Source organism: Lycorma delicatula, chromosome 12, assembly GCF_047948215.1.
Source record: "Lycorma delicatula isolate Av1 chromosome 12, ASM4794821v1, whole genome shotgun sequence".
Lineage (NCBI taxonomy): Eukaryota > Metazoa > Arthropoda > Insecta > Hemiptera > Fulgoridae > Lycorma > Lycorma delicatula.
Genome location: NC_134466.1, coordinates 22,893,255 through 23,037,433, shown reverse-complemented (window position 1 = coordinate 23,037,433; position 144,179 = coordinate 22,893,255). Strand labels below are relative to the sequence as shown.

Here is a 144,179-nt window from a genome sequence, read left to right as displayed (position 1 = left end):
GGCAGTCCTGCTCATGATAGGGCGGTTCGCTGAGGTGGGTCGTTCTCGATGATTACCCGGGGACCCCAAGGGGTCCCCGGGTAATAATCGGTTTTTGGGGTACCGAACCTTATTGTATGATGCATTGTGCGTACTTTCTTCGGTGCCCCCGATAGAATTGCAGATTAAAGGACGAAAACTAAGGGCGTCCGGTGTAGCCAAAGATGAGGCCAATTCTATAATACGGAAACAATGGAAGGTGGCATGGCGGGTTCAACAGTGGCCGCGTGGACCAGAAAAATTATCCCGGACATAGATGCTCGGCTAGATCGCTCTCATGGCGAATTAGATTACCGTACAACGCAACTCATGCGGGGACATGGTGCGTTTGAACAATACCTGCATAGGTTTGGCAGGAGAGAGTCACTCGTCTGCTGTTATTGCGATGCGGTTGACGATGCCGAGCACACTATTTTCGTGTGCAGGCGATGGGAGGAACATCGTATAAATGCAGGACCGATGCGTACCCGACCGGAACAGCTCTCGAAGTGGATGTCCGGAAACCGGCTTAATTTTTGCTATATTTCCAAGAGCGGTCCTCAGAATAAAAGAAGATGATGCAAAACGACTGGGATACTTAGAGTTTTAGTTTATAGCAGGGCTGGGCGCCCCGTTTCTGAGGGCTCACATGCCCTGGTGGTGGGTTCCCGTGATGGAGCGGGGATTCCTAGGGTCCGTTAGGTGTGAATTAATGAAAAGACCGAGACCCGGCCGGCGGTGTGGTTCCCGGTTACGCTTTGGCGGCTTCGGCTCCTGCGCCGTCGGTTTGAGGCTGGCAAAAGGAAAGACCGAGATCCGGTCTTCGGCGGGGGGGACTGGGAACGACATAGCCGGGCCTGGTTTCTTCCGTCGGAGATTAGAGGCAGACAATTAAAAGGACACGTCCCCGAGTCGAGTATATTTAATTGGATGTCCGGCTCGGGGATGTAGGGGAAAATCTAAGGGTACATTCATAATACCCATTTAATATTATAGTAGTAAATAAATAACTGTGAAAAATTTCAGATAACAGCGAATTAATGACCAGTGGTAGATCTGATTCTATATTCGTATTACTCTCTATAAATGTAACCACAAGAGATAAAAACGGTTTAAGTAAGCGAGCGTGAACAATCTAATATTCAGTGCAAGAATCTTAAAATTGTATACAACGTAAAAATTAATCGTAAATGAATTTTGAAAACGACACTGTCATTCATCCTGCTAACCTATGAAGCGCTAGCACCGACAGGAATACAGCGGGCGGTCTGAAGGGGAATTACGTCGGGAGCACAGGTTTCAAAAGCCTAGTCTCCCGCGGTCGGACCCAGCAATGGGTTTGAGATGGTCCAAACGGATATAGAACGCTATTCACAAATCCCTCCATAAAATATAACAAAACTTGAAACATAGAACCGACATTAAAATAAACCCTTGAAACACGCCCGATTAACAGAGAATCATACAGCAGCAAGGGACATTGTCCAGGCTCTGCGATTCGAAGGGAGAAATTTTGCGAAACTCCCGCCACTTTTGGTTTCCTGTCATTCTTAAAAAAGCAAAAGCACAAAAAGTATTCCACGGTAAGAGGTTTTACTAAAGAAATAAAAGAATGAATTCTATTTCAATTTTTATTTTATTCAGATGAATTTAAATGTTAATTAAAATTAAAAATTTTAATAGACATCATTATTTTTAGAGAAAGTAATTTCTAATAATATCTGTTGCAGCTTGGATATTATACATCGAAATAATTTAATCTTGCTAGTGATCACAATATCTACGCATTAATAGGGTATAGTATCATTAAAAAATAATAAATAATAATAATAGTGTTAACGAAATGAAAAAATTACGTGAACTGTTGTGTGAAAAGAGGAACAAAATAATTATAATAATTACAAATGAGTTAAAAGAATGCTTGAGAATATCCGAATCATTTTATATTTACTTGAACAGGTAACGGTCGGTAACTAATAAGACAAGTTACAGTTAAAGCTTTAAGGCGTGCGAAAAATTTTGTAATTATTTTTAGAGGAAATAAACTATTACGCTTATTTGTATATATATATATTAATTTTTAAGATATCTCAACTTCTGTCTGTGGTTTTATCATTAAAATTTATATTGTATTCTCTAACCTAACCTCGACTTATAAAAAAACTTTCCCTTTTATTCTATTTGTTTTTGTTTTTTTTTTTTTAGTAGATAATTAATATTTTGGTGTGCTAATTAAAGAACAAACGTTGAAATACCTAATGAACATTAAAATTAATGAAAAAGTTAATTTCTTAACCAAGTAATACCATACTCGATAAATGTTACATCATACATTCATCTTCCTTATACTGTTCTATAAGTTTTATATACACGTACAAATATCTCATCCGCGGTTTTAATTATTTACCCGTTTACCACAACCCAAAAATACATTTTGTTTTTTTTTTTTTTAATTTAAATTAAACCTACAAATCTTAATTTTCAAATAACTTATTTTCCGATATTCACCTCAAATCGTGACTGCGTGTGAGGGAATTATTTATCCTTCATCTAATTCTAGTAAATTTTCTTAAAAACCAATTTAATATTAAAAAAAAGAATAAAAACATATTTACGAAAATGTTAACCGTGCATAATTATTAAAAAAATCTGAAGTGAACACCACATAACTTCCTTGTACGCCTATTGGGAACGGAACGCAAGAATGGCGGAAGTTTCAATATTTCTCCCTACAGATCGCAGAGTCTAGACAATGTCCCTTGCTGCTGTATCTTTCTATTATCGGACGGATTTCATCGGTTATTTAGTGGCGGTTATAAATTTTAAGTTTTATTTATGGGCGGATTTGGTAATTTGCGTTCCTATCCGTATGGACCATCGTGTAATTTATTTACCGGTTCTGGCCGTGAGAGACTAAGCTTTTGAGCCTAGTAATCCCGGCGTGATTCCCCTTCAGGCCATCCGCTGAAGTACGTCCGGTACCGGCACCTATGGGCTAGCAGGAGTGCGCCTATCGAAACTCTAGTTATTTGAAGGGAGAAATGGGCCCCGTTCTCCGGAGGGAGTCGCATATGCTGACTAAATGAAATTGCGGTCTCTTCGTGGGACGGTGTGGGGTGTTGTCTAGCTTTTTATAGTTTTAACAAAATTTAATTGTGAAAACGGTCACTCTCGCGGCCGGAATTTACGTGCGGTTTCCATTTGTAGGTTGCGCGATATAGAGCCTGGTTTGTCATTTTTTGACTCTCGTACCGCCTTCTTCACGGTGGTTCGTTTAATACGGCATGAGGTCGTTTTCTTATACCCTGTGGAGTACGGTCCTCTCGGTAGATGTCCCGGAGATGGCCGTGTTCGGATACGGCCGCTCTCCCGAACAGTCTGCGTGCCTGCGCCACTACCGCTTCGGATACGGTGTGTAGTCCCGCATCATAGCGATAAGTGACGTTTCTGACGAACCACAGTGCTCCAAATATCGTCCGCAACGCTATGTTCTGGACGGCTTCTAATTTCTTTTGAAGCGTGGAGTTCAACAAAGCTCCCCGTGCCGGGTAAGCATATGTTAGAATCGGCAGGAAGTATAGCCGAAAAATGAGCAATTTCGTCGCCAGTGGATACGGGCTGGCACTGTTCAGTACTGGGTATAGTGAGGCCCTAACGGACTTCGCCCTTTGGGTCACATATTTAACATGTTATCCTAGGGTAAGCCGTTTGTCCAGGACTACTCCCAGGTACTTGACTGTTTTCCCAAAGGGCATTTTCTCTTCTGAGATTTCCAGCCGCCTGGCTGTAGCACGTGTCTTGTATGTGAACATCATTGCCACCGATTTTTCACCGTTGACCTTGATTCTCCACATATCGAGCCACGGTTCTAATAGATCCAGTTGCCGTTGGAGTCTCTCGATCGCGTAATTTACACTTCCGGATTCATAATAATATGCCGTGTCGTCTGCGTATAGAGCTGTTTTGACTTCTTCCGACAGCGGCATATCGTTGACGTAGGTTGTGTACAAGAACGGCGAAAGCTCTGCTTCTTGGGAGACTCCAGCGGCTACGTCTCTGGCGGAGGAGATTGTTCCCCCTACGCGTTGTACACCTATTAAATTGCATATACACATTTTTACTTCCTTGTACAATGAAGTACTGCAATCGCGAAAAATTTCGGTTTTTAAATTTCAACGGGAATATCCATTTTCATCATCCCTGAATCCATTTTGACTAGTTTCGGCGTGACGTCTGTAAGTACGTATGTATCTCGCATAACTCAAAAACGATTAGCCGTAGAATGATGAAATTTTGGATTTAGGATTATTGTAACATCTAGTTGTGCACCTCCCCATTTGATTTCAATCGACTGAACCAAAAGTGTCCAAAAAAAGCCCGAAATCTCCCAAAAAATTGGATTTTGGACTTTTTCTTTAGTGCAGTAATAAGCCCTCATTGAGGGATTTCCAACGATGTATCTTAAGTAATACTTCTTTTCATCGGTTCCAGAGTTATAGCCAAATAAAATTTTAATTAATAAAATATTTGGTTCTTAGAAGACACATCGGTTCGAATCACACTTCATCTACCTTTTTTAACATTAAATTTTTGATTTAATTTATATATATTAATAAAAATTAAATTTAAATATATTGAATTCTTTAAATCAATAATTCAAATATATTGATTTATTAATAATTATTAACCTCACTTTAAAAAAAATTGCGATGAATAATAATTCAAAAATAAAACATAAATTATAAAATATTTAACATTATTAAATTAAAATTACTTTGCCTCTAAAAAGCCGGCAAATTATTTTTCAAGAAATGAACGTTATCTCTTAAGGTTTTCATTGAAAACAATTAATCGTATATCTTATAAATTATCAGAATTACAGTTCCGGGACCCGTTTTGTTTTACTTCCCAGTTCAAATTACATAAGAAACCACCAATTTTATTCTTTAATTTGGGTACCAAAAATTACAGTAGAGATTCTTTTTATTACAAGAACTGAAATCCGGGCGAAATATTTCCCCAGCAGTAACTGAAAAACAAAGCGTTTTCAGATCTGTGTTTATACGACCGTTTTTCATTATAGTCATCAGTAGAACACGTCCTAAAAGTTTCTTCGTGGGACATTTTATATAATTATTCTAGCTATTTTCGACGGGAAAGTAAAATCTTTAAATGCAATTAGGAAAAAATTAACAATGTACGTTGTGTGTGAGAAAAGTAATGAGACTCATTTTTTCTTACCAAAGTTTTTACTTTTTTCAAACAATATTACTCCCTTCAAAGTAGTTCCCTTGGGCAGCTATACAAAGTTGTTTCCACTCCTGGTTGCAGCGCTGGAAAGCTTCAACCGGTAGGGCTTTTAACTGGTCGGTCACAATCTTTTGAATGTTCTCCAGAGTTCCAAATTGACGTCTTTTTATGAGATCTTTCAATTTCGGGAAAACGCAAAAAAATGTGTTTTTTGACCCTATTTTTAACGTTTCACATGGGATATCATAGAAACAAAGAGAGATACAGTTCTGGGACCTATTTTTTTCGATTTCCCAGCTCAAAAACCATAAGAAACTATTGAATTTGCTCCTTAATTGACCTTCCCAGAATTTCAGAAAGCCTTAATTTACCCGGTGGAACTGAAACTCGGGCGAAATCTTACACCCTGTATAACTCGCTAATGAAGCGTTTTCGGACCTATGTTTATATGAACTTTTTTCTTGTTTTTAGCCTCTAGAATGAGTTGTCAAAGTATTGCACTATCTTCCTGAATCATCCTGTAGGTTCCGTTTAATTTTTTGTACTACTGTAGTAGATATTTAATTTTAGTTCGAAATATTAGAAAAACTTTTGCATTTTTTTTTTAATCAGCCAAGACGTGCCTAAACCCCCCCAATTTTCTACGGGTCTTCTACCGTCTCCTCTGAAAGCCTCCAGCGCCCATAAGGGGACGTTACCGCCCACTTTGAGAACGAATCCTCTAGAGTTATGATGCGCGCCATGAAAGTAATAATTATAAGTGAATAAATATTCTAAAACTATATCTATATTACACGAACGAATATTTTTCTTAGCATTTCGACATTCTTTAATAAATTTTAACAGAGAGTATTTATATTTTATATAAATATCACATCGGATATTTGATAATATGTAAGTAAATTATCATTAAATCTCCTACAAATATTTGTAGTCTATCAGCGCAAATCAAAATGTTACAAATAACATAATTACAAAATTATATACTACTATGTTTTTTATAGTATAGAAAAAAAAAACAAGACTATAACTTATAATTCGACCGTGCGGCATTTCGTTGGCATTACACGAAGAATATCCTTTGAAAACAAAAGTTAATTTATGGTCCCATAGCATCATTATTAATATTAGTATTATTATCGTTATAAATTCATTAAAAATAAGAGTCACTAATGTTTATATCGTAAATACCATTCATCTATCTTAAAACTTTTTTTTATATTTATGGGGAAAAAATAAATTGGAATTTTTTTATATAATCTAAATTAGTAACGGTAAAAGTTTATAGTAATAAAAATAAAACTTTCTAATTGAAATTTAATTATTATTTTTTATTAATTTTCTTAGATTTTATTATTTTTTTAATTTTATTATGTATCTATAAAAATTATAATTTATTTAATATTACCTTTTTTCATATATATATTTCGCTTTCCTGGATCGTTGAACAGATAAAAATATAAATATTGAATAAAAAATATAATTAAAAAAAATAAAAATACAACTTCAACATTACAGTTAATATTTTAAAAAAACTGCGTTTCTTATCCAGTAGCTATACAAAGTTATTCATAAAGAAAAAAAACAGGATTTAGATTAAAACTCCAGTTTCTGTAGATATATTAGTCTGGTCGTGTCCTTCGTTTGGATAACATCTGTTTTTTTTTTTTTGTTTTTCTGAAAAAATAATAAGTATTTTATTAAAGCAAAGAATTGTCATGAAATTTCATATGAAACTTGGAAAAACTGTTACTAAAACGTATCTTTTATTAAAAAAAAGTATATGTTAATGAATGTCACGTGCGCGGGTTTTTGAATAGTTTAAGCGTTTCCAAGATGGCCGAGAACACGTTAAAGATGATGTTTACCCAGGTTACCCTTCCGCGTCAAAAACGGATAAAAATATTGAAAAAATTGGTAATCTATTACCATCTGACCGTCGGTTAACTATTCATGAGATTTCTGAAACCATATGAATTGACAAAGAATGCGTAAGGCAAATTTTATATAACATTCAAAAAGCGTGCGCAAAAATGGTACCTAAAATTCTCAAAATCGAACAAAAAAAAAAGCCCGTGAAAATATTTGTTCTCGCACTTTGAATGCCATTAAAAATGACCAAAACTTCTTGGAAAGAATGATAACATGTGATGAATCTTAATTTTTCACTTATGATCTAGAAACTAAGCGTCAATCCGTGCATTGGAAGGTCCCTGAACTTCATTGAGAGCTAAAAAAAGAACGAATGAGCAAATCAAAATTTAAAGCGATGATGATTATTTTTTTCAATATTGATGGGATCGTCTACTTTCACTGGGTTCCGGAAGGTCAAACTATTAATCAACATTACTATCTTGAGATCTTTCCTCAACTCCGTGAAAAAATAAGAAAAAAGATCCGAATTGTGGAAGAACAAGTCACGGGTTCTTCATTAGCACAACGCACCGGCTCACACTGCATTGTTTGTCAAGATGTTTGTATCCCAGTGTTAGACCATCCGCCTTATTCACCTTATCTGGCACCATGTGACTTTTATCTGTTCCCCAAGGTCAAATCTGCATTAAAAAGAACAAGATTTCAGACCGTTGAAGCCGTGAAAGAAAATGCGGCACGCGTCATGAAAAATCTCACAGAAGAAGACTTCCAGCAATGTTTTGAACAATGTAAAATTCGCATGGAGCGTTGTAGGACTAGAGGAGGGGTTTATACTGAAGTGGATAATAATTAAATATGTAAAAATTTTAAATAAAATATTTTACAGCATTAGTCTCGTTATTTAATAGTATATAGAAATATTTAAGCCAAATTTTAAGAAAATCGGTTCGGTCAATCCTGAGATATAAGTTCAAAAGTAGTATGACAAACATCATTTGTTTTCTTTAGTCTAGATGAACTAGTTGGATGCTAAAATGTAAAAAAAAAAAACAAACAATACCCCTTTTTTAATATGACCACCATACTTTCCCCTATAATAAAGCTAATCTAGCTAAATTTGCCGGGAATGTAAAAAATTAATTTTAGCTTAGATTTTATCAGCTGATTTCTAAGTCGAGAGTTCTAAGGTTCAAATCCTAGTAAAGGCAGTTATTTTTATACGGATTTGAAAACTAGATCGTGGATACCGGTTTTTTTTGGTTTTTTTTAATTTTCGCGACCACCGTTAGGTATTGCTTCAGAGGATGAGATAAATGATTTTTATCGTGTAAAAATGCCATGACTGACCGGGATTCGAATCCGGGACCTCCAGATGAAAGGCCGAGACACTACCACTCGCTCTATGGAGGCCGGCGTTCTTTGGTGGTTTTTCCCCCTAACTCCCGGAACCAGACCCTCAATTAACCATGAAAACGGTTCCGGAAGGTGCCTTTGCCTCTAGTCGCCAGACGAGGGAAACGCCAGGCCCGGCTATGCCGTTCCCGGCCTCCATCACCCAGCAACCGGGACTCGGTCCTTTGTGCTTCGCCTCTAACGGGGACACCTCCGGAGGGACAGCCCCGCCGGGACTCAAGTCTTTTAGCTCAGGGGCTCGTGAGTCCCCGTACTTCATCACCACCGTCCACCCGTGTAAACACGGGTGAACGCCAGTTCCGTACGGACCTGTCCCTCACCCCCTCGTTTCCCGATATTTCAGTTGCAACATTCCCGACACAGTGTCGAAGTCCACCGAATTTCGTAACATCGTTCCAACGATGGTCCCAACTTCGAGATGCTAAGTTACGGTAGTACAGTCGCGGCTGTTCCTCGTCTCACCGCGGGAACTAGAATATCACGTGTTCCGGCGTGTCTAGGGGCAGAAGGGGTCTTCAACTCTTCTTCGTCCACACAGGTATGAACGAAAGACCCCCATGGCCGGTCAGAAATTGTGTCAGCCACAATTCCAGTTCGCCAAACTTCCTCTCGGCCCACGGCTCAACGTGCGCGATCAAACGATGCGTCCACCTCTCTTTCGTGGATGCATCCCACCTGGCTTGCCAATCCCTGTAGACAGTTATATTCTTAGACGCACCCTGACAAAATCTGCGCACGAGCCGCCACCAGCTGCTGCAGTGGCGGTTCTTTGGTGGTTAGATTTAATTAACCAAACATGTCAGATTGAACAAGACTACGCTTCATTTACAATCATACATATCATTCTCTGAAGTAATACCTTACGGCGGTTCCGGAGGCTAAACAGTAAAAGAAAGAGCTTAGATTTTGGTTTAATTTTAATATTTCTATGTTTAATTTTTAATAACTCAATTTTTTTGGTAAATTTTCATGGTTTCGCATGATGAATCCTTCGATTTTTTTTTTATTCCAATATAGTAACGTTAAAACAAAATTATATACTAAATATACGTATAATAAAATAAAAATAAAAAAAAAATTTGCATAACGAATAGTTTAAGTCAAGGATGTACTAAATGTCACGCTGGAAGAAGAGTTTCACGCCCTTTAGTCACGCAATGATAGAATCTTACGATCATGAATGAAATAAGGTTTACACGATTCACGAGGCTTTCAAAATAAATATAAGTAACGTTATTTATTATCATTTATTTACTTTTAAGAACGGAAAAGTCAATAAAATAATTAGCCCTTTTTTGTTTTTGATTCAGATTTTACAAGTTTTTCCTCACTAACAATAAATATTTTAAAATTATATACATTTATTTATATATAACAATTTTATAAATTTTTATCAAAATATAAATGAAAAAAAAATAAAAAATAAAATACCGTAAAAAAAGATTACACAGTAATATTTACTAATTAGGAATCAATTGTTTCATTTCTACTTTATTTATCGGTACTAGAATAGCCGGGTTGGTCTAGCGATAGGATCTTTGTCGCTTAACAGCTGATCTTTGTTGTTAAAGGTACCGAGGTTCAAATCCTGGTAAAGAAAAGTTACTTTTAAACGTTTTTTTAATAATAGATAAGTAGAAAGATAAGAAAAAATAACAAAGATGGACCTCTGAATGTGAAAATAGGAGGAGAAAAGATTATGGAGGTAAAAGAATTTTGTTATTTGGGAAGTAGAATTACTAAAGATGGACAAAGCAGGAGCGATATAAAATGCCGAATAGCACAGGCGAAACGAGCCTTCAGTCAGAAATCTAATTTGTTTACATTAAAAATTAATTTAAATGTCAGGAAAAGATTTTTGAAAGTTTATGTTTGGAGCGTCGCTTTACATGGAAGTGAAACTTGGACGATCGGAGTATCTGAGAAGAAAAGATTAGAAGTTTTTGAAATGCGGTGCTATAGGAGAATGTTAAAAATCAGACGGGTGGATAAAGTGACAAATGAAGAGGTATTGCGGCAAATAGATGAAGAAAGAAGCGTTTGGAAAAATATAGCTAAAAGAAGAGACAGACTTACAGGCCACATATTAAGGCATCCTGGAATATTCGCTTTAATATTGGAAGGACAGGTAGAAGGAAAAAAATTGTGTAGTCAGGCGACGTTTGGAATATGTAAAACAAATTTTTAGGGATGTAGGATGTAGAAGGTATACTGAAATGAAACCGACTAGCACTAGATACGGAATCTTGGAGAGCTGGATCAAACCAGTAAAATGACTGAAGACAAAAAAAAGTAGATACCGTGTACTATGGTGATTGGGGTTCAATTAATCACAAATCTCAACAACGGTCGGCCTGAGTCTGTACATCTCATTTACATGTCATCCTCATCTCATTGGGCCACTGATTGCTTATTGTTCACACGATGAACAGATTATAATGTATACATTAGGAATAGAAAATGAAATATATACTAATTCCTCAGTAAAAATAATTATCGATGATTTTTTAACAGTCAAAATTTATGTTTAATTTTATTCTTTAAATAATTAATATTTTCTTTCGTTTAGTCAGAAGTTACTGAAGAGACTTTCGTTCATTAATTTACGATACAGCATAACCTGATTATTTATCGATTATTCAAATGAAGAATATATACACCAAATATCAAGTTTATGTTCATTTATTACTGAGAAATTAAAAAAAAAATTGTAAATTTCATTGTTACTTCATTTTACCCTTTAAACTCGGAATTTCACATGTACGTTACATTTTAGCGTGCAGTTACATTGTAAGAACACGTATACAATTTTCCATCGATTTATCTTCAGTAGTTTTTGCTAAGTGTTGATGAATTCGTCAATTAGTCAGGACAAATTACTTTCCAGGTACAGTTATGTATATAAATATACAGCGTTTCACTAAGAAACGAAAAGAATTTCAGGACAAGATCTACCAGTGAAAATAATGAAAACTGTTTATATAAACACGGGTTCGTCAGCGAGTTACGGCTGGCGAAACGTTTCGCCATGATTCCTGGGCAAAGAGTAAAATAAAGCCATATTGAAATTCTAGGAACTCAAATTTAAGAGTAAGCTTGATGGTTTCTTATGGTTTTCGAACTGACAAATTGAATAAAACAGGTTGCAGAACTATATCTGCAATAGTTTGTGAGTAAACCGAGCTAAAACACAAAACGTTGTGATGAAAACCCCGTTTTGTTATGTTTTACGTGGAATAACTATTATAATAATAGTAAAACAATTAAACAAAACTTGAAGAGAATTTAATTCTGAACAAAATGATGTAAATAAACTCAACTAAAAAAAAAACTAAATTTCAAAAAAATTATTTTATTAACATCAAAATATCCGAAACGTGGCTGAAAAAAATACATTAATTTTTAAAGAGAAAGAAGAATACTTTTAACATATATATAAAATATAATGCCACTCTGATATTCAGCATATCTTTATGCAAGATAAAATTGATAAGAAAATTTGACACAAAAAAACTTCCTCGCATCTAGAGAAAATCTTAACTGACACGCTTTGTAATAATTGTTTGTTTAAATCATTTTACTGTATTCTTCTAATTTTATAATCAGTATACATCGAGTTTTGTATTTTGTCTTTCTTGTCAACTGCTTATTTTCACATTGGGCGATGATATATTTTTTCTAAGAAAATCCATATCGTAGATAAACCTGTAAAAATTAAATAAATTAAAACAGTAATACTGTCTTTCAAAAAACAAAAAAAAATTATAAATTAAAGAAAATACTTTATCGATTAAAACGACTTTCTACTTTTTGAAAAAGTGAAATATCTTACTGTAAATAAATAAATTTTAAAGTTAGATTGTAATCCAAAAACAATTTTCTTAGAGATACTAGATGGACATTTCGATTGTTAATTGATCATCATCAGTAGACCGTTCGGAAAAATTATATACATAAATATATAAAAAGCGAATGAAAAATATTATGCACAATATTCATTGGACGATAACAATTTACTAAAAAACACTATTTTTAGTTCAGATTTTAGAATAAGAATAAAAAATAAAAATAATCAAATACAAACAACTAGGGTGTCCCATATAAAACGCAACCCATCAATCACTCATCCATGAAATTTCAAAAGTCAAGCTTACTTCCCTACTCGTTATTGAAATGGACTCGTCCAACATCTGAACATCGCGGCGATGCAGTAGAACACTACCGATAGTAACAACAATGCAATCATAACGTTCAATGTATTGCTTGCTAGAGACAAGATGGTGTTTCGCTAGATGAACGTGTTTTAATTGTCGAGTCGAACTTCAGTACGAAATCAGTGGTTGCAGTGCAAGATTTGTTTCGCCATAAGTACCCGGATAAACCAGCTCCTAACAAAACATCAGTATTAAGGTTAGTCGCAAAATTTAGAGAGACCGGTTCTGTTAATAACAAGGCACACAAAGATCTGCGTCAGTGTTGAATACAGATACAGTCGCTGAAATCAATGACCGATTACACGCCTCGCCAAATAAATCGATCAGACGTTTGTCTGCTGAAATTAATTTGTCTAAATCGACTGTTCATAAGGCGACCAAACGATTACAATTACGACCTTATCGCATTCAAACGGTTCATCGACTTCTTGAGTCCGACAAAGAAAAACGGCTACAATATTGTCAACGGTTCCGTCGATTTCTGCGTGAGGGAATTAATGTTATAGATTCGTTAGTTTTCACAGATGAAGCACGGTTTCATTTGGATGGCTACGTAAACAGCCAAAACAATAGAATTTGGAGCGCTGAAAATCCCCACGTTTATCACGAAAAACAATTACACCCGCAGAAATCGGGCGTGTGGTGCGCGATTTCGCGGAAGAAAATAATCGGTCTTATTTTTTTCGAGTACACTGTTAATGCAGAACGATATCAGGTCATTTATTTCAGTTCATTGCAGTCTTGGAAGAGGAAGACAGACACTGCCGGCTACAACATGACGGTGCGACATCGCACTACGCGGGTTCAACTTCTGATTTTGTCGAGGAATTCTTCGGTAATCGTGTTATTGGTCGAGGCTTGTGGCCACCAAGATCTCCAGATTTGACTGCGGCGGATTTTTTTCTATGGGTTTACCTCAAAGAAAAAGCCTACAGCGACAAACCACGAACACTTGAACGATTGAAAGTCAATATTGAACAAGCTGTATTAAATATCCGGCTACAAACTTTGAAAAAAGTTGCCAGAAACGCTGTAAAAAGAATTGAAGCTTGTATTCAAGAAGATGGGGGCCACTTCCAACATTTACTCTAAATGTAAGGTAATGGATGGTAATAATAAAAATTACATTTACATTTTCACATGCCCTTTTATTATTTCAGTACCTACCAATATAAGGTTGGGTTGCGTTTTGTATGGGACACCGTGTATTATTGTTATAGGCAATTGTGATAAAAAGTGCAAATTTCGTTTAAGAACATTTAAATCATTAAAAACCTCAATTAAGACTGTTCAGCATGACTTACAGTGCACGCCACTTTTATTAGTTGTATTGATAAAATTTATCTCAAGAAAGATAGAGATACAATAAACTTTAAGCAGATCAAAGATATAACCCCTCCCTTGAACAATACACCGCGTTATTCTAAATGAATATCGAGGTTTTAAAGTTACGTAACATTTATTAACTTTTACTTACGTTGATAAATTATACATGAAATGAAAGATAACACAAACAGTTTTTCCTGTAAGTGTTCAATATGAGCATCCCAACCCCGTAGGAGGAAGACCTCCATCTTATGAAGTTACCAGGCGCCACACCGCCCCCTTCGTTGCAAGCCCTGAGGAGCTTCACCGGAGGTCGTCTTTAGATCCACTGACTGATTACATCTTACAGTCATCAGATAGGCCACGGTCGGGATGCCACCGATGTAAATCCCTCGGCAGACATTTGCATCGGTAAAATACAAATCAAATTTCGCCTTCACGTAGGCCTCAAACGGACATCTTCACATCCAAGCTAACACGATTCCCTCAAACTAACTAACCGAAATCGCGCCTAGTCCAAATTTGACAGCACCGTTCGTGACTGTGAATGCCTCATAAAACGAACGAGTTGAAAGTTAAATCAGTGCTACACTCGTACCGATCAAAATTATGTCTTACGCAACATAGAGATTCAGACCTACACCCAAATAAGTCCGTCCAATTTGGGTCACCTAACAAGAGGAACGTAACCTCATACCGGTTCGTGAAGGAGCCGGGGACAAACCCCGCACCACCAACCGGGTCCCGTTCAATGTGAGCACCAATCGTCAAATGACACGCATCTAGCCGATAGGAAAGTTCAACCCGTGCTTTAAACAGCAAGTCCTAGAGTAATCGATGCGACAACCGCTTTAATCCTGTGTCTCAAATCGGGTAGGTCAGCCAGGAACGGTGGCAAATGCACTTGATCCGCAAAGAAAAAAATCATACAGGATCAGATCGGGCAAACGTGGAGGCCACGGCTAACAACCCCTGTCATCTGGTCCTCAGCGATCGATCCAGCGGTCCGTCGGGGAGAATTTCATTCGATCGATCACGTAAAGCGTTATGCCAGCGAGGAGGCGCACCATCTTGTTGCAAATAAAATTCTGCGGTTGAGTAAAGAGCCATAGTTATAGCATAACAGGAGCGTACGCAAGGGGGGTTACCGGGTTTGAACCCCCTCTTGAAGGTTTAAGTACTTTTTAATATTAGACCTATATATACCACCAGGTTGGTCTAGTGGTGAACGCGTCTTCCCAAATCAACTGATTTGGAAGTCGACAGTTCCAGCGTTCAAGTCCTAGTAAAGCCAGTTATTTTTAAACGGATTTGAATACTAGATCGTGGATACCGGTGTTCTTTGGTGGTTGGGTTTTCAATTAACCACACATCTCAGGAATGGTCGAACTAAGAATGTACAAGACTACACTCATACATATCATCATCCTCTGAAGAATTATCTAAACGGTAGTTACCGGAGGCTAAACAGGAAAAATGAAGAATATTAGACCTATATAAAATATACATACTATAAATTTATACGTATATATTTAAATATCTTTTTAAAAATCCATTGTATTCTCTCCTCTAATTTCTCACTGTAAAAGTAACAAAATCTATCGATATAAGATCCAGTCCGTCAACCTTCCTTCTTCAATAATTTAATGCCCTTACTAGAAGCTGCGGCACATAGTACATCAATCAACGTGCGACAACGTAGCCGTCATTCGAAGGGACAAACCTTCTGCCCCTGCCGTCACAAGTTTCTGCTTTCAATTCGTTCACAGAATTCTACGCCAGTAGCATAAAAATCGGTTGCCAGGAAGACCTGAATAATGAATTAAAATTATGGTACAGAAAAATTGCACGTCTTGAGAAGGGAAACCGACCGAAAACAGTCGTAGATAGGTTAACTATGTGCAACACCAACATAATGCCAAATATATTCACTTTGTTAGAAATATTAGCTGCAATCCCAGTGTTCACATGTAAAAATGAACGATATTTCTCAACATTACGCGGTCTAAAAACATACGCTTCTACTGGAAATACATATTTGAATGGATTACTACTTCTCAACATAACATAGAAACTACACTTCAACTGCAGAAGATGTGTTAAATGAACTAATGAAAAAGAAACGTCCTTTGGACATTGTATTGTGAGTGCTGAAATTTCCGTATGTAGCAACATAATATACCGTAGTCTACGTACATTATAAATACTATATTAATTTAACTACCAAGACCCTTTTTAAACAATGATTTTTCAAAACAATAATACACTAGAGTAGAACGTTTGAGACAATTGCATTCAATTCATTATTCAAATTCCTTCATAGAATGTGGATTCATCAGTGCCGGTTTGATTTTTCAACCTCGGTGAATTCCATATTAACATGTGTTTAATTAGATTTATTTCATTATATTTGATTGCTTCCATGGATTTTATGTTACGAAGTGTGTGAGAAAAGTAATAAGATTGGTAACACTGCGAGCGATCTGGCAACGCTGTGTCTAGCGGTCTATGCTAGACCGGTTTGTTCATCCCTTCCACATGCCCAGTACGAGTTTCAACTCCGTTCAGCCAACACATTATTTTTGACAGCGCCATCAAAGAAGTTGTGTTTTTCTTGTGCGTTACCAAAATGGAGCATCAGAATTTAGAGCGACGTTCTGCAATCGAGTTTTGTGTTAAACTCGGGGAATCCGCGAGTGTGACCTTTGAAAAGTTGAAACAGGCCTATAGGAAAAATTACTTATCAAGAGCACAAGTTTTTCGCCGGCACATATCATTTTTGGAAGGCCGAGAACACGTTGAAGATCAACCTCGCTCAGGGAGACCTTCAAATTCAAAATCTGACGAAAACGTTGAGGGTTCTTGTGAGATCAGACCGATATTCGAGCACGATCCTGAAACAAATCGAAGAGTGGCACACTCCGTCATCTCCATGACCGAAAAAATGTCCAATGAGCAAATCAAAGACGAAAACCGTGCCGATTTTCTTTTTTGACAGTAGGGGTATCGTGCATAAAGAATTTGTTCATCCAGGACAAACTGTTAACCAAGTGTTTTACAAAAGTGTTCTTGAAAGGCTGAAGAAAATAGTAGTGATTCGCTTGAGACCAGACGTTGCAGACAAGTGGATGCTTCATCATGACAATGTCCCGTGTCTTACACGGTCATTTCCATCACGGAATTTTTGACCTCAAAACGCATTCCATCGGTTCCTCAACCCCCCTATTCATCTGATTTTAGTCCTTGTGACTTTTCCTTTTCCCGAAATTGAAAGATGTATTAAAAGGACCTCATTTTGGTACTCTGGAGAACATTCAAAAGACTGTGACCGACCAGTTAAAAGCCCTACCGGTTGAAGCCTTCCAGCGGTGCTACCAGGAGTGGGAAAAATGACTCCGCCGGTGTATAGCTGCCCAATGGAACTACTTTGAAGAGGATAATATTGTTGTTTGAAAAAAATAAAAACTTTGGTAAGTAAAAAGTCAGTCTTATTACTTTTCTCACACACCTCGTACGTAAAGTGTCCTACCTATCGTATACAAATACCGCTGACTAAAATATATGATTATCGTGTAGCCCAAGATTAATAATGGCATGTGGCACCGGCACAAGCATTTTTATTATACAAAATGAAATAGATGTTAAAAGTTGTCAGAAAAAATTGTAGCCTAATACTGTGAAAAAAATACGTTACGGAAGATTTATTTGGGTATTTATGAATGTGTTGTATTCGAACATTGTAAAATAAAATTTATCGGAACATTATATAATAATAATAATGATAAAATAACACACAAAATTTAAAATACCGATGGCCAGTCTTTTGGAATCGGTTTGGCATACTGCTGATCGATGTTATGCCGCGTAGAACGGCTATAAATGCAGTAGCCTACTGCGAAACTCTACGTAAGTTACTTCGCGCCATTCAAAATCGGCGACGTGAGCGGCTGACCGACGGCGTCCTCCTGCTGTACGATAATGCACGAACTATTTCATTCTGTTTATTACGTATGTGTTTTGTAATTTCTAATAAATTAATTTTGTGACCAGTTTTAATGAAATGTTGGGCTATAGCTGATTTCTGAAAACTTCTGTTACTTATAATAACTTAAACATTATTCTAATTTTAGTTTGCTCTAAAATGCCTAAATTGCAATTACTATATTTCCATAACAATTCATAAATGCCTGTCTTTTCAGCGGGGTTAACAGTTATTTGTATTAGGTAGATTTCATAAGAAAGCTACCAATTGTAATGGGTACCGTGATTCGACTTCCGGAAAATGTCGACACATCTTCGCGTTTCACATTTCCCAGACCCCAAAACAACCATCAATTAAAAATTTTATATATATATATATATTTCACTTTTTTTGTGGACACTATAACTGCCGTAATTTTGCGCCAGTCACTTTCAAATTGTTACTTAAAAATAACTCATCCAAAAATCTCGGTCGAGTCTGTTAAATGGCCAAAATCAGATCGTGGAAATGGGGGGCTTTTTCTAAAAAACAAAATATTACTACAACTTTCTTATGAAATAAAATATCGAATTCGTTTAAAGTTCCTGCTATTCTTTAGATAAGGGTCTAAAACTTATCTAAGTAAAGTATTTATATATCACCGACCATTGGCCCAGGGGTTGCAATGAAATGGGTTTTTCGATGACAAAAAAGAATCATATCTCCCTTAATAGCCAAGTATCGAATCGGTTTAAAGTGGTCGTTAGTCCTGTAAATATTACCTAAAACTTTTGTCGGAAACAATTTTTGATATTACTAACCCTTACGGCAAGGGATGACCAAAATGTCGCTGGAATTGTAACAAGATGGGACTTAACGTATGCTAAACATGTGAAACTTCTTTCACATGCAACTCTTGTCATATTGAGTAAATATGAAGTTTTTTTACCTTTAAGGTGGAAATGTTTTTGTTAAATCTACCTCCTCCTTCCGGCCTGCCCAAAGGGATTTTTTCGGTAATTTTTAATATTATGATTTTTTGAAATGGTCATCTACGTTTAGAATTTAAGTAAAATATTTTTGTAAACTGAGTTTTCAAAGATAATTTTGTTTTTGACTGGTAATGTTGTTTAAAAATTGTTTAGTATAACTCTTTATTTGTATAAATTGTAAACTTGAAAAACAATTTAAAAAATCGTAATAAACTAATCAATTTTTTTTTCTCATAAATCTATGAATTTATTTTTGATGAACCATAAAAATGAAGAATGAGTAGACACCATATAAATTAATTTGTATGGTTTACCGCACTCTAGCGATGAATGATGAAATAAGATTTGTATCTCTTAAGGTTGTGTGGGTGTGTGTGTTTATTTTTGTTTTGTGTGTTACTATATTGTCTGTGTGCGCGCGGCGTGTTCGTGGGTTTTTCTAATTAAATATTAAACAAATGTACTGTTAATAACTAAATTCTTTCCTTTTGTGTTAATGATTATTATTTATTTAATTGAAATAAAAATTCAATTTTACAATTTTATTATTACTATTATTATTATATAATTAACAAACAAATGTAATTATCTTAAATAAAATTATTCATGCACATAAATAAAACGTGCAGTAAATGTTATTGATATAAAATCATAAAGTTACTAATTAACATTGTTATTATTTATATATTAATTTAACGAGCATCTTTCATGTCGTTAAGAAACAAGGACGAATTCTGTATTTATACTGTTAAATTAAAAATAATAAATAAATATAATTACGGAAAAATCACCTTATTATCCGATAAATAATATGTACAGTCGATTTTAAAAATAATAAATCGTAATATATTTTTGTAAAATATACATAAAAATTTAAAACGTGTAAAATTTATGTTGTTAGATTTCATTTAAAAATTTTAGTCGGGTTTGAGATAAGTTTTACTTCGTTGTACGAAGTAAAGAAAATATTGTGATCGCGAAAAATTTCGGTTTTTAGATTTCAACGGAAATATTCATTTTCACCATCCCTGAATCCATTTTGATTAGTTTCGGCGTGACGACTGTACGTACGTACATATATATGTATATCGGATAACTCAAAAACGATTAGCCGTAGGATGTTGGAATTTTGGAATTACAACTGTTGTAACATCTACTTGTGCACCTCCTCTTTTGATTGCAATCGAATGAACAAAAAGTGTCCAAAAAAGCCTAAAATCCCTGGCCTTTGGATATCTATATCTAATCTTAATCGATTCGTGATTCCACGATGAGATTGCCGGAACGTATACATCCTTGTTCAGATCTAATGGTGGATACCTGGGGGTTAATTTGGAAATTCTATTTTATAACCGTTGAGCCTAATGTAAACATTTTTAATTCCCTTCCTAAAATAGTTTTTGGCATCGTGGGTAAAATTACCACTTCCAAATTTTTTTTACCTAAAGGAAGATTGTATAAGCGCTTAAAAATTTTTCAGTCCTTTATAAAATATTATTATTTCGGATGCCTAAAATTATTTACTCGTATTTAACTTAACGTAAACGTTTGACGGGTTAATGGGGTATTCATTGTCTCTCAGAACATTATATATGTAAGTTATGTCCAGACTCAAAATGCCTTCTCAGAAAAGTACGGTATGGATGCACCAAACAAGTCCTTCATCAAGCGGCTGTACGACAAGTTCCAAGAAACAGTGAATGTGGAAGATGCAGCTAAAAGCGGTCGACCGAAAGCGCTAACACCAGAAAAGCTGATATACGGCATGCTGCATATTCTGTTGCTGCAAGAAGTCTGAAAGACGCCTATCTAGCCAATTTGGTCTCTCTGTTAGTAGTATTCACACGGAATCGCGCAAGCGTTAAAAGATGCAACTGTACGGAATTCGTGTAGTTCACAAGTTGTTACCTGTGGACAATGGAAAACATATTGCTTTCTGTCGGCGGTTGATGTGATCTGTAACACCAGATGGGGAAGAACTCGATGATTGATTTCGGTTCTACTTCGAAGTATATCTGAATGCACAGAATTCTTGCCGAACGGAAAAACCACATCAGCTGCACAAGTCTCATCTACACGCACAAAAAGTGGATGTTTGATGCGCAATATCTCGTAGGCGAATCTTCACGACATTCATTCATAGCACAGTGAACAGTGAGCACTGTATACAAACGGTACAACAATATGTAAACACTATACCCGCAGACCGGCAAGACTACACTTGATATAAACAGGATAATGCTCCGGCTTATGCAGTCAACAACACTATAACTTTCTTGGATCGGTGTTTACAAGAACAAGAATATTTCGAAGGTGATATGGCCGCCTCGGTCTCCTGATTTTCCCCTTCTGAACTTTCTTGTGGGGATACCTTAAGGATGTCCTTACAAAACTTATCCTCACACCGTCCCCGAATCGTAGACACAATTTGAACGACGTTCCGTTGCAATCGCTCAAAAAACGTTACATATGTTTAAGAGCATGCAACGTCGTATTGAATTATATGAATCCCGTAATGGCGGCCACTTTCGATTACTATCGTAACTTAGTCATTTTCTTATAAGATTGAATCGCTTTTGCAATAATCTGTATTTCCAATTAATTAGGATATTTCTCTATATTAATATACAGTTCACTATTACGTCTTCTTCTGTATTTTTCTTTGTTTTTGATGAGACTTAGCACATTTCTTAGTAGTCTTCATTATTTTGTTTGTAGTTTATCGATCGAGAGGATCTTGTTAAATGAGAGGCTCGACTGAAAATCGAGTTTCTGGACGAGCAACTGTAGCGTAAATTCTGTTTAACATTTATTGATATTGATTTCTTACTGTAGATGTCCTTAATTAATTGATACGCTAATTCCATTTTAATGATTCTTGACTTGGCTTCTTTTTCAGAGACGTTCACTTAATAATCTCCCCATATATTTTTGAATTTTTCCATTTTTGTAATTTTCCTATATATCGTTATTAATTGTTTTTTTTGTTTTTTTTTAGTGTAATATGATGTTAGAATAATAATATTAATATGTTTAAAATAATTAAAAAGAATTATTTTTTTTTGGAGGAGGGGTTTTTTTTTTTTTTTTGTCTTCAGTCATTTGACTGGTTTGATGCAGCTCTCCAAGATTCCCTATCTAGTGCTAGTCGTTTCATTTCAGTATACCCTCTACATCCTACATCCCCAACAATTTGTTTTACATACTCCAAACGTGGCCTGCCTACACAATTTTTCCCTTCTACCTGTCCTTCCAATATTAAAGCGACTATTCCAGGATGCCTTAGTATGTGGCCTATAAGTCTGTCTCTTCTTTTAACTATATTTTTCCAAATGCTTCTTTCTTCATCTATTTGCCGCAATACCTCTTCATTTGTCACTTTATCCACCCATCTGATTTTTAACATTTTCCTATAGCACCACATTTCAAAAGCTTCTAATTTTTTCTTCTCAGATACTCCGATTGTCCAAGTTTCACTTCCATATAAAGCGACACTCCAAACATACACTTTCAAAAATCTTTTCCTGAGATTAAAATTAATTTTTGATGTAAACAAATTATATTTCTTACTGAAGGCTCGTTTAGCTTGTGCTATTCGGCATTTTATATCGCTCCTGCTTCGTCCATCTTTAGTAATTTTATTTCCCAAATAACAAAATTCTTCTACCTCCATAATCTTTTCTCCTCCTATTTTCACATTCAGTGGTCCATCTTTGTTATTTCTACTACATTTCATTACTTTTGTTTTGTTCTTGTTTATTTTCATGCGATAGTTCTTGCGTAGGACTTCATCTATGCCGTTCATTGTTTCTTCTAAATCCTTTTTACTCTCGGCTAGAATTACTATATCATCAGCAAATCGTAGCATCTTTATCTTTTCACCTTGTACTGTTACTCCGAATCTAAATTGTTCTTTAACATCATTAACTGCTAGTTCCATGTAAAGATTAAAAAGTAACGGAGATAGGGAACATCCTTGTCGGACTCCCTTTCTTATTAGGGCTTCTTTCTTATGTTCTTCAATTGTTATTGTTGCTGTTTGGTTCCTGTACATGTTAGCAATTGTTCTTCTATCTCTGTATTTGAACCCTAATTTTTTTAAAATGCTGAACATTTTATTCCAATCTACGTTATCGAAAGCCTTTTCTAGGTCTATAAACGCCAAGTATGTTGGTTTGTTTTTCTTTAATCTTCCTTCTACTATTAATCTGAGGCCTAAAATTGCTTCCCTTGTCCCTATACTTTTCCTGAAACCAAATCGGTCTTCTCCTAACACTTCTTCCACTTTCCTCTCAATTCTTCTGTATAAAATTCTAGTTAAGATTTTTGATGCATGACTAGTTAAACTAATTGTTCTATATTCTTCACATTTATCTGCCCCTGCTTTCTTTGGTATCATAACTATAACACTTTTTTTGAAGTCTGACGGAAATTCCCTTTTTTCATAAATATTACACACCAGTTTGTATAATCTATCAATCGCTTCCTCACCTGCACTGCGCAGTAATTCTACAGGTATTCCGTCTACTCCAGGAGCCTTTCTGCCATTTAGATCTTTTAATGCTCTCTTAAATTCAGATCTCAGTATTGTTTCTCCCATTTCATCCTCCTCAACTTCCTCTATAACACCATTTTCTAATTCATTAGAAAATGGTGTTATAGAGGAGGAGGGGTATTCGACAAAATTACATTCAAGAAAAAATTAGATAAAAAGTCTATTTCAGAAAAACGTTATTAGAAAAAAAAATGTACTCGGTAAAATGGACATCAAAAATATGTTATACAATATACTTAAAGCCTTTGCAGTTTTTTAATTCTTTATCATTTTTTACTACATTTTCTTTTTCTGCCGATTTCTTTTCCTCCTCAAAATATATGTTAGTTCTTTCTTCGTATGTATTAATTAATTAAAAAACTATGAATGCAATTAAGGTACAGAGTCGGCGTTATTTTTTTGCAGAATTGTTTAATATTTACAGCGTACTTTGATTTTAAATTTAATTACTACGCGATAAAAAAGAAATAATTAAAAACCATTAAGAGACATAGTGTGGTGACATACCTGGAGCACGAGCATTTGTATACAAATAAAAAAAAAAATTCAATAAGTATCGCTGTCCTTGCCGTACAAGTAGGAAAGTAAAAAAAAAAAAAAGAAAAGAAAAAGAGCCAGTGAATTTAACTGTAAGAGAAAGAGAGGATTTCACTGGGTCGTGTGAACGCGCCCGTGGGACCAGAAGATGGTTGCGTCATAGTCCACTGCGCATTACAGTAGAAAGAGAGAAAATCTTAAAACTCGAGATAGAAGAAAAGAGAATCGCATCGCACACTAATTACACATGCATCACGATTATACTACAATAAAATTCACTTCTTAACTCATTCGCTCATCGTGTCCTTCTGTTATCAACGATAAAACTTTTCCTTTCATCGCATTTTTAATCGAATCCCCTCTGCTGTACAAATAACTGTCTTAAAATCCCCCCTGTATTAAATTCTTTTTTATAAAATTGTTACAAAATTTACCGTAACATCGATCAATCGATTATTTACTCACCATCAATTACTAGAATAAACCGCAAAACATCTGTCGTTTATTAGAATAATTTATATATAGTAAAACGTATTTATAACGAAATCAAGGAGTCGTATTATTGTACCATTAAACGACCGAAAATGGTATTTTTTTTTTATAACCGTTACTAAAAATATATATTATGGAATATAGTAAATTTCAAAATAGAATATGTCATAACTTTTATTGATTTTCAAAAAGCATACGATTCGATAGATAGAACATCACTTTTTTCAGCATTAACAGAATTAGATTTACAAAACAAAACCGCAAACTTAATCAAACAAGATTAACTAACACGTACTCTAAAATAAAATTTCTGGGAGAATTATCTGATCCATTCCCATCAATACCGGTGTAATACAAGGAGATGGACTTTCTCCATTACTTTTTAACTGTACTCTTGAAAAGGTAATTAGAGAATAGAAAAAAATTTTAACAAAAGTAGTGGAAAAAGTCTAGGAACTTAGGACTAAATACAGGGTCATTTACGGGAACCGGATGTTTTTAAAATAATCATAAAAAATTGAATATTTACTTTAAAAAAGTTTTATTGGTACTGAAACACTTGTTAAATCAAAGCATTTGTTAGTTACTCATGTCCGGCAAGTGATGTCCATTTTGGGCAATACATTGTTGTAGCCTTTCACGGTAACCGGCCTCAATTCTTTGCAGCATGTCTGGGTGACGTGATGACGAATTGCGATCTTTAGGTCCTCCAATGTACGCGGTTTATCGCCGTACACACGCGATTTCAGAAACCCCTACAGAAAAAAAAATCACAACTACTCAAGTCGGGGGACCGAGGAGGCCAAGGAATGTCGCCGAATCTGGAAACGATCCGTCCCGGAAACAAGTTACGGAGAACGGCCATCGCTGTGTGCGCTGTAGCTCCGTCCTGTTGGAATAACACATTTTGAAAATCGATTCCCCGGTTTCGTAACTCGGGGATGAAAAACGTATTCAACATCGCAACGTAACGATCGGCTGTTACAGTTACGGCAGCGTCATTTTGTTTAAAAAAATACGGTCCGATAACACCGACCTTTCCTATTGCACACCAGACAGTCACCTTTGGGCTATGAAGTTGGTTCTCGTGAAGCCGATGCGGGTTTCTTTCTGCCCGATGCCGGCAATTCTGTTTGTTGACGAAGCCGCTCAGATGAAAACAGGCTTGTCACTCATTAACGATAACAACTTTTCATTTTATTAAAAAACGGTAAGCATTTGCCGACAAAATTGTAATCTGTGCGTGAAATCTTGCTCGTTTAACTGCCGCACGACGGCTATCTTGTAAGGATGGAAATGCAGGTCTGTATGCAGAATTCGTCTTACCGTACTTGTGTTCATTTGAAGCGCTGCTGAATGCCTCTGAATAGAGCGGCGTGGGCTTCTGACAACGGCTTCCCTTACTCGTTCGATGTTCTCCGCAGCGCTAGCAGTTCGTCGGGGACCCGGTGGTTTTTTTTTCAATATTGAACCGCTTCTTCGAAGGTCGTTTACCCGTCGCAATATTTTGTTACGAGAAGGGACACTTGCATTACGATGGATATTAAACTGACGGCGGAAATCTCGCTGAACAGCAGTTACGGATTCGTCATTTCGCACAAAACTGTCATACGCGTATAGGCGTTGGTCTAGCGACCACGGCTCCATCTCAACTACTAAAATGTAAATGCTATGAACAAAAGAAACGTCAGACACCACCCACGTGCCCCTCCCACCACGTACGCCCGAGTACAACCCACTTCAAAAACATCCGGTTCCTGTGAATGACCCTGTATTTACTGTTTAGCTTTCGCTGGTACGGCATTATTAGCTAAAAACTGTAAAGAACCTGAACAGATTAAAAAGAAAAATAAATTGCTAATGCTACATTACAAATCGCGTTTGAGAAAACAAAAAGTTTGACCGATGATAAAAATTTCCCGAATTTCCTTAGTATAAATAATAAAAACCCGCCTGGTGAGTCTAGTGTGGACATCCCGGACGTTTCTGGGTTCAAATCTCGATCAGAGTTAAAATTTTCATACGCTACATAATTTATTTAACATCAAGAAAATTTCAAATTGGACGATAACCTGTTTTTTTTTTTTTTGAATCAGAAATAAAAATAATACGACTAATTATTCATTACAATGACGTCACTAAGACGCAAATACTTAGTTGCATGAGTGATATCTTACATTGTTTATGTACGTGCGTGCTACTGGCTATATTTATTATAATCACGTCTTGATCTTCGTTGACGACAATGGAATATAAATTCCATTTAGTATGCGTTTTATTTTTTTAACGCGTGTCTTTTTACCGGTTAGCGCGCGAATCTAAAGGATAAAGCGTGGAATTCCTAAAGTTATAAAGAATTCTATGTATGTAAGGTTCTTTGTATGAATAATGTTAAACATGAAATATTACATCTATCGGATAAAAATTATTATAGGCGGCGATCTTACCTAAGAGTTTGTGACTCGTAAGCCGGTTCAAGAATAGATAGACACATGTCATCAAAATAACCGCATTCCATTACAAATAGTTATTCTATTCGTTTAATGCCGGTCGTATGATTACAAAAGTAATAAAAGAATCCTGTTGTTTATCCTGCATGTAAAATTCTACAAAATAAATATAGTGTGTTCAAAAAGTGACGCATCTTATGGAAGAATGTATCCTTTTTTTGTCGCATGTTTAATCGAGGAAAAATGGATTACACAATGCAGCAGAGAATATTATATCGGTCTCCAAATATATTAGATGTGCCAGTTATGTCCAGACCCAAAATTACGGTGTGGATACACCAAACAAGACCTCCACCAAGCGGCTATACAAGTTCCAACAGACTGCGAATGTGGCAGATGCAGCCAAAAGTGGTCGACCGAAAGTACTAACACGAGAAAAATTTATAGACGTGCAAGAAAAAAGAATTACTTATTCTGTTACTCCCAAGAAGTTGTGCGACGCCTGTCTATCCAATCTGGTCTCTCCGTCGGTTAGTGCCCACACGGCCTCGCGCAAGTGTTTAAAGATGTATCCGTGTCGTTCACGAGTTGTTACCTTTTTTTTTATCCTTTTTTAAACACCCCCAACATCCCCGGCCACCGCCGTTAGGCTATGCGCAGGAATGTTGGAGTGTCAGGGCAATCTATGCATTTTAGAGAAAAGGTTTTCAAACAAAAAATGTAGAGGACATTCTCCTCTACAATTAATATCTTAGAAGTTATACCGTATAATTTGAAATTGAAATACTAGGTGGCGCTGAAGTTGTAAAAAACGTGTTTTTTCGGTTTTTTTCACCAGAAAAAATTGTTTTACGTCTGTATTGCATTTGGAAAAGTTGTTAATCTCAACAAAAAAAACAGACAATAAACAATTTTCTTGTACGACTTACCGTCTTGGAGCTGTAGATTGTGAAAGCGTGAATATGTTATGAATTGGGCACGTGTTTGACACCGATCTAGTCGTTTACGACGTTTTTTACAACTACAGCGCCACCTAGTATTTCAATTTCAAATTACACGGCATAACTTCAAGGACATTAATTGTAGAGGAGAATTTCCTCTACGTTTTTTGTTTGGAAAACTTTTCTCTAAAATGTATAGATTCAGAGAAAAACGCATTTCAAAAACTTTTTGATTTTTTCAAAAATCTATGGGAGGAAGATGTTAAAAATCTGGAGTTAAGCTTTCCTCATCACCCCTAACGCATGGACAAAAGATCAATTGGTAGGTAAGGATTTTCAAACACAACCTATTTTGATGACAAATTACCTGTACTAAACGAAATTTAACGATGCGTCGCTGCAATTCTTCAACAAACGTTACAACATTTGTTTAAGAGCATGCAACATCGTATTGAATTATGTTAATCACATAACGGAGGTCGCGTTCAATAACTATTGTAATTTACTAATTTTCCCATAAGGTTACTTAACTTTTTGAACACTCTGTATTTCAACCATTTTGGGTAGTAATTGTTTTAATTAATAAAAAAATATTAATTCGTTTATAAAGAATAATTAATACGAATTCGCGAACGGGATATTAATCTATAATGGAAACATTTTTTCATACTTTTTTCGTTCAAATAAAAATAATTTTGAATTTTGATTCCAGAAGGTTCTTTTCCTGGTAATAGTAAAAACCTTATTGACGGAAGGACAACAGATAATTCAGTTAAATTAAATAACCATAAAAGAATTTAATAAAACAATTTCTTTGTATAGAATATAAAGGATTAAAATTGTAAAGCCGAATGAAAACAAAAAAACAAATAAAACATCTGCCTAACATAAATGATGTCGGGCGTGAGCCGAAGCACACCTTAAAATTACTCATATGTTCAATGTAATGTAATTTCTCTTTATGTAACATTAATAAGCATAAAGAAAGTTCAATTGTTTTTTTTTTAATACGTCACAGCCTTCATGTTAAATTAAAGACAAATAATTGAATGTTAAATAAATATTACTTATTACAATAAGCACGCGTATTATTTGCATGATGCAGCTTCACTTTAGTGTAAAAAAAAAACCACAAAATACTCGTAACATCGTTATTAATAAATTATATACAATGTGAAATGAAATTCAGAATTTCGTATGTTGATTCATTCATTTATTTAATTATACACAACAATCATACTACGCCGAATTACAGAAATTATTATTATTTTATCATGATAAAGATAACATTATACCTTTACTGGCATTTAAAATTTAAACCGATTGAATATTTGAAAAATAGTAATAATAGATAGAATTTAAAATAAATATAGCAATATTATAATGAAAAAGAAAATCACTAATTTATAAATAAAACAAAAAACTTGCCAGCTCTTAATTTGACGATAATTTAAAAAATCCAAATTAATAAATTGGATAAAAGTTTTTAAAATTTCTCAATTACTGGTAGGCTTACAAAAAAAAAAAAAAAAAAAAAAAAAAAAATCGAGAAAATTAAACATGGAAAAAATCAGAGAACCAAAGTAAAATGATTACTACTAAGGACGAATAAATTTTCTGGAATTCGTAAGTAGCATATCGGTAAAGAATAAAAAAAGGAACTGTTCCAATATTTGCCTGGACGGATCAAGGGAAATCATGGTAAAACGTCAATTATAACAGTATCACAAAATGACACAATTAATTACAAAAAAAAATGACAAAACAATTAGCCGCATGACGGGCAAGTCCTACAACTGTGGGTTGTTACTGATGCACGGCTTACACATACAACTTAATTTAAAATATTTCTAATTTTATTTAAAAATAATATTTTTTCTTTAATTTAATCCAATAATTTTAACTAAAGCGCGCGAAAAAACCGTATTTAATTCGCGCGGGTGTAGCGGTACTAGCAGCGACGGTCGGCACTAACGAAATTAATATAATTTCACAACTTAAATAGAACAAATTTTGCTTGTATGATCGAAAGACAGGTGTAGCCGCGAGGCTTAGCGGCGCACCAGGTACCGAGTCGATCGGGCGATCGAGTACGAGACCCAGCCAGACCGAATTACTTTTTTACACTTTAAATATTACTCATTTATTTAACTCTACCGTTCACTTGTGACGTCACAACATAACAGACGACTAAAGCAGCATTTTTTGGGGTGGGGATGCGATTTAATTTTTTTTTTTGCTAAATCGCATCCCCACCCCAAAAAATGCTGCTGGATGAAGATAAATACAAATAAGACAAAAAGCATGACAATTAACAAATCAACCAAAAAGGCAACAATTAGGATTGAGGGAAATAAAGTTGAACAAGTGACATCCTTCAAGAACCTGGGGTTCATCATTAAGGAAGATATGAAATGTGATCAGGAAGTTAAAGTACGAAATTCTAAGGCAAATGAAGCGAAACCACCAGGTTGGTCTAGTGGTTAACGCGTCTTCCCAAATCAGCTGATTTGGAAGTCAAGAGTTACAAAGCCAGTTATTTTCACACGGATTTGAATACTAGATCGTGGATACCGGTGTTCTTTGGTGATCGGGTTTCAATTAACCACACATCTCAGGAATGGTCGAACTGAGAATGTACAAGACTACACTTCATTTACGCTCATACATATCATCCTCTGAGGTATTATCTAAACGGTAGTTACCGGAGGCTAAACAGGAAAAAGAAAGAAAGGACAAATGAAGCATTCAGCAAAATGAAGAGAGTGCTACGTAGCAAACTAGATCTGCGACTAAGGAAAAAACTTGTGAAATGTTTTGTGTAGAATGTGGCTCTTTATGGGGAGAAACATGGACTATTAGGAAGGGAGAGGAGAGAAGACTGGAGGCTTTGAAATTTGCGGGTTTGGAGGAGGATGGAAAAGATCAGCTTGGACGGAGAGCGTTCGGAATGAGGAGGTGCTTCATAGAGGGCGATTATCGAAATAATAAAAGGAAGAAAATGCAATTGGTTGGAACATTGGCTGAGACGTGACTCCCTGTTGGTGACGGCATTGGAGGGATTTGTAACGGGGAGGAAAGCAAGAGGTCGGAGACGAATAAAAATGATAGACAATACAAAAAGGGAAGGAGTTGCTATAAAATGAAGCGGATAGCACCGAATCGAGTAGAATGGAGGGCGGCCATATGAAAACTTGCCTTTGGGCTGAACACTTATTATTATTATTTAATTGTTAACAAATTTGCCTAACAAAAATATGACCTTAATTACGCGAAACCTCAAGATACCGATGGTGACCTTGCTCTACAGCCTCACCCCGTTGACCTTTTAAGTTGAATATTTAATGGCATCAATGCCCATATGTAGAAGTGATCTAAGTTTGGTGAAAATCGGTCCAGTTGTACTGGAGATATATGGTAATTTAAAGGCCAGCACCGAACACACACACACACACACGCGCGCGCGCGTTCATTAGAACATTAACATCCGGTTTTTCGGGTTCCTTAGATATCAAAACGTCAAATCCGGTGAAAATCACATATGCCCAAATTGGATCGATTACACAATACTTTCCCTTCTAGAGCAATAACTATGCTATAGCGCTATCTAGACGGGAAAGTAAAAGGAGCTGTTTCAATATTTGTCTGGACGGATCAAGGGAAACTATGATAAAACCTCAATTATAGCAGTATCACAAAATGACACAATTAATTACAAAAAATATAAAATACATTAAAGTTCATATTATTTTAAAAATAAACACGTCAAAAAATCTGAAGGTATTACATGAAAATACAAAGTATAAAAAAAAATTACAAAATAAATTAATAATTTGAAGTAGCCTTTCAACCGGAGGTCCCGGGTTCGAATCTCGGTAATGGTATGGCATTTTTCATACGCTGCAAAAGTTATATTTCATATTTCTACGCACAAGCTTCCAGTTTTTGTAGTGAATGTCATAAAGTAAAAAAAAAGAAAAAAATTGTTAATCCAAATTATTTTAGCACATATTTATACAGAATGATTCAAAGAAACGGGACATTTTGAAAGTTGTGTTGGTAGCCACTTGATTTGGTACCACTTGATAAGTGGCGCGAGCCTCTCTAACCTAACCTGCCATTTAGTTGTCATGGATCCTTGGAGTGGTGCGCAACGTGCGTTTGCTATCAAAGCGTTTTACAAAAACAATGACAGTGTGGATGGAGCGCGTAGAGAATTTCGCCGTCATTTTAATCTGGGACGGCACGACCGTGTTCCATCAGCACGTGCAATTAAAACACGGATATCTAATTTTGAAAAAACCGGTTCGGCAATGAAAAAGAAACATCCAGGCCGTGAGCGAACCGTCCGTACACCACAGAATGTTCAAGCTTTACAAGATGCTGTCACACGAAGTCCACATCGGTCGATCCGTCGTCTCTCAGCATCTTTACGATCGCATAGTTCAAGCGTTCGAAGAATGTTAGCGAAGGACTTGCAATTCCATCCGTAGAAGTTGCAGATCGTCTAGGAACTGAAACCGAACGATGCAGTTGTGCGAGTACAATTCTGTAACGTAATGCTTCAGAAGATAAACTATAACGAAGAGTTTGTTCACGAACTGTGGATGTCAGACGAAGCGCATTTCCACCTCAGCGGATTTGTTAACGAGCAAAATTTCAGATACCGGACGCAAGAAAATTCTACGCAGCTACACCAGCGTCCGTCGCACAGCCAGAAAGCGACCGTGTGGTATGTTATGTCATCTTACGGTGTTATAGGCCCTTATTTTTTTGAGGATGACAACGGTCTTGCGATTACAGTGACGTCGGCTCGTTACGTAGCCGTGCTTGAAACCTTTGTTGTGGAACAACAAAGGAGATTTCCACCGATTCTTAACACAGCTTGGTTTCATCAAGACGGAGCAACGTCACATACTGTACGAATATCGATGGCAGCTGTACGCCGATTGTTTGGACAACGTGTCATTTCACGAAACGGTGACATTAGATGGCCTCCCAGATCGCCTGATCTCTCAGCGTGCTTACTTTTTGTGGGGGCCACAAAAAAGCAAATTAGTTTTTGTGGGTGCCTTAAAAGCAAAGTAGACCTGCTAAAACGGAAGAACTGAAGGCAAAGATCCGAGAAGCAATCGCGGAAATTCCGGTTGAGATGTTACGTCAAACCGTGAACAATTTAACGAAGAGACTTCGTGAGTGTTTACGTAGAAGAGGAGGTCACCTGCAAGATGTCATCTTTAAAAAATAAACTAAAATGTATGTATCCTAAAATGGCAACATTTGTACAATTACATGAAATAAAATTAATTTTGTAAAAAAAATTTTTCGTTAACGTTATTTAATTTTTTAAATTTCCTGTTTCTTTGAATCACCCTGTATTAGCAAATATTGCACATTCATGAACGTAAACACGTAGACAAGTTAATATATTTATATATATATATATATATAAATATGTACCACAAAATGATCTGACACCCATTACTGCATGCTGAAAATCTAGCTTATTCTTTACAGCAAAGAACTGAAAACATTTTTTGTAATTTTTTTTTGTCTTCAGTCATTTGACTGGTTTGATGCAGCTCTCCAAAATTTTCTATCTAGTGCTAGTCGTTTCATTTCGGTATACCCCCTACATCCACATCCCTAACAATTTGTTTTACATATTCCAAACGTGGCCTGCCTACACAATTTTTTCCTTCTACCTGTCCTTCCAATATTAAAGCGACTATTCCAGGACGCCTTAGTATGTGGCCTATAAATCTGTCTTTTCTTTTAACTATATTTTTCCAAACGCTTCTTTCTTCATCTATTTGCCGCAATACCTCTTCATTTGTCACTTTATCCAACCATCTGATTTTTAACATTCTCCTATAGCACCACATTTCAAAAGCTTCTAATCTTTTCTTCTCAGATACAACGATCGTCCAAGTTTCACTTCCATTTAAAGCGACACTCCAAACATACACTTTCAAAAATCTTTTCCTGACATTTAAATTAATTTTTGATGTAATTTAGATTAATTAGATTTTGCATTTAGATTAATTTTTGTAATAACACAGTTTAAATATAATAATAATAAAAAAGTATATGAGTGTTTCCTACAGCAGTGTTTATACCGAAGAAATAGTAATAACAGTTAATCGGTTGAAGGATGATGAACTTATACGCATGAAATATACGGTAACTCAGATAAATGCAATTATTAGAATACAATCGATGGGTAGGCGGGGCGACAAAAATGACGTCACACTAAACAAGCCAATCACATTCTATCTAATGATAAACATCAGTCATACAGGGAAAAAGGTTCTCTAATACAAGGGAAAATTCAAGAAAATGGGAACCGATAATATTATTATATTACGAAAATAAACAATAATTGAATTTTTAAATTTAAAAAAAAAGTTAATTAAATTAGTAAGCAAGCAACTAAATTATATTAAATATATTTCATGCTATATTATAAATAATCTATATAACCGTAAATAATAAATTAAAAACCATCACAGAATACAATATTTCAAAACTGATCTGACCTCGATCTATCTTTCAATAAATTAATATGTCTGCGTGTGCTAGTATGTGTAAAAGCAAATTACAAAAAGATTGTTTAATGTGGAAATATTTCTTTCATTATTTTCCTTTTACTAAACACAACACACACGCGCGCACACACATACAAAAAAAAAGAAGCATATACAAACAAAACCTTTTCTTTTTTTTACAAGCTGTTCACCCTGTTTATATATATATGAAAAATTAGTACACTCTCATTTAATTATTTTTGACCTAGTAAAAAAAATATATATATGTATCTGAATAAAAAATGATTATCGACCATTTTAATTTATAAAATAAAAAAAAAGAGGCGAGTGAAAGGAAATGTGAAGCAAGTAGATTATTATTATTAAGTAAAAGAATAGAAGAAATAACAGTGTAATTTTTTATGATATCTTCTTCAGAACAGTTGAGTAACAATATAAATAACACATGTAAAGTGCAAGCGCTCGGGTGGTAACGGGTCAAATGATGAAATGTATAAACGTTTTGTTTAAAAATACTTATATATTATTGAAATACGATTGCACCAATATAATTATGAATTTTACATATTATTTTTAATTATTCAATAATATAATAAATTATACAACATATTATTTCGAACGCAATTTTTTAATTCTTTTAAGATGTTATAATAAATATTAAAAATATGTAGAATTAATTAATTTTATTTAATTAAATTGATGAGCTATACGCGTATATATATTTTGCACTTAAAAAAGATTTTTCAACGTTTAAAGATTAGCTATATATTTTAAAACTTACAAATTTTAAGGGAAAATTGAAGTAAAGTGACTTATGGGTTGGTAAAAAACCCAAAATTCTTTTGTGGATACCACATGACTTCCTTTTACGTCTATTAAATTACATATTTACATTTTTGTCAAATGAAAAATCTACAAAATTTTATTATATTAATAACTTCTGATATTCTTTCACTTTTTTAATTTTTATTTTTTCTTCAGTTACTATTTATCATAAAAATTTGTATACAATCAGAGATTAGTAATTATTAATAAAACAATAAATTTAAATTTTAAAAAAAGGTAAAAAAAAAGAAAAAGAAATGAAGTCTGATTCGAATCGATGTGCCTTCCCCTTATACAGAGTGTCCCATATAAAACACAACCCAACCTATATGGGTAGGTATTGAAATAATAAAAAGGCATGTGTAAATGTAAATGTAATTTTTATTATTACCATCCATTACCTTACATTTAGAGTAAATGTTGGAAGTGGCCGCCATCTTCTTCAATACAAGCTTCAATTCTTTTTACAGCGTTTCTTGCAACTTTTTTCAACGTTTGTGGCTGGATATTTAATACAGCTTGTTCAATATTTACTTTCAATTGTTCAAGGTTTGTTGCTGTAGGCTTTTTCTTTGAGGTAACCCCGTAGAAAAAAATCCGCCGCAGTCAAATCTGGAGATCTTGGTGGCCACAAGCCTCGACCGAACGAAAGAATTCCCAACAAAATCAGAAGTTGAATCCACGTAGTGCGATGTCGCACCCTCATGTTGTAGCCAGCAGTGTCTGTCTTCCTCTTCTAACTGAAATGAAATATCCTGATATCGTTCTGCATTAATGGTGAACTCGAAAAAAATAGGACCGATTATTTTCTCCCGCGATATCGCGCACCACACGCCCGAATTCTGCGGGTGTAATTGTTTTTCGTGATAAACGTGGGGATTTTCAGCGCTCCAAATTCTACTGTTTTGGCTGTTTTCGTAGCCGTCCGAATGAAACCGTGCTTCATCTGTGAAAAATAACGAATCCTAACATTAATTCCCTCACGAAGAAATCGCCGGAACCGTTGACAACATTGTAGTCGTTTTTCTTTGTCGGACTCAAGAAGTCGATGAACCGTTTGAACGCGATAAGGTCGTAATTGTAATCGTTTGGTCGCCCGATGAACAGTCGATTTAGACAAATTAATTTCAGCAGACAAACGTCTGATCGATTTATTTGGCGAGGCGAATAATCGGTCTTTGATTTCAGCGACTGTATCTGTATTCAACAATGACGCTGTTTTTTTGTGTTCCTTGTTATTAACAGAACCGGTCTCTAAACGCCATAGACAAACGCTATAGACAAAAGTCTATAAACGCCAAGTATGTCGGTTTGTTTTTCTTTAATCTTCCTTCTACTATTAATCTGAGGCCTAAAATTGCTTCTCTGTCCCTATACTTTTCCTGAAACCAAATTGGTCTTCTCCTAACACTTCCTCCACTCTCCTCTCAATTCTAAGGGATTTACGGCCATGATTTTTTAGGGCTATTTTTCCTGCTAGTTCTTCCAATGAAGTTACTTGGATCTAGTTTTTACGATGTTATTGGCTAGAAACGCTAGGACATCTGCAAATCCTAGACGGTTTACTTTGATACGGTTTACATGTTTCCTCGCTTCAATTGTTACGTGTGGTGGGTCTTTTTTGTACCACTCTCTCATTACAAATTCTAGGGCGCAGTTGAAGAGCAGTGGGGATAGTCCATTTCCTTGTCTTAAACCTGTTTTGATTAGGAATGGTTCTGATGTTTCTCCTCTGAATTTTATTTTGGAGTATTTGTCGATTTACGAGAGTTGTATTATTTTTGCTAGTTTCGGGTGTAATCCTAGGTTTCTTAGTATTTTTAGCATTGATAGTCTATGGATACTGTGAATATTATTAGTAGTCTTTTTTTCATTTTGTGTACATCCGTTATTAATTTGAGAGTGATTATTTGTTCAGGACAGCATTTCCACGGTCTAAATCTCCCCCAAGCATTTTCTAGTATTTTATTATTTACAGTTACACCTTAATAATAATAATACGTATAAATTCTGTACTGCAGTACAGTATTAATTCGCTTAACCCGTATTACGTTATTAAATACTATTTTTGGATCGACCGAGCTTTTGCTATGATTTTGAATTAACCGTAATCCTCTTCCCGGTTATTATTTCGGATAATCGAGGGTTGGCTCTGTTTGAAAATATATTATACATTACCAAATTTATTGATTTACATTTAAATGCAAAAATCGTGAGGAGAAATTTAAATATTATTAAATTTTGAATGAAATTTTAGTTCGATTACGTTCACGCATTTTTTAATTACAATATCTTATTCAAAAAAAGAAAGAATAAATATTTAAATTGATATAAATTGAAGATATATAAGTAATATTCATTTATTATTATTATTAACGAATAGTTTTCAAGAATCGTGTTTTATGATGTGCTACATCGTGACATAAATTACATTAAAAAAAAGAATTATATTTAAAATTTAAAATGATGTACAAAAAAAATCGTAGAAACAAATAATTTTTAACAAATCATTTATAATGTCATCTAAGTGATATTTATTTGTTTCTTTTTTTCCTATTTGTGCACTGTTATATAAAAATAGTAATATTGCAGAACGATAATATATATATATATAAAGGAAGAGTTATACGTTTAGTAATCTATGCGTGTTTTTTGTTCCCACTTTGAACTTAAATGGAACTTTCGATTTTTATTGAAAAGGTTACGGAATTAAAATATATTCGTTTCAAGTATGACATAAAACTACAGAGTATTATTAAAATTAAACATTTCCCATCACTCAGTAGTTTATATCCAAAAAAATTACAACGAGATTGTAAAACGTATTGAAAGAATCTCGCAGATATCATTTCTTCCGCTCAAAACACAAACATTTCTGTACTATAAATAAAAATGTTTTTAACAAAATGATTGCGATATCAAAAAAGGTAAATCACTACATTTCTATTATCAAATTCTGCTATTAATTTAGAATTTTCTTTAAAAAAATACATGTTAAATATATGTAACAATCAATAATACAGATAATAAAGAATGTTTAAGCGTTCCATATAATAAGCAAAAAATAGAAAAAATTGTTACAAAACTCTTACCGGCCCGATTTCATTTATATGTAAAATTTACAGAAATAATACAATTCCTATGATTATTCGTTGTTTAATAAATGAAATCAGGCCGGTAAGTTTTGTAAGTTTTCTATTTTTTTGCTTATTATATGGAACGCTTAAACATTATTTATTATCTATTATTGTCTGTTACATATACTGAGTGATTTTTTAGTCCTGTTACCCAATATTAAATGTAATTTAAGAAAAGGAAATTTAGGTGTAATAAAAAATGTGTTTGTTACTTACAAAAGAGATTTAATAAAAAGCTATTACTTACATAACTGTTAAAGAATATGCTTAAATTGCCCACCCCTTGCGGTTATACACGCACGGACTCTTTTCAGCATATTAGCAGAAACCTTTTTAAGAGTCGCATTGGAAATATTCGCGATTAAGTCTGTAAAAGTTCATCAATAGTGTGAGGATTGTTTTTGAAGGACTCGGACTTAATATAGCCCCACAAAAAGTAGTCAGATGTGAGGTCTGGGGACCTTGGAGGCCATAAGCCCTTGCTTATTATTCGATCATCAAAAACCTCTTGCAGAAAATTCACGGTTTTTCAAGACGTGCGGCATGTAGCGCCGTCTTGCTAAAACCAGCAATACCGTTCTTGAGGTTTCAAGAGGGACACAAATGTGCGCACAATATTCCTGTATACTTCACCGATTACTGTCTGTTCGAAGAATTCGGGTCCGACTATACGATGACGAGATATCGCATACCACACATCGATTTTTTAAGGATGCAAAGATTTGTCTTGTAAAGCGTTAGGATTTTCAACCGCCCAAATTCGAGTTTTGACTGTTCGCATAACCATCGAGATGGATCCAAGCTTCATCGCTAAAGAACATTGTGTTTAAAAGTTCGATTCCGTTATCGTTTACGAGAGACCTAAACCGACGACAACATTGCAATCGCTTGATTAAATCTGGAGGCTGAAGCTCTTGGACTAATCGTACGCGATTTCAATTTTGTAGCGACTTTCTGAACACTCGAATATGACAAACCGACTTGCGTGGAAAGCTTTCATAACGTTTTCCGTGGAGAATTGAGCGATCTTGTTTTCACATTCTCTAAAACGTGATCTGTCAAGCGAGTCGGTCGACCGCTACGTTTTCTGTCGCAAACACTACTGTCTCTCGAAAACGATTTGCTAGCCTAGAAATTGACATTTTTTCTGGCGGAGAAACACCAACAAATTTAATTTCAAATGATTCTTTTACATTCGCGTACGATTTCGTAGCAAAATATTGTTCAAGAACGAAAACTCGTTGTTCTATGGTAAAAAACATTCTGTTCGTAACACGACCGAAAACGGCACAAAAGTTTACACAGCTCAAGGAGAATCAACTCAAATTGCCGTATCTATACCGGTTGAGTAGCGCTACCAACTTCGTGTCACAAAAGAAAATTTCCCTTCTTTAGAAAATAATTACCAGACATTAATAATTGGGTAACAGGACTAAAAAAATCATTCTGTATTTAACATGTATTTTTTTAAAAATAAAATTATAAATTAATAACAGAAATTAATAAAAAACAGTAATATAAAAAAACAGTTTTTTTTATATTACAAAAAATTTTTGTATTTTCAGCGGAAGAAATGATATGCGAGATTGTTTCCATATACTTTACAATTTCATTGTAATTTTTTTGGATATCACTGCGTTTTCTCAGATTATTGTTTTATTTTTTTATGAATTACCGATGCTTATCTTATGAATTTATTATTAAAATTTATTGCCTTTCTAGAACAAACAAATACACATTTTTTGAAGTTCACGGCCAATTTTTTTTTGTTGGTAGTCATATCATTCACTTCATAGCTTATTTTTCCTTTTTTAATAAAACTAGTATAATGACCTTCACGAATCGAAGATCCGTGATGTATTATTGTACTGTAAGTGTTACCCTCGATTTTTATCGTTAAATTTGATTTTATCAATCGAATTCATTTTTTTTTATTTATTCCTTTTTTTAATAAAACTACGTAGTATAATCTCTTGTAAACTAATACTTTTTTTTTCAAGAAGTGATGGGAATTAAAAAATTGTTCCATCTTCAGTACTTTAATTTACATAAGAGCATTTACTATTAAAACAAGTTGTAGTATATTTTCTTTTAAATTCTATTATTTCAAGTATATCAAGCTTTTGTACGCTACCTAGTACAATCAAATACTGCTATCTAGCGGTGGGATTTGTAAAGTCACATTAAAAAAAATGAATAAAATGATATATTCATTTTAAATCGTATCATATGGAAAAAAAAGTTCTCAACAAAAATTCGAGGTATTTTTTGAAATTTGAAATTTAATTTAACTGAAATATAATATTTTCACGCTTATTTTTTCTCCCAGTTTAATTTAATGTTATGTTAGGTCATGTTTAGAACTGTAAACGTGGTTCGTTGACTACATCGTCTGCAAACTCTCACCGACGAAGTTCTAATGTACTTCGTGATACTAAATTCATATATTGGTGTGGGATGGGTAAAACGGGTTGGAAGACGTTGGTACGACTGGAACTGGAGCGAGGAGAAGTGTTTATTGCCTACATTTGAGTATTGCCAGTCTGTGTCGAGCAACCCACTGGGTTTGTCTAGTGGTAAACGCGTCTTCCCGAATCAACTGATTTGGGAGTCGAGTGTTCCAGCACAGTCCTAGTAAAGTCAGTAATCTTTACACGGATTTGAATACTAGATCGTGGATACCGGTGTTCTTTGGCGGTTGGGTTTCAATTAACCGCACATCTCAGGAATGGTCGAACTGAGACTGTACAAGACTACACTTCATTTACACTCATACATATCATCCTCTGAAGTATTATTTGAAAGGTAATTACCGGAGGTTATACAGGAAAAAGAATGAAAGTCTGTGTCGAGCATTGGCTTTACAACAAGGTTGCGTAATCATGAGGTGTTTCTTAAAATGCGGTTAACTGTCGAAAAACTGTATATTTGTAATTGAAACTTATTTAGAGAAGAAATATCATATTATGTTTGGGCAAAAGTTCAAGGAGAATTTTGAAAAGGAAGCACCAATGAAATAGAAGTTAGTTGAAAACTTCGTGAAACAGGTTCGGTGTTAGTCCAGAAATGTGCCCGATACAGGTCAGTTTTTAACGACACAGGTCGTACAAGACATTAAAACGGCAATTACAAGATCTCCTCACGACCATTGCGGTGGCTAAGTCGTGAAAAGAACATTTTACTAGGTTCAACGCACACTGTACTGAGGAGAATGCTGAAATGTTACCCGTATCGAATGCAGGTTGTTCGCGAGCTAACTAATGCTGATCGTGATAAAAAAGTAGGAACATTGGCATTTTACATCAAATGTTTTTCACAGATGAAGCGTAGTCACTTTGGTGGATTTGTTAATAGAACTATCGGACTTAAGGTACTGAAAATCAGCACATTTTTCTTTCAGTCTCCCTATACTTATAAAAAATAGCCGTACGATGTACGGTTTCAAGGTGACGAATAATAGATTCCTTGTTTTTTTTTTTAAACTGTCGTTCCTGCTGTCTACCAAGAAATTATTCAACAATTCATAGACTTACTGTAAGAGGATAAACGTGACGGCTGGTTACAACAGGACAGCGCCACCTGCTATTATGGAAATGTTCCAGGATTTTTTCGGTGGAAGAATCATTTCTAAAGGATTGTGGCCATCAAGTACCCTTGATTTGACTAGTCCGTACTTCTTTGTGAAGGTATATTTAAAAGAAATCGTTTATAGGAGCAATCTACACAATTTGCAGGACTGGAGACAAATATTACCGATGCCATCCAGGAAACAGACACGGTATAGCTAACAACACTAGCCAGGATCATTGTCAAACATGTTGATAAATGCATAGAGGTGGATAGTTACCATTTTCTGTCAATTATTATACAAGTGTTTGCCAGTAAACTATTATTTAAAGATTAAATTACGTGATGGAACCTCTTTTAACTAATAAAGAGTTATTATTAAATCGGTCTTGTTTAAAGAAAGAACCATTTGTATAAATGACGACTGAAAAAACTGTTTTTCAACTTATTTTATTTTTTTATTACGCCTTATTTTCTTGGTGAGATACAGTTCTGGGACTCGTTTTAAAAACAATTTTTAGGTCAAAAACAATCAGAAATCACTAAATTCACCCCTAAATTAACGTTTTCAGAATTACAGTTGGGCTTCATTTCAGTGGAGGAGAAGAAATCTGGGAAAAATCTTTCACTAGTTTTTTATCTGACTAACAAAGCGTTTTCGTACCCATGTTTATTTGAACTTTTTTCATTATTTTAATGATAGAACCTATGAAGCTTAGCAGAATCCTTCCGAGACATTCTGTAGAATAAAATAGTTCTAAACTACACAACCAACTTAATAACTTGAAAAAAAAATTATCTCAATTGAAATTCAATGTGTTTTTATGTACGAGTATTTGGGTTTCAATACAAATTTCTTATTTATTTATCGCATTTATTACTCCTTTTAAATGTAGATTTGGGTTTAAAAACCTAAAGGACAGGTGTCAGATGAATCGGTGGAATTTAGAGATGCTTGAGGAAGAGGAGGTAAAGCAAATTTTTGAGGAGCACATCGCAAGAGGTCTGAGTAAAAAATACAAGGTAGAAAATGTAGAAGAAGAATGGGAGAATGTTAAAAAGGAAATTCTTAAATCAGCAGAAGCGAACTTAGACGGAACAAAGAGAACCGGTAGAAAACCTTGGGTTTCAGACGATATATTCCAGCTGATGGATGAACGTAGAAAATATAAGAATGTAATGTGATGAAGAAAGTAAAAGGAACTATCGACAATTAAGAAATACTATAAACAGGAAGTACAAACTAGCGAAAGAAGAGTGGATTAAAGAATATTGTTCAGAAGCGGAAAGAGAAATGAACATTGATAAAATAGACGGAGCATACAGGAAAGTTAAGGAAAATTTTGGGGTACATAAATTAAAATCCAATAATGTGTTAACAAAGATGGTACACCGATTTATAATACGAAAGGTAAAGTCGATAGGTGGATGGAATATTTTGAAGAGTTATATGGAGAAAAGACGCGTTCGGGACAGATAAAAGGGGAAAATTGTGTAGGTAGGCCACGTTTGGAATATGTAAAACAAATTGTTAGGGATGTAGGATGTAGGGGGTATACCGAAATGAAACGACTAGTACTAGATAGGGAATCTTGAAGAGCTGCATCAAATCAGTCAAATGACTGAAGACAAAACAAAAAATTACTCCTTTGTACGAAGTACAAGAAAGTATTGTAATCACGAAAAATTTCGGTTCTCAGATTACAACGGAAATATCCATTTTGACTAGTTTCAGCATGACGTCTGTACTTACGCATTTATCCCACGTAACTCAAAAACGATTAGCCGTAGAATATTGAAATTTTGGATTCAGGACTGTTGTAACATCTAGTTGTGCACCTCCGTTTTTAATTCCAATCGACTGGACCAAAAGTGTTCAAAAAAGCACAAATCCCCAAAAATTTGAATTTTGGTCTCTTTCGAAACTGCAGCCTTCATTAAGAGCTTTTCAACGATATATCATAAGCGGTACTTATTTTCATCGGTTCCAGAGTTATAGTCAAATAAAATTTTAATTAATGAAATATTTGGAGCTTAAGATACTTGGCACATCGGTTCAAATCAGACTTCATCTCCTTTTTTTTAACTTTTTTTTTTTTAATTTTAATATATTGATTTATTAATAATTATTAACATCTCATTGTAAAAAAATTATACGATAAATAATAATTCAATAATAACAATAAAAAAAGATATGAAAAAAATATCAGTAATTATTACTGAAATAAAATTTTATGTACTTTTCATTTTTTTTTTTAAATGTGTATATGTTAAAAAACGTCGCTTTAATATTGGAAGGACAGGTAGAAGGGAAAAATTGTGTAGGCAGGCCACGTTTGGAATATGTAAAACAAATTGTTAGGGATGTAGGATGTAGAGGGTATACTGAAATGAAACGACTAGAACTAAATAGGGAATCTTGGAGAGCTGCATCAAACCAGTCAAGTGGCTGAAGACAACAAAAAAAAGTGTATATGTTATTTAATAGGCGTACGAGGAAGTCATACGGTGCCCACATTAGATTTTTTTTATAAGTGATTAAATTATTATAACTTAAGCACAAAATTCATGTCTTGAAATATTTGTACGCACGAAAAATATATTAAACCCCCGACCGTAATTCGAAATAAAATGGTTTTAAAGGAAAGTTTAAAAAGATACTACTTCGTCATGAAGGCTTTATCAATATAAAAACTTAGATAAAATGTTAAAAAAGTAGTATCTAATTGCATCGGTAAAAGACTTTACCTGTTTAGCACATACCAGGTTACTTCCATCATATGTATGATTCAGATATTTTTATATTGAAATATACATCGATCAGTATATTTTTACACAGTGAAATTTTTTCTAAAGGTAAGTATGTTAGTATGTTAATTTTACTGAAAGGGAATGTGTCTATAATAATTTTTATTTTTTTTTTTTTTTTACCAGTAGGAAGAATCGTCAAGTGAAAGTGGTCGATTATTGAAGTGATGGGAAGTTAACTGCTAAAGTATGTATGTAGTAGTAGTAGTAGTAGTAGTGTTTCTACACAGAGATGTACAATCATGTAATCATTATAATGGGCGAGGAAGGTTTACTTACATTCGTAGGCTTACACACTTACACACGTACACACACACACCCTCACTCACACGAGAATATCAATTGTCTATATGTCATTTCTGTTACGCGCTCAAACTTATAATATTCATTTAACTATATATATATATATATTCCCAGTAATGTTAATTGTTAATTTTTCAAATAACACATGTATACACCGTAAAATTTATACTGAGCTGATGTTTGAGGAAATAACCAAATCAAATTTTTTTAGTCTATTACATCATACATCATTCTGTATATTACAAAATCCATAGTTTTATATTTAAAAAAATTTCTTTCTTTAATGTGAAATTGTAGAATTCTTATTTTTTATTAATTAATTATACGCTTACTAATTAATTATTTTTTTTTTTTGGTATTAATTTATACTTTTTTTGTGTTCAGTCATTTGACTGGTTTGATGCAGCTCTTCAAGATTCCCTATCTAGTGCTAATCGTCTCATTTCGGTATATCCTCTACATCCTACATCCCTAACAATTTGTTTTACATATTCCAAACGTGGCCTGCCTACACAATTTTTTCCTTCTAGCTGTCCTTCCAATATTAAAGCGACTATTCCAGGATGCCTTAGTATGTGGGCCTATAAGTCTGTCTCTTCTTTTAACTATATTTTTTCCAAACGCTTTTTTCTTCATCGATTTGCCGCAATACCTCTTCATTTGTCATTTTATCCACCCGTCTGATTTTTAACATTCTCCTATAGCACCGCATTTCAAAAGCTTCTAATTTTTTCTTCTCAGATACTCCGATCGTCCACGTTTCACTTCCATATAAATCTACACTCCAAACATATACTTTCAAAAATCTTTTCCTGACAATTTAAACGTATTGAAAATAAAAATATAACAATTTCTACTAAAAAACATATTTATTTTTACAAATTTCGAAGTAAAACGTATAACTTTTATTGATTTTCAAAAATCATACGATTCGGTAGATAAAACATCACTTTTTTCAACACTAACAGAATTTTTTTTCCTGTTTAGCCTCTGGGAATCACCATCAGATATTACTTCAGAGGATAATATGTATGAGTGAAAATGAAGTGTAGTCTTGTACAGTTTCAGTTCGACCACTCCGAGATGTGTGGTTAATTGAAACCCAACCACCAAAGAACAGTGGTATCCACTATCTAGTATTCAAATCCGTATAAAAGTAACTAGAATTTGAACCTTAGAAATCTCGACTTCGAAATCAGCTGATGATGATGCGTTCACCATTAGGCAAATCCGGCGGGTTAACATTAACAGAATTTTTTCCCCCTACATCCCCGAGCCGGACATCCGATTAAGTATACTCTGTTCGGGAACGTGTCCCTTTCCGGATCTTTTAATTTCCTGCCTGTAATCTCCAACGGAAGAACCAGGCCCGGCTATGCCGTTCCCAGCTATCCCGCCGGAGACCGATTCTCTTTCTTTCCTTTTGCCAGCCTCAAACCGACGGCGCAGGAGCCGAAGCCGCCAAAACGTATCCGGGAACCCACATCGCCGGCCGGGTCTCGGTCTTTTCATTCATTCACACCTAACGGACCCCAGGAGTATCCGCTCCCTCAAGGGAACCCAAACACCAGGGCATGTGAGCCCTCAGGAACGGGGCTATCCGCCCAGCCCTGCTATAAACTACAACCCTAAGTATCCCAGTCGTCTTGCAAATATTGCAATTTAAGATTAACAGAATTACGCTTACATAACAAAACGGCAAACTTAATCCAAGCAACATGAAGTAACATAACTTAAAATAAAAATTCGGGAAGAATTATCTGATCCTTTTCCTATCGAAACCCGCGTAAGACAAGGAGATTGACTTTATCCATTACTTTTCAACTGTGCACTTGAAAAGAGTGTTGGACAATAGAATAAAAATTTAGACAAAATTTGTGCAATAAGACTGGGAACTAAAGAGGACTAAAGAGTGTATTTAGCTTTCGCTGATACGGCATTATTAGTTAAAAACTGGAAAGATGCTGAGCAATAAATTAAAGAATAAGAAAAATAAACTGCTATTGCTGGATTAAAAATCACGTTTGAGAAAATGAAAATTTTGATTAATGATATTTTTTGTACAAATGGAGTTCTCCATAGTCAAAAAAAATCTGCATTATGATGTGTTTTTAATTTTTATTCGCCATATTGAATCAAACTTAATTTTTTTTAAATAGGAAGGTGGACATATGACAAATAATTTCGATTTAAAATTTTACAAAAAAAAAAAAAAAAAAAAACAATGATGAAACCGGGTTTTCTGTTAACGGTTTCGTTATCCAGTTATTAGCATTCAAAATTGAAACCAGGGAAAAATCGTGTTAACAATTAAACGAGGTAAAACGCGCTGCATGAACAATTTTATTTCATTTTACATTCATAATGCATACAATAACAAACTTTAAACAGTGCTATAATGTTTATAATAATAAACAATAATTAATAATTAACAACATAACAAATTAAACACAACAAATTCAACTGATATTATTTACTATAAATATTACAATATTTATTTTAAACTATTAAATAAATATTTTCGATCGTAAATTACTAATAAAATATATTTTGAAAGCATACCGTTCTACAACAAATGTTTAAAATTCTTCCCCTCCACAGCATGGCAGTGTACTAACCTCCGACAATATCCGTTTATAACTTGTATTATATCTGGTACTACAATAGCAGATTCGTCGATTATATTTATTTCGATTCGTCAGTATCTGCAGATTTTCTTTTGTAAGCGTTATGTTTCAGGTATCCCTAAAAAAGTAATCCAGAGGAGAGAGGATCTGACAGGGTCGATTCTGCAGCTCTTCTTCAACCTATCCGGCGATTTCGAAATTGTTCGTTTAAAATTTGCCGTACCCTTAGATAATAATGAGAAGGGGCCCCATTTTGCTGAAATCATAACTTATTATTCAATTCTTATCCAACATTTTCCCGGATAATCGGTAAAATCCTACGGGCTAAAAAGTTGCAGTAAGTACCTGCTGTAAGACTGTCATCTAAAATAAAAGGCCCTACAATACAATGACCGACGATTCCCGCTAAAACTTTCTGAGGGTGCTGCGTATGAGCTTCCGACATCCATCTGGGACGGATAAAGTCGCTTTATCAGTTAATATTATTGAATTACAAAAATTTGCATTTACATCTAATAGTATTTTCATTATAATTATCAGAATAATCAACTTGGGGGTGAAACTCATCTTCCAAAAGTTCTTTCAACAGATGTAGCTTATACGGGTGAATTTTATTTCTTTTTAGAATATTTTGAACTGAAAAATAACCGATATCGTGTCGGACAACAGCTTTATGAATCAATGAATATAGATCTTCAACAAAGGTCTGCGATACATCTAATAATTTTGCATCGGTTGTGACAGTTCTTGGCGAAACCGGTTCAAGGAAGATTCTTTACAGTACCGGTTTCTTGTAATCGCTGTACTGTCTTCATCACAGTTTAATTACGTATCGGTTCTCTGTTTGGAAACTTATTTTTAAATAAATCACATATCTCTTATAAAGGCCGAAATTTTGTCACTGTACCCGTACATCAACAGAGTTATTCTTTCGGTTTCACTTAAAGAAGGCATTGCTATTTGAAGATTTAATATTTAATAAAACTAAATAAATCAAAGAGGAAATTAATAATAAAAGTTTTGCCAAAAAAACAAATTTGATCCGCTAGGCCTACACTTAATTTTTACTAGCATTATCAAATTTTACCAGTACAAGTATGTTGAAATGAAAAGATAAATAAGGAGTTAATTGTTTCAATGTAATAAAAACTACGAGGTGTGTGAGAAAAGTAATGAGACTAACGTTTTACTTACCAAAGTTTTTATTTTTTTCAAACAACAATATTATCCCCTTCAAAGTAGTTCCCTTGGGCAGCTATACACCGGCGGTTCTCACTCTGTTCCTGTTCACCACTGTTACCACTCCTGGTAGCAGTGCTGGAAGGCTTAAACTGGTAGGGCTTTTAACCGGTCCGTCACAGTCTTTTGAATGTTCTTTACAGTTCCAAAATGACGTCCTTTTAAGACATGTTTCAATTTCAGAAAAGGAAAAAGTCACAAGGACTCAAATCAGGTGAATACGGGTTGAGGAACCGTTGGAATGCGGTTTGAGATCAAAAGTTTCCTGATGGAAATGGCCGTGTGACACGGGGCATTGTCATAATGAAGCATCCACTTGTCTGCAATGTCTGGTCTCAAGCTAATCACTCTTTTCCTGAGCCTTTCAAGGACACCTTTGTAAAACACTTGGTTGACAATTTGTCCTGGAGGAACAAATTCTTTATGGACGATACCCCCACTGTCAAAAAAGCAAATCGGCATGGTTTTGATCTTTGATTTGCTCATTCGACATTTTTTCCGTGGGGAAATGACGGAGTGTGCCACTCTTCGTTTGCCGCTTTGTTTCAGGATCGTACTCAAATATCCAGGATTCGTCACCTGTTATCACACGATTGAAGAATTCTTGGTCGTTGTCAATCTTCTCAAGAAGATCAACGCACACGTTTCTTCGATTTTCCTTCTGTTCCATTGTGAGGTTTTTCGGCACCGATTTCGCACAAACCTTTCGTATATCCAAATCGTCTGTCAAAATTTGACGTAGGTGAAAGCGTTTAAATTTAACTGTTCACTCATCATACTTATTGTTAAACGACGGTCTGATCTTACAAGAACCTTCACACGCTCAACGTTTTCGTCAGATTTTGAAATTGAAGGTCTCCCTGAGCAAGGTTGATCTTCAACGTGTTCTCGGCCTTCCAATAATGATTTTTGCCGGCAGAAAACTTGCGCTCTTGATAAGCAATGTTCCCCCATAGGCCTGTTTCAACATTTCAAAGGTCCCACTCGCGGATTCCCCAAGTTTAACACAAAACTCGATTGCAGAACGTCGCTCTACTTTCCCATGCTCCATTTTCGTAACGCACAACAAAAATACAACTTCACTGATTGTCAAATACAACTTGACAACTTCGCTGTCAAAAATAATCTGTAGGCTGAACGACGTTGAAATCCACCGGTTTCATCTAGTGGTTAACGCGTCTTCCCAAATCAGCTGATTTGGAAGTCGAGAGTTACAGCGTTCAAGTCCTAGTAAAGCCAGTTATTTTTACACGGATTTGAATACTAGATCGTGGATACCGGTGTTCTTTGGTGATTGGGTTTCAATTAACCGCACATCTCAGGAATGGTCGAACTGAGAATGTACAAGACTACACTTCATTTACACTCATACATATCATCCTCATTCATCCTCTGAAGAATTATCTAAACGGTAGTTACTGGAGGCTAAACAGGAAAAAGAAAGGCTGAACGGAGTTGAAACTCGTACTGAGCATGTGGAAGAGATGAACAAACCGGTCTAGTACAGACCGGTAGACACACCGTTGCCAGATCGCTCGCAGTGTTACCAATCTCATTACTTTTCTCACACACCTAGTACATTGTTTTAAATTAACAATTGATAAGTAACAAATATCAGCTGATATTAACACTACAAGTTAATTTTTGTTTAGAGAAAATAATATCAGTTGATATAGTCGTTTAATTTATTATTATTATTAGCTGTTGTTTGTTTCTATCAATATTATAGCATTGTTTAAAGTTCGTTATTGTACGCGTTAAGATGGAAAATGCAATAAAATTGTTGACGCAGCGCATTTTACTCAGTTATTATGATTTTCTCTACATTGCAAATTTGAATGCTTTTAACTCGATAACGAAGGTATTAACAGAAATGCGGGTTTCATCATTGTTTTTCTTGTAAATTTTAAATCGAAATCATGTGTCATATGTTCACCTTCCTATTTAAAAACTTAAGTTTGATTCAATATACTCACCGGGTTGGTCTAGTGGTGAACGCGTCTTTCCAAATCAGCTAATTTGGAAGTCGATAGTTCAAATCCTATTAAAGTCAGATATTTTTACACGGATTTGAATACTAGATCCTGGATACCGGTGTTCTTTGGTAGTTGGGTTTCAATTAACCACACACCTCAGGAATGGTCGAACTGAGACTGTACAAGACTACACTTCATTTACATTCATACATATCATCCTCTGAAGTATTATCTGAACGGTAATTACCGGAGGCTAAACAGGAAAGAGAAGTTTGATTCAATATGGCGGATAAAGATTAAAAACCCACCAAAATGCAAATTTTTTAAAAAGTATGTAGAATCCCATTTCTTTTTGCCTTCAAATACCCTCAGATGTGCAGTATAAAGCTGTTTCCATACTTTAATATCAGTTTGTGTGTATATATTAGATATATTTTTCATTTTTTTATTTTTGCAATTTGAAACCTCATCTTTTTTGAAGTCGGTTAAAAATGGCATTTGGAAAAAAATTCAGTTTGAAAATAAATGAGAGTAAAACAAAAAAAAAATATGAGAGAAGTAAGACGCTGCTACCGGACCGCTTTCATTGTCTACGGTCAAATTACTGGAAATATTCAGTTAAATAAAATATATTTTAAATCTTTTATACGAAATCCATTGACTTGGTATTATGTTGGTCTCAACTTAACTTAATAGACAACTATTACTAACGTTAATATATCTTACCAGACCACTTAATTATTCAAAATGATAAACGAAATAAATTGTTAATTTTCAAATTTTATTGGAAACATCTGAATCTAAGCCCATACTAACCTAATTAATAATTTTCAATATTATTAGGGCTTTTTTTGTGCGTGCGCGAGCGGGAACGCTAAGAGCGATTTTGGCGCGCTTAACAAAAAAAAGTTAAATTATATAAAAATTTAACAAGTAGTAGATTGAATCTTGAGAGGTATGTCATATTGTCCTGAACTAAGTCTGTTATATCTTTCTTTCAATATAGAACATGCCTCTTTTTAATGTCTGTTTCAGGTCGAACCAACACAATGACGGTGTCCAGGCGATCCCCCAAAATCCTTCCGGACACACCTGTATCTCAAAGCTTTCTTCAAACACTAGGGAAGGCAAATTCCTGTTTGACCAAAAAGCTCTAGTACCGAAAGGACTTCAGAGGACGGACTGAAAGGGAATATTGCCGGAAGTACAAATGACTTACACGTTTAGTACCCCCGTATCAGCGGCAGTCAATTGTTTCTCATCGTAGACCGGAACGGAAATACGAAATCCGTCCATAAATAAAATAAAACAAATAAATTCTATAACCGAAACAAAACAGATGATAATCCGTCAAATAAAATAGAAAGACACAGCAAACAAGGGATAATTGTCCAGGTTGTGCAATTAGTAGGTTCTGCCCCGCTTTCCTTGCGTTCCGTTCCGAGAGAAAGAAGAAGAATGAAAAACTAAACAATACTCTAATGATATAAGATAATTAAATATTTTATAAATGTAATTTAATCATTTTTTTTTTAAATTAAAGAATTATTATTTAATATTTAAATAATATGCTATAAACAGGAAGTGCAAACTGGCGAAAGAAGAGTGGATTAAAGAAAAGTTTTCAGAAGTGGAAAGAGAAATGAACATCGGTAAAATAGACGGAGCATACAGGAACGTTAAGGAAAATTTTGGGGTACATAAATTAAAATCTAATAATGTGTTAAACAAAGATGGTACACCAATATATAATACGAAAGGTAAAGTCGATAGATGGGTGGAATATATTGAAGAGTTATACGGAGGAAATGAATTAGAAAATGGTGTTATAGAGGAAGAAGAGGAAGTTGAGGAGGATGAAATGGGAGAAACAATACTGAGATCCGAATTTAAGAGAGCATTAAAAGATTTAAATGGCAGAAAGGCTCCTGGAATAGACGGAATACCTGTAGAATTACTGCGTAGTGCAGGTGAGGAAGGGATTGATAAATTATACAAACCGGTGTGTAATATTTATGAAAAAGAGGAATTTCCGTCAGACTTCAAAAAAGTGTTATAGTCATGATACCAAAGAAATCAGGGGCAGATAAATATGAAGAATACAGAACAATTAGTTTAACTAGTCACGCATCAAAAATCTTAACTAGAATTCTGTACAGAAGAATTGAGAGGAGAGTGGAAGAAGTGGTAGGAGAAGACAGTTTTGGTTTCAGGAAAAGTATAGGGACAAGGGAAGCAATTTTAGGCCTCAGATTAATAGTAGAAGGAAGATTAAAAAAAAACAAACCGACATACTTGGCGTTTATAGACCTAGAAAAGGCATTCGATAACGTAGACTGGAATAAAATGTTCAGCATTTTAAAAAAATTAGGGTTGAAATACAGAGATAGAAGAACAATTGCTAACATGTACAGGAACCAAACAGCAACAGTAATAAATGAAGAACATAAGAAAGAAGCCGTAATAAGAAAGGGAGTCCGACAAGGATGTTCCCTATCTCCGTTACTTTTTAATCTTTAAGTGGAACCTGCAGTTAATGATGTTAAAGAACAATATAGATTCGGAGTAACAGTACAAGGTGAAAAGATAAAGATGCTCCGATTTGCTGATGATATAGTAATTCTAGCTGAGAGTAAAAAGGATTTAGAAGAAACAATGAACGGCATAGATGAAGTCCTACGCAAGAACTATCGCATGAAAATAAACAAGAAGAAAACAAAAGTAATGAAATGTAGTAGAAATAACAAAGATGGACAACTGAATGTGAAAATAGGAGGAGAAAAGATTATGGAGGTAGAAGAATTTTGTTATTTGGGAAGTAGAATTACTAAAGATGGACGAAGCAGGAACGATATAAAATGCCGAATAGCAAAAGCTAAACGAGCCTTCAGTAAGAAATACAATTTGTTTACATCAAAAATTAATTTAAATGTCAGGAAAAGATTTTTGAAAGTATATGTTTGGAGCGTCGCTTTATATGGAAGTGAAACTTGGACGATCGGAGTATCTGAGAAGAAAAGATTAGAAGCTTTTGAAATGCGGTGCTATAGGAGAATGTTAAAAAGCAGACGGGAGGATAAAGTGACAAATGAAAAGGCATTGCGACAAATAGATGAAGAAAGAAGCGTTTGGAAAAATATAGTTAAAAGAAGAGACAGACTTATAGGCCACATACTAAGACATCCTGGAATAGTCGCTTTAATATTGGAAGGACAGGTAGAAGGAAAAAAATGTGTAGGCAGGCCACGTTTGGAATATGTAAAACAAATTTTTAGGGATGTAGGATGTAGAAAGTATACTGAAATGAAACGACTAGCACTAGATAGGGAATCTTGGAGAGCTGCATCAAACCAGTCAAATGACTGAAGACAAAAAAAAAATTTAAATAATGAGTTCTTACATTTGAAGGTAAACATGAATATCGGTCAATAAAGATAAAAAAAATTAGCCTTTTTTATCGATTTCCTAAAGAGTTTTTTTTTAAAGTACTTTTTTTATAAATCCATAAAATATTTGATCTGCTTTTCGAATTTTAAGTGATAATAAATCATAATCTTAAAATCAAAATTTTTGAATCATTATTTAACATAATACATTAAATGTGTCTTTTAAATCTTAAATTACAAAGTTTTATATTTTTTATTTATTTAATGCAGTTTAAATAGATTTAATATTTTAAAAAATAGGAATTTGTTTAGATATATTAAAACCGTTTTAATACGATTTTAAATGAAAAAATAGTTAATCAGGCCTCCCCAGAATAATCAAAGAGTCTATTATATTGTTTCACTATATATATAAAAAAACAATTTGTCCAAATTATGAGTTAAAAAAAAACCACAAAAAAATCTACAATATGAAACGAAATGAAAAGTACTCTTGTTAACCAGCAAACAAATAAAAGGAACTGCGCTTTCAGGTTAAGTAAAAAAGCAAAACGAAAATCTTATATAGTTAATGTATATAACTTTCTCCCGTTTAAAGTATTTTTATTTTTTTTATAAATTTCTTCTATTACGAATTACACGTCATAGTTTCCAAAATTTATTTATTTTTAAAAATATTCTTCGATTATAAAATAATCGATTAAAAATTACTTTTTATTATAATGAATAATGAATTGGATGGATTTTGCGATGATTTAAATTCCTTAATTTATAATTTATGCGTAATTAAATATTCAAAAAATAATTATAAAAAGTGTAAACATAAAAAGATTATTCGATATGCAAATTTTGCCTTTCGGTTTATTGAGAGGATGATTTTTCGCACCGTAGAGGTGACGGATTATCAAATAAATTTACAAATATTTACATAATTAGATAATATTTTATTTTGATCATCGTTTTACACGTTACACAAATTTAGGTTGAAAATTTAAAATTCTTATATGAACATTCAAACTAAATTATTTGTGTAATATGTTTAAAATTAAATACTTAAATATTTTTACATTTATTTGATGATATTCCACCTCAACAGATCGATAAATTAGCCTACCAATATACCGAGAAGCAAGGTTCGCATATTGAACAAAAATATTGAACGTTTTTATTTAAAATTCAACAAAAAATATTTTTTTTTTTAAGCAATCAAAGTAATTTTAGTCTTATTTACGAGTATCTAATAAGTGAAATTTAGGAAGCATAACGTTTTTCATGGTTCAACAAATATCGTAAAGTATTATACTCGTTCATCATTAGAACAATGACCAGGAGTCTATTAATTTATTAATGTCGCATACGTCTCGGCCTTTCATCCGGAGGTCCCGGGTTCGAATCCCAGTCAGGTATGGGATTTTTCGCACGCTACAAAAGCCATTAACGCACGCTACATCATCATCCATCAGTAATAAATGTGCGTAATCCTGTTGTTACTGTAAAAATAAATAAATAAAGCTAACATTATTTTTACAGCTTAAAGAAATTATTTTCTAATGTTCGGTCAGTACATTTTAATTAAATAAAATAATGCTTTATTTGTTATTAAGTAGATTTCATACGAAAGCTACCAATTGTAACGGGTACCATGATTCGAATCCCGGAAAATTTCGACATATCTTTGCGTTTCACATCTCCCAGACCCCAAAACCACAGTCAGTTCAAAAGTTTATATATGCATTTCTATTTATATATATATATATATATATATATATATATATATTTCACTTTCTTGCGGACATGATAACTGCCGTAATTTTGCGCCAATCGTTTTCAAATTAATCCTTAAAAATAACTCGTCCCAAAATCTCGGTAGAGTTCGTTAACGGCCAAAATCGGACAATGAAGGTGTAAATGGGGAGGAGGGCTTTTTCGAAAAAACAAAATAACTTTCTTATTAAGTAAAATATCGAATTCGTTTAAAGTTCCTACTATTCTTTGGATAAAGGCCTAAAATATATGTAAGTAAAGTATTTAGATATCACCAACCTTTGGCCCAGGAGGTGGAAAAAAATGGGATTTCGAAGACAAAATAAAATCGTACCTCCTTTAATGGACACAACATCGAATCGGTTTAAACTGTTCGTTAGTCCTCTAAACATTACCTGAAACTTTTTTTTTTAAAACAATTTTTGATATGAACAACCCCTTACGGCAAGGGATGACCAAAATGTTGCTTAAATTGTAAGAAGGGCTGTCGTATGTTAAACATGTGAAACTTTTTTTTCACATGCAACCACTGTCGTATCGAGTAAATTTGAAATTTTTCTTAACTTTAAGGTGGAAATCTTTTTTATCTCCTACTTAGCACCAGTGAAATCTACCTACGCCTTCCAGCGTGCTGAAAGGAATTTTTTTTTAATTTTATATTTTTTAATTTTACGAATAAAATGCTAATTTCATTTTTAAAAGATCTCGAAACTTTTACTTGTGAAATATTTACGATAACGCCCGGCCTCATACGGCTCAGATAATTCAAGGAATCATCGATAAATTTCATCGAGAAGTACTATCTCACCTCCCATACAATGCTGAGTCGGCCCGATTGGATTTCCGCTTGTTTAATCCACTCAACGTGGATTAAATTTCACGTTGTTATTTTCTTGTGCGATGCTGGTTACTTAACCTAATAATTTTAATCGTTAAGATTATGTCATTTCAAATTTTACATGAAAAATATTTTCTGTTTAAAGAAAAAAAAAAGAAGAAATTAAGGAGAAATTTAAAATATACAAATAAATTGATAAAGTTAATCATAAAAACAAGTTTAATTAATTAAAATAGAATCTTGATCAATGAAGTAATTTTTTTTTATGCTCTGACATAACAGAAAAATAGTTTTATTCAAAGTCGTAAGATAAAAAGATTAAAAAAGAAAGAAAAAACATTATAACACATTGAATACTCAACCGGACAACACTCATTGTTATTTAATGTTACTGATGACACGAAAGTAAAAGTTAAAAAAAAAAAACCAGTTTTGTGAAATGAACATCGTTTTATTATGCAGCTACTAACAACAGTTGTTATATGTATTATGTTATAAGTGTTTACAGACAAAAAAGTAGGATACACACCCGCGCGCACGCCACACGCACACACAAAAGTGATAACATTAATGAAGCATAGTAACAAACTTTAAAATTACTAAACATTAAAAGACCAGTTTTCAAATTACAAAAAATTCTTCTTCCAAAAGCCTTTCCGACCTTAATTATGAACAGCTGATTGGAGATAGTGGAATTAATAATCATTATTAATTACATTAATCTTAAATATAGGTTATGAAACCCCCTACAATATATTCAATGTAACAATATATTTGATCTAATGTTTTCGATGTCCTAATATGTTGTTTTTACAAAATACAAGGTTATCATAAAAGAATGGTGCGATTTTTACAGTTTATGTTTTTTATTTTTCAAATTTGTCTTCACAAACATTTATTTATATAATTAATAAATTTCAATATGTGCGCCCTTAGTCGCTCGACAAATGTCCAAACGATATTCAACTTCTCTCCACACGTTAGTTAACATTTCTTCGTTAACGGTTGTCATAGCTTCATTAATCCTGTTTTTTAAACGGTTTAGGTCGCGAATTTTTTCCGTATAAACAACCCTTTTGATGTACCCACGCAAGAAAAAATCACAAGGTGTCAGGTCTGGACTCCTTGGAGGGCAAAGTACGGGTCCTTGCCGGCCTATCTATCGATCTCCAAATGTTTCGTTCAAAGCGTCCGTGACCGACGCATTGAAGTGCGGGGGAGCACCATCTTGTTGGAAATGAAGTCGATGAATGTTTTCGAGTTCATCCGGCTGAGGAAAGCAATAATCGGTTAACATGTCAAGATACGCGACTCCATTAATTGTTTTTTCGGCAAAGAAGAGAGGCCCTATTACACGATTTTTCATCGCACCACAGTAAACATTAACTTTAGGCGAATCGCGTTGTTCTCGATAATTGCGTGTGGGTTTTCAGAGCCCCATTTTCGTGAATTGTGTCTGTTAACGCATCCATTCACGTGGAATGTAGCTTCGGCTGTAAAAAGTATATCGTCTAAAAAGATTCATTTTCACTTATTCTGTCCTACATTTCAAGAGCGAAATCGTAACGTTTTACACCATCATCGGGTTTCAATTCCTGCGGTATCTGGATTTTATAAGCGTGTAATATCAGTTTTTTACGTAAAAATTTGAGAACCGTTGATTTTGGAATAACTAATTCGTCGCTTCGACGGGGGATGGACTTCCCAGGACTTCTAATTGCCGATCGTCTAATTTGTTCAACCGTTTCGTCCGGTACACTCGGTCTGCCGGTTGATTTCTGTTTCTTAACCGATCCGGTTTCTTCGAATCGTTTGAACCGACGTGTTATGTTATTTTTGCGTGGCGGATCTCTTCCGAATTCACGTCGAAACGCACGTTGAAATAGTATTTTAATTCGGCCATCAATAAAACACACTTTGCTTTGTCTTTATCCGAGAACATAGTAACTCGCTAAACTCACCGCAACAACAATACAAGAACTGACGTTGTGGTTACAACTGCTGATAAACAAACTTTTGGGTTAAAGGCTTTCAGGGATACCGATATAACATTTAGAAATTTCCCTACAATCTTCCAATGAATTACTGAAACCCCACCATTCTTTTATGATAAATCTGTATAATATATAAACCATTTTTATCAATTTTCATGAAAATTTGGACTCATTCCGGAGATATAAAGCAAAAACAGTACGGTCATAATTCTTCTCTGCACTTTTACTTTTAACTCTCGAGTCATTTAACTCTGAAAGTCATACCGCAAAAAGGAAATAATGGCAATCAACCAAAAATCTGACAACACAGTTGTAGTACTTTCCCGTGATGCGGCTATAGCCGCGTTCCGGGAAACTTCTAAAACTGTGGGTTGTTTCTGATGCACAGCTTTCACGCATATACATACACAATAAAACTTCATCGTACATTACCTCCACCCCACCCAAACAAGAAAGAAATCTTGGTAACTTTTTTCCATGTAATTATTTTTCTTCTATATATCAATAAATAAGAAACTCTAAGAAAGTTTTACAAGTTTATATTTTTGTAAGTAACGTTTCACGGTACGCTAATTCCAAAAATATTTAGAGAAGATGAACAAATTATTAAAAATATTTTAACCAATTACGTTAGTTTCCTAATATAATGCACTATAATAGCTGGAAAGTTAAAAATATCTTAACTAAAAAAAAAATTGAAACACTCGTTTACATTTGATTATTGTACTGGTATAAAAGAATAATAATAAAAATAAAATTAAAATATTATATTGGCAACGGATAAAAATATGAATATTAAAAAAAAATATTTCAAAAAACAATCCGTACCGCAGGAAGGTATAATTTTTTCATTAATACAAAAAAAAAATTAATTTGGAAATGAAGAAGAACTGATAGAAGGACGAGTTGTATAAAGAAAAGGAGGGAAATAAGAGAGATAAAGAAGAACTAAAGGTAACACCGACAACCTAACATCATTTATGAGAAAGTGACGTATGACCTTCAAGTAGAAGACGAACCGCTTCCTCGCTCCGATACCCCCACCATTGAAATAACCATCGCGTACACTGACTTTGTTTATTCTTTTTAAAACGGTCACCTCCCCTCCCGCCAAACTCAACACCCCTTCTACTTCTTCGATATTCTAAACATATACACATCTTTCTTTTACTTTTCACGACTCCCTTCTTATTATTACTATTATTATAGTTAACATCATTTCCATTCTTATTTCTAGTATCTTATCCCTTCCACCATTTCTTCTGGGAACATCCTGCCAATCCTGAATCTGGTATTGTTTTATTGTTGTCGAGGAAGAAATTCAACTAAATCAGCAACAGTTTTGTCTCTGATATCAACCAAGTAACGTTGAAATAAAAAAAAAAAAAAACACATTTTACTTAATATTGACAATACGGTTTATTTTGTTTTTTCTTCATCGACTACACTACTTCTTCCGCTTGGATTATTTTCTTAAAGATAGAAAAATAAAACAAAAGGTAAGCATAAAAATTATTTCTAATGTTTAAATTTATTTTTAATAACTAAAAAAAAAGATGTCATTATTTTTTTTTTTTTAATGGGATTAATAAAAAAAATTACATTACAAAAAATAACACTTTTTAAATTTTGTATTTAAATAACAATAAAAAATTGTTAACAATTTTAAAACAATGAGAACAGTTTTTTCGAATAAAAATAATATTGGGTAAAATAAATTAAAAAAAAAAAAAAAAAAATGAAATAAAATTAAACGCTAAACATCCGTTTTAGTGCTTCTCAGCATATCGATCGGAGGATCCCGGGTTCGTATCCCGATTGAAGGCACGGTATTTTTTCAAACGCTACTAATTTAAACCAGGCTAACGACCATAGCTGTTTGTATTCATTTCTTTCATAACAAAAAAAAATCACAAACAAAAAAATTATTTAATTCTTTAATTTTTTTTTTTTAATTTTATAAAAAATTAAAATGCTGTAATCAAGGAACGCAAAGATACCGTTAAACTGGCGACACAAAATCTAGTACAACGCGTTGAAAAGTGCATTGAACACAACGGTGGCATTTTTGAAAGTTATTAAACCGCATGAAATACTACTTTTAAGCAGCATTTTATCATTATCATAAAAAACAGTAAGTATTCTTTCTTCCTCCAGTTATTTTTTACTGTATATAACGAAAAAGTTTTTTAATCTGTTAAAAATTAATCAGTTTTGTTGTTAATAAGAGTCGACGTGTTTAAAATTTTATTTGTTTTCTGTTGACATTATTGACATAAATCTTCTTATAATTAAATTCTCTACAATTTACGTTTAAAAAATGTATGATTTATTGCCAATTTAACAACGCTATTGTACGTCAAACGTAAAAAAAAATGTTTTTTACCCTATTTTTGGAGTTTTACATGAAATATCTTAGAAACTAAGCAAGATACAGTTCTGGGATCTATTTTTTCGATTTCCCAGCTCAAAAACCATAAGAAACAATTGAATTTGCCCCTTAATTGACCTTCTCAAAATTTCAGAAAGCCTTAATTTACCAGGGGGAACTGAAACAGGCGAAATCGTTCACCCTGTATAACTCGCTAACGAAGCGTTTTCGGACCTATGTTTATATAAATTTTTTTCTTATTTTTAGCTTCTAGAATGAGTTGTCAAAGTATTGCCCTATTCTCTTGAATCATCCTGTATAATATAAAAGTTATTATAAAAAAGAAATTTCTTACCCCAACATTTTAGAAATCCTTTGTTCACGTTCTATAGTAGTCATTTACATTATTTATCTATATTAATTTTATTATTTCTATAAAAATATAGATAACTACAATAATTCGGTGTTTTTAATGGTATTTTTCATACAAACACATTTTTTGTAAATCAACTAATATTTTACGGTCAATAAAAATTAAAAAAGTATTAAAATAATTTTAAAACACAATAAAATTGATATAAAAAATCTAATTAAAAAGTAAAAAAAAATTTTTTTCCAATTTTATAAATACGGATTTTTTTTATTAAATGTCATTACCAAATTACTGTTTAATAAATTGTGTTAGTACCAAAATGAAATCTGGACTTAAAAAAATAGCTTACAACAAAATTATAATATTTTTCTAGCTGTGATTACTTATTTTTATAAAACAGAAAAATAATGGATACGTGAAATAATTTTAAAAATTCAAACAAATCGATATTTCTTTTACTTTTTGTGATTCTCTACCGAAAATTCTAAAATTCCGTAAGAGAAACTAAAAAAATTGCACTAAAAAACTTCCAACCGATACAAAAATTACCTAAAATTTATTTTTATTAAGGAGAGGTGAATTATGATGAAATTTTATTAAAATATTATTATTAAAAATTCAAATAAACCAAAAAGAGTTTTAAAAAATTCAAAAAATCGATATTTTTTTCACTGTGATCGGTTTCCCCACCCACCAATATCGTCCCCAAAATATAATTTTCAGTCACTTACACTACTTTTTCTAAAAAAATATTTAAAAAAAATCTGATATGTACACCACATGACTTCCTTGTACGCCTATTAAATTTCATATACACATTTTTTCTTAAATGAAAAGCACATAAAATTTATTTCATTAATAACTTCTGGTATTTTTCATTTTATTTTTTATTGTTATTATTATTTATCGTAAAGATTTTTTTACAATCTAATAAAATCAATATATTTAAATTAAAAAAAAGGAGAAGAAGTCTGGTTCGAACCGATGTGCTTTCCCCTAAGATCCAAATATTTAATTAATTAAATTTTTATTTGGCTGTAATTCTTGAACCGATGAAAATAAGTACAACATATGATATATTGTTGAAAATCTCTTAATGAGAGCCTATTACTGCAGTTAAGAAAATGTCCGAATTAATACCATAAAAGCGATCGGAAACATATTTGTTACAGTAGTGTAGTAGAACCGCTTTTAAACTATACTTGGACGAATCTATGAAAACGTATCAGTCTTTAGGTTTATGAACTTGTCCTAAGTGCAACATAACTTCATCAATATTTGTGCAATAAACCAAATTATTTTCATTAATAAAGGACTGAGAAAGTTCTCTTTGTCGGCTTCAAAAGTCCGAAATTTTGATATTTTTTTGAAGTAAATTCCAACCTTTCAGTCTTGATCCTAACAGTTCACCTTGATTTTTTGATAAATTTAAATCCCTAACAGAGTCATTTAATTCACCTTGTCAAATAAGATGTGGCTTATCGGAAGATAATTCAAAATCAAAATCATTGTTGTCTTCAGTACCGCCTGATTCTTCATCGCTGCTTTCGGAACATACATTCAGTCTGGAATAATTACACTGTAAGATACAGGCCTGATTGCAGATTGCAATGAAGGATATTTTACAGTACGTTTAAATTTTTTAGAAATTCCAGACACATTTATTAAACAAAAGTAACAATCGGTTACATGATCCTTTAGGTCACACCAAATCATAGGTACATATGTCATCATATGTGACTATGATACGAGTTAATTCTTTGTCTAGCATCGTTTATTTATAGCTTACAAATTATGTTAACAAAGTTAAACGATAAAAAATGAGCTAACAAAATACAATATAGGAGCTTAAAATGCTAAATATATGTTGAAAAAATAAAAATAAAATCCTTTAATTAAAATTTAAAATTTTTTCAAAAATTGTGGGTAATAGAATGATTCTGAGTTCATATTCGTTTTTAGCATCAAAAAAACAGATTAAAACTATGTATCGCATGTTAGGAAATATAAATTACGTTTAACAGTGTAATCAACGCCCAGCAAAAATGACATGATAATTTGATGGAAGATTTTTTTGAAATCCCAGGTTTGGTTTAATGTGAAGTAACAATGAAATTTATTTTTTATTTTTTTCGTTAAAAAATGAAGTTTCAACTTGATTTGTGTGTAATCTTTTGAGAATTTCTCAAAAACCAATTTCTAGATTTTTTGAAATTTGGGCTTGAAAAGAGTGACAAACGATAAAAAAATTCGATCAATGATTAAATTTTCCCCATTTCCGACTACATTAAACGAAATATTTTTCTTGATTGGGACTTGCAAGTACTCTTCAGATAAATATCTAAAAATCATTTTCGAGTTGCCTGAATTTTAATTTTTTTTTTTTTTGTCTTCAGTCATTTGACTGGTTTGATGCAGCTCTTCAAGATTCCGTATCTAGTGCTAATCGTTTCATTTCGGTATACCCTCTACATCCTACATCCCTAACAATTTGTTTTACATATTCCAAACGTGGCCTGCCTACACTATTTTTCCCTTCTACCTGTCCTTCCAATATTAAAGCGACTATTCCAGGATGCCTTAGTATGTGGCCTATAAGTCTGTCTCTTCTTTTAACTATATTTTTCCAAACGCTTCTTTCTTCATCTATTTGCCGCAATACCTCTTCATTTGTCACTTTATCCACCCGTCTGATTTTTAACATTCTCCTATAGCACCGCATTTCAAAAGCTTCTAATCTTTTCTTCTCAGATACTCCGATCGTCCAAGTTTCACTTCCATATAAAGCGACACTCCAAACATACACTTTCAAAACTCTCTTCCTGACATTTAAATTTATTTTTTATGTAAACAAATTATATTTCTTACTGAAGGCTCGTTTAGCTTGTGCTATTCGGCATTTTATATCGCTCCTGCTTCGTCCATCTTTAGTAATTCTAGTTCCCAAATAACAAAATTCTTCTACCTCCATAATCTTTTCTCCTCCTATTTTCACATTCAGCGGTCCATCTTTGTTATTTCTACTACATTTCATTACTTTTGTTTTGTTCTTGTTTATTTTCATGGGATATTTAATATTTTAAGGGGTAAAAAAAATAAATAATTTTTTTATATTTTTGCAGTTTTATTTCATCGCTACTGAAACAATCTTTATGAAATTTTGTAACATTATGACGCATTTTATTTGTAATTCTGATTATGTACTTTACGAACGAAGCCGCGATAATTAATTGGTCCCGTACTGACCAAACTGTTGCTCTAAAAAATTACAGTACACCGAACAACCTTTAATTTTTATTTATCATTATTATTCTTACAAGCATGAAAGCAGAATTTTATAAACACATGGGTAAAGCCCCTCTGACCAGACGAGAAGGGCGAATGAAGCGTGCCCTGTCTGCGACGGAAAATAACCATATAGCGGGGGCGAATCCGCGACGGGAATGCTAGTTTACTATATAATCTTAAAACTGTAAAGATTAATTCAATTTAGAAGATTTTTCGGTATAAAAAAAAATTAAGCGTCGCTGGGATTCGAACCGGGAACACACCGAATAAAAATGACAACATTACCTGCTATTGTACCTCAAAGGAAATTATTTTTGATAAATTTTATCTAACATTATTTTATTATTTTTCTAAATTCATTTTTTACTTCCATGTACGAAGTAAAGGAAGTATCGTAATCGGGAAAAATTTCGTACGTACGTATGTATCTCGCATAACTCAAAAATGATTAGCCGTAAAAATTTTTTATTTAGGACTGTTGTAACATCTAGTTGTGCACCTCACCTTTTGGTTGCAATCGACTGGGCCAAAAATCTGTATTCATCAGTCATAAATTTTGACTTTTTCTTAACTGCAGTAATAAGCGGTAATTATCTTCATCGGTTCCAGAGTTATAGCCAAATAAAATTTTAATTAATGAAATATTTGAATCTTACAAGAGGAAGGCATATCGGTTCAAATCCGACTTCATCTCCATTTTTTCTCTAACATTTTTTTTTATAAATTTAAATATATAGATTTATTAATAATTATTAACCTGTGTAAAAAAAATTATCAATCATAATTCAATAATAACAATACAAAAAAATATATTTGTAAAACAAAAATCTGTAGTTATTAGTGAAGTAAAATTTTATGTACATTTTCATTTTAGTTCAAACATTTTTACAATCGGAGGTTAATAATTATTAACAAACCAATTTATTTAAATTATTAAAAAAAGTTAAAAAAAAAAAAATGTATCTGAAGTCAGATTCGAACCGATGTACGCACGGTTACGGATCCGACACGTTCTCACTTACACCGCATATCTACTTGACAGACTTGAAACAAAATTAATCTATAAACTAATATAAAATGCTGATACGGACACCACAAAAAAAGTATGATGTAATGTGAATCCACCACAAGGCAATCGTGTAACTGTCCACTTTATTAAAGAATTGGAGGTAAGGATTTTATCTCAGTTTCAAATGAAATTTTAAATGAAGTGCAGAAAAAAATCTGTATATGTAATTTAATAGGCGTACAAGGAAGTCATGTGAATGTCTTCATTACATTTTTTTTGTTTCCTTTAGTAAAAAAAAAATTTCAATGAATAAAATTTAGCATTCGAAGAGCTATATAAAATACAACAAGTCTATAACCTGTTCATTAACCTATAGACTCACATTCTTCTGAATGCCCTTCAGATTTACAATGCTTAGAATCGTAAAACGCCATCTTGTACGGTGAAAAAAAAACGCTTTATCATTGAAAAGAAAAGAAACGAAAAATTATATACTCTTAACATGTTCTTGAATCCTTTTTTTATTAAAAAAATAATAATAATAAAATTTAAGAGCCAAGAAATTACAAGAAAACCTGTAATAATAATTCGAAAATGTATGAATCATCTTTAACTTTCCTGGTATCATATCTGTAGATCTGTGTTGCTAGAAGAAAGTATGGTAATCAATCAAAAAATGGGGTATAGATTTTTTGCATTTCTGGACGTTTCATGATCTAAGCACCCCAAAAAAAAAGTGGGGGATAATACACGTACGTATGTTGGCACGATTGAAATTTAATAACCTTTGACTGGATAAACAGATTTCGATGAAATTAGGCACACAGACTCTTGTACATGGGACGATTTTTCGGGGCATTTTGAGATTAATATCTCGAAGAAGTGGAGTAAATAGTTTTTTGGGGTCAATTTTCTCTTTTCTTTTTCCTGTTTAGCCTCCGGTAACTACCGTTTAGATAATTCTTCAGAGGATGAATGAGGATGATATGTATGAGTGTAAATGAAGTGTAGTCTTGTATAATCTCAGTTCGACCGTACCTGAGATGTGTGGTTAATTGAAACCCAACCACCAAAGAACACCGGTATCCACGATCTAGTATTCAAATCCGTGTAAAAATAACTGGCTTTACTAGGACTTGAACGCTGTAACTCTCGACTTCCAAATCAGCTGATTTGGGAAGACGCGTTAACCACTAGACCAACCCGGTGGGTTGGGGTCAATTTTCTCTAAATTTTACAAACATAACCCCACTTTCATCCTTATTACAAGCTTATTTTAAAATTTTTAAAAATAATTACTCCCCAAATCCCCCTTCTCTGAAAATCAAAACACTATATTTTTATTTATTGCATATTTTTCAACCGATTATTTTATTACATCTTCCAAGGAATATAAGTAATGTGTGAATGACCAAAAAATAAATAAAAATACTCGTTTGATAACTTTTTATTTATTGTAGGAGGAATTTTTTTTGTTAATCTTTTTTCGTTTAACATAGTAGATGTAAAAAAACTCAAAAAAATTTCTTATAAAGTGATTTTTGAGATGGGGGAGGAGAGAAAAGAATAACAGATTTTTTTATTTTTAAAACCTTTTTTGGTTTATTTAAAAATATTAAAGTTTGCTTTAGAAAAATATTATAAATTTGTTGTCAAATTTTTACTTACCCGTCAAGATAGGACTATAGCAGACCTATAGTTCTAGAAGGGAAAGTATTGTAATCGGTCGAATTTGGGCATACGCGGATCTTCAGGTTTTGAATCTTCACGTATTTCACTGGATCTTTACGTTTTGCCACCTAAGAAACCCAAAAATCCGGATGGAAATTTTCCGTTAATGTTCGTATGTACGTGTGTATGTGTTCGGTGTTGGCCTCTAAGCCACCTTATATTTCCAGAACTATTAGATCGAATTTGACTAAACTTGGTCAGATTACTTCTATATATGGGGCACTGATGCCATTAAATTTTCAACTTAAAACATCAGGAAGGTGAGTCTGTAGAGGAAGGTCACCCTCAGTATCTCAGATTTCGCCTAATTAAACTCATATTTTTCTTAAGCACATTTGTTAACGATTAAAAAAAAACAATATTTACAAAATTGCACCTCCACCCCAACAATTTTGTTGTCGTCCGCTATGTTGTGACGTCACAGGTGAGCGTTAGAATTAAATATATGAATAGCATTTAAAGTGTAAAAAAGTAACGCGGTCTGGGTCTTGAACTCGATCGCCCGGTCGATTCGGTGCTTGGTGTGTTATACCTAGCGGCTACGCCAGTCGGCCGAACGTCGCCGCTAGTACCGCCAGCCCGTGCGAATTAAATACGGCTTGCGGGCTTTAGTTAGAATTATTAAATTAAATAAACGAAAAAATATTATATTTAAATAAAATGATAAATATTTTAAATTAAGTTGTGTGTGTAAGCCGTACATCAGAAACAATTCACAGTTAAAAGACTTTCTCTGGTTTTTTTTTATTAATATCTAATGATTACAACTATTTATTTACAGTAAAAATCCGCGTAACCTCTCTTCGATAACCAAAATTCTCGTTTATTTTGTACCTTACGAAAATATTATGAATTAAAGTACTGACTTTTTGTGATCTAAACACCCAGTAAATTTCTTATAATAATACAAAAAAAAAAAACATTTTTTTTTACACGCAGAGAAGTTAAAAAATCTATTTTCTAAATAAAACCTATTTATTTTCCCGTAAACGTTCAACATCTTTGTATTGACTCCAATAGTATTCTAAAGTTCAGTAAGTATCTAGTACAGATTTCTTGATACGAGGTCTTTATACAACTGCTCTCCTTATTCGTGTAAATATATTTATATCTTGAATTACACATTAATTAACAGATCAGATCATGCTTTTAGTTATAACCCAATTAAAACAGAACAGTATTTAGGAGTTGTAAGCCTTAAAATATAATAGATTCGGTCGGATATTAAATTATTATCAATTTTCCACATAAGAATTTTAACACGCTATCCACGTTTACCGCTCAGGCACCCAGCACTTTATTTTTGTTTTTTGTTTTTTTGTCAAATTAACAATAAGCATAGAATGGCTCACAAGCAGTAGTCCATACTTTAACACGTCATAACTTCTAGCAGTGTAAAACAAATTGCTTATTTTGAGAAAAAACACTTTAATATCAGTTTTCCATCGTTTTACCAACTTGCATGCCATTAGCATCAAAACAGTCCTGTTATCGTAGACACATTTTCATACGGTTTCGCACACAATTCACGAGGAACAACAGTAAACTCCTCAATAATCATATCTTTCAGGTCCTGTAGGGTGTTGATTTTGCGGGAATAAATTCTGTTCTTTAAGTAGCCCTACTGGTAAGGTAAGGTCAGGGAACGGGGTCGCCCATTTGATAAGCCCGCGAAGTCCGATCCAAGTCCAATCAGATCCAATTTTATTTTTACTTAAAATTTTGATTTTTTGTGTTATTTGTACTCTAAATTCTACCTTCTATCTTCTTTTTGCACTTCTAAGAACTAACTTTAAAAAAACCGAAGGCGTATTTGAAACAAAAATTTGTCTTGAACAAGTCCGGGAAAGTTATGCAAATTTGACAGCTTTCATTATTTTTTTTTCACCAAATAATCATTTCTAGATGTCATTCTGATTAAAAAAGAGAAATTTTGAACGATAATTAATAGACAATCCGGCATTCCAGTGAGACTTAACTCATACACGGTACCAGTCTCTTTACATCGTTTCACTGCATATAAATATATTCTTTTATTTAAACAAGACGGAAATTTCGTCTCCTTTTCTTGCATATGATTTGCCTTAATACGGGTAGCGGTTTTTATAAGACTAAAAAAAAATTATAAAATTAAAAAAAATAAATACAAAAATTAAACCTGCTTAAAAATCTGATATGGACACCACATGACTTCCTTGTACACCTATTAAATACATTTACACATTGTTTTTAAAATGAAAAGTACATAAATTTTATTTTATTAATAACTACTGATATTTTTTCTTATTGATTTTATTGATTCATGGTAAAAATGGTTTTACAATAAGAACTTAATAATTAATTATTAATAAACCAATATATTTAAATTAAAAAAAAGAAAAAAAAGGATGAAGTCTGATTCGAACCATGTGCCTTCCCCTAAGATTCAAATATTTCATTAATTAAAATTTTATTTGGCTATAACTCTAGAACCGATGAAAATAAGTACCGCTTATGATATATCGTTGAAAAGCTCTTAATCAAGGCTGCAGTTTCGAAAGAGTCCAAAATTCAAATTTTTGGGGATTTGTGCTTTTTTGAACACTTTTGGTCCAGTCGATTGGAATTAAAAACGGAGGTGCACAACTAGATGTTACAACAGTCCTAAATCCAAAATTTCAATATCCTACGGCTAATCGTTTTTGAGTTACGCGGGATACATACGTAAGTACAGACGTCATGCTGAAACTAGTCAAAATGGATATTTCCGTTGTAATCTGAGAACCGAAATTTTTCGCGATTCAATACTTTCTTGTACTTCGTACAAAGGAGTAATTTTTTGTTTTGTGTTCAGTCATTTGACTGGTTTGATGCACAATTTTCCTCTTTTATCTGTCTCGAACGCGTCTTTTCTCCGTATAACTCTTCAAAATATTCCATCCACCTATCGACTTTACCTTTCGTATTATAAATCGGTTTACCATCTTTGTTAACACATTATTGGATTTTAATTTATGTACCCCAAAATTTTCCATCGGTTCGAATCACGAACCGATGTGCCTTCCCCTAAGATCCAAATATTTCATTAATTAAAATTTTATTTGGCTATAACTCTGGAACCAAGAAAATAAGTACCACTAATGATATATATCGTTGAAAAGCTCTCGATGAGGGCTTATTACTGCATAAAAAAAGTCCAAAATCCAATTTTTTTGGATTTTGAGCTTTTTTGGACACTTTTGGTTCAGTCGATTGCAATCAAAAGGGAAAACGCACAACTAGATCTTACAACAGTTCTAAATCCAAAATTTCAAAATCCTACAGCAAATCGTTTTCGAGTTGTGCAAGATACATATGTACGTACATACATACATACGTACAGACGTCACGCCGAGACTAGTGAAAATGGATTCAGAAATGGTTAAAATGGATATTTCCGTTGAAATCTAGAAACCGAAATTTTTCGCGATCTCAATATTTCCTTTACTTTGTACAAGGAAGTAAAAATATTTCACGAAGAAAAAAAATTATTACTTTTTCAAGCCTTCTTTTAATTTTGATTTTCTTTTTAACTCTGTTCAAAATATATAATAATTGAATAATTGAAAATATGATGATTAGCTGTTTTTAATTTTAGTAGAAAATTTTAGTAGACTTCAAAAGTCAAAATTTTTTTAAATTTTCCCGTCGAATTGCGCAAGAATATCAACTTTTCGTTATTATATTTTGTTTCCGTTTGAAAAAGTATAAAGTCATTCTAACTAAAACTTATACAAAAAATGAGAAAACTAAGAGGTAAAATATATTTTCTGTTTATAACAAAAGTAAATTATTATAACCGTATTTTAATGATATATTTATTTTTTATTTTATTTATTTTATTTTCTAATAAAATAAAGAAGTTTAAAATGTTTTATTCGAATATTTATATTTAAAATTTTATTTTAATAAAATTTACAATCGTGTGCTACTATCAATTGGTAAATAGTGAAAATCGTTATAATAATAAACATCAACGTTTAAACTTGCAGCATCATAACTAACGCTTTTACCTTGTTCCGCCCACCTTTTTTCGACCTTAAATTGAGCATAACTCAAGAAAAACTCAACAAATCTTTATTAAACTTTCATATGCACAATTTCATATAAACTTCTACAGCACATTTAAATTTCAATGGAATTGATTTAGTAGTTTCGTAGATTTTCGAGCCACAACGTTTCATACATAGGCCTCTCTCTCTCTCTCTCTATATATATGTATCTGTACCTATAAAAGCAACTTGCAACTGACTGATTCATCAACGCCCACCAAAAATTACTAAAGATAAATTGATAAAAATTTATATACACGTTCTTCTTACGGTGTAAGTGCCCACAAAAGAAAGAATTTTTAGAAATTCCGAGTTTAAAAGGTTAAAATGGTGGAGTGCGACAATGAAAATTTATATTATTTTTTACTTTTTTTTTTTTTTTTTAGTTTTTCGATAACAAACGAATATACCAATTTGATTTTTGGTGTGTGTAATTTTAATTTAAATATCTAAAAAGCAATTTCTAGATTTTTCGAAATTCGACTTTGAAAAGGCTGAAGAAAGGTAAAAATAAATAAACAAATGATTGTAAATTTTCCCCATTTCTGACTATACTAAACTAGATATTCACTATACAGTGGTACCTTGAGACACGAATGTCCTAACATACGAATGTTTTGAGATACAACATGAAATATTCTAAAATTTATATCTCGACATACAACGAAAAATTTGAGATACGAATTTGCGATGTGCGATAATTGCATAGGTGATCCCTAGATGGCAGAGCGTTCGCTCAGCTTTCCTCCCGGCGCTTCTGCCCGCTATGTCGCTCTGTTTGGTTGTTGAGACCAGAGTCCTCTGTATGGCCGCCACGACATGTTATTCGCTTTGTTTGTGCTTGTTTTTCGTGTCATTTTGGATAGTATATACACTGTACTCTGCATATTTTGTTATTTAACCATGGATCCCAAAATTAAAGACAAAACTGGTGAAAAGAAAAAGCCTAAGAAAATGATCTCGATGGAAGCGAAACATGAAATTATTGCAAAGCATGAGCGTTGCGTTCGTATCATCATATCAGGAAGTGTCTGATTTTGTGGAAAAAGACACCCAGAGAAATTGTCTACAGGGAGAGCGAGTGCCTTATTTGATGATAGGTGTCTCACATTCTTTCGTAACATTTTAAAAAGAAGGCAGAAACAGACCTCTCTTGATCGTTACCATGTGAAGGTCTCACACAGTGAAAGTAAGGAAAGTGAGGCCAAAAAGGCCCGACGTTAAAGTGATGATTAATAAACATTGTGTGTTATTAATATATTAATAAATTAATTAATAAACATTATGTGTGTTATTACTCGTTTATTTATATACAAATTGTGTATATTATATGTAATTTAACTGTGTTTTGGGTTAGTTTCATATCGCTAGAACGCATTAATATATATTACATAATTTAAAATGGGAAAAATTGCTTTGAGATACGATTTTTTTGCCATACGACGATGATCACAGAACGAATTAAATTCGTATCTCAAGGCACCACTGTATTGCGGTTTGTAAATACTCTTCAGATAAATATCTAAATACCATTTTTTTTTTTTAATTCAGATTTTTTAAGTGGTGTGACGGTTTCCGACGCGGCAACTCAACCAACGCAGCCACTTTTACTGTAGGTACGACGTGAGTGGCTGCTCTTGCCTTCGCTTACTAGACTAAAACACAAAATAAAAGTAATTACATTTTTTTTTTTAAAAAGAGAAACGTAGTACGGTCACTTCCTTGTGGTGTTTAGCGGTAACCACTAATCGGGCCAAAAACCGGGCAAAATACATTTTTACCCTTACTTTATACGAGTAACCAGTAATAACTAATAATTTTAAGATGAAAGTCGATTGTTTTGAAACCCACATTCTTAGATCACTCAAATTTTTGGTTCAGTAGTGACCAAACTATCGCTCTGAAAAAATTACAATACAGTGATATTTTTTTAATAAATTGAAAAGGTTTTAATTTTTATTCTCACAAGCATCAGTTTTTGGATACAACGGAGTCCAATGGGTAGAGTCCTCTGGCTAGACGGGACGGGCGACCGAAGCGAGAATTTTGTTTTCATACTCCTCGTATCACAAAACGTAAAGAAAATTTAATTTACCCCCCCTCAAAAACCCACCATGCAACCGAAATCAATACCGTACTTTTCTTCGAAGAGTCGGTAATAGAATTAACTTCTTTTTTTATTGTATAGAAATTTTTGGAGTAGTTAATTTTTTTTAGTAGCGTATATTTTATTAACTTTAGCTTTTGTAATTATTTTTATTTATAGATTGTAATATATATATATATATGTCAACATAATAAGTTCGTTTAATTTTTTTCTCAAATCATAAGACCTTTTCAAAAATATTGTAATCACATTTTTTTTTTCAAAATAATGATCAAACAAAAGTAATATCTTTAAAATGAAAAGTTTTAAAAGATTACATTTCATAATTTTACCAACCGCATTTTTAAATACGATTTAATTTATGAAAGAAATTCTTACTACTTTCATAACACCTTTATTATACTAACCAACAAGGTTTATGTAGGTCATTTAACTTCTACTGTACTAATCAAGAAATGTTCACGCACAGATAAAAAATTTTTAATTAATTTATGCAAATACAAACAAAACTACTCAGCATTCCTTCAGGTATTTTATTAATTATTATATTGAAGAGAATCCTCGGTTAAAATTCGAAAAAATGTATACATATATATATATATATATTGTTAATAAAGTATATTAACAAGTAAATTTACAAGTATATACTTAAAACAACATGTTATATGCTTGATCTCCATTGCGTGGATTCCAAAGAAACTTTTAATTTTATTAAAAATAACGAAAAAACATAAAAATTCGCAATTTCCAAATTTAAAAGAAATTAGAGATCTTTAAAGAAAGAATAACAAAACTTGTGAAGAGAAATGAATAGTATAACAGAAATGCTAAAGTATGCGGGCGATGAATTAGGCTCCATATCGGAAACAATTCTAAAAGAAATCTTGGAAAAAGAGAAAATCCCGATAAAATGGAAAAACGCGTTAATACATTCGCTCCATAAAAAAGATATTAATAATTACAGAGAGATCTCATTTCTATCGGTTCCGTATAAAATTCTTTCCAAAGCCTTGCTAAACAAAGTACAGCCGATAATAAAAAAAAGAGATATGCGAATACCAAGGAGGATTTAGACCCGGAACAAATAATTAATTTAAAACAAATTTTACAGTACCGCAAAATTAGAAACCCAAAATTTATAGATTTTAAAAAGCCTACGATTTGATATACCACGAGACTTATATAAAATATTACATGAATTTAAAAAATCCAAAGTTAAAATTCTTGGAGATCTTTCTGAACCGTTTGAAATAAAAACAGGACGTCTGATGTGGAGACGGCGGTCTTTCTTCGATCCTCTTTAACTGCACTCTAGAAAAAGTAATTAGAGAATGGAAGAAAGAACTCGAAAAACTAAATATTGTAGAAAATATTAAAACGAGATATAAAAACTACCTTATTAGCAAATGATACCGCGATATTTACAAAAGACACGGACAAGACTGGAATTAAAGTCCAGAAATTAAGCGAATGTACAAATAAAACAGGCTTACAAATTTCTTTCAAAAAAAAAAAAAAAAACGGTTCTCCGACGATAAAAAAATAAATTATAAATACTCAATATTCTCGAAAATCAGGTAAATAAACAGAGTATCAAAATTTACATATCTCGAAGAAGTAATAACGCCAAACGCTTTAAAAAAAAGGAAGCGGCTCAATCTCAACACAGGATCTGCCATTGTTACGTTGTGTGTGACACGAATGGCTGCACCTGCCTCCGGTTATTTGATTAAAAAATATAAAATAAAGTAAAAAAAGATAACAAATAAGCTTTTGTCGGGTAAAGCTAACAAACGTGAAAAGTATTTTTTTATTCGTAAGAAGGACGGGTGGTAATTAATATTTTTTTTATACCTAGGGGCCGACTATTCTAAAACCTGCATACTTCAGATCGTTCAAAGTTTTGAGTCCTGAGCTGACCAAACTAGGATCCCGAGGCCGGAGTGAACACTGTGGAATGTGATCAGTACGGAGAGCAAGAAGATGACCTCCGTTTAAGCCACTACTGGCAAGGAACAGAGTGGGTGGTGTAGCGACCGGACACGCTACGTTGGCGGGATATTCTCCACTCGGGTGGTGGGTGGGGGGGGGGGTTAATCGAGATGATCAAACTAGGCATGGGTTGTGGTGAATGTCACGCGGGACTCTGCGATGGAGCTGAGTGGGAGTAGTAGATCAATCCGCCTCTCCCTGGTAGACCAGACCAGCGTCCGTAATTAACCTAAGTCAGGGGTTTATTTCAAGCTTTATGCTGAATTCACCAAGGGAACTAGGACTACATTGCGTTGTTGCGATCAGCATTTTTGGTGGTATGTTGTGTTATTTTTGCCTCGAATTACGAGACATTCACGAAACTGGCTCATAATAAGTAAAATTAGGAGCGGGGTTCGCGCATTCGCGAGTTCGGTTAGTTAGTTCAAAGGGTGACGATGTAGGAAATTCAAGATGTCCGGACGAGGGGTACAGTGAAGGCAATAAGCTGAGTTATTAAATAACCGATGCAAATATCTACCGAAACATTTGCAACGGTGGCATCCCAACGAGGCCAGGCTTATTACTATGAGATGTAAAAAGTCAGAGGGCGATAGACAACTCCCGTTAAAGCCCAACAGGGCTATGAACGGGGGGGGGGAGGTGGTGTGGCGATCGGAACGTCACTAGGCGGGTGTCTTCCCCTACGGGGTTGGGAAGATCAAACTGTTGAGTCCATAATGAAACAACGTCAGTGGTATGAAGTGAAGTTGAGTTCACTAAGGGACAACTAGGAATAAATTTCGTTGTTGCGAATTTTTGATGGTATGTTATTATTCATTTGCCTCGAATTTATATAACATTCTCACACGAATTGGTTCTATAAAATATAGAACTAGGCGCGGGGTTTGTGCTTCCGCGAACTCGGTTAGCCAGTTGAGAGCGCAACGATGTAGGACATTCAAGATATCCGGATGAGCCCAGCAGCGAAGGCAAAGGCTGAGTTTATAATAAAACGATGATGTAAATGTCTACCGGGGAATTTACATCGGTGGCATCCCAACGAGGCCTGGATTATTACTATGAGATTTAAAAAGAGGGCGAAATACAACTGTCGTTAAAGCCCATCAGGGATAGGAGCGATCGGGATGGCAACCGGAAGCGTCAAAAGGCGGGTGTCTTACCCTATGGGATCGAGATAATCAAACTGTACTTTTGAAGAAATTAGAATACACTGATAGTCTTTTTATAAATTGAACAGGATTGAATTATATTTATTAGTATTATTTACAAGCACGAGGAAACTAACGCAGTGACGGAGCCGCCTGGCTAGACGGAAAAAACGAGCGAAGCGAACCCTGAACGGTTAGTAATAGAAATAATTTCTTTTCGTTTTATACTATATACATCTGGATAAATTAAAAGCAAAAGAAATTTATATATTTACTACTTTCCTGTCTAGATGGCGTTAAAGGAGAGCTACAGTTCTAGAAGGGAAAGTATTGTAATCGGTCCAATTTGGGCATAAGCGGGTTTTACCGGATCTTGACGTTTTCACACTTAAGGAACCCAAAAACAGGAATGAAATTTCCCGGATGTTGATGTTCGCATTACGTATGTGTTCGGTGTTGACCTCCAAATCACCTTATATCTCGGAAAGTAATGGACAAATTTTGACCAAACTTAGATTACTTCTATATATATATGAGGCATCGGTGCCGTTAAATTTTTAACTTTAAAAATCAAAGGGGTGAGACTGTAGAGCAAGGTCACTTTCAGTATGTCGAGATATCGCCTAATTAAAGTCATTTTTTCTTAGGCACATTTGTTAATAATAAAAAATAATAGTATTTGCAAAAATAAATTTTTGTAAAATCGCACCACCACCCAAAAAAAAAATGCTGTTGTAGTCGTCCGCTATGTTGTGACGTCATAGGTGAGCGTTAGAATTAAATAAATGAATAATATTTAGAGTAAAAAAAGTAACGGGTCTCAAACTCGATCGCCCGGTCGACTCGGTACCTGATGCGTTTAGCCTCGATGCTAAACTAGTCTGCCGACCGGTACAAATTAAATTTGTTCTATTTAAGTTGTGAAATTACATTAGTTAGTGCCGACCGTCGCCATGAGTACCGCCACACCCGCGCGATAAATACAGTATGCGCGCGCGCTTTAGTTAGAATCATTGAATTAAATAAGTGATAGAAAAGTCCTACAACTGTTTTTGAGATTACAAGCTAATCGTCCGGTTAGAATGAATTATGAAAGATGAATTTTTTCGCGTATGATATCGGATCGCGGGATTCGAACCTAGAATCTGTCGCCAGATAAAACAACTTCGCCACGAAGATCGTCAAAGTTGTATTATTTATAATGAAGTAGTTTTTTTTTTGTCTTCAGTCATTTGACTTGGTTTGATGCAGCTCTCCAAGATTCCCTATCTAGTGCTAGTCGTTTCATTTCAGTATACCCTCTACATCCTACATCCCTAACCATTTGTTTTACATATTCCAAACGAGGCCTGCCTACACAATTTTTTCCTTCTACCTGTCCTTCCAATATTAAAGCGACTATTCCAGGACGCCTTAGTATGTGGCCTATAAGTCTGTCTCTTCTTTTAACTATATTTTTCCAAACGCTTCTTTCTTCATCTATTTGTCGCAATACCTCTTCATTTGTCACTTTATCCACCCGTCTGATTTTTAACATTCTCCTATAGCACGGCATTTCAAAAGCTTCTAATCTTTTCTTCTCGGATACTCCGATCGTCCAAGTTTCACTTCCATGTAAAGCGACACTCCAAACATACACTTTCAAAAATCTTTTCCTGACATTTAAATTAATTTTTGATGTAAACAAATTATATTTCTGACTGAAGGCTCGTTTCGCTTGTGCTATTCGGCATTTTATATCGCTCCTGCTTCGTCCATCTTTAGTAATTCTACTTCCCAAATAACAAAATTCTTCTACCTCCATAATCTTTTCTCCTCCTATTTTCACATTCAGTGGTCCATCTTTGTTATTTCTACTGCATTTCATTACTTTTCTTTAGTTCTTGTTTATTTTCACGCGATAGTTCTTGCGTATGACTTCATCTATGCCGTTCATTGTTTCTTCTAAATCCTTTTTACTCTCGGCTACAATTACTATATCATCGGCAAATCGTAGCATCTTTATCTTTTCACCTTGTACTGTTACTCCGAATCTAAATTGTTCTTTAACATCATTAACTGCTAGTTCCATGTAAAGAATAAAAAGTAACGGAGACAGGGAACATCCTTGTCGGACTCCCTTTCTTATTACGGCTTCTTTCTTATGTTCTTCAGTTGTTAGTAATTTTCAATGAAGTAGTAATTTCATTAATAACAGTTTTTTTTTTTTTTTTAAAAAAAAGGGAATAATAGAAATGTTTCCAACTTACCACGAAACGATGGTACGCGTCACAATCGTTAATTCGAAAGGTGTTAAGTTACAATTTCGGTACCTTGTAATTTTTTCTTATTCTATCAAAATTTCTCGTCATATTCCTATATAACATTTTCTAATTATAATACAAACACACACACACACACACACACACAGAGAGAGAGAGAGAGAGAGAGAGAGAGAGAAGTTAATAAATAAACATAACGATCGAGGTAATTAGTAAATCATGTTTTTTTTAGTATTTTTATAATCCGGAAACTGAATAAAAAACGGAAATGTAAAAGTAGTTCATTTATTGAAAATTACGTAAATAATTTCAAAAGTTAATGTAAAAATTATTAAATTTTATTTAGGCCAACATAATTTGTAACATGTTATATAATATTTATTAGACTTTTACTTATTACGCCTAAACTAATAATAAAATTTAGTTTATGAAAATATAGAATAACCTTTACGATTTCATACTTATTTGATATATACGACTACATAAATATAATTTAAAAAAATATTGCGTAGGAATAGAATCACAGATTTCTCGTGAAATCTATTCTCAATTAGACAAATCGGATAAATGAACTCTCATATTAATTTTTATATGTATGTATTTTCATATTTTTTTGTATGTATGTATGTATGTATATCCTGAAAACCATAAATTTTGTTAAAAAACATAAATTATAATAATTTACCGTGATGTAACTTATATATTCCCATGAGGAAGTATTTTTAGTTTGAGTCGTAGTAAGTAAAAAAAAACCCGGTAGATATTTAATTGGTACATATTTTATCACAACCTAATGAAAAAGGAAAAAAGTAATGAACAATAATAAAATTTAAAGACTGACTTTTCGTTAATTTAATTTGGTTTAAACATGTCTTTTTTTTTTTGTCTTCAGTCATTTAACTGCTTTGATGCAGCTCTTCAAGATTCCCTATCTAGTGCTAGTCATTTCATTTCGATGTACCCCCTACATCCTACATCCCTAACAATTTGTTTTACATATTCCAAACGCGGCCTGCCTACACAATTTTTCCCTTCTACCTGTCCTTCCAATATTAAAGCGACTATTCCAGGATGCCTTAGTATGTGGCCTATAAGTCTGTCTCTTCTTTTAACTATATTTTTCCAAACGCTTCTTTCTTCATCTATTTGCCGCAATACCTCTTCATTTGTCACTTTATCTACCCGTCTGACTTTTAACATCCTCCTATAGCACCGCATTTCAAAAGCTTCTAATCTTTTCTTCTCAGATACTCCGATCGTCCAAGTTTCACTTCCATATAAAGCGACGCTCTAAACATACACTTTCAAAAATCTTTTCCTGACATTTAAATTAATTTTTGATGTAAACAAATTATATTTCTTACTGATGGCTCGTTTCGCTTGTGCTATTCGGCATTTTATATCGCTGCTGCTTCGTCCATCTTTAGTAATTCTACTTCCCAAATAACAAAATTCTTCTACCTCCGTAATCTTTTCTCCTCCTATTTTCACATTCAGTGGTCCATCTTTGTAATTTGTAATGCATTTCATTACTTTTGTTTTGTGCTTATTTATTTTCACGCGATAGTTCTTGCGCAGGACTTCATCTATGCCGTTCATTGTTTCTTCTAAATCCTTTTTACTCTCGGCTAGAATTACTATATCATCAGCAAAACGTAGCGTCTTTATCTTTTCACCTTGTACTGTACTCCGAATCTAAATTGTTCTTTAACATTATCAACCGCCAGTTCCATGTAAAGATTAAAAAGTAAAGGAGATAGGGAACATCCTTGTCGGACTCCCTTTCTTATTACGGCTTCTTTCTTATGTTCTTCAATTGCTACTGTTGCTGTTTGGTTCCTGTACATGTTAGCAATTGTTCTTCTATCTCTGTATTTGAACCCTAATTTTTTTAAAATGCTGAAAATTTATTCCAGTCTACGTTATCGAATGCCTTTTCTAGGTCTATAATCGCCAAGTATGTCGGTTTGTTTTTCTTTAATCTTCCTTCTACTATTAATCTACTAATCTCATTGTTTTTTAATTTCGTTTAATACTGTTAATAATAGGTAACCGTTGATAAAAAAACGTCAAAACGTTCTAACTTGCAGCATCAAAAAAATTATACTTCTAACTTGCAGCGCCCAAATTTTTTCGAAATTAAATTTAGCATAACTCAAGGATTACTCAACCAAGATCAAATTTTCATAGATATAACTTCAGATACACTACTAAAGAGTACCTAAATTTCAATGAAATTGATATACCAATTTTGAATATTTTAGAGCCATAAATTTTATACACGATAATATTTTCGTAATCTTCATACCTGAGAACGTAAAGAAATTTCAATTTCAATAAAAAAGAAATACTTTAATAATTTTTTTGAAGCCCCTTGGAAACCCTAAAAAAATTTCAATGGTATTAAATCCAACGAGATAAATATATCCATCTTTTAATTCTCTTCAAATCGTTGATTGAGACGCGATACAGACAGAGTTTATTAATACAGATTATACTTTGCTGCGAGGAAGCAATTTTCTAGACCAGCGTTTTGCAACCTTTCAGTATTTGCGACCCAATTTTCAATTATAATTTTCATCGCGTCCCCCTCTCATAAAATAATAATGTATTTTTATTACTTTGAAGCTAAAGCTACACTACGACTTCAATTACATACCTTAAAAATTACGAAGATAAGTAAATTTATCGATATTTGGCAACACCGAGCCGCTGGATTGATAAAACCGGAAAAACTTTTCATTATACCACAATACATTGTACTGCTGTATTATCATTAATAGGAAGCTGGAAGGCTTTTTCGCTTTGTATAAAGAAGGGTCGATGTACGAATAATAATTAAAATTACAAAAAAATAATAAAAACAAAATTATGAAGGAAAAAATTACACATCGATGTTGTTAACGACAAACACAATACATTTAGTCCCGTGTACTTTAAACATAATTTATACAAAAGGATGTATACATTTTTATTCTAAAGGTTACGCTATACAAACAGGATATATTATAGTATCAAAATTAACCGATTAGATTTACAAAATATTTCTAATTAAAAATTAACATTAAAAAACTATTAAAGAGAACTTAAAATTTTATAAATTGTATGTATATGCATATATAAGATTTTTTCTCAGATAGTTTAAAAAATTAATTGAAGAATTAGGTAGATTTCATAAGAAAGCTACCAATTGTAATGAATACCATGATTCGACTTCCGGAATATTTCGACATATCTTCGCGTTTCACATCCCCCAGACCCAAAAACCAACGTCAGTTCAGAATTATATATATATATATATATATATATATATATATATACATACATTCTTGTATTCTTGTGGACATGATAGCTGTCGTAATTTTGCGCCAATCATAATAATTGTTCCTTAAAAATAACTGGTCCCAAAATCTTCGTCTAGTTCGTTAACATGTTAAATCGGACCATGGGGGTGGAAATAGGAGGGCTTTTTCGAAAAAATAAAATATCGCTATAACTTTCTTATTAAGTAAAATATCAAATTTGTTTAAAGTTCCTACTCTACTTTGGATAAGGGCGTAAAACGTATCTTAGTAAAATGTTTTGATATCACAAACCATTGGCCCAGGGGGTGGAAAAAATGGTGTTTCGAAAAAAAATCATACCTTTCTTAATAGGCAGAGTATCGAATCGGTTTAAAGATTATCGAGGTAGAAGAATTTTGTTATTTGGGAAGTAGAATTACTAAAGATGGACCAAGCAGGAGCGATATAAAATGCCGAATAGCACAAGCTAAACGAGCTTTCAGTCAGAAATATAATTTGTTTACATCAAAAATTAATTTAAATCTCAGGAAAAGATTTTTGAAAGTGTATGTTTGGAGCGTCGCTTTATATGGAAGTGAAACTTGGACGATCGGAGTATCTGAGAAGAAAAGATTAGAAGCTTTTGAAATGCGGTGTTATAGGAGAATGTTAAAAATCAGATGGGTGGATACAAATGAAGTGGATACAAAATGTACAAAATCAGTACAAATGAAGAGGTATTGCGGCAAATAGAAGAAGAAAGAAGCGTTTGGAAAAATATAGTTAAAAGAAGAGACAGACTTATAGGCCACATACTAAGGCATCCTGGAATAGTCGCTTGGATATTGGAAGGACAGGTAGAAGGAAAAAATTGTGTAGGCAGGCCACGTTTGGAATACGTAAAACAAATTGTTAGGGATGTAGGATGTAGAGGGTATACTGAAATGAAACGACTAGCACTAGATAGGGAATCTTGGAGAGCTGCATAAACCAGTCAATTGACTGAAGACAAAATAAAAAAAAAATTAAAAAAGGAAAAATATAGTATGAAGTGAATAATATGATTATATAAAAAATAAAAATTGGCCGTGAAATTCAATTTGTTTGCTCTATAAAGGCAATAAATTTTAATAATAAATCCATAAGATAATCCATAATTCATAAAAAAAAAAATAAATAAAATAATAATAAAAGAATAATTTAACAAAATTCAGTTTATCAAAAAAAATTACAATGAAATTGTAAACCGTGCGGTAAGAGTCTCGCAGATATTTCTTCCACACCCACCGGGTTGGTCTAGTGGTTAACGCGTCTTCCCAAATCAGCTGATTTAGAAGTCGAGAGTTACAGCGTTCAAGTCCTAGTAAAGCCAGTTATTTTTACATGGATTTAAATACTATATCGTGGATACCGGTGTTCTTTGGTGGTTGGGTTTTCAATTAACCACACATCTCAGGAACGGTCGAACTGAGACTGTACAAGACTACACTTCATTTTCACTCATACATATCATCCTCATTCATCCTCTGAAGTATTATTTGAAAGGTAATTACCGGAGGCTAAACAGGAAAAAGTAGATATTTCTTCCAAAAAATTTAACAAAACGATCCTGATATCAAAAAAGTAATACATTATTAAAGTACTAAATTAAATTAAAGTACAAAAGTACTACATTTCTATTATCAAAATCTGTTATTTATTTAGAATTTTCTTTTAAAACCAGTACACGTTTAAAATATGTAATAGATAATAAACAATGTTTAACCTTTCCATATATAAGCAAAAGATAGAAAATTTTTTACAAAACTCTTATTTGGCCCGATTTCATTTATTTGTAATACATATCACATTTACAAAAATAATACAATTCTAATGATTGATTATTCGTCGTTTAATGTTATTTACTAAATTTATCGTCATTGTCTAAAAAAAAAAAGATCAATTCATATAACTATCGTAATATAAGTAAAAACGAATTAGCTTGATAATAAAATTAAAGGGAATATATTTTTAACAAAGTTCTGATGGTTCGAGGAATATTGAATTTCGATATCGATATCGACTTCTTCAGAAAGTTATTACGTGTTTTAGTAAATTTAATGTCATCGTCTGGTTTGACGAGAACTCATCCTCATGAAAGTAAAGTAGTAGCACTTTGTAGATTTTAATGTGCTGAACTAAGAAATTTCATCAGGGTAAGCCGTACAAAAATCAGCATAGATTACACTTTCAATTCGGTATTAATATTTTGATAACGCCTAGATCGGTGAAATCACATTTAGGAAGAAAAAACTTTCAGGGTTACTTGAATTTATGATAGTGTGGAACACCCCTTTGAACACGATCGCCTTTTAAAATTTTACAAACGAGACTACTAGATGGCGCTTATGAGATGTGAATTTACTATTGTAAAATTTAACAGTTTTGTGAAAAAATAAAGGTAAAGGTTTGCGTTGGATGATTTTTTAAGATTTTAGTAAGGACTTAACAAAAATGTCTCAAATTGCTTCCTTCAACCTTTATTCGTAAACACTATTTATAATCGGTTTCCAGAATTTCATCGTAGTTGTCCTTCCGTCAGCGATGAATTTCATATAGATCGACCATAATCGGTTGTTATTACAAAAAATATCGATACTGTGCGCAACACGATCGAAGAATAATTGAACAATAAAAAAGCTACCTATTGTAATGGGTACCACGATTCGACTTCCGGATAATTTCGACATATCTACGCGTTTCACATCCCCCAAACCCCAAAACCACCGTCAGTTCAAAAATTTATATATATATATATATATTTCACTTTCTTGTGTACACGATAACTGCAGTAATTTTGTGGCATCACTTTCAAATTGATACATAAAAATAGCAACCCAAAATTACGGTCGAGTTTGTTAATGAGAAAAATCGGACCATTGGGGCGGAAATGGGGGGCTTTTTTGAAAAAAAATATCTATAGCTTTCTTATTAAGTAAAATATCGAATTCGTTTAAAGTTCCTACTATTCTTTGGGTAAGGGCCTAAAACGTATCTCAGTAAAGTTTTTTGATATCACCAACCGTTGGCCCAGGGGATGGAAAAAATGGAGTTCCGAAGACAAGAAAATCATACCTCCCTTAATAGGCACAGCATCGAATCGGTTTAAAGTGGTGGTTAGTCCTCTAAACATTACCTAAAACATTTGTCTGAAACAATTTTTAGTATGACCAACCCTTACGGCAAGGGATGATCAAAATGTTATTGGAATTGTAAGACGAATTGCCGTACGCTAAACATATGAAACTTTTTTCACATGCAACCACTGTCGTATTGAGTATATTTAAAGTTTTTGTTTACGGTGGAAATCTTTTTTATCCCCTACTTGGTACCGGTGAAATCTACACTTTCGCCTTCCGGCGTGGCGAAAAGGATTTTTAAAAAAATATATCTATAATATGTCTAATAACAAAAATAATAATAATATGTCTAATAATGATATATCTAATATCATACCATATGTAGCTTGGTGTGAGATAAGAAGCATCCGTAGGCATTTCAAAGACTACACTACATTCGATTCTGCATGATCATTTAGTTGTGAAAAACATCTATTCCCTATGGATTCTGGATAATTTGACCGAAGCTCAAAAACAGGTTCGTGTCAATCGAAGGAAATGAAACTTAAATATAATACCGTACGAGCCGAAAACAAAGCAACATTCATCTGTTCCGGTATTCGAACATCAACCGAATCCAACAAAAGTGGTCCATTCGCGAAGCACTTCACAAAAAATGATCGCTTATTTCTTTGGAAATACTGGACATGTATTACTACCATCGCTATAGAGGATCGAAGAACAGTTAATTCTCAACGGTATACAACAATTAATTTTTTTACCAGGAATCATCAATAAATTCAGAAAAAAACAACCGAAAACATCACAACATTCTTCATTCTGACAATGCCAGCTCTCGCACAGCACGTTTCAATGCCTGTATTCACCCGATTCATTGCCTAACTACTTCTTTTTGTTCCCGAATTTCAAACGAAAAACGCGTGGACAGCAATTTTCATCATCTCAAGAAGCTGTTGAATCCTTCCAAAAATATATTTTTGAGGTACAACTTCAAAGTAGAAAAAATATTTCGAGAATCGGTTCGAACGCATACAAAAGTGTATAGATATCTTAAAGGCGAATATTTTGAGAATCAATTAAACGATTTGTACAAAAAAAATTTTATACTTTCACTGTTTTTGTAAAAATTTAAAAGACTGTCCTCGTAGACGCCGTGAATCTACGCTAGAAGATTTGAAGAGTAACTTACACGCTCGGCTAAAAATCACGTTTAATCTTAGAGAATACGTTAGGACTCAAATCAGCTAATTTTGATTATTACCTTGAAATCAACTACCCGAATTTTAAAGGTATTCAATCAGGTAACACCATTAAAATATGTTATTATAATGCGAAACAATGAAATTATTATACTCCTGGACTTCGCTGTTCTAGGAGTAAAGTACTTTGTAAACAACTTCAAAATCCTTGATATTATTAGCAAGCATAAATATTAAAAATTAAAAAACACGACTGCCGAAATGAAAAATGTAACAAAACATTGCTCTTTTTGTTCCGGTTTGATTCCATCGGAATTTTTTATTATACTGGCAAATACCCCGTTTTAATTATAAAAATTGTAAGATTAGTTACGAAGATAAAACAATATTTCCGAATAACCGTGATCTGTTATACGGAGAGTGTATCTGATGCGTGCAAAAATTAGCCTTCAACTTACTAACAAATATCCCGTTTGAATTTTGAAAATCGGACGGTTGGTTGTAGAGATATTGTAAGAGCACCCCACTGCACCTCCAAAAACAACGTCCCAAGGGCACTTTGTTACCAGTTGATGGTGATGATCGGGTCTAGCTTTGTACGTAGTACTCTCATCACCTCTCCACTCTAGCCTCACAAACAGTTCCCAACGGGAAGCCCATTATTATTAGAAATCTTTATTACAACAGAAATATTCTAAATCTATTTATAATTATTTTATTTAACGTAAATTTAATTCTGTTATTTTTGCAATATTATTCATTCTATTGATTCGAATCATTCAGTTCAAACCCAGCTCACACAGTGATAGAGGCTTACAGTTCATTAATCCAACTCAAAGTATGTACTTCATCAACCGGCAAATCTCCTATACTACTTAAAATATATATATATATATATATATATATTATCAGGTGCGTCATAGGTGCCTATGACGCACCTGATAACGTAAAGATTCCAACGCGGGATCATACATCTAAATCGGTTCGGCCGTTGAGCTGCTACGGTGGAATAAATATACATACATCCTAAATACATTATATTCCTTTATGGACAATCGTGTAAAATCTGATTTTCAAGCACATCCTTTATTTAAGCATTTTAATCTATCTGTTAAGTTGTGAATAACGATAATCCTGAAAGCAAAAGCCTAAATTATTTTTTGCTTTTTAACGATAATTCTGAGAACAACGGAATAATTACAACAAAAAAAAATCTACAGAAACATAAATATAAAACTATTATCAACGAATTGTACATTCAATGACCACAATCATTCATACCAATTAGAAAAAGACTATGTATTACAGTACTTTTAAATTTCAATTTCATCAGCTATTATACCAAATAATAAAAGAGTTATTAGTGCTTCTACATAATTTTCGTTATCTATTTCTTGATTATTGAAATTCTTCGAGTTAGTTCGTCCTCTTTTAAACATTTCATTAGGATTTCACATCATCAAAAATTAATCTTTATATCGTTTACACCGATTCCCTGTAACATGATTAAACTATTTATGTAAAAATATATAGAAGTTTAACAAAAGAAACTATATTATAAAAATGATAATTTTTATTTATTAGAGCGTTACTTTTAATTCTCTATCATAAACCTAACGTTTCACTAATAATTTATACAAATTACAGGCTGTTAATTTCTAATTTTAATAGAAATTATTAACCTGCTGAACCAACATTGCGTGTATATGAATGCTAATTATCACAACCATAATAAATGTAGATCACGTGACATGAATTCCCGAAAAGATGTATATATTCATATTCAAAAATAATAAATAATTATACGTCAAATTTATTAAGAAAAATTATTTTCGTAAGATTTCTTCGTTGAAGTATATATAAGTTTGCATATCAACATGGCAATACATCGAAATACATTTCATATTTATCTCTGCAAGTTATTACTCTTTAGCTATATAATTAAAATCATTACTCTCAGAGAAAGCAACTATTTTATTTGTTTTACATAAATTATATAGATAAAAGAGAGACAGATACAAAAATATAATATACAACGGGGGACGACCTTACCGCTTCAAGAATGTAATCGGAACCCTTTCGGATCGGTATACGAGGCGACGCTGTCCTGAGATAGAAGTACTAAGGAGAAGCACAGTGAATTTTTAACGCAAAGTTATTTTTCGATTTCATCGTAAACGTGATTATTAAAAATGAAGAGCGACAACTCTCAGCCGTTAAGTTTTGTTTCCTCTAAAAAACACTGAGGCGAAACACTTGAAAAGATTCAGAAAGCCTTTTTTTTTCCTTTTTTTTCCCTCCCCTGGGCCGGACCCACAGCTAAGTGTCCTTTAACTCTTACGGGCCTTTCTGTCCACTAGCTGTACGTCCGGCAAGGCAGGTCGGTGCTTTTTATTGTGCCAGCTTCTAACTCTCAGCGAGGAGACTCCGGATCCAGCTAAGCTGCAACCTTTATCCCCACGTCAAAGGCCGGGTCTCGGTCTTGTCTGTGCATAATGCCTCAAACGAGGGGTCCCCAAGAGGATCCCCCGCCGGGACTCTGGTCTTAACTTACCACTAGTGGATGACGGGTTCTGAAGATCTGCATCACAACAGGGAACGTCATAGCGGTACACTTACCAGTCCTTACAGCTGAGCTATCCAACGCCCCCCGCTAGAAGCCCCTACTCTGCACCTCATCATCCTTAGCTCGAAGCACGGTCCTGGAAAAGAAACTGAACGTATCTCAACGAATTACAGAAACAATTATGTGAGTCAGTAAGGATGCAGGCGTCAAGCCGGGAAACCCTGCACAAGCCCTATTTTCTTGCCATTCACGGCACTGAAACAAGGTGTGTTCGACAGTATCGTGCTCTGTACAGAACATACAGTTGGAGTTGTCACGTCTCCCAATACGATGTAGATAGATTCCAAAGTTCCCGTGGCCTGTGAACATTTGTGTAGTGTAGTAATCCAGGTCGCCAAACATTCTTAAACACTACAGTCGCAGGTCCGGTATCAGCATCCTCGTCCAGGCTGCCGTATCCCCAGCCAGCCACGTATCTTGCCATAAATTACTGGTCACATCCCGAACCAAGTCAGCCGGTATTCAGAAAGCCTACATGCGTTGAGTTCAACACGTGTTTATGAACGATTTTCACGATTCAAACGAGAAGAAATGAAAATCATCAGCAATGGGCATCCTTTAATTGTTCAAACCGATGAAAATATTGAAAAAAATTTCTGATGAAAATACATTTAACAAAGACCGACGACGAAATAACAATTTTACCTGGAAATTCTCAAAAAATATAGCGTGTTTTTTACCCAGAGAAACTACGGGAATTTTGACGTACAGGTGACTGATTTCTCCAACACGACAACGCTTCTGCACACTGTACAGCAATTTTTGATAAGAAAATGAATGAGTTCCTTGATCCGTTCTCCGTATTCATCCTGTGTCACACCTAGCGACTTCTTTTTATCTCCTAAGATGAAAATGGCCCTCTAGGTAAATATCAATTTGGCACGGTAGAAGAAATGAAACAAAAAAAAAAAACAGTCTAGCCTTGAAAGGTAGAATAAACTGACGTAAATATGTATACACACTCCTTCCATTTTCAGTAAGGGAATCGTGCCAACTGATCTATTACTACCATTAGAATAGGAACATTAGATCGTTATATAGGAGCAAAATTTTCCTGCAGATCAGGTGGAAAACGCATGCATATATTTTCATACTAAAATTCGAAAACCTCAGTACCAAAAAAAGTTTGCGATATCCGGGTGGATCTACTACTCAAATGGCTCACTCTATATCGATGTAAACGTGTCGTAATCGATAAATATTGAATTTATGGAAAAAAAGTTTTCAAACAAAAGTAGTAGAACGGAAAGTTATGCACAAAAACCTTTAAATAACATTTTCATAACATCATAAATAAACATGACAATGACCTGTTACATAAAAAAAAACTCGTTTTTATCGTAAACAATTTTTTTTTTTTTTTAAATAATGAAATCGAAGGTATAATAAATAAATCGAAGGAATAATTAATAAAGTATTCCGGATAACTTTACAGAATTTAACATAAAAATTTCTATTTGTTAACTTTTTACAAACATTTATTTATACTGTTATTTTTACTGTTTGATGCGTGCTAACGCATTTAGAAAAAAAATGACGCTCACAAAACTCGGTCAAAAATTAAAATTTACGTAAAACTGATATTACCAACTAAACGTAAATATTTTTCCCTAACTTTTGTTATTGTTTAATACAGGATTATCATAAAAGAATGGTGCGGTTTTGAACATGGTTTAAATTAAAAACAGAAAAACTTACAGTTTATGTTTTTTATTTTTCAAATTTGTCGTCTCAAACATTTTTTTACATAATTAATAAATTTCAATATGTGCGCCTTTAGTCGCTCGACAAATCCCCAACGGTACTAAACTTCTCTCCAAACATTAGTTAACATTTCTTCGTTAACGGTTGTCATCGCTTCATTAATCCTGTTTTTTAAGCGGTTTAGGTCGCGAATTTTTTGCTTATAAACAACGCTTTTGACGTACCCCCGCAAGAAAAAATCACAAGGTGTCAGGTCTGGACTCCTTGGAGCCCAAAGTACGGGTCCTTGCCGGCCTATCCATCGATCTCCAAATTTTTCGTTCAAAGCGTCCGTGACCGACGCATTGAAGTGCGGGGGAGCACCATCTTGTTGGAAATGAAGTCGATGAATGTTTTCTAGTTCATCCGGCTGAGGAAAGCAATAATCGGTTAACACGTCGAGATACACGACTGCATTAATTGTTTTTTCGGCAAAGAAGAAAGGGCCTATTACACGATTTTTCATCGCACCACAAAAACATTAAGTTTAGGCGAATCGCGTTGTTTCTCGATAATTGCGTGTGGGTTAACAGAGCCTCAAATTCGTGAATTGTGTCTGTTAACACATCCATTCGCATGGAATGTAGCTTCGTCTGTAACAATTATATCGTCTAAAAACGATTCGTTTTCACTTATTCTGTCCGACATTTCAACAGCGAAATCGTAACGTTTTACACCATCATCGGGTTTCAATTATTGCAGTATCTGGATTTTATAAGCGTGTAATTTCAGTTTTTTACGTAAAACTTTGTGAACCGTTGATTTTGGAATACCTAATTCGACGCTTCAATGGGGGATGGACTTGCCAGGACTTCTAATTGGCGATTGTCTAATTAGTTCAACCGTTTCGTCCGATACACTCGATCTGCCGGTTGATTTCTGTTTCTTAACCGATCCGGTTTCTTCGAATCGTTTGAACCGACGTGTTATGTTATTTTTGTGCGGTGGATCTCTTCCGAATTCACGTCAAAACGCACGTTGACTAAAATTACGGATTTTAATTCAGCCATTCTTTATGATAACCCTGTATTTAACTTCGTAAAATTTTAATAAGTTACGATTGGTTTTCTGTACTAAGTGTAAGTCCCAAAATATGTCTTTTTGAAATATAATGATTTTAAAATTACTAATATTTACAAAAACTACAATATATTTTGCTACGATACTCTTAAATTCATAAATAACCACCTTAAAATATATTCGCGTTGTTGTTTTTCTTTTTTTTTGAATTTCGTTTTTATTTGTAGGTCTTTTTGATAAATTTTAGAATACTTCGTGACAATATTATACTACAATATGTTATTCCTAATTGTAGAAAATTGTTTTAAATTTAACTATATTTATTCCTTAATCGATAACTTTTTGCATTATCTATTGTAGGTTAAAAGTTATAGGTATTTATCGCGCGCGCGTGTTGAAACGGTGCTGCCGGCTAGCTCATTTCTCTCCGCATAAGAGTGTAACTGTTTATTGCGCTAGCTCGCTTATTTACAATCTACTCGTAATGCGTACATAAACCTTTTTGTGTAGAATTTTTCGTTCTACATTTTTGACAAGAATGATTTTAAACAATGGTTTACGACCTACAGCCAAATCGGTGAAAAGAAACGCGGTTCTTAAGTTTTATTTTGTTCATAAACAAATGTCGGAATGGTAGTAAGACTCTAGACTTTTTAGTATGTTAAGTAAGAGATGCTATGGGACCTTTACCACCTGTTCTGAAAGTCAGGTATGTTTTGAATCTAATGCTCCTAGTCTATATTGTGCAATACAATTTTTCATGAAACAAAACGCTTGTTTAACTATTATTGGAAAAAAATTTATATTAAACTTTATAATTTTCTAAAATATTATTGAGAATCGGGAATTATTCGAAGAAAATTTATAAGTTATCAAGAAATAAAACATAAATAATGAGCGGCCGCATGAGGGAGCGGATTATCTTGTAAAAAAAAATATATATATATTTGGCGTAAATTAAATATAATTTAAATTTGGAGAGTTCTCGTAATACTTTGAAAATAGCCGATAACTGGTAAACTATCCAAAAAAAATTGTTCAAATTTAGGTGCGACAAGATTATACTTTAATAAACAGTTAATACGACAAATTTTTAGAACGTTTGGTGCGTTTCATGCGATGAAAATTCGAATTAGATTAAAATTCGGTCAAAAAACGCTGACAAAACAGTTGTTTCTGATGCACGGCTAAAACGCACATACACACACAACTTAATTTATAATTTTATTTAAATTTTTATATAATTTTATATATAAAGCGCGCGCGCTTTAGTTAGAATCCGTATTTAAATCGCGCCGGTCTAGCGGTACTGGCGGCAAAAAACCAACACTACCTAAACTAATTTAATTTCACAACTTACATAGAACAAATTTCGCTTGTACGGTCAGCAGACTGGTGTAGCCTCGAGGCTTAACTCACTGTACCGAGTCGATCGAGTTCGAGACCCAGTCAGACCGAGTGATTTTTTTACAATTTAAATATTATTAATTTATTTAACTCTACCGCTCACCTGTGACGTCACAACATAGCAATACTTTAGAGCATTTTTTGGGGTGGAAATACGATTTAGCAAAACGGTTTTTGCAAATATTGTTATTTTTTAATCGTTAACAAATGCGACTAAAAATATATGACCATACTTAGGCGAAACTGAGGATGACCTTGCTGAACAGTCTAAAAATTGAAAATTTAACGGTAACAATTCCTCATATATAAAAGTAATCTGACCAAGTTTGGTCAAAATCGGTCCAGTAGTTCTGGAGATTAGATGCAACACCGAATACACACAGCTACATACGAACATTAACATCCGTTTTTTTCGGTTCCTTAGGTATGAAAACGTCCAGATCCGGTGATAACTGCGTATGCCCAAATTGAATCTTTTACAAGACTTTCCCTTCTAGAGAGAGCTATAGCGCTACCTAGATGGGAAACTGAAACTATATTTGTTAATTTTTTTTAAAACTAAAAATTTTATTAATTTCCTTTCTTTGCTAAGGTGTACGTTACAATCTGTTCAACTTGTGAACAATAAGCAATCCCCAACCCCCTACGTCGGTTAATTGATCCCCTACGTCGGTTAATTGATCCCCAACTACCAAAGTACACCGATACCGCCGTACACTGCAGCACTCCTTAAAACATTAAAAAAAACTCGAAAATGGTATTTAAATATTTATCTGAAGAGTATTGCAAGCCGCAATTTAGTAAATATCTCGTTTAATAAGATCGTAAATGGGAAAAATTAGCATTTTTATTTTATTTACTTCACCGTTTTCAAGGTAATAAACAATTTATTTTCACACAAAGTCACAACACGATTAGTGGATTGTATGTTTGTAGTAACTGGTAATACAATATTTAACATAAAACGATTAAAATAATGACAAATTTCACTTTCTTTTGTATTTAAATATTAGAATAGTCGTGTTTATATAATATGATAAAATAATTATACAATCGCCGACGTAAATTGCAAAACCGATTTTTAAATAAATAGAAAGATAATAGAATTTAAAAGTTATTAGGAGCGAAATCGTTAATGTTTTACTTTTGTTTCGTTTAAAGCCCACACAAAATTAAAGAAATATTAAGAATTTTAATAATTAAATACCCGAATAGAAGATTATTTAAGTTTAAATACCGTTGAACCACACCTACATCATCAGTTTTTTAAAATTCAATAATTTATGCGCATACAATTAAAAAAAAAATTTACTTTTTAAAAAAGCTCTTATTTAACTAACATTAATAAAAAAAGGAAACAAATTAGAAAAACCCTCTAAAAAGTAAAAAATAAGAATTAAATCAAATTGAGAATTTTAAACAAAAAAATGTAATATATTAACAAATATAAAAATGCACTGAAAAGTAAAAAATAAATTATATAAATATATAATAAATAACCAATAAATAATTATTAAATTTTAAAATTAAAAGTAATGAAAATATTTAGTTAAATAAAAGCGTGGAGCAGTTTTTATAATTTATTGAAAACAACACAACATTTATTTTTACAACAATAATACTTATTCCAAAACATTGTTATAAAATACTGCGCATTGTTATAAAATATTGTTATTTATTGGTTATTTATTAGATATTTATATAATTTATTTTTTACTTTTTAGTGAGATTTTCTAATTTGTTCCTTTTTTTTATTAACGTTAATATTAATATTAGTTAAATAAAAGCTTTTTTAAAAAATAATTTTTTATATGTAATCAAATATATTTTTGCAATTTTTTTGTATTTTTTTAAAACTAAAAAAAAGTAAAAATATTTATTTTTACACATCGAAGTTACATACGTGTACCAAATTTCAATGATTTTCATACGATAGATCAAAAGATACAGCAAGATTTGATTATTCCTAAAGAGAGTTAAATAAAAGCTTTTAAACAACCAAATTCATTATTTATAATTAGATATTTAATTTTATAGATATTTATTCCACTTTTCAGTTAAAAAAAGTGAAAAATGTACTCGATTCGACCAGTTTATTTTTCATGCAAGCATGAAAATTAAACGTAATTTCTTAACATTGTATTATGATACGTAATCTGATATAACGATGTTATTCAAGTTATTTCTTGTGAAAATAAAATAAAATTATTTTTGACATTTTTAATAAAAAAAATTCCCCTTGCACAGAAATTTAATTTATCATAGATAGCAATAAAATTAAAAATAAATGAACGAAAAAACTTATAATTGTTTTTGAATTAAACAAAACAAATGCTCTATAATTAATTTTTGATTCGGTGCCAAATTACGGATTAGGTTAAGGTTTTTCCTATTTTCCTCAACCTTGGGACCGAATCTGCTTTAATATTAACATAGCCCCGATGGAGATTCAGGGGAAATTACTCACCCCTGCACTTTTTACGCAATCTTCAAACGGTTAATCTTCACCACATTGCGGACAACCCGTGACACGCCCGTTCGATCCGCATCGTAATCTCCATGATTTTATTTGAGAAAAGCACGCCGAATTCTATTCGGTACGCTTTTGAAATCGATCGCACATGAACACCGCGTGTCTTGCGTCCACGTGCATAGGTATCCTTTGAAGAAACACTCGTGATCGTTAAAAAACTGGATTAACTTGTACCCCGGTTCTCCGTATTTGCGGTCCAGCCAGTTTTAAAGATCCTGGATCGGTAGATCCAGCTGCCTTTCGTCGCCTCCATATCCTCCCTACGTCCCTGCACATCGTCTCCCTATCTACATTGAGGAGATCCAGGGATCCAAGTCCGGCGGCATCACCCGGTAAATTATCTCTGATCACAAATTTATTTATTTTTCTGGTAGTTTCCTAACAGAAAATTTTTAAAATATTTTCGTATCGAGAAAAAATTTACTGTATAAACGGTTATAACAAAATAATAAAATACATTTAGTAAAATAAATACAGGATGTCCCATATAAAACGCAACCCAACCTTATATTGGTAGGTATTGAAATAATAAAAAGGCATGTGTAAATGTAAGTGTAATTTTTATTATTACCTTCCATTTAGAGTAAATGTTGGAAGTGGCCGCCATCTTCTTGAATACAAGCTTCAATTCTTTTTACAGCGTTTCTTGTAACTTCTTTCAAAGTTTGTGACCGGATATTTAATACAGCTTGTTCAATAACGACTTTCAATCGTTCGTTCGTGGTTTGTCGCTGTAGGCTTTTTCTTTGAGGTAACCCCGTAGAAAAAAATCCGCCGTAGTCAAATCTGGAGATCTTGGTGTCCACAAGCCTCGACCGATAACACGATTACCAAAGAATTTCTCGACGAAATCAGAAGTTGAACCCGCGTAGCGCGACGTGGCACCGTCATGTTGTAGCCGGCAGTGTCTGTCTTCCTCTTCCAAGAGTGCGATGAACCGAAATAAAATATCCTGATATCGTTCTGCATTAATTGTGTACTCGAAAAAAATAGGACCGATTATTTTCTTCCGCGATATCCCGCACCACACGCCCGACTTCTGCGGGTGTAATTGTTTTTCGTTATAAACTTCGGGATTTTCAGCGCTCCAAATTCGACTGTTTTGGCTGTTTACGCAGCCATCCGAATGAAACCGTGCTTCATCTGTGAAAAATAACGAATCCGTAACGTTAATTCCCTCACGCAGAAATCGCCGGAACCGTTGACAATATTGTAGCCGCTTTTCTTTGTCGGGCTCAAGAAGTCGATGAACCGTTTGAACGCGATAAGGTCGTAATTGTAATCGTTTGGTCGCCCGATGAACGGTCGATTTAGACAAATTAATTTCAGCAGACAAACGTCTGATCGATTTATTTGGCGAGGCGAGTAATCGGTCTTTGATTTCAGCGACTGTACCTGTATTCAACAATGACGCTGTTTTTTTGTGTTCCTTGTTATTAACAGAACCGGTCTCTGTAAATTTTGCGACTAACCTTAATACTGATGTTTTGTTAGGAGCCGGTTTATCCGGGTACTTATGGCGAAACAAATCTTGCACTGCGACCGCTGATTTCGTACTGAAGTACGATTCGACAATGAAAACTCGTTTATCTAGCGAAAACACAATCTTGTCTCTAGCTATACGCCGAACGTTATGATTGTATTGTTGTTACTATCGGTAGTGTTCTACTGCGTCGACGCGATGTTCAGATGTTGGACGATAAGAAGTTTCTTCATATTTGATCTTTCGATGTTTGAATGTTCTTTTTTAGAAGGAATTAGAAATAGTTTTCACAGATAAAGAATACGAAAAACGATAATCTCTATAAAAAGTGTTCAAGGCAGTCGAATGAAGAGATTTGGAACGGCCATGAAAGAGATGGAATTATTTTAGTATCAGTGTAATACCTACTAGACACTGGTGAAAGAAAAGTCAATTCGTACTATGCGTACAACGAATAAGGCTGGTCAGCAAATAATCGTCATCTTTATCCTTGATAAAAATGTCCTTATACTACGAAAGTTACCGGGTAAAGTAAACAGGGTAAATACAGTCTCTAAAGATAATTGATGTCTCTTGTGCGGGGAATCCTTGGTGGATACATATTTTACTTTCCCGCCCAGATAGTGCTATAATAGCAAATCTACACCTTTAGAAGGGAAAGTATTGTAATCTGTCCAATTTGGGCGTAATCGTTTTTCACCGGATCTAAACGTTTTGACACCTAAGGGACCCAAAAAACCGGATGGAAATTTTCCAGATATTAATGTTCGTATATACGTGTGTTTTCACATTTTCAACTTAAGAGGTCAAGGATATGAAGGTAGAGCAAAGTTAACCTCAGTATCTCGAGATTTCGCCAAATTAAGGTAATACTTTCTTGTACATTTGTTAACGATTAAAAAATAACGATATTTGCGAAACAAGAATTTTGCAAAATCGCACCCCCACCCGCAAAAATGTTGTTTCAAACCGGCTGCTATGTTGTGACGTCACAGGTGAGCGGTAAAATTAAATAAAGATATATTTAGCTGGGTAACTCGATCGCCAGGGCTACTCGATATTTGGTACGTTAAGCCTCGCGGCTACATCATTCTACTGACCGTCGCCGCTAGTAGAGTCACCCGCGCGAATCAGCCGAGTTAGGGTTCATAAGTACCTAGATGTTTTGTTTGATGAGAAATTGCCGTTTAGCAACCGCATTAGGCAAGTACCGGCGGACGCCGTCTCTATGATGCACAAGCTTAGGAGGATTGCTCAGAAGAATTACGGGCTGTCGGGCCGTCATTTGTACATGGTGTACCGAGGTGTCTTCAAAAGTATGGCTTCTTTTGGTGCGTCCGTTTGGGCGGATAGGTTGGACAGCAACAGAGCAGTTATTCAGAATTTAAGGAATGCCCAGCGCAGAGAGCATTACTTGTATGCACTGGTGTTTTTAAAACAACCTCCTACGAGGCTACCACCGTATTGCGAATCGATTTAGTGGTGAAAGTTCGGGCGGCCATGAGAAGGTTGCGAAGAGGCAGGGAGGCCGAAGTATTTGGGATGCGGTTTAGAGCCGGGCCTGTACCGGAGCGGAACGGCGATCACAATGCAACAGGTTCTAAATTTCGTACAGTTGCCTATCTCCCGCCTGAAGAAGAGGCTTTACAGCCTGGCGATGGACGAATGGCACACCACGACTAAGGGAAGGTCCTTGTATAGATTTACACATGACTTGGGCGGATGGTATGCATCTCCTTCGTTTTTAAGGGCAACGGGTGACCAGGTGCTCTCCAACCACGCGTACTTGAACCAATATTTTTTTCGGTTCCGCCTCGGCAGCTAATGAGCTGTGCGTCTGCGGGGAGATCCAGTCGAACGAACGTATGATGTTCGACTGCCCAGCTGTTGGGGGAGCCAGAACTTAGGGCAACCTGGAACTTACGAGGTCAAGGGCCACTCATAAGCGGCGAGTCGCACTGTCGGACCGTGTGGGTGTTCTTTGATGCCGTTGCTTTGTTCAACCGGCATCAGTAGTTTACTTAAGGGAAGATTCCTACTTTGCTGTTGTGGGAAGCTACCCGAGAGTTATGGCTGACCATCACCAAATTAAACCTTCAAGCGCTTTAATATTGGTGAACAGATACTTGCTGGCATTCAACGATCTAGGCGTGATAAATTTAGTTTATTGAATGTCATATATATTTTGGTTGTTAACGGGGTGCGCCTACCCGTTTTAGAATATATGACACGTGAACGATGGAACACGAAGCAAGTGGTGTGTGGCACCACGCTTAGTTCGCTCACGCAATTAGGTTATCTCTAAGAGCTAGTTAGGATACTGGTCGCTAAAATGATTCGAGGCTCAGTAGCCTTTTGTGGCACAGACATTCGATCTCACGCTTTAGGGCGACCGAATGGGGTGGTGGAGGGAGAAATGCCATGCAAATCAAATACCCGCGCGAATTAAATACGGTATGCGCGCGCGCGCTTTAGTTAATAGTTATTGAATTAAATTAACGAAAACATATTTCATTTTGATAAAATGATAAATGGTTTAAATTAAGTTGAGTGTGTAAGCCGTGCATCAGAAACAACCCAAAATTGTCAGTTTTTTTTATTATCAGGGTAACACCTAGACATTGGGAGAATAAAAGTCGACTCTTACTGAACATACGTTTAGGCTGGTCAACGAATAATCGTTGATTTCTATCGGGCTGATTTATTCTCAATAAAAATGTCCATATAATACGAAGGTTAGTGGTTGACATGAATATACATAATCTAAACAGGGTTAAGTACAATCTCTAGATAGAATTGAATTGTCTCGCGCGGGAATTCCTTGGTGGTATATCGTTTTTCTCAGTATTTACTCACACTTTTTAACTTTTATTCTTTCTTCCCAATTTTCTTTCTCCAAGCGTAGTTGGACTTAATTACTTATAGGCCTCGAAACGGAAAGGACTATCTATAGATAAATGAAACAAAGTATATTTGCAGTTTACTCGTATTCTGTCTACAGTGATTTATTTTACAACAAAGAGGAAACCGCTTAATATTTATCCTTTAATTAAGAAACAGTTACAATGACACAATTGTTCCTTCCGTTAACAATTTTTTCCTTCAAGTAAAAAGGATGAAAACTTATGTTTTTTATTTCAACCAAGCACGATAACTACATCCTGTGTCCTTAAGAATTATATACCGATGTTATTCATAAATTTTATCTAATATAATTATTGTTTAGTTTTAAAGATTTTTGAATTAATCTATTTTTTTTTTTTTTTTTTTAATATGATGAATCGTACGTATTACATATAAATATAATTTTTTATACAGAGTGTATCACGAAGTTCTCCCGCAAAGATAAGTATTTATCTTCGCGAGGTACAGCTAGTGAAAGATTTCGCTCTGATTTCAGCTACTCCGATGAAAATTTTTAGGACGTTAATTAAGGGCCAGAATTGGTAATTTCTTACGGTTTTTGACCTGAAAAATTGAATAAAATAAGGTCCCAGAACCGTATCTGCAGCAGATTGAGAAATCTGAGTTGAAAAACAATAAACTGGGGCTAAAACCCTGTTTTTTTTTATGTTTGACGTATAATAACTTCGTTAAATTGGTAATAAACGCTTAAAATTTTAAAATTAACTTATAGAAAGTTTAATTCTGAACAAAATGATTTAAGATACGTTGAATAAAACAAAGAAAAGTTAGAAAAATTCGAATTTTATTTACAAACAGAACGCTAGATTAAAGTGCATAATACGTACCAGAAAACAATACTAGGGGGCTGTGCCCCCTGGTCAGCATTCTTCTTACCATTTTATAATATAGGAAAACCAACTTTTGCTCATATCTGAACTCAGAATTGAGGTAAAAGTCTGGGTGAGACCTCATTAGCTGTGATTTGATTCTCCGAGTGTATTTCAGCCATTGCCCGTCCCAGTAGATGCAATGTCTCGAATTTTTGCAATTTTCGTTTTTTTCGGCAATTTTCTTACCATTTTACAATATACGGAGGACTAAGTATTTTATAGTGCTGTTTTCAACAAGGTTTTATTATGGTTTCACCTGATAAATCCAGGCAAATGCTGGATCAGTTCCTTTCACTTTATATTGTTCATAAATAATATTTTTATTAAATAATAAAAACATTACAATACCAAAAAAAAATCAAAATGATGAAAAATAATGACAAAAAGTTCAACTAACAAGTATATAATAAATCGTATTGCATATCGTAAACAGTACACGTTGTTTTCATTAGCATTTATTCTATACTTATTTATTTTTATAAAATTTCTAAAAACTTAGGACCTTTTTCGGTAACCGGGTAACACTTTTTTCTTTAAATCGGTGAGAATTTGGAGAGATTTGCTGAGAAATTATAAATATAATCCCAAAATTAACCTACGCTTGCTAGTCAAGGTTAGCAAACGAAACGAGCGTAAGGTTAAGTTTGGTTACATTGTATTTATAATTACAATCAATAATGTGTATATTGTAACTGTCGGGTACATTTGGAAGACCCATATTTTAATAAAATCGACGAGTAGAAATAAAAAATGTACTAGACCGATCCGTGATTATGTAAAATTTGTCCTCTGTCGGTAAAAATGTTATTTGGTTATGATAATATAAACGTAAAAATGAGCGGTTTATTGTTATTTTTGAAAAAAAAAGAAAAAAAGCGGTACCCGCTTACCGAAAAAGGTCCAAAATTTATGTCTACAATGGTTTTTTTTTTAAACAAAATGTAATAAAATAATAAGTATAATAAATGTTAATGTAATCAACGAACTGTTTATAGTACACACAAAATAATCTATTATACAGTTGTTACTTCATTTTTTTCCGCTAGATGGTAGCGCTTGTATCAAATTAAAAATGTGAGCACACGCAACAAACCAACACAACTAGCCGGTCAGGCTTGCTTCGCTCGCCGGACCGTCTAGCCAGGGTCCTCCGCCCCCTTGGACCCTCGATGCTTTCGTATCCTCATGTTTCTGACAATATTAAGTATTTTACAGAAATATTTGAAGAAAAGATATATTAGTACGTAGAGAATATTTTTCTGAACATTTTGGTGTTATAATGTTTAACGCTAGCCGTATTGATAACAGGGAGTTGACTTAGGGGTGGCTCAGCCGGAGCACACAAACGACTCTCTCCCGCTAAATAAAAAATACTTTTTTTTTACTGCTAAATATTAACTAAATCCATTTCTTTTATTATTGAAATAAATAAATAAATAAAAATACAAATATAAAATATAAATAAAAATAATCTACGGTTAGAAATTAAATTAAATGTAATCTGTAAATTAATTGACAAAGGACTGGTTCTAGCGGAAGAGAGTCGTGAATGGATCAGAGTGCAACGGCTCTCTCATACTAAATAAAGAATCATTTTTTTTCTTACTGCTAAATATTAACTAATAATCCCTTCTTTTATTAATAAAATTAATAATAATTAAATAAAAATATAAAGTTTAAAAATTAAATTAAATAATCTGTAAATTAATTGAAAACGGACTGCTTCTACAGAGAAAGAGTCGTGTGCAGCCGCCCGGCGCACCACTATTGGTCCGCTCTGCGCCAATAGCAGCTAATAAAATAAATAAAAATTTAAGCATATACGACAAACAAACAAACCCACCACCATCATTTTTATAGAGAGTGAAATGTTCGAACATAAACCATTTTATAAACATTTCTTGGCACGTTTCTGTACTGTTTTCCTTGGCACTTTTTAATTCTTCAAGGTTGCTCAGCCGCATCCATAATGCGGACAATTAATTCCTCAAGAAAATGTATTAACAAAGTTATTGTCCAAATTTGATTTTCGAACATGGCGCCGTCTGGTATAACTATTATATATAATTTAAAAAAAACAGCTTACCAAATTCCAGTTTGATTTCCTCAAGCGCTTTCGGCTATTCTGCCATCTTCAAGAGGAATATAATTATTATTAAAATGATAAAACTACCATAACTGAATCCTATATTTAACAATTGATCGTCGTTTTAAAAGTTTAATTGTTATGAGTTTACTCATAACAATACGGACGTAGTCAGTTAAACTTTTGATGAATAATAAATTGTTATATATATAATTCAATTATGGTAGCTTTATAATTTTAATCATAATAATATTCCTCTTGAAGATGGCAGAATAGCCGAAAGCGCTCTAGGAAATTAAACGTAGTTGTTTTTTTAAAATTATATATAAAAATTATTGTACTTCAAACATAAAAAAACAAACACCCCGTTTGAATTTTTAAAATCGAACGATTGTTTGCAGAGATATTATAAGAGCACCCACTCCACCTCCCAAACGAGCGTACCAGCGGCACCCTGTTTGTTACTAGTTGATGGCGATTGGTCTAGCCTCATATGAAGTGCTTGCATCACCTCACCACTCAGCCTCACACGCAGTCCCCATGGAAAGCCCATTACTTAAATTTATTTAATATTATTTTATTTAACGTACATTAAATTCTATTATTATTTTTTAACATTATTCATTCGATTGATTCGAATCATTCAGTTCAAATCCAGCTCATAAAGCGATACAAGTTCACAGTTCACTAATCCAATTCATTAAAGTTTGTGTTTCAACCGGCAAATATCCCCTTACTGTATATCCCCAGTGTATTTTACCCGAATTTACTGGTTTTTAACCCACCATATTTCTCAAAAACTACCGCAGATACGATTCTGGGACCTATTTAATTCGATTTTTCAGGTCAAAAACCACAAAAAAAATCACTAATTTTGCTCCTTAATTAACGTTCACAAATCCCATTACGACCTCATTTCACCGGGATAGGTAGCTGAAATCCGAGCTAAATCTTTACCCGTAACTCACAAACGAAGCATTTCAGGACATATGTTTAATTAACTTTTTCTCAGAAGATACATTCTTACACATTTAAAATAACGTAGTTCTAAAATGTACAAATAATTAATTTTTATAACTATTCGGTAAAGTTAACGAGTTATATATCTAGAGACAGATTTGTCATATAAATAAATATCATCGATATAAAAACCTTCGATAAAATACGAATGGAAAAAATGTAATTTCCATTTAAAGAAACTTTAAACGTACGTTGGCCTATAGTTACGTCGTTATAAGGCTATCTGTTTGGTCTGCCTACTAGACCAGCGTTTTCCATTCGGTAACCGAGGTGTACAAATCGAGGTGTAGGTGTGTGTGTTCACTGGGCGTAAACGGGTTAGTAATGTTTAACCCAAAACTATACAGAAAACAATAGGTTATATTCATAAAATATAAACATAAATTATGCTAATACTCTACGTAAACTTACAACTCATTGTTTTTATGTAAACAATGGACAATGCAATATATATATATATATACGTATATACAGTTTAAATAATTGCATAGTAGTATATTGTAGTAATGAATCAAATAATAATAACAATAATTTACATTATTCACAAAATCCTTGCAACAACTGCATTAGAAAAGAACGCATTTTCTTACAAAAGATAAAATTTTTATACTCTTCGCTTACTTGGTAAATGTATAATGTTCTAATTGAACTAAACAAATACAGTCTTGTACCTATGAGACTATAGTATCACCGAGTGGCGATATATTTGTAGATACTTTAAATGAAATATATATTTTATTCCTTTTGAAATTTATCCAAGGATTTTAAAAACAGGTTTTTTAAAAGCAAAAAATCAAAAACGTACTGAGGAAACAGCAATATCTATTGAGAGAACAACGTTAAATTGAATCCGGCGGTGTTAAAAAGTGGATTTTCATGCATTTTATACCGAAAATACGTTAACAAGAAATCATATATAATTTATCTTTAAGTAATTATAACTATATTTACTTTCTTTTACGAAGTACAAGGAAGTATTGTGATCGCGAAAAATTTCGGTTTTCATGTTTCAACGGAAATATCAATTTTGACTAGTTTCGGCATGTTTTCTGTACGTACATATCTCGCAAAACTCAAAAAAGATTAGCTGTATAATATTGTAATTTTGGATTTACGAGTGTTGTAAACAACTAGTTACGCACCTCTCCTTTTGACTGCAAACGACTTGATCAAAAATGCCCAAAAAATAATTTGGATTTTAGTCTTTTTCTTAATTGCAGTAATAAGCCCTCATTGAGAGCCTTTTAACGATATATCACAAGCGGTACTTATTTTCATTGGTTCCAGAGTTATAGCCAAATGAAATTTTAATTAATGAAATATTTGGATCTTACAAGGGGAAGGTACATCGGTTCGAATCAGAATTCATCACCTTTCTTTTTTGACTTTTTTTTTTTAATTTAAGTATATTGATTTATTAATAATTATTAACCTCTGATTGTAAAAAAAATTTACAATAAATAATAATTCCATAACAATAATGAAAAAAATCAGAAGTTATTATTGAAATATAAAATTTGTTGTGCTTTTAAAAATGTGTACAAGTAATTTAATAGGCGTATAAGAAACTCATGTGGTGTTCACATCAGATTTTTGAATACTGCTATCAAAAAATACGATGGAAATAAGGAAAAAACAAATAAATCTCAAAAAATAAACTCCTAATTTAAAATAAACAACTTTTATATGAAAACATACTGTCATTTTTTCTTAAGAATTCATTCAAATAAATGTTACTGTAACACGATAAATATATATGAAGTGTTTGTTGTACCATTCATGCTAGACACGTGTATACACGATTCTTTTGTTTTTATAACCTACTAGCCGACTCGTCTCGCCAGAATCTGGACTCTCGGAGCACAGGTCACCCCAGGCGAATCCCGGAGCCAACTCAGGAGCACCTCGGGACCTTCCGGGGCTAAGGAACCTACCCCATGGCCGCAGAGTTCGTTTCGCTCGCCGTTTCCAATTCGCCAGGGGACCGGCGCCTTGGACACCCGTAGAGCTTGCTTCTGTCGCCATTCTCATCTCTTTCTTTTTCCTGTTTTTATCCCCCGGGAATTACCGTTCAGATATTACTTCAGAGGATGATATGTATGAGTGTAAATGTAGTATTGTTCAACCATTCCTGAGATGTATGGTTAATTGAAACCCAACCACCAAACAACACCGGCATCCACGATCTAGTATTCAAATCCGTATAAAAGTAACTAACTGGCTTTACTAGGACTTGAACGCTGGAACTCTCGACTTCCAAATCAGCTGATTTGGGAAGACGCGTTCACGAATAGACCAACCCAGTGGGTTAACCGCCATTCCCATCTACCGAGAGGGCTCAACCCACTGAATCCCCGCACTGTACGTTATTCTCATGTGTGTGAGAATAATACTGATAAATAATAATTATAGTATTCAGGCTTTATAGAAACCTGAAAAAGAAACTAAATTACCAAAGATAGAATATAGTAACTATGATTACTAAAATACACACCCCTTTGACGACGAAAAGTTATAATAACGAAAAAATATAATAATGAATCTATTTTTTCCTTAATGAATATCTTTAATACACAATTTTACCCTCCTTGGAGGCGAAGATATTAAAAATATTTTTAATATCTTAACCTTCCAGGCAGCTAGGACCTCGGTCGGTGGCTTAAAAACCTTCCCTGAGATAACAGATTATATCCTGCAAATTTGAAAGTAATAGTTCGATCGGTTTTCGCGTGATGCGGTAACAAACAAACTTTATTTATATATACTGATTTCCGAATAACCGTGATCTGTTAGATCGAGAGTGTACCTGACGCACGCAAAGGTTAGTTTTCAATCTACTAACAAATACCCCGTTTGAATTTTGAAAATCGGACGATTATTTGCAGAGATATTATAAGAGTACCCCATTGCATATCCCAAAACTGCGTTCCAAGGCCCTCCGTTTGTATAACCCAAACCTGAAGTTGTAAAAAACGTGTTTTTTCGGTTTTTCACCGGAAAAAATTGATTTTCGTCTGTATTGCATTTGGAAAAGTTGTTAATCTCAAAAAAACAGACAACTTTTATTCAAACAATTTTCTTGTACGACTTACCGTTTTGGAGCTGTAGCTTGTGAAAGTGTGAAAATGTTGTGAATTGGGCACGTATTCGAAACCGGTTTAGTCGTTTACAACGTTTTTTACAACTTCAGCGCCACTTAGTATTTCAATTTCAAATTATACGGCATAACTTCAAAGACATTAATTGTAGAGCAGAATGTCCTCTACAGTTTTTTGTTTGAAAAACTTTTCTCTAAAATGCATAGATTCAGAGAAAAACGCATTTCAAAAACTTTTTGATTTTTTCAAAAATCTATGGGAGGTGGATGTTAAAAATCTGGAGTTAAGCTTCCCTCATCACCCCTAACGCATGGACAAAAGATCAATCGGTAGGTACGGATTTTCAAATACAGCCTATTTGATGACAAATTGCCTGTACTAAACCTTACACAGCTTTCTAATTGGCGATTTTAACATTAAAAATGCTTTTATTTTCAAAATAAACGTTTAAAAAACAAAAAAATTTCCGATAAAATTTTGGAGCCCCCCCGTATTAATTAAAAATAATAATAAAGATAAATACATGGTAAATATCTTGTAATAATTTTTATTTTAATGCTCCGTCAAAAAAATATTCCAAAATCCAAATATTTTGGATTTTGGGCACTTTGGTCAAGTCGATTGCTATCAAAAAGGGTAAGTGCACAATTAAATGTTACAACAGTCCTACATCCAAAATTTCAACATTCTACGCCTAATCGTTTTTTGAGTTATGCGAGATACATACGTACAGACGTCATGCCAAAACTAGTCAAAATGGATTCAGGGATGGTCAAGAGGAAATTCCCGTTGAAATCAGAAAACTGATTCTTTACTTCGTACAAGGATATAAAAATCGAGATTTATTGGCATTTAATTATTTTAATCGGTCCCACATTATTTTTATTGGTAACTGAACTGGTCCCTGGGTTACTGAATTCACTGCTGTTACAATTCGATTTCGCATATATTCAAGGGTAGGAGGCTGACTCGGTAAGCCTACCGGGTTGATCTAGTGGTTCGGTTTTATGTTGCTCACTCTGTATATAGATAGCTTTTGTCAATAAGCAATGTAGAATCGCGGTAAGAAATATATATTTTTTAATATTAAAACCGATGTTAATACAAAAAACACAATTACGTCCGTCAATACGATTAGTGTACCTCAATAAATACTTTGAAGCAATAATTACAAATAAATAATAAAATAAAATCCAAGATACATTAAAATAAAAATAACGTTTCACAATCAACACATCTGTTGTATGCTCCGGCTATGTTAATTAACTTGTGCGTTTCAACCGAAACGATCTGTGTAATACACACGCGCGCGCGCGCGCACTAATTACTAATACACATACCAGGCGTATGAGTAATTACGTTTTCCTTCTTTGTGATAAACACTGGTTGGCTCACTCGCAAATAAAATTACTTGGTCAACGATATCATGACAAATTCCGTTATCTTTTATAGCTTGAAAAAAACTGACAACACGGTTTCTGATGCACGTCTTTACAACTGTAATTTCATAACTTACACAGGACAAATTTCGCTTTTACAATAGGCAGACTGGTTTAGTTACCAGGCTTACTGCACCAGATACCGAGAAAACCGGGCGATCTAGTTTGAGACCCGCCGAGACCGAGTTACTTTTTTTCACTTTACATATTATTCACTTATTTAAGTGTATCGCTCAACCCGTGACGTCACAACATAGCACGCGAATACAACAGAATTTTTTGGGGTGCGATTTTGAAAAAATATTTTTTTTTTGTTCCACATCGTCATCCCCTGTTGGTCTTTTAAATTGAAAATTTAAAGGCATCATTGCCCCGTCCGTATATACAGAGTCATTCACGGGAACTGGATGTTTTTGAAGTGAGTTGTACTCGGGCGTTCGTGATGGGAGGGGCACGTGGCTGGTGTCTGACGTTTCCTTTGTTCATAGCATTTACATTTTAGTCGTTGAGATGGAGCCGTGGACGCTAGACCAACGCCTGTACGCGTATGACAGTTTTGTGCGAAATGACGAATCCGTAACTGCTGTTCAGCGAGATTTCGGCCGTCAGTTTAATATCCATCGTAATGCAAGCGTCCCTTCTCGTAATACAATATTGCGATGCGTAAACAACCTTCGAACAAGCGGTTCAATATTGAAGAAAAAACCACCGGGTCCCCGACGAACTGCTAGCGCTCCGGAGAACATCCATTGAGTTAAGGGAAGCCGTTGTCAGAAGCCCACGCCGCTCTATTCAGAGGCATTCAGCAGCGCTTCAAATGAGCACAAGTACGGTAAGACGAATTCTGCATACATACCTGCATTTCCATCCTTACAAGATAGCCGTCGTGCGGCAGTTAAACGAGCAAGATTTCACGCAGCAATTACAATTTTGTCGACAAACGCTTACCGTTTCTGAGGAAAATGAAAATTTGTTATTGTTAATGAGTGACGAAGCCCATTTTCATCTGAATGGCTTCGTCAACAAACAGAATTGCCGGTATCGGGCAGAAAGAAACCCGCATCGGCTTCACGAGAAACCACTTCAGAGCCCAAAGGTGACTGTTTGGTGTGAAATAGGAAAGGTCTGTGTTATTGGACCGTATTTTTTTTTAAAGAAAATGACGCTACCGTAAGTGTAACAGCTGATCGTTACGTTGCGATGTTGAATAAGTTTCTTATTCCCGGTGAAACCGGGGAATCGATTTTCAAAATGCGTTATTCCAGCAGGACGGAGCTACAGCGCACACAGCGAGGGTAACGATGGCTGTTCTCCGTAACTTGTTTCCGGGGCGGATCATTTCCAGATTCGGCGACATTGCTTGGCCCCCTCGGTCCCCCGACTTGAGTAGTTGTGATTTTTTTCTGCGGGGGTTTCTGAAATCGCGTGTGTACGGCGATAAACCGCGTACATTGGAGGACCTAAAGATCGCCATCCGTCATCACGTCACCCAGATTGATGTAGTCATGCTGCAAAGAATTGAGGCCGGTTACCCTGAAAGGCTACAACAATGTATTGCCTAAAATGGACATCACTTGCCGGACATAATTTTTCGTTCACTAGTAAGTAACAAATGCTTTGATTTAACAAGTGTTTCAATACCAATAAAACTTTTTTAAAGTAAATATTCAATTTTTCACGGTTATTTTAAAAACATCCGGTTCCCGTGAATAACCCTGTATAAGTAATCTGACCAAGTTTGGACAAAATCGGTCCAGTAGTTCTCATATAAGGTAATTTAGAGGCCAACACCCAATACAAACAGGTACATACGAACATTAACGTCCGGTTTTTTGGGTTCCTTAGATATCAAAACGTAAAGATCCGGTGAAAACTCTATATGCCCAAACTGAACCGATTACAATACTTTCCGTTCTAGAGCTATACCACTATCTAGATGGGAAAGTAAAATTCTAGAAATATTTAAAATTATATATTTTTTTTTAACTTTGAATCCCGTTATTTAATGAAAATTGGCATTCATCCTTACATTTTTATCTACAAACTGCTTGCAATATCATATAACTCCGAAAAGTTCTGAATCTGACGTATTAAAAAATAAAATTTATAAATTTATAATTTTAAGATATTTATATTAATGTAGATTTTATTTCTTTTTTCAGGGATATAATAAAGAAGGAAGAGAGACGATAAAAAATGAAATTAATACTGATTTTTATATGCGGTAAGTTAAATAATAATATTAGCGTATACTTTAATAACTGAATTATGTAATTAAAAAACGAATTTAGCTCGGTTTATTGGTTATTAACCGCAGCTAGATAAGTACTGTCTATTTAACAACAAAAAAATAGGTTTTAAATTTAATAATTTTCAATGACCACTTTTTTTTTTACAGAACTATTCCTCCAGAAGAGTAGCATAATTATTTATATTTTAAGGCAATTTTTAAATTTTATTTATTATTTGTGAAGTTTATTTATTATTTTACAAATTGAAGAACAGCCAGCCTTCGTGGCACGAGTGGTAGCGTCTCAGCCTTTCATCCGGAGGTCCCGGGTTCGAATACCGGTCAGGCAAGGTATTTTCACACACGCTACGAATCATTCATCTCATCCTCTGAAGCAATACATAACAATGGTGGTCCCGGAGGTTAAACGATTTTAATTAGAGTAGAACAGCTTTTATAGTTCATGAAACTATTCGATTCAATCGCTTTTACCCGAGTTAATAGATATTTTAACCTCGAAAAAATTTACTACATCAAAGTATTGGAATGGATTTGGTAAAATTTGTAGAATATAATTATGCCCTAGCGGACACGAGGGATTTTTTTATTAACAAATTAAGGAAAAATTTTCAGTTTTTCAACAATAGCAGCTTTATTTTTAATCGCGTGTAAAAATAAAAACCACCAACATATAGCCGATAAATAGTTCTAATTCGCTCATGTCCGCTAAGTCACATTTTTCCGAACCCATTTCAACAATTTATTTGCTTTAGTCAATTTTATCCAGATTAATACTTTTTGAGTCTCTGTTGACCCGGCTAAATTTGGCCAACCCAGAATGTGTTGTTAGTAATAAAAAATAACAATTTACTTGTAAAATTATTCGTATAAACTTTTTATTCCTAATTTTTAAATTCTTTTTAACCGTATTACGTAAAAATAAAACTGAAGAACCAAAAATGTATGTAAACCATAATTATTTTATTTGTATCGCTTGTATGCATGGAACGTAGTTAAGAATAACCTTAATGGAGACTTCAAAAATGGAAAAAATAAGAAAAATCATAAAAACAAGGAAAAATGTACGGATTTCATATATACGATTATATAAAAATTAAAAACGTGACAAATATGTAAATTGCTTTGTTTTTAATACAAAAATATTTAAAAAATTTAATTAACGGCTTATGTAACTTTTTTTTTTGAAGATTGTTTATTAGAATTATTTATTTTTAAGTCGTAATCTTATTTATTTTACTTAATTTAAATTAATTTTTTTTAATCCATCGTAGGCGATTTATTGTTAATAATTCATTTCATACGAGGGACGTTCAATAAGTCCTTAGAAAAAGATAGAAAAACACATTATTTTGTGTAGATTTTTTTAAATTTTGTTAAGAATATCCTTTTAGCTTTATACAACTTTTTATGCCGTCCAAAAAGTAGGTTTCGGAAGGTCCTCAAAACAAGCATCTGTTTGGGCGATGACTTCCTCCTCGTTCGATGTGAACCGTTGCCCGCCGAGCCATTTTTTCAAGTTTGGAAATAAAACAAAATCACTGGGGGCCAAATCCGGAATGAATACGAGGTGTGTGAGAAAAGTAATGAGACAGACTTTTTACTTGCCAAAGTTACTATTTTTTCAAACAATATTATCCCTTTTAAATTAGTTCCCTTGGGCAGCTATACACCGGCGGATTCGTTGTTCCCACTCCTGGTAGCAGCGCTGGAAGGCTTCAACTGGTTAGGGCTTTTAACCGGTCGGTCACAGTCTTTTGAATGTTCTCCAGAGTTCCAAAATGACGTCCTTTTAAGACACGTTTAAATTTCGGGAAAAGGAAAAACTTACAAGGACTCAACTCAAGTCAGGTGAATAAGGGGTTGAGGAACCGTATGAATGCGTTTTGAGATCAAAAATCCCTGATGGAAATGGCCGTGTGACACGGGAAATTGTCATGATTAAGCATACACTTGTCTGCAACGTCTGGTCTCACGCGAATCCCTTTTTTCCTGAGCCTTTCAAGGACACCCTTGTAAAACACTTGGTTAACAGTTTGTCCTTTCTTTTTTTCCTGTTTATCCTCCGGTAACTACCGTTTAGATAATACTTCAGAGGATGAATGAGAATGATATGTATGAGTGTGAATGAAGTGTAGTCTTGTACATTCTCAGTTCAACCGTACCTGAGATGTGTGGTTAATTGAAACCCGACCGCCAAAGAATACCGGTATCCACGATCTAGTATTCAAATCCGTGTAAAAATATCTGGCTTTACTAGGACTTGAACGCTGGAACTCTCGACTTCCAAATCAGCTGATTTGGGAAGACGCGTTCACCACTAGACCAACCCGATGGGTTGACAGTTTGTCCTGGAGGAAAAACTTCTTTACGGACGATAGCCCCTACTGTCAAAAAGCAAATCGGCACGGTTTTGATCTTTGATTTGCTCATTCGACATTTTTTCGGTAGAGGAGATGACGGAGTATGCCACTCTTCGCTTTGCTTCAGGATGGTACTCAAATATCCAGGATTCATCACCTGTGGTCACACGATTGAAGAATTCTTGGTCGTTGTCAATCCTCAGAAAGGGCAGATACAGCTCAGAACAAATATTTCCCCTAAAAAATCAATAATACGGCATACAATGCTGAACTGTAAAGACATAATTGTAGTATCTGTCGATTTTAAAAAAGCATTTAATTCAAGTTAACGAAATTAGCTCACCCGATACGTGAAACTCTTATAAACGCAAAATTAGAAGTTAAATTCACGGAAGAAAATTCTAAACAATTGAAATAAAAACAGGCGTTACGCAGGGCGTATCACAATTTCTCTTTAATTATGTGTTGGAAAAATGTAGTAAGAATTTGGAATGAGAAACTAAAAAATACAAAATTTTACCGATAAAATCGAGAAGGAAGAATAAATCTACTGAAGTAAACGGCTTAGCATTTTCAGACCTACAAAAGCGATTCCGAAAATCTAACAAAGGCGGTAACACCATTTTTTAGAAGAAATAGCTAGTAAAAGAGGTTTAAGAAATTTTTTAGAAAAAATTATATTCATATCCAGAATTAACAGCGTACCAAGATTTTTGTTAACAAATATCGGCCGCATAGAACAACAAATTCTTTATTGTTATAGGCGTTTTATCAACAACTTGAACATTTTCAAATAGATCCGGACTAACGGGCGATTAGAAATTAAAAATAATTCAAAAATTTGACTAATTTATATCCTTGAATCGTATGAATCCGTACCTTTTTTGAGTTTTTAATTATATCTAATAGGAACAGAGTTATGGGAGTTAATTTATTGCGCGCCCTCGAGTTAGCTCGATTTTGGTGCTTATTGTAAATTTCGCTAGCGTCTTTAATTTTGCTCAAAGAAGAAAGTACTCGTACGGTTTTTTATACAAAATTTCCTCAGCTATCTATTGGTACTTTTTATTGTTACAAGCGATTAAAAATAAAGCCATTATTGGCTTAATAAATTCCTTAATTTGTTAATAAATTAAATAGCTAATAGCTCATGTCCGCTAGAGCACACTTTTATTTTACATGGTTTCCATTCCACTAATCTATTGGCTGAACTAAATTTTTTGAGATTAAAATTTCTATCGACTCGGCTAATTCATTTATATAGGTTCTTAACGAAAAAAAATTAAAAATTCTTTGTCAATTTTGTTTTAAATAAAAATAAACTTTCTTAATGATACTCAGTCGATGAAACTTATAAAAGTAAGCTAACTTAGAATTAAATTTTCTATAAAATCTGTTTACCGGCAATTTTAACGAACTCTGTCAAACCTAAAAAAAAAGTGTTTTACAATAATTATGTATGTTACAATAACTTTCTCATAAGTTACTAAAGAACAAGTGCGGGACCTATTTTTATTCAATTTTGGGAGACAAAAATTATTTGAAATCATCGAATTTACCCTTTCCAAGAATTTTGGTACTTTTTATTTTGCTAACGAAAATCACGGCGAAATTGTTGGCAAGCTATAACCCGAAAACGAACAGTTTTATTTCTTTGACTTGTAGAACGTGTCCTGAAATTCTTTCTATATCCTCATGAGTCATCATTAAAATAACAAGAGGTGGATCTGCCGACGTGCATCGAATCAAGGAAGCTACACTATATAACCGAAGACTTCCTGAATATTGTACCGTTTAATTAATAACTCGTTAATTAAACGGTAAATATTCATAATACATTTATACGTGTTACATCTTAATTGAAATAAAATCTTCTATTTTTTGTTTTTTTTTTTAATCGGTTTTCATTCCCTTACGAGTGTAAGAAAAACTACTTTGTTTTTTAATATTTCAAAAATACATCGACGCCAGGTTTCAAATTTTCATTTTTTCCAATCTGGGCGTAGTTACCATGCCATCCGATCAATTTATGATTTAAAAAATTTCTTAAAGGTACTTTTCCTAATAGTTCTTTGATAATAATTTTTTCAAATTGCAATTTTCTAACTACTCCGTAAAATGGGAAGAGAATTAGTGATGACTGAAATCAGTGAGAGCTTTTCCTATTTACTGGAGTATATATATTATAGAAAAGTAATGAAAAAATAAATAATATATATATATATATATAAATAGAATGTCCCATACTTCAAATACCTAGGCAAGATCCTCGAATCTACAAGGGAACAGCAAAGAATATTCGCCTACAAAAAACTCGAGAGCTTAAAGGAAAACCTGTAACACCTACAACGAAATTTGCTTGTTCGTACACACAAAAATCAGGCACTACAACATTGTAATCAAACCTGAACCTCTGTACGCCAGCAAAACCCTCACATTCCACGGAAAAGACGACCTAAAAGACGACCTAGAAAACATCTTCGATGAAGAACGAAAAATTACGAAAAAGATTCTCGGCCCGGAAAGAACAGAAGACAGCTACAAAACGAAATCGCAGAAAACAACCGAAAAATTATCTAATCTTGCCTCAGAGATCCGAACAAGAAAATTACAGTTTTGAGACGCATCCACGGACTCTCGACAACAAGGCTCACCCGCAAAATTCTGACCTACACAGAACGACTGAAAATCATCCCCTGGATCCATCAAGCAAAAAATCTGATGTGGATACCACATAACTTTCTTGTACGCCTATTAAACTACACATATACACATCTTTTGGTCACTTCATGTAAACTTATTTCATTTGAAAGTGAGATACGATCCTCCAATTCTTTATTATAAAGTGGACAGTTACAAGATTGCTGGAATATTAGTTTTTATTAACATAAAATATTTATAGGATTATTAATCTTACATGAAATATTAGGACACAGTAAAAGTCCCTTTATTACTCGTATTACTAGATCAGTATTATTCGTATCTTCGTGAATTCCTGATTAACAAAAGTTTCAGATTTCTCGTGTGTCGTATTAATAAATGTTAATAATAATTAAACTATTCCGTTTAGTGAATTCCTGTGTAACGGTTAAAAATGTTAAAATATTTAGTTTTTATTATTGGATATTTGGTGAATAATCAACAATCATGCAGGAACAAGAAAGAAAACGTGAAGAAGTATATCTCAAAAAACGACAAGAAGGTGAATATGAAGAGGAAACGTGTTAAGAACAAAAGAAGAATAACAAAAAATTAAGAGATGATAATTATAAAGCTGAAGAAAATACTAAAATCAAAGAAAAAAATAAAAAGATTTAGAGAAAATGATAAATATAAAGAGAAAGAAAACGTTAAGACCACGGAAATAATAAAAAGATTAAGAGAGGATGATGAATATAAAGACCGTAAATTTGAAAACTAGAGAACGAGTACACAAAATAGATCAGAAGAATTATGTCAAACCAAAGATCGATTAAATGATCAACTCCGACTCAGGGAAAAATCGTCCGACAATATCAGAGGAGTAATGAACTAAAAACATAAGAATTTTCTGCAATTTATTAAAGATCGGGCATGTACACCTTTGCGTATATGGTGTTTTTGTGAGGGTCTATTTTACTGTCACTCTATAGTTAACTTTAATGTAGATAAAATTAAACAGAAATTCTAGAATAATTAAACAGAAATTAAACTAGAAAATCCAAAAATAATACCATTCGAAATTATAATTTTCAATTAATACAGGGTATCATAAAAGAATGGTGCGGTTTCAGTAATTCATAGGAAGATTGTAGGAAAATTTCTAGATGTTATATTGGTATCCCTGAAAGCCTCCGACCCAAAAGTTTGTTGATCAGCAGTGGTACCGCATCATCAATTCTTGTATTCTTGTTGCGGTGAGATGAGCGAGTTACAATGTTCTCGGATAAAGACAAAGCAAAGTGTGTTTTATTGATGGCCGAATTAAAATCCGTAATTTTAGTTCAACGTGCGTTTCGACGTAAATTCGGAAGCGATCCGCCACACAAAAATAACATAAAACGTCGGTTCAAACGATTCGAAGAAACCGGATCGGTTAAGAAACAGAAATCAACCGGCAGACCGAGTGTGCCGGACGAAACGGTTGAACTAATTAGACGATCGACGATTAGAAGTCCTGGGAAGTTCATCTCCAGTCGAAGCGTCGAATTAGGTATTCCAAAATCAACGGTTCACAAAGTTTTACGTAAAAAACTGAAATTACACGCTTATAAAATCCAGATACCGCAGGAATTGAAACCCGATGATGGTGTAAAACGTTACGATTTCGCCGTTGAAATGTCGGACAGAATAAGTGAAAACGAATCGTTTTTAGACGATATCATTTTTACAGACGAAGCTACATTCCACGTGAATGGATGTGTTAACAGACACAATTCACGAATATGGGGCTGTGAAAACCCACCGCGATTATCGAGAAACAACGCGATTCGCCTAAGTTAATGTTTGGTGTGGTGCGATGAAAAATCGTGTAATAGGGTTAACATTAGAAGAATTATGTCAAACCAAAGATCGATTAAATGATCAACTCCGACTCAGGGAAAAATCGTCCGACAATATCAGAGGAGTAATGAATTAAAAACATAAGAATTTTCTGCAATTTATTAAAGATCGGGCATGTACACCTTTGCGTATATGGTGTTCTTGTAAGGGTCTATTTTACTGTCACTCTATAGTTAACTTTAATATAGATAAAATTAAACAGAAATTCTAGAATAATTAAACAGAAATTAAACTAGAAAATCCAAAAATAATACCATTCGAAATTATAATTTTCAATTAATACAGGGTATCATAAAAGAATGGTGCGGTTTCAGTAATTCATAGGAAGATTGTAGGAAAATTTCTAGATGTTATATTGGTATCCCTGAAAGCCTCCGACCCAAAAGTTTGTTGATCAGCAGTTGTAACCGCATCATCAATTCTTGTATTCTTGTTGCGGTGAGATGAGCGAGTTACAATGTTCTCGGATAAAGACAAAGCAAAGTGTGTTTTATTGATGGCCGAATTAAAATCCGTAATTTTAGTACAACGTGCGTTTCGACGTAAATTCGGAAGAGATCCGCCACACAAAAATAACATAAAACGTCGGTTCAAACGATTCGAAGAAACCGGATCGGTTAAGAAACAGAAATCAACCGGCAGACCGAGTGTGCCGGACGAAACGGTTGAACTAATTAGACGATTAGAAGTCCTGGGAAGTTCATCTCCAGTCGAAGCGTCGAATTAGGTATTCCAAAATCAACGGTTCACAAAGTTTTACGTAAAAAACTGAAATTACACGCTTATAAAATCCAGATACTGCAGGAATTGAAACCCGATGATGGTGTAAAACGTTACGAATTCGCCGTTGAAATTTCGGACAGAATAAGTGAAAACGAATCGTTTTTAGACGATATAATTTTGACAGACGAAGCTACATTCCACGCGAATGGATAAATTAACAGGCACAATTCACGAATATGGGGCACTGAAAACCCACCGCGATTATCGAGAAACAACGCGATTCGCCTAAGTTAATGTTTGGTGTGGTGCGATGAAAAATCGTGTAATAGGGCCTTTCTTCTTTGCTGAAAAAACAATCAATGAAGTCGTGTATCTTGAAATGTTAACCGATTATTGCTTTCCTCAGCCGGATGAACTCGAAAACATTCATCGACTTCATTTCCAACAAGATCGTGCTCCCCCGCGCTTCAACGCATTTTACGACAAATTTGGAGATCGATGGATAGGCCGGCAAGGACCCGTACTTTGGCCTCCAAGGAGTCTCCAGACCTGACACCTTGCGATTTTTTCTTGCGGGGGTACATCAAAAGCGTTGTTTATACGCAAAAAATTCGCGACCTAAACCGCTTAAAAACAGGATTAATGAAGCGATGACAACCGTTAACGAAGAAATGTTAACTAATGTTTGGAGAGAAGTCGAGTATCGTTTGGACATTTGTCGAGCGACTAAGGGCGCACATAATGAAATTTATTATAAATTATGTAAAAAATTCTTTGAGACGACAAATTTGAAAAATAAAAAACAAACTAAGTAATTCTGTTTTAATTTGAACCAGGTTCAAAACCGCACCATTCTTTTATGATAACTCTGCATAATAATGCCTATTAAATTTCATACACACATTTTAACAAGCCCATACAATTTTATTTCACTAATAACTTCTGATTTTTTTTTTATTGTTATTGTTAAATAATTATTTACTGTAAATAATATTTTACAATTACGGGTTAATTATTAATAAATCAATATATTTAAATTAAAAAAATACATAAAAAAAGATAAATTAAAAAAAGAAATTAAATAAAATAAAAGTTAAAAAATAGATTAAAAAAAGGAGATGAAGTCTAATTCGAACCAATGTATCTTCCCTTGTAAGATCCAAATATTTAATTAATTAAAATTTTATTTGGGTATAACTCTGGAACATGAAAATAGGTACCACTTATGATATATCATTGAATAGCTATCAATGAAGGCAGTAAAGAAAAAGTCCAAAATTCAAATTATTGGGGATTTTGGGCTTTTTGGACACTTTTGGTTCTGTCGATTGCAATCAAAAATGAAGTTCCACAACTAGACTGTTCTAAATCCAAAATTTCAACAACCTATACGGCTAATCGAATTTGAGTTATGCAAGATGCGTACAGACGTCACGTCGAAACTAATCAAAATGGATTCAGGATGATCATATTAGATTTCCGTTGAAATCTGAAAACCGAAATTTTTCGCGATCGCAATACTTCCTTTACTTCGTACAACGAAGTAAAAATACCTATAAAAAAGCTCATATAAATTCCTCGGAAATTTTAAACAAAATTGAACAGAAAAAAAATTGGGAAACGGAAAGTACATTCAGAAAATAAAGTTCCACAGAGACCAGGAACCAAGCGGGCAGAAAAAAGAAAGACGTGGAAAAAATGAGAGCCGCATAAAAACCCAGAAAACTGAATAATTTTGTCCTTGCGTGATCCGACAGGGTCTAATCGAAAATCATAATAAAATAAAAAGTTAAAAAAAAATTATTTTTGTTTAAATATATAAACAACGAACAAAAAAATAATAAATTTGTATAAATTAAAAGATTACAATTTGATTTCACGAATAGAATTTCAAAAGAATAAGAAACATTACCACACTCGTACGTAATAAAAAAAAATCTTTTAAATTATAAAATTAATTGATCAAATTCACGCAATATTATTATTATTAATTCTATAAAGCCCATTCCACGGTTGGCAACACTGCATTATTATAAAATTTTAACACGTACCGTGCAAAACAATAACCGAGTGAGTTTATAATCTCAAAATACGTACTAATTACCTCATTTTGACAGAACCACGGGAATTAGGTTTCCTTTTATTAAACCACAAAAATATAAAAGTAATAATAAAAATAATAATAATAGTAGTATGGGAGATTTTTAATTTATATAGTCGGCATTAACTAAGCTTTCATGCGATAAAACAAACAATCTACGTGTAAAATACTATACCGTTTTATGTTTTTGTAATAAATTTTTAAATAATAATAATAATAACAGAATTTGTACAAGGAGAAAGAAAAAAAATTATCAAACGTATTTTCTTGCATAACTAACACGAAACAAAACAATGCAATTGTTAAAATAATACTTAATATCGGCAAGCTTATTAAAATATCGTAAAAGAAACTGTTACAACAAAAAGTCATCTATCTCATTAACAATTTTCTCATTACCGCTTCGTATTTAATTCTTTTTATAAACCCACGTACATACTTATTAAAAGAGAATGAAGAAAACCGATTATAAATCACAATGTGTGAACGGAAATACAATGACCGTATAATAATAATAATAATTTACAGAAGATAATAAACAATATATTTTACTTATTACATTCATAATAAAAAGAGGTTATGTCCGCTGCTGCTTACAAAAACGTTACGTTAATATACGAGCACATTAATAGATCTCTTTGTCTCTTTCTATACAATACTCTTTTATAAAATTTAATTAACTATATAAAATATAAATAAAAAATATTAACGAATCACGATGAAAAATTTTATATTTAAATTACTCATCGACGTATTTTTCTGATAAAATATTATCTAACAATAAAAAGATTAAAAGCAAAATTTCACTATCGAAAATTTTGTTAAACGTAGAATATCTAATTGAAAAATAAAAAAGAAGCGACTTTTTCCCTCATTTTATTTTATTAATTCGACCTTTTTACGTAACAATACTAATATTTTATGACATATAGATTAGCCGATCGTCTAGCGTAGACTCTCGGGAACCTTGTCAACCCAGTTTTCCTGGGCGTACAATGAAGTGTCATCAGCGTCCATACACGATATCTATCGTAAGCGATTAAAAATTAACTTAAAAATTAGACCGATATAAAACTCCTATTCCGTATGCTAAATGCAATATTGAAAATCTAATTTAAAACAACTAATCTGAATGAAAAACATCTCTCCGATAAAAGAGCGTGGTGTGTTGGTTTGTTTGCTTGCTGCATGTGTTCACATTTTTATTTTAATAAAGCGCTACCATCTAGCGGAAAAAATTGAACTAACAACTGCATAATAAATTGTATTTTTTTAGCCGGAACAAGCATTTAAGCGTTACTCAGTTCCGGGGGTGCCTTCTTCTCAAACAATCTCGGCGGAACACAAAGTCTCGCCCAGGTAGCCGGGACAAGGTCTTGCAGTACATACCGTGCCTCTAATGAGAGGGCCCCAAAGGGATCCTCTCCAATAAAACCTGCGCTGACATCCTCCGCTTGGTGAAAGGAGCTGTGTCGCCAGGTGAAGTCGGGGTCCTCTCCCCGCGTAAGGGTCAGGGTGAGGACATCCACATCCGGGTGCAGGCCGATAGTGGTGCTGCTGAATGGATAAGCAAGCATATTTCTGTGAAGGTCAAGGGCATCGCATGAAAATAAACAAGAACAAAACGAAAGTAATGAAATGTAGTAGAAATAACAAAGATGGACCGCTGAATGTGAAAATAGGAGGAGAAAAGATTATGTAGGTAGAAGAATTTTGTTATTTCGGAAGTAGAATTACTAAAGATGGACGAAGCAGGAGCGATATAAAATTACGAATAGCACAGGTGAAACAAACCTTCAGTCAGAAATATAATTTGTTTACATCAAAAATTAATTTAAACGTCAGAAAAATATTGTAGAAAGTATATGTTTGGAGTGTCGCTTTATACGGAAGCGAAATTGGATGATCAGAGTACCTGAGAAGAAAAGATTAGAAGCTTTTGAAATGCAGTGCTATAGCAGAATGTTAAAAATCAGATGCGTGGATAAAGCGACAAATGAAGAGGTGTTGCAGCAAATAGATGAAGAAAGAAGCGTTTGGAAAAATATAGTTAACAGACTTATAGGCCACATACTAAGGCATCCTGGAATAGTCGCTTTAATATTGGAAGGACAGGTAGAAGGAAAAAATTGTGTAGGCAGGCCACGTTTGGAATATGTAAAACAAATTGTTAGGGATGTAGGATGTAGAGGGTATACTGAAATGAAACGACTAGCACTAGATAGGAAATCTTGGAGAGCTGCATCAAACCAATCAAATCGCTGAAGACAAAAAAAGGTGATTACAGCCCAACACCAAACACACAAGTATATACGAACATTAACATCAGGAAAATTTCCATCCTCTTTTTTGGGTTCCTTGTCAAAACATCAACATCCGATGAAAACCACATATGCTCAAATTACACAGATTACAAATTAAAAAAAAAGAAAAATAGATTATACTTTTTTCCATTGTTATGAGTCCATATTATCTTACATAAGTGAAGATTCCTTGATTTGGTAGTAGCTTAGAGATCTCTTCAATTCCTCTTACTTTATGATTATTAACAAGCGATAAGTATAAACATATTTCCTTTCTGTAAAATAAAATTTTAAAGAATTACGTAACAAAATAATCAAAATGAAACAATAACAAAATAGATAATTTTTAATATTATAATATAGTTAGTAATAGATATTCTTCGCAATTGAAATACATTAACAACCGATCAACTATCTCTCCTCACCAATATTTGGATCCAATTTAATCGGTTATTATAAAATCGTTATGTTTCAAATTCTGCGGAAATAAATAAAACTGATAAAACGGATTCCACTAATAATATCAAGTAAATATTTTATGAATATTTCATAATGAAAAAATTAATTAATTTCACCTATCGGGTTGAGATAAGGTTTCATTTTGTGTTGAGATCAGCTATCTCTCCATTTCTGTTCACCATAATTTATATATTTATCTTTCAATTTCAAGCCAAATTGACTCCTATAGTGATCATCCATAGATTATGTTGTTAATATAAATGCTAACCAAAAAAATTAAGTATGCTAATCAAATTATATTTTACACATTACAGTTTTTACAGATCTTGATGTTTCATGAAACCCACCTTTGATTAAAAAACATATTTTTCCAAATAAAAGATTCAAGAAGGACATATGTATGATGGTCGTCTATCTTTTGTTTGATATCACCAAATTGAACAGACCCATTTGAAAAACTTTTTAATGTAAGGTATCGGATTAATTGGCCAAGGGGACAGGAGATAAGGAACCGGTTTTTTATCTCAAATTTTATTCAAATAGTAGATAATTTTTTCACCTAACTTAGTGCTTCTAAGTAGCTAAGATTCCTGATTGTATTCATTCTTACTCAAATCCCCATAAAGAAATGGAAGGGAAAAACCCCTTTTTTCATTTTTGCCATTTCTGGACAAAGTTACATTCTTGTGATAATTGGAATTATATAATTAGGTTGTCACTTTGGTTATGCATTTGGGCAATTTCATCCAGGATCAAACGATATAGGCCTATTTTTTTTTCAGTTATCTTTTTATATGAACTCAACTAGATTAACCGAATTTTATAAAATTACAATGGTATCTGAATACAGGTCACTGACGCCATTTAAATCTAGTTACAATTTTTAAATGGGTCGCAATGATGTCACAAAATTTTACTCAAATAGTAGAATAGTTTTTCTACATAATTCAATACAATATCAGAAGGTTTATATACATTTAGTTCAGTGAGCAAATAGGATTCCATTAGCAAAAATACTGCGGGCATAGACCGCAATAGCCACACTTTTATAACTTTCCCAGCTTCTCTGCCAAAGTCATCAATTATACACTGTATTTTCTAAGAATGGACTAATATATCTTTTTGTTACAACTATTGCTAAAAATTTTTTTCCTAACAAATGAATTTTTGCCCCGATGAACATAAATGTACGTAATGATTTTTTTTTTAATTCATTATTTTATCAGTCAGGCATAACAGTTTGTAATTTACTCGTATATTGCAGAAAAGTAACTTGCAACTTGATAAAATAGAAAAAAGATAAAGAATTATTGTACTTATATACTTTAGCTACCCTCTTTAAAATTAATTACGACAAAATTACAACTTAGTCAATAGAAACTGATTTTTTTATTTCTAAAGAACTTTACAAAGTGGTCTTTGCATTAATCATTGTAAAAAAAAATTGATCGCACCCTACCTTAAGAAAAATAAAAACCTACCTACCTAATATATAATTTTTTTTTGTCTTATACATGAAAACCTTTTCTCCTCATATAAAAAAAAATTTAATAGCTTTTTAATTTATTTTCTAGCACTTTTATTAGTAAGTGCTGCGCAACGCAGGCCACCAAACTACAGTCTCGATGAGATGCCAAGAACTTCTTTTAGCTGTCGAGATAAAATAGTCGGTGGTTATTATGCAGATCCAGAAACGGATTGTCAAATGTTTCATGTTTGTGTAAGAGTCGCAGGACTTGGGGTAAGTAAAAACAATAATTACAATAGATTTAATTCATAGATAAAACCGTGCCGTTTATATCTTTTAATTGATAATTACTTCTTTCTTACCAAATATAATCTCCATATTTCTACATTTTCTTACGGTTATTGTTCCTTATTTAAATATAACTGAATTAAAAATTTGAAAGTTTTAAAATCGACTCAAAAAATACCTGATAAACTTCAATAAACACATATGGATTATTTTTAAAAAATGTCACTGTTAAATATATTAGTAACAACAGGAAGCTTATAATAATCCATTGCAACACCGTATCTTTGATGTGTCACAGTTTATTATCCACTGTAGCACTCCAGTCACCTTGCCACCTTCTTCTAAGAGTATGTTTAATAGAATTTAGAAAAATCAGTAGTAGGAACAACAGTGGTGAAAGATGGTTGGCTACATACATCTTTAGCAGCAGAATCCGCATGTTCATTACCAGCAAAAACTTACTTTTGTATTGTGATTATTCAACTCGGCGATTATATTATCATTTTATCTTATTATAATGATGCAAAAAGAAAGTTTTGAAACAAGCTTACGGAGATGATGCTCTGGGTTGTACATAATGCTGTGAATGATTTTCCCAATTTAAAAGTGGTCGTGTCAGTTGAAGATGACCCTCTACCAAGAAGGCCTTCAACTTCAACTGATAATACACATGTTCAGAAAATCAACTATCTGGTGTGTGCAAATCACTGATTGACTGTCAGAGAACTTGCAGAAGAGATTAGCATCTCGATTGGATAATGCCATGCCATTTTGACTGAAAAATTGAACACGCATCAAGTCGTAGCTAAGTTTGTTCTCGGTTTTATGACCGAACAGCAGAAAGAACATCGTGTGGACAATTACCAGCAACTCCTTCAACAAGTCGATGACGATGAAACATTCATGCAAAGGATCGGAATGGAAAACGAGAAAGTTCAATCATCAAAAACTTGCATGTTGTACTCAAACAACAATTACACAGATACTAATGAAATATCAACAATCCAAGAACATGTGGTTACAGAGGAAGTTACGTGAAACACAATTCTGCCAACTGCACGTCACTAAATATCTTTCATGGCACGTAATTAAAAATGCTCTGTTATTTTTTTAACAGACCTCACATTTAGAAAGCAATTATTTTTTCCTAACTTCAACTATATGGTTGATTAGATAATTTAAAAGTATTATTTAATTATTCTTAATTAAATACAATAAATAAATAAGCTAAGCGTTATATTTTGAGAAATAATTGAACAAGATAATCATTTATTAATAAATTTAAGGACGGAATAAGTTAAAAAAATTATTAATTATATTTATCTAATATGTTTCAGGTACAAGACTTCAGGTTTTTATGTCCAAATGACACAAGTTTTGATCAAGAAAATCAAATCTGTGATGACTGGTATAATATTGATTGCGAAGCTTCAACGTTATACTACAGTGATAATTTTGATCTTTACAGATTAGGTAATATATTTAACATAATTTACATTAATTTTACTAATTTATATTGCATAAGAAAGTAAGTCTGATTGTACACAAGAAAATGGGAAATTTGCAAAAGTATTAATTATCTTCTAGTATTCTTTATGCAAGTAGTTCAGTATATTCTTCCTGGTAGTTGTTGAATTATGAATTTTAATCATTTTATGACTGCTGTTAATGGTTCTGCAAATGAAATAGATTTTTTATCAACAGTGCAGTAAGTATTATTGACACTCCACACTTTTGTGATTTTATCATGAAATGAGATTGAATTTGAATGGTTACGAGAGATGCCTTTGTAAAAAATGAACCTGTTTATATAAAAAATATGGTGTAAGTTGAGACTTTGTGATTTATTTGTTAGTTTACATCAAGGTTAGATTAATGGAGGGTTTACGGAAGATTCTTTTTTTTTCTTTTTCCTGGGCGCACAACAAGGTGCCATTATCAGCGCCCAGACACAAATTTATTAAAGTAAATGATTAAATATTAATAATTAAAATTTACCTTAAAAATTAAAAGGATGAGAAATGCCTATGCGGTAATGTTTTTAAGTGCAAAATGAAACCAAAATTAAAAATCTAACTTACGGAAGAATGAAGTTGCCTCAAAATGACATTTAAAATTTGCACTGTTAATAGTAGATTATATAGGTTAATAGTAGTTGTATTGGGTACAGAAGTGTGTACCCAACTATATTAGCATAGGTTTTTGTTCTTCAGGGATCATCCCTTGGTGTAAATCAAAACTAGTAAATTAAGGAGAACAATTTCTCAGTATATTATTATTATAATAAATATATGGATGGTTCTTATTTTCCAGCTGATGGTGTACCAGAGTTTGGACCAAGTAGGGCAACACCAATTTCACTGGGACCATCAAGTATTGCACCACAACCCTATAACAAACCACGACGTCCACATACACCGGTAAATAATGCTGTATCAGAAGATGATGACGATTCATATTTGTTTAAAAGTGACACTGGTGATCGTAGACTTCACAAAGATTTACTGAGGTAGTTTAATTTTAACATATTAATAATTATACAAACATAAGCTCTAACAAATTAAAAAAATAAATCAACGATATTCAAATATTTCTATTGTAACAACTTTTTTTACAGATCATTTCCCCATGTTAGTTTACAATTTTTATAACTTTATATATTTATATATAATATAAAATTCAATTCTCCTTATCACACTAGACAGCAGGAATATTATTTATGTACAGTGTGATTACAAATGAAATATACACTTTCAATAGCTTAAAAAAAGAATACAGAAATGATATGGTTTTACAGGGAATTCAACCGATATCCGATTGACTACTTTTTTTTAAAATAAAGCTGTAGTTGCAGTGGCGTTAATACATAAGTACCCAGGGAATTTTTTAAATATTTAAAGTTTATATTGGTATATCTGTTTTGCAGCTAATGTCACTGACTGATGTGTTATGTTACCAGTCTGGCAAGATGGCCATTACTGCAGTAGAGAAAGTTTTTTGTGTACTCTAATTAGCCACAACAAACTTGGTTACTGTGGTGCAGCTACATTTCAGAACAAAATACAGTATATCATCACAAACAAGAAAATCAATCTATAATTGGAATAAACAGTCTGTGTAAACACAGACTGTGGAATAACACAGGGTGTCTGTGTAAAAAGAAAAGTGCCTGAAGACCTACCATTTCAGAAGAACAAATTGATTGTTTGTGATGTAAATCAATGTAGCCCAGGCAAATCGACTAGATAAGCAAGTTTAGAATTGCAAATTCCTCAACCAACTGGGCGGAAAATTCTGCAGAAACGTTTGAAAACGACACCTTATAAATTACAGTTAAACAATAAACATTTTTGTGTGGAGTTAATCACCTAATTTTCAGTGATGAATTTATGTTTCGCATTAATAGAAAAGTTAATAGACATAATATAAGAATATGGGGGTAAAGAAAACCTAACAGAAATTTTACAATATACATCCAATTTTCCTAAAGTAAACAAGTCTTGCACTGTATCTCATAGAAGGGTGTACAGGCCGCTCTTTTTTCATGAAGTGACAGTAACCAGAGTAATTTATCTGGACACGTTAAGTGAATGGCGAGTACCTCAACTCCAGAAAGATTGTGACAACTTCGTTTCTGTATAACACATGATTGCACGTGTTTGGAACAGATTTAACTAACATTTTGATATCTGTCGTGATACAAACAGTGCACACATTGAACACTTATAAATAAAAACTTAAAGAGTTCTTCTACATAATCATGTAAGTAATCATCTCAACTATCAAAAAATAAATTTTTAATAAGCTATCGAAAGTGTTTATTTCATTTGTAATCACCTGTATTTATAACCAAATAAATTACATACAGACAATAATCAATAAAGAGATAATTCAACGTTATAAAGAACAGTAAATAAATTGACTTAAATTTTAGCTTTCAATTAAAATTAACAAGATTCTTATTTATTTTTTCAGAGGAAGCAGCTCTGGAAATTTCTTTGCAAATAAAAATCAAGGTAAAGAAGATAACGAATATGAAGATGTTGCAACGCAAAATCAGGACTCATCAAGAAATCAACTTTCACAAAGCACACAAAAGAAGAAACCAGCAAAAGGTGTCGTAAGAAAATTATTAACAGGCAAAAGACCAATACAAAACCAGGAAATCTCAACAACTACAACAGCATCATCAAACATATATAATAATAATATTGGTTCAAGAAATAAATATAATACTGTACAAAGAAATCGTCCAACAACAGCACCAACAACAGAATCGATAAATTACTATCAATCAACTGCTGCAGCACCATCTAACAATTACAATTCAAGAAATAATTACAACTCTTTTAATAGTTACCAAACATCAAGTACAACAATAGCACCAAGTGCAGCTGCAACTTATAACAATTATAATAATAATAATAATAATAATAATTTTAAGTCACGTGGTAATACAAATTATAACAGCTTTACAAATAAAGCAGAAACACCAACAACAACAACAATTAATTATTACAGCCAACAATCAACAACAACTGCACCAGTACAAAATTATAATAATTACAACAATAATAATAATAATAATTATCCACAATATAATTATAACAATAATCAATATCAAACAAGTACAAACAGTCCATTTAATACTAATAACTACTATCAATCAACAAACAATGCACAGACAACAAAATTACAACAATCACAGAGTTCAACAAGTAGTAACAATTACTATCAACAACCAGCTCAAACAACAAATAACTATTATCAACAATACAATAACAATAAATCACCATCGACCGATACTTATCAACAAACTACAACAGTAAAACCTATCAATAATAATTATTATAGCCAGCAAAATAATTACAATAATCAACAACAAACAAGTACAACATATAATTACGATTACTATTATCAAACTTCATCAACAACCGCTGCTCCAAATTTTGCAAATTATTACACAACACAAGCAACACCATTTGTAAATAATAACAATAATTATGAACAGGGTACATCAACAACACAACAAAATTCAAATTATCAGACTAAAAATTTATACAATTATAATTTAAATGCAGCCAATACTGCTACTTCTGCCGTCAGTGGTGCTTCATCTTTTACAAACTCACAACAAAACTACGATCCATATAATTCATATCACAACAATAATAATGATAGATATGATGAACAAACATACGGAGAATCATTAAAAACTGCACCGAGTTCGAATATAAAACCAAGCGATATCAATTCGTTTCAAACATACCAACAAAAACAACAAAATAATGGATTTAATACGACAGTCGCTGCCAGTTATAATTTTAATACAGAACCTCAAAAAATAACACAAACTTCTCAAAAATTACAAACTACAACAAAATCAGTTTATTCGACGCCGAAACCAAATTTTTACACAGTTGCCGTACCGACAACAAAATTAAGTAGAAATTTACAACAAAATAATAATAATTATCAAAGCCAAACAAGTACTACGTTAAGTTCAATAAATAATTATAATACAAACAGAGGAAACAATGTTTACACAACATCATCACCAATATTTACAGAAACTAAACAAAAGAATAACAATTACGACACTTATAAAACAGAAAAATCATTCCAATCACCACCATTAACGCAACAATCTACTACAATTAAAACAGCAGCAGTAAGTAATAAAAAGGAAAAAGATGCATCATATGACTACGCATATTATGACGATGGATCACCATCAGAATATGATGCTTTTGAACCGGTCGGTGAAGAATTTGTAAGAACAACTAAAAAATCAAAAAGAGGTATTAAGAATTAAGCAGATAAAATAATGAAATCATCTTAAAATATTTTACCAAAAAAAAATTATAAATTAATAGTTTTACATTTAAAATTAAATAATAAAGATTATCCTATTTTTAAATTGTTAAACGTTTATTTAATCTTTGAGCTGGTGTGCACAATTATTTTTTTTAAATTAATTTGTGAACAATTTACTTTTTATAACATAATGATACATATCACTGATAATAGGTGTACATTAAACTACAGCTTCCAGCTTCAAATCTCAATAAGGCTTTGAATTTTTCATGTTCTACAAAATTAATTTTTCATCCAAAAATAAATCAATGGTTACTATAACTGTAGTTACGTTATGACTATGTAAATAAATAAACAAGAAAAAATAAAAAAAAATTGATGCATTAAAATTTTTTAACCCATTCACATAAATATCAAATTGCTTTCTACATAGTAGATGAGAGATCACCATCTATGTATTTCGTTAATAAATATGTGATATAACTAACATTTTTTCAAGCTGAAAAATTTTTGTTCTCAAATTGTATGTTCTGTTTGCACTTGACTACACTATTTTCATTATTTTTAGACTGAAATTAAGTCAATTTCATAGCAGTAGATATAATTTTAATTAGTTTATTGTTTACACATTCTTTTTAAATTATCATTCATTGTTAAAATAATATATTGTTAATTAATTATATTATTTTTATATTTATTTAAGAATAAATATAAAAAGAGATTTTCTAATGAAAAAGAATCTTAATTAAGTGTTTCATAGTTAAAAAAAAATTGCTATATGAACTGAATGATCAGGGCTGACTATAATAACAATTTTGATATATATAGCAATGATTTAAGTGATATAGAAAATCCAACAATATTCTTTTTACACTTCCTCTCTGTAGAAAAAAAAAATCATCTTGAAAGTTATCATAAGATATAAATAATATAAGATATAAGACAAATATTTGGTCCAAATTTTTATCTTGCTATCATCAAATCTTTATACACTGACAACAAATTTTTCAATCTATTAAAATAAAATCTATCAGATAGGAATACTCAACCGACTTTTAACTAAATCTGATGAGCTTTTGATTATCAAATGGCACACTTGCATTATATAAACTAACGCAGAAGGGTTAAAAATAAAATAAAAAACAAAATAACCGCATAAGAATAATAATGCGTAATGATATGCACCAGAACTTCAGCCATTATCAGAACAAAAAGTAGATTTACTTTAATAAACGTGATAATCTACAATAGCAGTAAAAAAAAGTTATGTATACACGCCTGCTCAAAAGATAAATATAAAATTAAAAAAAAAAAATAATTGTAATATTTTGATAATATCTGATTATAAAGCTGCACTTATACATTTGTATTATTAGTGTTAAGTATTTTAATCGCATGTAATTAAATTATATCAATTGTTCCACCTCAATATACTCCTAAAAAAAAACAAGAAGTTCCTGATGTATACTCTGATTTCCATTAATATTACTATCAAAAATGAACTTTGCATACAATGATGTTAACTATTCATTTTTGCATTCAATTTGACTAAGATATCCTGACATATTTCTGTGAAAACAAGGTGGGAATGTACTTTATAGATGGTATAACATACGATTACGCTTAGAAAAATAAGAAGAGGAAAAATTAGCAATCCTGAACCCAATGATTGACATATATTATTTATAAAACAATACAAAAGAATTGACAATGATGTTATTATTAAATTATTGATTTAATGCAACTAAAATACAAAGAAATGAACAATCATGTTATATAAAATCTAGCTTAACCAAAAGTTTATAATGGCCATAATGAATAAAAATGAACATACCTACCTAATGACCAATCTATATATATATATATATATATATATTCCTTTATACTGAATGAAATTTTTAGGCGTGAATTATCTTCATTTTATTATTTCTAAGATTATTCTGCATTACATTCGATCTATATCCAGTTTAGTTAAATTACAATCAATACCCAGATAATATCACCTGAAACATGAAGCAAAGACATAAATTTGTAATTATAACCGATGGAAAAAATACTTTATTAAACGTTTTTATATTTTTAACATATTCATTACCAAACGACAAATTTTTCAACCAAATTTAACTTGTTAGAGTCGGTGTGAACCAGAACTGTCATGTTTTAAAGCATTACCACTTTATATTCGAAAATCATGATCACGGAAAACACCAAAGTTTACTTAGTCTGTCATTATCAACATTCACTTTGTTTATAATCTAATCTATTTTTCATTAATTTTCATGACGAACAGATTTATTCATTTTATTAATAATTTCTTTTGAAACAAATGATGTCATTTAATTATAATAAATATAACATAAATAAATTTGTTTTAGTATTTTAACATCAATTATATTTTACCATTAAGCAAATTGTTTTTATTTATTCAAAATTTAATACATTAAGAATCTTCCGTCTAAGATCAAATAAAACTACTATTCATTCTTGATTCAAATATGTCACCCCATTTATAGTAAAAAAAAAACTGTGACATAAAGTATAAGTGAGGTTAAAATGCATATAACTTACATTTAAAATATAAAAAATTTGATACCCTATTCAACACATAAATGAATTGTCTTTATATTTTTTAGTAACAGAAAACAAGTCAATTTCCTATCTTCACATAGTAACCCTAAAACGTTTATACTAGTTAAGTAAAGTTTATTTTAAGTATTTTATTTTCTAGTAATGTTACAGCTAACTGGATTTCCTTTTAAAAAAAAATGCACTTTAAAACAAAATTTTCAGTTTTGGAAATGTAAAGGACTTTATAAGGTAATTTTGTAAGTCAATCACTTTATTTTTACATTCAGACCATTATGAATAATAGAAAAAATATTGCTCTGTTTTGCCAAAACATTATACTCATTTTCTTCAATATTTTCTGCATTGTAGATATAACAAACTAAGAATGTAATTTAGCCTAGGTACTGCGTATATCAAATATAAGTAAATACCAACCAATCTTTTAAATCTACTTTAGGCCAGTTGAGAATACCAAAATTTTTTTGTTATACTTTGTAACTTTTAGATGATTTACACAAATTTCCATTCATTGACCCACCAACACTGTACAGAAAACCTAATTATTGTACATTTCTAATTATGATCATTTGAAAAATTCGATAGTAAAGATTAAATTAAATTTTATGAGAAGTAGGAGTCCCACCGTTATACAGTAAGCACCTAACCGCTTGTTTGGCTTTTGTACAACCCCTGAGTAGGAATAAGTGCTTGAAAAATTTCACAGACACAGAGGATTGTTAGCTTATTGAACCTCAATAAAGAAGTAGCTCTATAGAATATTGAAAGGTATGATCATAATACCATAATACCACAGCTGGAACCAGAATGGTGGCCGATCTATTTCCCATGTCACTTACCGAAGGAAGAAATAAAGAATAAGAAAATGGTCAAAAGGGAAGAAATAGATAATCAACCTACATGTGGACTACTTACGATTAGGATTATCCAGAATCTTCCACTTTTGCAATTTGTTATTTAACAGATCTTGTTTTTTATACTATTGACTTTCTTAATCTATAAAACAATTTTTCTTTTGCATTTTACTTAAAAAATTACAACATAATTGATGTTTCATAATTTCATTTTAAGGAAATATTATACAACATTGCCTAAAAACTTGGAAAAAATACTCCGTTAAAAACTTGAAAAAAACTATACAAAGATTTTTTGTTAACTATTAACACTAAATAATCTAAGCATTAGCAAGTAAACAGCAATAGTGATTTATTAAAAAAATATGGAAACTTATCTATCAGACGAAGTTTGTATGCGTCAAATATAAATAAAATGTAAAGAATAAAAGAAAATATTTTAACTTATAAATATAATAAAAAAATTTTTAAATTATAAATATATAAAGGTATGTTTTTATTTAAATTATTTAAAACATAAATAAATTATAAAAAATATAATTATGTTAATGATAATTAATTTTATGGTAAGAAAAATAGAAAATATATGAAATATTTTTATAATAATAAATTAGTATAATATTACATTTTCTTATATCCTTCAATGTAATTAAAACAACACATTAATTAAATAAGATATTCATTACAGCATATAATCGTTTGAAATGCATAATAATTTAAACTAGAAGATAATTTTGTAAATACTGTAACTGATCGAGTAATTTTATAGAATTATAAATGAGTTTATTTAAAAACTTGTAATTTAAAAAACAATCAAATAAATTATATAATAGGTGTATTATATATATATAAAATGTATGTATGTATGTAAATTAATATTCCATTAATTGATGAAATCGTTCAATCAATGTTTAATTTTTAGGTTATTTAAAATAATTTTATTTTACTCAAAAAATAACACTACAGTGCATTTAAAAAAATTTAATTTAAGGGTAAAAAGCATTTTCTGATAAGAAAAATAATTTAAAATTGTTCAGATATTGAATGATAAAATTAACTGCTAAATATTAAGTGCTTGGACCAAAAAATATAATTAATTTAAAATTAATTTTTAAAAATTATTTTAAAACTTTTAACGTAGAATTCGATTTGCCCAGATTTTTTCAACCACCTATCCCAATAAAGAATATTGAAAATAAACCCAAGTTAAGTTGCTTTTACTATCATTATTGTTGAGGATGATAGTAAAAGCACACATACCTTAAAATAAAATAAAATGTTATTTTAAGATGTGTATTACACCGAACAAGTAACACAAGTGATATAACCATAAGACAAAATAATTATAATAAAAAATAACTGTTATAACACTGCAATCATTACAAACTGATAGTTTAATAATACCTGGAATGCCTCAGGAAGAACATCTTTAAAACTGAAAAGTCAAACAAGATAAAATATTAATAACTGTAGCTACACTTGTTAAATTGATCGATTCCTCTAAATCATTAAAATTTAACAATGTTGGGTGCAGTTATACTGAAAACTGTTATTTATTATTGGTAAAAATATGATATTTTTATAGAACCCAAAATAATAGGTAGCTGAAACATAAACAGAAGATAGAACCCATCAAGCGTCAAAAATTGAATAATCGTAAGAAATTATGAGATATGAAAAAAAGGAAGGCCTTAAAGTAAACTGTTGTCGTTTATTTGGTAACAAATATTAAATACATTCTTTAACAAGGTAAAAAATAAAAAAAAACATGAATGAAATAAACATAAAAAATCATGCTATAAATTAGATGTAAAACGAGATAAATATTCAAACAATCAACGCAATCTTATTCAATAAATTTGTTCTTGGAACTCCAGAAACAACACTAAATATTTTATCACATGCCTTTGCCATCACTATCTTTATCTAAATCACACTAATCGATATCACTTCATGTAACTCTGACGAGAGATCGCAATCGAAAAGAGATAGAAAAGATAAAGAAAGCTCAGCGGGAGCAAATTGATATTACTGGCATGCTTATAAGCATAAAAATGATGAAAACCAACCATCATAAACACATCTATATAATTCATCTTTATATCTAGGTAAACCAAATTACTGTATCTGTAAATAAATAAACAAACCAAATAACCTCTGTATAACTCAATATTTCACTTCGCGGTACCTAACCTTTATTTCATGATAGATTTTTGCAGAAAATATCTAAAACAGTCTTATGTAATCTCATATTCTGTTTTTAATTAATAGTTCAGAAATAAAAATTCTGTAAAACAGTACTTTTACACTAAGTATCGTACCTATAAAACATTTCAGAAGGTTTATGGTTTAATGATAAACCGATAGATATAATTCTGAAGAAGGGTTTATAATTTTTACATATTTATATAAGAGAAAAAAATCAATTCATATCATTGGAAGGAATCTGGGTGAATGAAATTGTACTGTATTACTATTTTCTTAAATTATACGTTACATTACTCCTAAGAGTTAAAAGAATTCCTTCATTTTAAAAAAATATTTATATATTTTAAAACCTTATTTGACTGGACACTTGGTATAAATGCCAACCTTTTTTCATTAGCAATAATTAATATTTAAATAAGGCAACAAAATAATTCGCTATTAACAAACAAAAAACCATTATGACTTTCGAAAAAACATCAATAATTTTTATGTGCCATAAATGTATATATAAATAAATTAAAATTTTAGTCCTTACATTAATATTACTTCTGCTATTTTTGTAAATTAACATTTCATTTAAAAAAAAAAAAAAAAAACCAAGCACTTAATATAAATATAAAATTATTTTTATAAATGATATATCAGGAAGTACTTTTTCTACTCCAACAAATTTTAACATTGGCTTTTATGTTTCTGGTCAAAAAAGTTAAAATAATTATGAAACCTACTGCAATGTAATTAATAAGTTAGTTGTAAGAATTTTAGTATGTAAGAAAAATTTTGTACTGAATTGAACAAAAATAAAAAAAAATGTTTAAGTATGATGTACATTTATTTTGTAAATAGTTTCCTATAAAATACAGTGGATCTTAGCTATAACAACCTAATTAGTTTTAGTAGAATAGTTGTAAATCATACCCTTACTTTTATATTAAACATCAATAATTCGGCTGCAGGAAGATTCTCCAAAGATATTTTTTAGATAAACTTAAATAACAGTGTTTTATTTAAACAACTGAATGCTATTTTGTTTTTGAATTAAAAACCATTGTTATGTAACCGGATAAAATTTCTCTTTGCCTATATAAACTTGTACAATGGCATATATTTCCTTAGAGAATTGTTTCATTGATATCACTATCATATGAGATTACTTACTTTCCTCTAATTCAGTTAATAGGTTATACTTCACATGTTATCAGGAAACATCTGAAATTAAGACTTTACCAAATATTTTAAAATCTGACATCTTCTAAATTGATTAAATCAACCCTTTGCTACGACAGATTGCTTCGTCAGTTTCATTTCACTCTTGCTTTAACATCTGAAATACTGATGATATTCTTGCAAAAATAATTGCTTGGTTATCAAGTATATAAGTTAACTTAATTTAGTAATAAATGCATTCTGTTATGCCTTTATTTTACTTCTGGCAAGAGACTTTCACAAGTATTTTAGTTTCATTTATAGTATCACTTCTTAACAACACATAAACCCATTAACTTCAAATATGCAGTTTCATTTATTTGTAGGGGTCGTTTAAATTACTTTAATATGAAGTCCTACGCAATATGGACGAAGTCCTACACAACAACTACCACATGAAAATAAACAAGAACAAAACGAAAGTAATGAACTGTAGTAGAAATAACAAAGATGGACCACTGAATGTGAAAATAGGAGGAGAAAAGATTATGGAGGTAGAAGAATTTTGTTATTTGGGAAGTGGAATTACTAAAGTTGGACGAAGCAGGAGCAATATAAAATGCCGAATAGCACAGGCCAAACGAACCTTCAGTCAGAAATATAGTTTGTTTACATCAAAAATGAATTTAAACATCAGGAAAAGATTTTTGAAAGTATATGTTTGGAGTGTCGCTTTATATGGAAGTGAAACTAGGACGATTGGAGTATCTGAGAAGAAAAGATTAGAAGCTTTTGAAATGCGGGGGTATAGGAGAATGTTAAAAATCAGATGGGTGGATGAGGCGACAAATGAAGAGGTGCTATGGCAAATAAGATGAAGAAAGAAGCATTTGGAAAAATATAGCTAAAAGAAGAGACAGACTTATAGGCCACATCATATTAAGGCATCCTGGAATAGTCGTTTTAATATTAGAGGGACAGGTAGAAGGAAAAAATTGCGTACTTACGTATTAACGCCACCGCAGCTACAGCTTTATTTAAAAACAAAGTACTCAATCGGATTTCTGTGGAAAATGGGCCGATATAGAGTTTAACATAGATTCAAAACAATGTTTATTAATTTTAATAAATGTTTATTTATATTTATTTATTTTATAAATATAATTTAACTAAACTTAACCTATGCTCGCTAACCTTAACTAATTAACAGGAGTGTTTTGATTATTTAAATAATAAATAATTGCAATAATTACTGAATTTATTAAATAAATACTCAAAAAATTATGGTGTTAATTAGTCAAGGTTAGCAAGCGTAGGTTAAGTTTTGTTAAATAATTATATTTATAAAATAAATAAATATAAATAACCATTTATTAAAATTAATAAAGAGACTGTTCATTTTCCACCGAAATCCGATTCAATACTTTGTTTTTAAATAAACCTGTAGCTGCGGTGGCGTTAATATGTAAGTACCAAAAATTGTGAAGGCAAGCCACGTTTGGAATATGTAAAACAAATTGTTACAGATGTAAGATGTAGGAGGTATACCGAAATGAAACGACTAGATAGGGAATCTTGGAGAGCTGCATCAAACCAGTCAAATGACTGAAGACAAAAAAAAACCACAAAAACCACTATGAACAAAACAACCAAAATAAATAATCAATTACCACAGATACAGATTTATGTAATGAGATAAGATATATACAGTAAAGAACACACTTCAAAAAATTTGTTATAACATCTGCATATTATCAAGCAAAACTGTAGACATCAATAAATATTCTTTTTCACATACTTATCACTTAATTTTAATAAATTAAAAAGTTTGTTAACAATGTTATAGGTTATAGATTAAGTAGTTATAAATCCAGATATATATTTCAGGCTGTTGGGGAAAAAGCCTGTAATGCAATTTGACACTATTCACAATCATTTTAATATAATATGAATCAAAGACACATTTGATTTAATGCTCATGATATTTTATTTAGCAAATTCTTATTGTTAGTATTTAAAAGAGAGCTTAGAACCTAAGAATACAAAAACTATATTTCAGTGACAGCAATAAATAATACAATGGGCAAACTGTAATATTTGACGATCCTAATAAATACGATGATTCCATTAAAGTTAAATAACAAATTCAAAGTAATAACTGCAATATATAAGGCTTACCTTCCCAGTGAATGTAGCTAGCTATATTAAAGGGGAAAGAATGGTGTTCAAGTCAAAAATGGGTTATAGAGTTTTTTCTAAATCTTTTAGGGTTAAATTAGTTTATCTAGACTAAAAAAACATATGTATATATATATATATATATATATATATATATCACACTACTTTTGGCCTTACATCTCAGGATTGAATAAGCAATTTTCTTCAATTTCCCTTAAATATTTCTATAAGAAAAAGTGTAGGGTGTGGTCGTGTAAGGATATATGTTGGAATTTATGTAGTGTTCTTGGTGTAATGTATAGTGTAAACAGTTCAGCAGCTCTGTGTGTAGTTGGAAGAAAAGTTACAGGGGCTACGACTGTGGGGTCGCCAACCTCCAAAATCTTAAAGAATAAGACTCCCCATTGGGGCTTGGATATACTAGGTACATATTCATCCACAGGTAAAACATAAAGAGACTATACACACAGAAGTGGATTTTGCCAATCATCTTGTAGAAACATGAAAAGACAATAAAATGAAAAGTTTGGATATAGCACACGACAAAGATCTCAATACACTTAATATAAAATTTATAGACAGAAATCTTTTTTCAAAAACAACATCCTAAATTATTAAATAAAAAAAGAGTGGATTTCTGGATTTTTTGTTCATTAATTAAAAGCTTTTTTAGGTTAGTTATCATTACAATGGTATTAGCAGTTGAATTAAATCATGGATACTGGTGTTCTTTGGTGGTTCGGTTTCAATTAACCACACATCTCAGGAATGATCAACCTGAGATTGTACAAGACTTCATTTACATTCACACATATCATTCTCTGACGTAGTTCTGGAAAAAAAGGGTTAGCGGTAACTCTAATAAAAAAAGAAATTTAAACAAAACAATCTTAATAAAAAATAATTTTTTCAAAAATTTATATCTTTGCTTTAAAAAATATAGTTAAAATCTGTAAAATTTATAATTTTGCATGACCATACCTGTGTTAGAATGATTTCACTGATTCTTCACTTACGTCTCCGTGGTAATCGTCGGATTTTTGTTTGCCGAGAAACTTTTATCCGGTTATTATAAAAATTTCGTCATTCCTGAATATCTTGGCTGCATTAAAAAATATATTTTGATAGTAGGTATATTTTTTTAAATTACATAAAACTTATTGCAATACTTAGTACAAAACACCAATTAATATGCTTTTTTGACATACGCGTCTTATTTTCTCACCATCTTAAGACATAACCACATGATTGAAAAAAGTTGCCGCTTGAAACAGATTACCAACGTCTATTTTTCGAATAATTTCTTATGTACATTGAATGAGAGAAACAATGAATGTTGCCTAATTAATCTGTAAAAAGCTAGTAGATAAATTATTTTTATTTTTTTAAATAATAGAAAGAATACAATGAACCCTATATTTGATAAATAATTTTAATATTGTATAAAATATTAATATTTAAACTGTTAAAGAAAAAAGTACTTAATGTCCTAGACATTCTTTTAAAATGACTAATTTTCTTAATATATATATATATATAAAGTAATATTTATTACTAAATAATAATTATTAATATTCTTAAAATTACTAAAATTTTCTTTTAAAATAATTATTTCAAAACAGAGGAGGAAACATGTATACAGTAATGTACATAAATATTATATTATTCTTTTGCAAACAACTCATATTAATAATACCGAATTCTTTCGTAGAACCGATTCTTACACCATCGATCCGAATATGTCGATATAGCTCATGTAACCTCGTTAAGTACTGTAATACCGAATTTTCAGTTTATTATACAATATTTATTTATATAAATAAAATTGTTTAATTTTATTAAGGAAACAGATTAAGGTATTTAAATGTTGTATTACCTAAACTTAACCTATAACCTGTTTTGTATTTTTATTAGTAATAGATTTTCCTAAAAATACTAGTAAATTATGATTGAATACATTGAATTTAAAATATACCATTTAGTTCATATTTTATACCATTTAGTTAAATGTAATTTTATCAGTTGTTTAAAAAAATATTTTGTATACTATTTTAATGGTATAATACTTTGATAGTGATAGGCCCTTAACGATGACAAGTACAAGAGAGATCCTACTGTAATTTGTTACCGTTAAAGAATCTTCTTTCTGGTAAAAACTTTATTTTAACTTTATTAACATTATAAGGTCTCTCACTGATATGTCTTAATGAAAGTTTTAGATGTAAATTAATAAAAAATCTATTGGGAACCTGGTAAGATAGGTTATGCAAATCTGACTTATTACTTTACCCTTAATTATTTATATTATGCAATGATATATGGCTCTTATTTGAATATAACTTAAAACATGATTGTGATGGCATAAAGTTTTTGAATTTTACAAATTGTGTCATCAGATTAATAGTTATTTAACTACTTTTTTGATATTTTATAATAAGTTTGAAATGTATTTATAGTTTCTTTACCTATTCATTTATTTCATACATCTACATAACTATGTTAAGGATAATTGTCCATATTTTGGTTTCACTGAACTTTTATTTTTATCGTTTTTTTCTAGGTTTTACTGAATATATTTTTAAGTGGTTATTTGCCAAAAAAAAAAAAATACTGTGTAAAAATGCCAGAAGTTGTTGACCCATTAGATATAATAGAAGCTAGAGTAAAAAAACTTGAAATGAAAGTGTTTGGTGAAAATGTAAATAATTTTGATGTATCAACAATCAGTGTGGTTGATATGTTATCTAAGAGTCAAACACTTATAACGACAGCAATATCTAGTCAAGAAAAAATAAATAAAATAGTTAAGAGGTTAGATCAATTAGAATTAGTACTTGATCCAGCATATGAAGATACTTTGGTTGATAATACAGCAAAAATTGAAATGATATTATTAATGGAAAATGAAGTGTGTGAAACATTAAAACAGCTTAAAAGTTTAAAGGAAATGAATAATATACTTGAAAGTGAACAAATACGTAATATACCAAAAGTTGAAGACAGGTTAAGCGATTTAGTTAAATTATTACTTCAAAATAAAGAAAAAACTGAAAAAGTAACAAAAAATGTGAACAATTTATTAAAGCATTATAATGATGTTATAAATAATTTTACAAAAACATTTGCTCAGCTTAATGAAATAATAACGGAATTAGAAATTGAAGCGCAACCAAAAAAAGTAGTTGAGTAATATGTAAAAAAAATTCAACTTGCTGAAAAATAATAGTGATTATTTATACTAATTTTATTTATGTTAATTACATTTATATTTATCAATTCAGGGCTTGAGAATAAAACTAATAATGTTTAAGAAAGTCATTTCTTATTGCTTGTTATGCCTTGTATTATACTGATCCTCATTACAATATAAAATTTTCAGATTGTTCAGTATTGTAAATTAACAACTACATTGAAGATATCAATATAATAAAAATCATACAGGTTAATTGTTAACCTGTACTTATAGGTACCAAACTGCATACATAAAATATAGAAAAAAACCAAGAATGCAGAAAATATGTAATTTAAATATTGATTGTCATATAAAATTGCCAAAATTTTCAAGAATGAAAATTATTTGTCCCTTTTGAAATTATAAACAAAATGTACATACTCACCAATACAGCAATGTTTACAGATTAAATTGCAGTGA

General features: G+C 32.7%; 2 protein-coding genes across 2 annotated transcripts; both read left to right on the top strand.

The window, feature by feature from the left end:
* The first annotated feature begins 60,320 nt into the window (after positions 1-60,320).
* Positions 60,321-132,076, top strand: LOC142332961 (uncharacterized). Its single transcript, XM_075379682.1, has 6 exons — positions 60,321-60,535; positions 111,406-111,467; positions 125,557-125,723; positions 127,076-127,211; positions 128,052-128,247; positions 129,714-132,076. Exons 2-6 carry the CDS (start codon positions 111,440-111,442, stop codon positions 131,551-131,553), a joined length of 2,367 nt encoding a protein of 788 aa, XP_075235797.1. The 5' UTR covers positions 60,321-60,535; positions 111,406-111,439; the 3' UTR covers positions 131,554-132,076.
* Positions 132,077-142,212: 10,136 nt separating this feature from the next.
* DCTN3-p24 (Dynactin 3, p24 subunit) lies at positions 142,213-143,841 on the top strand. Its single transcript, XM_075379647.1, has 2 exons — positions 142,213-142,383; positions 143,088-143,841. Exon 2 carries the CDS (start codon positions 143,148-143,150, stop codon positions 143,715-143,717), a length of 570 nt encoding a protein of 189 aa, XP_075235762.1. The 5' UTR covers positions 142,213-142,383; positions 143,088-143,147; the 3' UTR covers positions 143,718-143,841.
* The last annotated feature ends 338 nt before the right edge of the window (positions 143,842-144,179 follow it).

Bases quoted from the DNA above. Each gene is read 5' to 3' on its own strand.
- LOC142332961 (XM_075379682.1), top strand. From the start codon at position 111,440: ATGAAATTAATACTGATTTTTATATGCG. The intron at 111,468-125,556 runs GTAAGTTAAATA...TTTATTTTCTAG, and splicing joins AATACTGATTTTTATATGCG to CACTTTTATTAGTAAGTGCT. The intron at 125,724-127,075 runs GTAAGTAAAAAC...AATATGTTTCAG, and splicing joins TAAGAGTCGCAGGACTTGGG to GTACAAGACTTCAGGTTTTT.
- DCTN3-p24 (XM_075379647.1), top strand. From the start codon at position 143,148: ATGCCAGAAGTTGTTGACCCATTAGATATAATAGAAGCTAGAGTAAAA.